Source organism: Neopsephotus bourkii, unplaced genomic scaffold (genome assembly GCF_033783945.1).
Source record: "Neopsephotus bourkii isolate Nb327-2 ecotype Australia unplaced genomic scaffold, CSIRO-AGI_Nbou_v1 NB_1572, whole genome shotgun sequence".
Taxonomy (NCBI): domain Eukaryota; kingdom Metazoa; phylum Chordata; class Aves; order Psittaciformes; family Psittacidae; genus Neopsephotus; species Neopsephotus bourkii.
In genome coordinates this window covers 7,335,365-7,475,680 of record NW_026902048.1, presented here as the reverse complement: position 1 = coordinate 7,475,680, position 140,316 = coordinate 7,335,365, and the positions used below count along the sequence as shown (strand labels likewise).

The 140,316-nt window shown below is 49.1% G+C and overlaps 7 protein-coding genes and 1 long non-coding RNA gene across 10 annotated transcripts; 4 read left to right on the top strand and 4 right to left on the bottom strand.

Annotated features, from left to right (window-relative positions):
* Positions 1-33,339: 33,339 nt before the first annotated feature.
* Positions 33,340-36,091, bottom strand: LOC133221897 (uncharacterized). The gene is made up of 3 exons (XR_009728102.1): positions 36,000-36,091; positions 34,722-34,830; positions 33,340-33,506 (listed from the first exon to the last, which is right to left on the bottom strand). It is a non-coding gene; the product is annotated as an uncharacterized LOC133221897 (long non-coding RNA).
* Positions 36,092-49,805: 13,714 nt separating this feature from the next.
* WDR93 (WD repeat domain 93) lies at positions 49,806-63,682 on the bottom strand. Of its 2 annotated transcripts, none has more exons than XM_061371358.1 (17): positions 63,578-63,682; positions 62,029-62,373; positions 61,082-61,277; positions 60,399-60,463; positions 60,089-60,171; positions 59,097-59,220; positions 58,505-58,543; positions 57,529-57,616; positions 55,177-55,360; positions 54,847-54,917; positions 54,463-54,549; positions 54,011-54,142; positions 53,258-53,471; positions 52,507-52,567; positions 51,635-51,791; positions 51,340-51,508; positions 49,806-50,321 (listed from the first exon to the last, which is right to left on the bottom strand). In XM_061371358.1, exons 2-17 carry the CDS (start codon positions 62,290-62,292, stop codon positions 50,204-50,206), a joined length of 2,052 nt encoding a protein of 683 aa, XP_061227342.1. In that variant the 5' UTR covers positions 62,293-62,373; positions 63,578-63,682; the 3' UTR covers positions 49,806-50,203. The 2 variants fall into 2 exon arrangements, with proteins under 2 accessions (XP_061227342.1, XP_061227341.1); XM_061371357.1 differs by lacking the exon at positions 63,578-63,682 and adding an exon at positions 62,814-62,828.
* PEX11A (peroxisomal biogenesis factor 11 alpha) lies at positions 62,957-67,877 on the top strand. Its single transcript, XM_061371360.1, has 3 exons — positions 62,957-63,126; positions 63,454-63,569; positions 65,087-67,877. The coding sequence occupies exons 1-3, from the start codon at positions 63,071-63,073 to the stop codon at positions 65,650-65,652; spliced, it is 738 nt and encodes a 245-aa protein (XP_061227344.1). The 5' UTR covers positions 62,957-63,070; the 3' UTR covers positions 65,653-67,877.
* A 2,431-nt stretch (positions 67,878-70,308) lies between these two features.
* Positions 70,309-76,858, top strand: PLIN1 (perilipin 1). Of its 2 annotated transcripts, none has more exons than XM_061371356.1 (9): positions 70,309-71,298; positions 71,993-72,051; positions 73,070-73,268; positions 73,394-73,476; positions 73,832-74,084; positions 74,233-74,432; positions 74,931-75,083; positions 75,624-75,857; positions 76,446-76,858. In XM_061371356.1, exons 2-9 carry the CDS (start codon positions 72,007-72,009, stop codon positions 76,827-76,829), a joined length of 1,551 nt encoding a protein of 516 aa, XP_061227340.1. In that variant the 5' UTR covers positions 70,309-71,298; positions 71,993-72,006; the 3' UTR covers positions 76,830-76,858. The 2 variants fall into 2 exon arrangements, with proteins under 2 accessions (XP_061227340.1, XP_061227339.1); XM_061371355.1 differs by having other exon boundaries at positions 70,310-71,298; positions 73,832-74,087.
* A 1,299-nt stretch (positions 76,859-78,157) lies between these two features.
* Positions 78,158-80,816, bottom strand: LOC133221892 (ras-related and estrogen-regulated growth inhibitor-like protein). The gene is given in 6 exon segments (XM_061371099.1): positions 78,158-78,948; positions 79,295-79,371; positions 79,797-79,850; positions 80,241-80,380; positions 80,382-80,419; positions 80,421-80,816. Coding segments are annotated over 6 exon segments (795 nt in total). The 5' UTR covers positions 80,481-80,816; the 3' UTR covers positions 78,158-78,522.
* A 652-nt stretch (positions 80,817-81,468) lies between these two features.
* On the top strand, positions 81,469-91,356 carry KIF7 (kinesin family member 7). Its single transcript, XM_061371354.1, has 18 exons — positions 81,469-81,769; positions 82,799-82,999; positions 83,230-83,641; positions 84,035-84,566; positions 84,962-85,099; positions 85,250-85,477; positions 85,841-86,046; positions 86,330-86,436; positions 86,721-86,849; positions 87,117-87,319; positions 87,441-87,638; positions 87,873-87,998; positions 88,463-88,639; positions 88,921-89,136; positions 89,406-89,612; positions 89,899-90,097; positions 90,179-90,328; positions 90,546-91,356. Exons 1-18 carry the CDS (start codon positions 81,469-81,471, stop codon positions 90,923-90,925), a joined length of 4,110 nt encoding a protein of 1,369 aa, XP_061227338.1. The 3' UTR covers positions 90,926-91,356.
* A 1,648-nt stretch (positions 91,357-93,004) lies between these two features.
* Positions 93,005-110,012, bottom strand: TICRR (TOPBP1 interacting checkpoint and replication regulator). The gene is given in 22 exon segments (XM_061371353.1): positions 93,005-93,473; positions 93,725-93,838; positions 94,867-97,147; positions 97,342-97,499; positions 98,224-98,379; positions 99,071-99,132; positions 99,649-99,739; positions 100,262-100,402; positions 101,072-101,144; positions 101,393-101,489; positions 102,011-102,253; positions 102,556-102,635; positions 102,805-102,898; positions 103,268-103,362; positions 103,919-104,067; positions 104,676-104,888; positions 105,595-105,737; positions 106,453-106,582; positions 107,099-107,348; positions 107,574-107,815; positions 108,411-108,672; positions 109,342-110,012. Coding segments are annotated over 22 exon segments (5,847 nt in total). The 5' UTR covers positions 109,999-110,012; the 3' UTR covers positions 93,005-93,357.
* Positions 110,013-115,218: 5,206 nt separating this feature from the next.
* Positions 115,219-123,518, top strand: RHCG (Rh family C glycoprotein). Its single transcript, XM_061371352.1, has 10 exons — positions 115,219-115,488; positions 118,763-118,949; positions 119,392-119,542; positions 120,291-120,438; positions 120,823-120,989; positions 121,639-121,776; positions 122,115-122,251; positions 122,755-122,879; positions 123,067-123,140; positions 123,236-123,518. Exons 1-10 carry the CDS (start codon positions 115,278-115,280, stop codon positions 123,299-123,301), a joined length of 1,404 nt encoding a protein of 467 aa, XP_061227336.1. The 5' UTR covers positions 115,219-115,277; the 3' UTR covers positions 123,302-123,518.
* The last annotated feature ends 16,798 nt before the right edge of the window (positions 123,519-140,316 follow it).

Here is a 140,316-nt window from a genome sequence, read left to right as displayed (position 1 = left end):
AAGTCAATTGATGGCTAAACTCACCCAGCAAACTCATAAAAGCATCAGTTTGTATTTGTTGCTCACATTCAGAGACATTATACATCAAAAAGGTCAGTGCTTCCCAACTAATTCAATTATAACACAGCCATCTATCATACTTGTTCAGTTAATACAATGTTAGCTTGGAGTTTTTGGAGAATGATAAAAGTTGGAGTGTCCATACACGATATTCCACTTTAATGACAAACCTCTTAGCGATTACAGAGCTCACTGCAAACTTTTCTGTGGCTGTTCCTTGCCAAATGCTTTGTATAATATCTGAACTACCAGTTTTTACAGTGGTAGTGTGGTTAAATGCCTTGAGAGACAGTGCTGCAGCCTGAAGCCATGATACCTATATAAAGCTTGAAAAATGAGAGCCCCCAAGAATGTTTTATGTGTCTGCATTAAAGACAGTGACTGGGATTCATTTGTTGGCCTTTTTTCCATAGATTTCATTAAAGAAAGAACCAGTGCCCTCCCCTCACAGGTTTGGAAACCTGGATGTAAGATAGCTACAAGGCAAGGATTTATTTAATAAAACTGTACAATCAGATAGAATAAGAAAATATGATATTCCAGTTTTTATTTGAAGTATAAACAAGCAACCTGGACAAGTACAGGCTCTTCAGTCTGATTTCACAAGCAAACCAGGCTTTTTAATACACATTGAAGGAAAGGGCTCTGGAAGCAAATAGCTTCAGGAGAACATGCACTGAGATAAGTCATACCCAGCTATGCCATTATCTTTCTCTGATAAGAATCCTCATTTTTCAAAGCAGCGCATATAACCTATCTGGACTTCAGCAAACAACTGACATGGAAAATTAAGTTCATTGGAAATTATTTGGATCCATTCACAACTATTAGCTAGTTCCCCAAACACCCTGTAGGAGAGATGCTGACATACCGCTTCTAAAGGGGGGTGAGCAGGCTGAGACTGGAGATTACTGGTGGAATTCTTCCAGGACTGGGACCCATTCTGGTTACTATTTTCATTAATTGGCCCTGGAAGAGCACTAAAGCCTTCAGCAGCATTAGAGAGAAAGCTGAGAAGCATTCTTAGAGGAAACCTGAATATCACACAGAAAGAGGCAGAGGGATGGGTCTAACACAAAGACATTTATGATTCTGGATGTAAGGACTACAAAGAATATCTGTGAGCACCTGGAAACTTACCAGTTCAGAGCAAGGGAGAAAGAGAAGGCTTAGTCTAGCACAGAACACTTAGGAGTGTTTGACATTCCATGGCTGTAGAAAAGCAAAGGTAACGTGATGAGTAGCTCTGCACACAGGTATTGTGGAGGGGTCTTGTCACATTTTACAGGACACAGACCAGGATGAGAATCACTGGGAAGGATGAGCACCACATTGTTGGGAGTGCCCTGCACCATGGGGTCCCCTGTGCTCAGTAATGTCTGATTCAGAGCAAGAAGTGACTGAGATGAGCCAGAGTTGTAAGAGGAAACTGTACAAGCTGCTTCATTTAGCCTTGCAAAATGAAGCCTGAGAGGGGCTGTGATTATTTGCTATAAATACATCAAGGGGGTAAACACAAGGGAGAGAGAAGAGCTATTTAAGCTGAGGAAGAATATTGGCACAAGAACAAATAAATGTAAATTGATGAAGAATATATTTAGACTAAGAAAAAAAAAGAATCTTTGGAAAAGTGAATTTTTAGAATAGCCGCACGGGGGGAATAAACTTTCTACCCCGGCCTTCCTCAGCTGCTGAGCAGGTTTGCATTACAAGTTTGGGTGGGATGACAGCACTCTGCTCTCAAGCCATCTTCCCGTTTCTAAGCTCTCAGGCCAAGCAGACACAAGATCACTAACTGGTATCTGTGCAGTTACGCAGATCCTTCAAGCCTCCATTCAATCCACACCATCTGCAAAGTTTCTAAGGGTTTCATAGCTTATGTGGTAAGATTTTCACCAAGGCTGTGGTTTCCTTGTCATGGGCCAGTGACCAGGAGACCATGGAGCATCCTGCCCTGTAAGCTGGCATCTACATGGCCATGCAGAGAAGTGGCATGGATACAATCAAACCTACATGGGCTGCAGGCAGGCAGATACAGCTGATTTCTAGCCAGGTCAATCACCAGGTGTCTGTTTGTTGTTCAGGCTGATGGAACAGCAAGGCCAATGGCAAAGAAAACACAGCATCTCCCAGGCAGAGCCAGCAGCTGGGCTGCTTAAAAACAAACCTGCAGCCTTTTTTCCATTGTGGGCAATGCACTTCTCCCTTGTTTCAGCTCTGAGAGAGACTGGAAGTCCAGATGCCGCATGGAAGGGGTGCCAGGAGGTGGCCAAGAGGACAAGAACAAGAGTAACAAAGCTGGCACTACCAGGCATATCCTGCAGAGCTCAGTGGGGCTTAGCAGATCCCACACTAGGTCAGTGGATGGTCAAGGCCAACTCAGTAACACTGCCCACAGCCTTGCTATGGGACCACAGACGGGACACATGGCCCAGTGCTGGCTCTTTCTGGGATCCCCAGAGAAACCCATTGGACCAGTAGGGCCACCTCGCCCTGTGGAGGTTACCAAGAGACCTAGTGACATCCACACAGACACAGGGTCCCCTTCATCAATGCAGCACCAACCAGATGCTTGCTGCCCTGTGCCGCTGCTGACAGAGGTGGGTACCCACCAGCAGCAAGGTTTAGCAAGAAGAGTTCATAGAAAGGAGAGCTCAGAATTACGGGATGTTTAACATTAATGGGGATCAGTGACCACAACGATTGACTCAGTCCTCATGCTAGTGGGAGAGCAGGCTTTTAAATCACAGAAAAACATCGTTATTCATACTTATAGCATTATGAAACTCAAAATACCATGCCTGTTCATAGTCAATGTACCATGATACTAACAATATGTGGGAAACCGAGGCATAGAAAGTCAATGCCACAACACTTCAGTACTTTGATGATCCCTTCTCAGCTGAATTATCCTGCTCTAGCCTCCCTAGCAGGACGCCTAAAAGTCATTACTGTCAAGGTCAAAGAGGAGGTCCCCAGTTCTGCAGTGCCTTTCTCAATCCACAGCCATGACTTCCCTCCCTGCAGGGAGGCACAGCAGCCCAGGAAGTCATTTTGTCACACTGAAGCTTTCAGTGCAGCACATTCACTCTCACTGGTTGGTCTTTCTCCACCAAGCAATGCACTTTGGCATCTTCACCAACCAGTTTGGTTTTTTTCTCAGGGCAAATACATCGTTTTCTCAAGTGTTTTCACATTATCACAGCAGAGCCGATCTGATGACACACAAGTAATGTGGGACTTTGCTTCTACATTATGTTGTAGTCTGCAGTGAAATTAGATGGAGGGCTCCTGAGACGTATGCGTTTTACACTTGCGTATCACACTGGTAAGAGCTAAGCCATCTCGTAATGAATGAGTCAAATTCAGAAGCAGGCAAACACATATTGATATTTCAACAAGTAGGGCAATAACACCATAATTCTCATTACTCTTGCTTAGAGTCACATATGAGACCTCTCCTGCAGACCCAAATGAGCTCATATATCCCTCAAATGCGAATAGGAAATGCAGTCGTCTCCTCTGGACATCAACTGCCTCTTTGCTGCTTACTGTTCAGATCATATTGCTGGCTGATATCACTTTTGCCCTTAAGTTTACTGTTTTTATTTATACCAGATGGAGTCATTCCTTTTAGCAGAGACTATCACTGTTCTTTATACATCTTATCACAAGGATAAATCAAGAGTAACATTTTTTGCTAGTCTATGAATCCATAATTGGCATTTACTCTGATCGTTTATGCAGATGAGGATCTTTCTTAATACATTTCTACACATACAAAGAACACCCCAACATATGCCTCTTCAGAAAACCCAATGAATTTTAAATTGAAACCTTCCAGATTCTCTGTGCATGAGGGCTGATTTTATTTGCACATTGAACAAGCTCCTGGAAGAGAAACACATTCATTTTAATACCTATTGCTGGATCTTAACACACTTCCATAGTCAGAAAACATTCAGAAAAAGATAGTATTTGCTTAAAGGCTCTTCTGCTCTGGGAAGTTTCTCTCTGAAGTATGACATAGCTCATGCAGCTCAGCATCACTTACAGTCACTGGGGGGCTGTAAATGCAGCCACTGAGGGATGCTGCATGACATGGGGTACAGGGGGTCCCAGGACTTCAGTGCGCTCTACCCACCCCATACTCATACCCCACCCTTTTCCAAGCATCAACCCAGAAACCCCAACTGGTGCAATGGTCACCAAGACTAAGGCAAAATGAGAGCAAAGGCAGCCTCAAACACCCACAACTTGCTTTTATTGGTGCAGACTGTAAATTTCCCTAATGTGCCAGTGCTTTAGGAGAAGAAAAACGTAAAGGGCCTTATTTTAATCTGAATCCATAGCAGAGGAAACAAGGTTTCGTGAGTGCAATACTGTTTGGGGTGATAGTGTAGCTTCTTCCTCTTCCAAGCATGATATAAAGGTTCTATTAAAAGCAAAAATATCTGTTTCTTAAAGAAAGAAAAGTAATGATGCCCTTTCAAAAAGGGTTCATGTCAGTCCAAAGTAATGGCTTAAATATTAAATATTAAAAAAATAATAAAGTCCCTGAAGCAGAGCTTGATTTATATAGTACTGTTCCTTCAGAGGGGAACTGGGGAAGCAAAAAGTCACTCTGTGTTGCTCTTTGTAAAAGAGAAAGAATCAATTTTTATAAAGCAAGATTATTTTAGCAGTCAAGTTATCAGAAATGCGGGCTGTATCTGGGACATCTGTTTTTCTCTCCCCCATCTTCTCTCTCATAAGGCAATGACTCCAGAAAAGACTCAAAATGAGCCCAGAGCCTGCCCAAAAGTAGGTTATTACCGCTTTTCTTGATGTGATTAAACTTGTCTTTATTGCAACCTCACTGATTTTTAGCTAACATGAGCAGCAGCAGCACAGCTCTTTCCCAGACCCACATTTACTGCAGTCAAGAGCATCCCTGGTCCTGTGGGATGGTTTTCCATGCTCTTCTCAATTCACTGCTCTCCTTGTGCCAGTAGGACACAACATTAGGCACAGGGGCACCCAGCATCCAAAAAGAAATAAAAATCACCATTTTCCCCAGGGGGAGCCTGCAGCGTGTGGGAATGGTGCTGGCAGACTCATTAACAAAGCCAAAATGCTTAATTATCTCTCCAACAAACCCAGGGCTCCTGAACAGGTAAGAACAGGGTGATGTTTAGGAGCAGTTACAAGCCTTCCACCTCATTTCAACACAGCCATGGATAGTTCTTACTGGACTTCAGGCTCCTTAATCTCCCACGCCCTTCTGGCAGGGATGTTCACAGCAGCTAGCCCTGTTACACAGACTGGGGCAAGACACCCCCATCATTCAGGAGCACATACCAGGGGGTCGCAGATCAAGAGACAGCAAGTTTTCAAAGCCCTTTATGCACAGCCAGTGTTCTACATCTTGCAGGTGGCCTGGTTCCAAATCTTCAGCTGCCCAAAGCAGCCCAGGTCCATTGGATCCAATGGACAGCTCCAGACATAAACCAGGTGAAGAGGTGACACAGGCTGTGAGCAGGTAGGAAAAGATGAGTGATGGAAGCTGGTGCTGCAGAAGGCAGAGCTTAAAGGACATGCATCACTCCCTCATGGTGTACACAAGGTGCCCATGGTAGTGGAAGGGTTAATCAGATGACAGCTCCCATGTGGGACTGTCTCACACAGACAGTCTTTCATAGATAGGAAAACAGAGAAAACAGCTGCTAAAGAGAGAGAAAAGATGCCGTATGGAATCAGCATTGGAGAACTCCTCTGGGCTTGCAATAAGTCACTAGAGCAAGTTTGTTCTTAAATGTGCCTGAAATGCCTCTGAAGAGAGGCATGTTATTTTGGAGAAGGATGTGTTTATACGGAGCATGAAAGAGATTTAGTTGCCAATAGAAGAGCACAGCAAAAGAAAATACTGAAACACAACTGGAAACAGTGTAAGTGGTTACCACGCAGGTCAGCAATCAAAGTTAGTCTTAATGATGCCATACATTAATTTAAACATATTAAAAACTCAAATGGACTAAGGGAAGCCACATAAGCAAAATGAAATCAGTCCCTTCGCTTGCCCCCAGCCAGTTCTCTAAGGAATGAGTTTTCTTCCATCCTGCATCTGCAGCCCCTTGTACAAGCAACACATGAGCTTGCACCAGGACTTCAAACATCTGGAAATCCCTGAAAAATGTTCAGATCAAGTTGGATTTGGCTCCATGACAGCAAACAGCAAATGCAAACCCTGTTTGGTATTGGACACTCACAGGAGGATAGAGACAGCAAGGGAACTGCTGGGATTTCTGGTAAAGCAACTTGGCCTGGCTTTCCACCAAATGCCTGTGCTTTCTCTGAGCTCAGAAAGGCCAAAGGGACTGCAGCAATTTTACTGCTCTTCTGGAAGAAAAAAAGGATAAAGAAAGCTAAGGGTCTGGATAACTTGGTAAACTTCGATTTAAGTTATCTGAAGTGCTGTTAGGCAAAACAAAGGGATTTTATTAAAGCAGAGATGCGCCTCTTGCCATATGTAACCACATGCCTCACTAAATGCTTACAGACACAGATAAGGCTATGGGGATTTAGCAGGCATGCAGCCTGATCCATGCTACTCAGTGCTGGGCAAAATAGCCCAACAACTAAATCCCATCAAGAAACCCACTCTGAAACCTTGAGCCTTCCCAGACAAAACAACCCAAAGCTTCACCCAGCTCCATCTACCCAATGTACCCAAACCCTCCAAATCTTACAGAAAACCCATCAGCCTCAAGTCACAGGCTTTGAGAGCCAAAATCTACTGGTTTTTAAAGGTTAATTTCTAGGCACATTAGAAGATACTTTATATGTGTGGCTTAGTTGGCTCCATTATTAATTTAGCAGGTTACAATACTGTTGGTACACCATGCTCTGCACTGGGACATGAAGATCTGGGAATTTTCCTCTCTACGCTGGCATTTCATTATCTGCTCCTGTTGATTATTCAAATTGCATTAGATGTCAAGACTTGCTAGATTCAGAGACCTCACTGAGATGAAGGCAGTTATATCCATCACAGACAATGCCAAGGAAATGAGTACAAAAGCTACACCATCCCTCAGGATAGCAAGTGAATGGTATGATATAAAATATATCCATGCCATGCTTTATTTAAAAGTCTCTTGAAGTGTCATAATAGCTTAGATTTAATGGTGGGAGGTGGGGAGGAAGAGGAAATCCATCCAGTCTCAAGATCACGGCCTGCAGCCAGAGCTCAGCAAATTGCACTGGTTTTTAGGCCTCATATGTATAATTCATACCCAGCTCATCTCTGCAATAAAACCTGTCCCAACCACATAGAGTGAGAGGCATTTACACAGCGGAGAAACAAACTAAGGAATTACACTTCCAGCCCCCCCTCCAAAGTCTTTGCTACAAGAGGAGGTCCAGCCCCCAGTGGCCCTAGCAGCTTGACATATCCTCTATGGACAAACAGCAGATGAACCTAGAAACAAAGCAAGCCCAAGTGAGCATCATCCTTCCTGCCCATGAGGTCTCCTGCACCAAGAGCAGCCCTGCCCAGGGACCCACAAGTAGGACCTCAATGCCCCATCCCCTGCTGAGGCTTCCTTAATGGTTGCCACATGCGTGGAGACTCTGAAGCAGAGAGATTTGATCCCACACGCTCACTCAGACACAAACAATGGAAGAGAGACTGCACAGCCAGAAAATTGAATTTGCTTTTGTTTAATAAAAGGAAAAAAAAGAAGTGGAGATTGCCTAATTATTCTCTCAGCTAACAGTTTTAACCTTGTTTTCTCCTAAGTGAATAGCTTATGTGTTTTCTGCACTAAAAGCAGCTGAATGTCAGAGACACTGCTCTTGGTTGAACCTTTGTTTTTATAGGGTTTGGATCTACTCTGTTTTGACACCACATTATTGTTTTCTATTAGAGTCAAAGTGCCACTTCCTGATTTGTTTTTGCTTGCTTACAGAACTCAGCCCTTTGGAGGGCAAGTGCCAACCGAAGTACTTGGGGCAGCTACATTAAATCAAAAGGAGACACTCCTCTAGTCCCCAAGTCTTGGTGCTTCCAGGGGACACAGAGGTACCAAAAGGATGGGAAAATCTCCCCATGAATTCACTGCCTTGCTTCTGTACTGAAATGACTATGGACATCACTGTCATTGGGTCCCCATCCATCAGCACAATGGGACCAGTCAATGTCAGTGGTGAGGCAACAGGACTTGCAACCCAACCATCCTGGCTTGTAATCACAATTCTAGTCTGAAAGATGACAGTGCTGCCAAGTGAGAGGGAACAGCCTCTGCCCTGCACAAGCCCCAGGCTCATTAAATGATTTTTCTGTAATAACCTTTTGCATTAAGAGCATCCTCATCCTTTTCCCAAAAACACTGGGCACAGTCTCCAGCTCCCTGCATGCTTTCTAGAAAACAAGTATAAAGCATTTTTCTCCCCTTCTATAACAACGATATACTGTATAAAGGTACATTAATCACAGAGCTCACGTTTGTTTATTCTCACCATTATAGACAAGAAATACCCTTTGGTTTTGAAGGTTTCTTTAACAAATGAAGGTGGAGGTACTAAAAAAGAAAAAGAAACCATTCTATGAGCACAGAAATAAAAAAACTACATCAAAATATTAAACATGGGAGAATATCAAGCTAATGCACTCGTGGATTCCTTGCCAAAAATCACTTGAAAGACTTCCACAGCTGAAACCAGGACAGAATAAAAAGACTGAAAATATGAAATGAACATGCTGAACAATAAAACCAAAACAAAAGGTGAACAGAAACACTGACTGAGAAACTCAGCTGTGATCCCAAGGCATTCCCACTATCCATGAGAGCCAAAGAACTTCCCAAGTACTTAGGCTCCCCTTCCCTTGTTGGGCAGCATGAAGACAGGCATCCTGTTTGGGTCACAGGAACTGATTGGTGTGGCCAAGCCTTCTTCTCTGTCCCCAGCACTGTGACAGGGTGAGCAAACAGGCAAGGAGGCAGGAGTGAAAGCAAAGCAGCTTTCTCCCTACTTCCAAGACCAGAGGGTAGTAGTGGAACTTAAAAGAAGCCCCCAAATCCCACAGCTTCTGACAGAGAAGGATCTCTGTTGGGTCTACATCTGGGCAGTGGATCCCCAACAGCAAAACCATTGACCAATCATCCATCCTTTGCTGCTGTGACACCAGATGGGAACACAAGCTTCTCCTGAGAGGGGAAAGCCAATGAATGTCATCCCAAAACATGCAGTAACTAGGAGGAAAGAGTGTCCCAAGTGCACAAACATCACCTGAAGCTCAGCAGAAGAGAATTTGCTGGTGCTTGACCAAGGGCATGCAGGGAGGTTAGCAGGGTAGCAGGCAAAAACTGAAGCTGAATCAGAAGGAATAGATTTTAATCAAAACCTGGGTCTCGGGGAGTGAAACTCGTATCACCCACAAGCCACCAAGCAAGAGTTAATTCACAGCCTTTCCAACCCCAGGGCCAGCTGCAAAGCACTGTCCTTCAGGGAAATGCTTCAGGGAATTCCTGCTCCCCAGCCATCAGCTCTTGTCACAGCCAAGGAGGATGTTTTTACAGTTATTTATCCTTCTCACGGTGGAAGACAACAGACTGACCCTCTTTTGTAAAACAAGGCTGCCTGCACAACTGTGTCAGCTCAGGAGCAGAGGTTCCTGTCAGCTGGGTGTCCTGGCACTGCTGAATGAGGAGCCCGATTTTCCATTGCGTGTTGGTATGAAGTTTCACCATTAACACTACCAGTATTTCAGATCCAGCCATAAATCATAAGCCCCAGGTACCAGGCACTACGGGAACAGCGTCTTCTGCAGATGTCTAAAGGCAGGTGAAGGGACAAGCGTGGTGCTAGTCAGGAGTTAAACAAGCACATGCAGAACAGTCCAGAGACAGGGCTCAGGGATCAGTCAGCAACTCATTCCCAGGAGCAAATGGGGGTGAGAAGCATGAAAGCACAGAGGTGCAAACAGCACCAGCATTAAGCCCATACATCTGCCAGAAAAGCATACCCATTTGCAGCTGAGCTTGCTCTGAAGATGACTCAACACCAAGTTCCAACTCAAGAACACCAGAGACAAGTAACAGATGCAGAAACAAACAGCAGGAACAGCCAAGAAAGAGCAGTGAAACAAGAGCTTTTTGCTGTCCATAGTAAGTGCCTAACGAGGCAGAACTATCTGTGACGATCTCTTGCAGGAAGGCATTATCCACAGGTCAGCAATCGCTCTCAAAACCTAATTAGGCCTTGTCCACATCAAACAGAGTGAAATAAAGGTGTTTGATCCAGATTTGTGAAGCATCTTCTGACATCTCCATAACAGTGTGATTTTTGACAGAATCACAATGCGTGAAGTCAAGACTCATCTGCAAACCTACAGATGATGAAGACATGATTAAGGGAATAAGAATCACTCTTGGAGATGGTGATCTTAATTAGTTTCCATTTCTTGAATGCTTGCCAACATAAAGTGCGATCTGCAGGCCATTTGCAAGTGACCAAAGAAACCCAAGTTGCCAGTAATTTCCTCTAACAGCCAGAAAATGCAGTAACTGATAAAGCAGAGGGTGAATGCTACTTATTAAGTCTTCCAAAACCCCTTGTTCAAATTCCAAGTTGGCCATTATTTTGTAGTTAATCTTCTGTCCATTTGTGGTGATGAGGGAGGCAGATGTTTAATTAGTTTTAACTAAAACTTCCATTAAAAACAGCCTTGTTTCTACTGAACTAGATTTATAACCTGTTTAGACAGACAATGGAAAAGCCAGAGAAAAATATTCCATGGGGAATCCAAGAAAATCTGTATCTTGAAACTTTTTATCCTGCACTCAGGGACCTTCAAGGTCCATGGACTCAGATAGAAAAAAAGTGCATTTTTCAGCTGTCACCATCACTTACTCACTTAAAGGCAAAAGGAAAGTCTAATTACTCATGGATCCTTTTTAATTTGCAGGGTTAGTGATGGTTTAGAAAATAGAAAGAAAGAAAAGCACACTGATGAGTTACACCTCTACTTACAGCAGTAAAAAGATAGTGGTGTTTCCAAGCAGGTCAACCCAGAGGGGAGTGCTCAGGAAGCATCGCAGCCCATAGTTACTCCAGCCTGGTGCTAACATCAGAGTAACATCCAGTTTGTGACCCTCTGCAGGTTTTGTTCATGTGTTTTTGAGTGATATTTTGCTTAGGGACTTGTTTCAGTGTTATTCTGCCCAAACCGATCTCATCAAGGCAATTTGTCCAGCCACCCTCCTCGTGTACAACTCCCCCTGCACCCTCAAATCAGCAGATCCAGAAAGCAGTGCTTTTTCTCTGTACAAAAAAAAAAAAAAAAGAAAGAAAAGAATTCTGAGCTAGACTAGGGCTATTTTTTTAATAAAAAAGTCTCCTTTTACCATAACACAACCCCTTCCAGCTATAATAGGAAAACCCTCCATGCACAGACAAACTGTTATTAACTATAAGCACTTTCAAGCTAGTGTTCTGCACTCATAATTTACTATTACTCTGTTGAGCACAGAAAGACCTATAAGTGCTAGTTATTTTGGCTCTTCAACCCTCCCACTGCCCAACACATGCTGCAGTGACTGAGCACAGATCCATCTCCTGAAGACCACTAGCACGATTTTCTACTTACTGCAGTTTCTTTCCTCTTCTATTCAATATTGGTATGAAACTCAGTGCTGTCCCTTAACCTACATAATTCTAACATATGCAGTAACATCAAGGAACACCACAATTATTATTTGCAAGGAGACATCATGAAGCTATTTGTTCCCATTAGGGCCAGGATTACCCTGGTCCTCAGAAATGGGCAAGCACAAGAGATGATCTCTAGCTCCAAGGCACAGCTCCTGCCTCTGGATTCATCCTGCTCCTTATGGCTGGCCCAAGCCAGCAAACCTCTGCTGTCACCTCAACGCCATTCACTCCTCAGAAGCACCCAGACAGTTTAGATTACCCTTCATCCTAAGACATCTTGTACTTGTGCCCAAGGCAGGAGCAGTTTAGATGGCATAAATACATAACTATAAAGCAAATAACAGCAACGCGGAGGGAACGGTGTCTCCCGGAGCTTGTTAAGGCAGTGTTAAACACAGAGCAAGCTGCACTGAATATCAGATCAGGAAAGATGGCTTTTTTCTTCCTTTTCTTCTCCCTGGTGAAACCCCAAGGCATTTCTTACTCAGCTCGGAGGCACAGTGCCAGTACATCTTTTAACATAAACTTGTTCTCTGGCCAAGCGTGGGGACTGGCAAACCGTGGTTAATCACAGAATGTCCTGCTCTCAATACTCCAGTGGGTTCTGGGTTTTTCTAAACTTCTTTACTTGCCCTGACAGCAACTTACATAAAGTCCTGGCAGGAACACCATTTTCCCTTTCTTTTCCCCAATTACAGCCATCTTTCCCTCCTCCCCAGGCTCAGACACAGGTCCCCTTCCCTGAACAGATCCCATTTACCAGCCTTCCTCAGGGACATTTCCATCCTGTTACTGTCCTGAACTTAATCACTCCCATCCAGCATCTCCTGCTTCCTCATTTAAGTAATGGTTTGTACAAAGAAGTGTGAAAGCACACTGTGTGTGTGGTAAAGGAAAACTAAGGAAGCTCTTGAAAACTATTCATCAGAAGAAATGCATTATACTATACAGTGTCACTTTTCCATTTGATCTAATCAGTAGAAGTGGGTGGAGAGTGCTGCTTGCACAGGTTTGATGTGCCCTGCATGGGCTAATAAGGCAGAACATCAAAACACAAGGGAGAAAGCAAGTGTAAGATGTAAAGTGACACTAATGTCACAGCAGACCTGGGAAACTGATGCATCAAAACCAACATTGTCCAAGGGGGAGGTGGATTCCCAGAGCACTGCTTTTCCCCAGTCAAAGCAGGGATAAGGCCCCCGAGCACAGGGAGGGGAAGTGAAGAAAAACCCCAGAGATGTTATAAGCAGCATGCTCAGGGTGGTGATGAGCTAACCAAAGTCCAGCTTATCAAGGGAAAAACAACCAGGGAATGTGTGATAATACAAAGATGCTGATCAGGAGCCTTCGGGATCCACAGGACTGGCAGAATCTAAAGCCATCCCTAGGGTAACAGAAACACCGCTGCCCAAACAAACTAGAGCAGGCAGCGAGATGCTGTTGTGTGCACAAAGCAGACAGCAGAAAAGGCACAGAGCTCATTGCAGCAGCAGGCAGGCTCAAAGCAAGTCAGTAAAGACTGGAGTACTACACCAGGGAAGAGTCACTGCATGCCTTGCTTCTCTTGTACCCTTTTCCACACAGCCTCTTGTGGGCTTCCATCTCAGACCAAGCTGCCCTCAACACAGCATCAACCATGCTCTTACATAGTGGGAATGGAATAAAAAAAGAGAAGTATAACTTGGTACAGTCCCAAAACCAAGTAAACAACTTCAATTTGCACTCAGCAAGGTGGATTTTGAGCTCTGGAACACAAATAGGATGACTAATATGAACGGGTTAATAGAAACAGAAATTACCCCATCTGAAGTGGAAGTAAAACCCAGAGCTTAACATACTCAAGTTAGAGGGACTGGGTAATTCCTGAGGATAATGATAATTAAAAAAAATAAATCTATCAAGGAGTAAACGGCAGCATGTGCTAGGGAACAGCAAACATAAAACTGTTTAAGAGAAGCCCGTTAATCTGACTGCAATAGTGTGCAAGATTTCCTGAATAAGTTATGAAGGGAACAATAATTAAAAGATACAGTGGTTAATGGAAAGTAGTATAAAACATAGCACGGGCTTACAAAAGGAAGCTCATGCCAGACTGAATCCAATGTCTTTCTTTAAAGAGATAACTGGGTTTTCAATGGGGAAAATGTGGTAGGTCTAATCTATTTGGACGTCTGTAAGGAACTTGCTAATAAAAGAGCACAGGAAATCGCTAGCTGGAACTAGAAAAGAGGAGAATGGTACAAGAATTGGTAGCAGGTAACTCACCCAGGAGGTGACCAGAATACACACAGCACGGTTATTAGTCCCAGAGGAGTCTTGGCTTTCCTAGGGTGAGCTTGAGAACAGCCTTCTCTGGCACTTGCAGTGCTGCCTCAGGCAGAACAACTGCAAACTGATGGCAAACTGGGTTGGACAGAGCAGCTCTAACAGTGACCTCCAGGCCTGCTTTGATAAAGCAGAATTAAGAAGCAAAATCTCTAAATTCAGTCATTAATGAACATTTGTGGTCTGACACAAAAGCCCATTGGTCAGAAAGGAAGAACATGAGCCCATGTCAGAGTAAACACAAGACACCAAACAAGAGGCAGACATAAAAGAGAAATTCAGTCCTAAAATATACCAAGTCAGGGACTTCTGCTAGAAGTTACCCAAACCTTTTGCATAGTGTTATAGAAGAAAGCAGCAAGGTGCCCATTAAGGATGTATGCACAGCTTATCGCTCACATTTTGGAAAGTTTGGATGCCAGCCATCCCTCAGACATGCACATTGCCATAAAACCACCACCCAAGGGTCAGTGATCCTGTTAAATACATAAATAAATGAAAAAATCACCAACCCAAAGTCCCCTCAGCTTTTGTTTGGCTGAAAAGAGCCAACAGATCCTTCCTGGTGACATATAACCCCCAGCACAGCATTCACTAGCTGAGAAATGCATCCCACCTGGCACAGACTGATGGCCAAAGCATTTCCTCCATGTTATCTTCTTGCCCTCCCATCTTTTATCTTAGACTAACCTTAAAAAATTAAAACCACTGCCAGATTTCTGTGGTTGATGAAATTCAATTCTCACATCTCAGGCACTTGATAAACCTACCTGCAGAATGAGGTTTTTTCAGGGAACATTACAATTTATTGTCCTTTGAAGTAGACAAGGACAGTTTTAGGAAAGTTCTGTATAAGTTTTATGTCCTGAAATATCTGGTTTCTGATGCACCCCAACATCCAGTTCTGTCCACAGCTGCAGAGCAGCTTTGGGTTTTCACACGGTTTCAGTCCATCCTCTGCCTCTTGCCTGCAAGCTCAGTCACACCACTGCAAATGCCAAGATGTGAAGTTTGCTTCACATTCACAAAGAGGAGATCTGGTTACACTGTCCCCACCTCTGAGCTATGGATACTGCTGGGGCTCCAATGGGGGATACCAAGCATGGGACACAACATCTGCCCCCACCACAGCTGGACTCCCTTTAGTGATGTTTTGCAGCATTTAAGGCTGTTCTCTGTAACAGGAGGAACCCCTTGAAATCCGCTATGAGTGGAGTTTAGAAAAAGACACCCACAAGCAAAGGAAAGGACTTGAACCATTCTGCTGACATCACACACGGAAAGTTACTGTTTATTTGTGGCTATTAATTAATGCCATGCTGGCACCAGTCAAACCCAACACCAATCTACTGTGGAAAAGCCCAACACAGCTTCCCTGGGCTATGCCAGTCAAGTCCAATACCGAACAGGAATGACATTGGTCTGGACCATAGACTGTTGCATTTCCACCTGGGAGACCTTTCCACAAAGGCACCTTCTCCTTGCCTGGCAAGCTCCTGTCCTGAGTTTTCCCCAGGCACAGCAGCTCTTCAGCTCTACAATCACAAGCCAGTGTGCATAAGGCACAATTTTCCCTATATTAGCAAAGTGGACGATACTTTAATAGCCATACAGACACTTTCATCCTGTTGAAGAAATAAAAATCAGGAAGGGCTGCACACACCAAGTGGTACTAAACTGCTATAAAATTCAAATAGGGCTGCATTACATTGCACAAACTTCCCCCCAAACACACCCCAAGTAAGGTTATTAAATGGAAGTGACTTAAGTGCTGCAGAGGAAAAATAACATCAAAACTCCTAAGAAAGCCAATGTATAATTTTCCCATCTCAAGGCCATAATGTGGCAGCTCTAGGAAGGTTTCCTATTTTGGAAACATCAGGCAGGCACATCCTGTCTCCATCCCAGCATGCTCTAATCAAAAGCATCCAAATCTCAGGTTCAGCAGCTATTTGCAGGAACAGCCAGCAGCATGCAAGCAACAAGAGAGATTACAGAAGAGAGAAGTCCTGCATCAAGCAGCCTTAGCTGGGTCTCCTACCCTCCCGAAACATGTGCCTTTGTGCTCTAATATCCCCATACACTGCTGCATAGACCAGGCAGGAACAATACAGACAAGATGCAAGCGCTATGGTCAAACCAGGCTTTCCAGAGCATCACTCACTCAAGGATGCTAAAGATAACTCAGTTTAATTGCGCTTTCTGCAGTGTGTCTTGCAGCTTCTAGGTATGCTGAAGAAAGCAAGCAAAGGGTTGGGAGCAGGGTGGGAAGGTGCTCAATAGCCTGGAAAGCACCTGCAAAGAGCAACGGCACTTAAAATTAGAAGCTGGCTTTCCAACAGGAGACAGAAGGTCCAGTCCTGATGTAATTTATGGTTTAACTGCTTCAAAGAGGCTCAGCTATGCACTGACTCATGGCTCTGCCCTCCCTGAAACCAGAGGTTTAGACATTGTGGAATGGAAATCAATGTCGATGAGCCAGAGCTCACTTTTCATTACAGAAATAATGAATAAACATCTACGCCTCACAAAGGGCAGTAGAAAACTTTACAAGACCATCCACAATTTGATTCTTAATAAGCATATAATATATGAATACCACGAGCATTTGATCTTTTATGAGAGGTGGAAGAATATTAATTTACTGCTGAAGCATATTTTGGTTCTTCACCTCCTGTGATGAGTATCTCAGCCGGAGAAAAATCAAATCAGCTCACATTACTACCTGTAAATCACCAGGCCATGCTGAGGCACCATTCAGAAGGTAATTGAATAAAGTTTTTAATCTCAGAGGACATTCAAACATAAGTCAACAGTTTTATCACTATTAAAAATATATCATCTTACTTAGCAGGCAGCAGACACAATGATAGCTTGTAAGGAGATTGCAGTATTAAGCTGAATGAAATGGCAGAGCTGACAGTACCTCTTCAGTGGTTGTTAGAAAACAAAGATTACTTGCAAATGTTTAACTCATTGTCTCAGCAGGTCTCTGGGAAAGATTGGCTGTACAAGGAGATGGACTGAAATTTATAGAAGATAATTAAGTTCTATTTGCAGAAAGTTAAATAAAAGATTCCAAAAAGACACAAAAAAACCTAATGCAATTTATAAACCTATATCTTATTATTTCTTATACTACTAGTCTCTCCAAAAGCTAATGTGAGCATCTTATCCTACGAGTTAACTTAAATAATTGTGGGAAAAGGCGATCCATCAGCTTGGCAAGCAGTTTCTTTATTTCCAATCATCCCTATAAAGAGATACCTTGAAATATTTCCACTGAAAAAACGCAACAGCTTCCATCAAAAGCCTTAAGGAGATTATGAGAGCACTTTGTTTTGACACAAGGGCAGCTTGCTCAGCTGCTCCCCAAGCCTCCAGAGTCCGGTCCAGCTGGAACCTCACAGTCCTGAGCACACAGCCATAGGCCTCAGCAAAAGTCATGGGATCTTTAACAAAACACCCGCAATTAAAACTACTTTTCTTCATACCCTGCCTGTCACCAAGTGATTTCCTGCCTGCAGGCTCCTGTGCCCACCAGGCAGGGGGAGGACAGGCTGCAGCACTGGCACAGGGAGAGGATATCTGTGCTGCTGAGCTGCAGGGTAACACAGCCCTGGCACCTTCTAGGGCTCAGCCACCCCAGACCCACTGCAACCATCACAAGAGCAGCACTGAAAATGCTGCACAAGGCTGTTACCCTCTCTAGTTTTTGGTTTATCCCCACTGACACAGCCATTGCTTCCCTTGTACCTGTCCTCCTAAGCTGATCAGCGCTGAGGAGACCAGGGCAGCTCAGCTGCTGATGACCAATGACGCCTCTACTTACCACCCTTTTGGGCACATCTGCCCTTCCGAGGCTTTAAAGAAAACTATATCCTCTGGTCTATGAGCAAGACACAAGGCTTCTAGGAAGCAGCATTATATTTTATTAGAATCGTGATATCGTCAGGAGAAAAAGCAAGATAAGAAAGAACATATTTGCCTTGAAGCCTTCCTCACTACTGCTTTCACCTTAATACAGATATTGAAAACCTCCTTCTCTAGACATATGAACATTTAAAGTTTACAGCATTTGCTGAACATGACAAAAATAGCTCCACCTCAACACAACAGTTCTCACAGTATAACCATCCTGCAATGACATCCACCTGAAAGAGACATGGCTGTCAAAGAGCAGCATGCCTGCTAAACTGAATGGTATTGCAGAGACTGCAAAACTCCTTCAAGATGAAGACAAAATGCAATAGTCCACAGTGCTGGGCCCACACAAGCCAAGATCCCCCCAGGGGTTTCTTTGGCCATCTCAGCTCCCTACTTCAGAGACCCAGCCTTCCCCTTGCTGCCTGATCTATACATCAAAACATACCCTGTCCTGCGGCCCTGCACCAGGCTCAGCCCTGCTTAACCTGCATGGTGCCCACCATGTCCCCATGTGTTTGAGAAACTCCTGCAGTCAGAACTGCTCTCTGTTGAGAATGGTTAACAATCCTATTAGCTAGTTTTAAGGTGCAAGGCAAGAAGGTACTTAAGTCAGGAGGAAACCTCTTTAATTAACTCTAGTGGAAAATAAGTTTGTCAGATCAGGTATGGATATGTTTGTTTTGGTTCACTAGATTTCTTACTAAACACATTGGCTCTAATGTACTATACAGAGCTTAACTGCACAGCTATAACAAAATTCCATAAAGAACATAGTTAACGATTGCTAAGCTGCAGTTGCTCCTGTTACTGCTCCTGGAGTTATTACAGACAGTAGTGGCCATCTGGTTTCCCTGGAGTCCGAGCAGAGCAGGATCTGCATCAACCCACAAGAGGCAGAGAAGGGGAGAGAAAACCATGCACTTAAATAGTTGTGTAGCTGGGTTTTGTCAACTTCAATTTCTGTTAACACTGCTTCCCACAGAGAGCAGACAGCTTCGGCTGGCATGGTCCATGCTTCTCCCACCCAGGAGCTGTTCTGTTCCCTCGCCAAGAGCTACACTCACTGTGACTGCCTTGCCCCAAGCATCAGAGCCATGCTGAGTCCTGAAGAAAGCCCATGATACCACTCCTGAGGGCTAGGTCTCTGTGGCACTATGAAAGAGCTCAGCTGATAGCCCTACGGAGGTACCAGCAAATCATCCCTGGTGCTAAATCCACAATCAAAGAGGCACAGACATGTTCTGAGTGTACAGCAGGACCAGAGTTCAAAGCTGCGAAAGGGTTTAAATACTGAGAGTATTCACTAGTCAGGTGAATGCAAGATCTACTTAAGACTATGAGCATTTAATAATGCTGATAAAATTAGCAAAGGCTGGTAATTGCTTTGCAGAAAATACAAGGAATGAGCGGGGGAGGATTTAAACCGCTGTAATATTTAGAAGATGTTTGTCCTTAAAATGCTTCACAGTTCTTTAAATTGGGAAGAGGGTTTTCAGGAAGGGTTTTATGGATTTGAGACGCTCATTTGGAAGTCATTCCTGAAGTCTTGGAGATTAAGTTGGAAGAAGTTATTATTGGGTGCCCTCAAGTCCAACAGATCCCGCAGGCTCAGCCCAAGAGCAGTTAAAATGCCTCCTCAGTTTAGCATTACTCGGAGGGTGGCACAAGGTCTTGTCAGTGTTGGCAGAGAGGTCCTGCACAAGACAGGGCAACAGAATTCTTCCTTGATCAGATGTGGATTTTGGTGCTCAAGCAAATGCTTCAGACAAATGGGGCAGATCATGGTAGTACTTTATGGATGTTCTCACAACCCACCCCAGCCCTCCTGACATCTAAGGCTTTGGATGAGGCTATCGCACTCCAGGAGTATCTCCAAGATCTGCCTTATCAGATAAGAAGCTTCTTTGAAGTCTTAGGCAAGGATATTCCAAAGACTTTCCATCTTCTACACGTTGATCCTATTTCAGTGGAAAGATATTTAACCTAATCTCTTTTAACTCTGGCTACAGAACATAACTGGCCAAGACTGGCAGATAAGCAGTTAAAAGTCTCCAGTTCCTTTTTCAATTAAGGCTTTCTTGAAGATAACCTGCATTACATTTAGTGAACTTAAAATAGTTAATGCTTATTCAGTAAGTTTCACCAAAATTAATTTGTTTTTCTAAACACTGCTGATAGGTTGAAATACAGCATCTCTTCAAATTAAAATCCACTGTTGGGAGATGCAATCTAGTATTTCCTTCAGATTAATGCCAACATTAGCAAAGATTTCTTGAGCAGCTTTATTATTCCGAAGAGTTCTTAAATGATGGGAAATAAGTTATACATGCAAGGGTCCAGGGTTCATCTTCCCTTTTGGGGCACCTAAAGGGGTCCCCTTGCTGCTTTCCCATCCCCACACAAAATAGGCATAGCTGTGGAGCACACACATGTCCACATTCACCTCCCTGTTTCACAGTGGGTCAGGGCTCACTGCACAGCCACAAACTGGCCAAGTTAAGGTCCTTTTGCTAAATCTGCCTTCAATGTGTGCATCCCACATGGTCACTGGTTGGGTTGCTCTTCACAACTGGATGGTGCTTGGCCAATGCCTGTGCCCTGACTTATGCAGGCACTTGAAAGCATCCTGATGCTCAACTGTTAAGAAACATCTTTGCACAGACCTCTTTGGGAGTCAGTAGCAGCACACAGCAAATGGCAATGGCAGTCTGTCAGCTACTGTGAAGCTTTGCCCTGCCATTACTTCCCTAAGTCAAAGCTGGACAAAGAGGCCTCAGTGTTGAATGCCATCAGCTGTATTAGATCTTAAAATGGAGCAATATTATCCTACCCAGTGCCACTAATTCTCAGCAAAAGGCAGAGAAGCACTAACAAGATGCAGATTAATGGCCACTTTGGCTCATCTGTTCTTACCTAAGGGAGGAAAGAGTCTCTAACAGCAGGAAAAGTGGTCCCAAGCAGGAGTAGCAGCTTTAGGAAGCCCTATAAACCCCCACATTCCCAGGCCTCCTCAGCAATACTTCAGCTGTGTCTTTGCCTGGGTGGAGAGGTGGAATATACCCACTTCATCACCCCAAGGACAGAACCTTATTGAGTGCCAGTGATTGGCATGCAGCGTTAAAGGCTTTGCAACATGCCATGGAAATAAAACACATGTAAAACATCACTGTTACAGGTTTCTGCTGTAGGACAGGGTGACAACAGAGCAGTGAGGCTGGATTAGGTCTTTGAGGCATTTTAGGGCTCCAGCAGTGATGCCCAATTAACACAAACAGCCAGTGCCAAGAGCACTCCCAAAGCAGTAGGTGTAGATTACTCTGCAGAATACAGGCATCAGCTTACCAGCTCCATGTGGTGTGTTTTGCAGAGGCTTTGAGCATCTTACCAAGTAGAGTTGTTTTCTTAACCTACTGCTGTAGGCTATGGGCTTAGAACCAATACAACAGGAGGAAATATGAGCGTAACCCAAAGAAAATAAACCTGCATTTGCTCTCAAGGAAACTGCCAGCCAAGAAATCAGCCAAGAATTAAATGGCAATAGCTGTTCAGCTTGGGTTTTGCTGTATTGCCCTATGAAATGAGGCACTTTGAGCCTGAATTCACTCGTTCTGCATGCTGGAAGAGCGGGCATGTTATTGGATTATTGATATATAGTTGACAAAGGGCAAGTGTTTTGAGATCCACTGAGCACTCCTACCACAGATCAGGTCCCTGCACACATACAATGACTTCTATCTGCACCAAGTCCATAGTGCACTGTGTGCTTCCCCAGATGCCAGCCTCGAGGTGGGACCTCTGTGCCCATCATTGCTGTCATATGAGGGAGCTCAGAGCCCAATGTCTGGAGTGGCAGCAATACCGGTGTGGTATTCTCAGCTTGAACTTGCTTATCCTTGAAGGCACAAGTGAGAGCTGCAAGTTGAGGCACCTTCATGCTGTACAGAGCACACCAGCCCATTGAGGTGTGTGCAGTCAGCTGCTATATGAAAACAGACTTCTCCATCAGGTATTTGACCCTAGCAGCCTACATTCAGCCAATCCTGCTATCTGCCAGTGAAAGTAAGGGGGACAGGAGACATCAGGGAAAGTAGGAAAGCAAAGATGCTTCCTTCTGCACTTCAGAGTACAAGAGTTGAGGTAAGTCAGCCACCTTGAGAGCTCTCTAAGTGATAAGCAGAAAAATGAGTTACAAAGCATACTTAAGCAAAGAAATTACTCACTGCTGTTGAACAAGCTCTTGTAGCTCAGAAGATGAGACACTTAAAGCCCAGTGGCACTGCTGAGCAGCTTTCCATCTCCTGCACTGCAATGTCTCTTCATGCTGAGGTTAATGGATCACAAGGATGGAGTCTCACATCTCTGGGTTAGCCAAGGTGCTTGACATCAACTTGAGATGGGAGCAGATGGGGCAGGTCTTTGGGGACAGCTATGCTGGCTGGCCTCTCAATTCTTCCCCATTTTGTCCTCTACCAGCGCAGTGATCCGAGTGACAGTAGCTGGCAGCTGAGGAATAAGGGTACAGGAATGCCTTGTCCACATGGCCAGGATGAATACTTGGTACAAGAGCATCAGGTGAGCTATTAGGTGATAGGGAACAGGAAAGGCTAAAGGCAGACAGATTTGTCATTACAATAGGGTAACACAAATTAGGACCACAGGCTAGGGACAAGAGAGGGACAAGCAGTCTAAAACTGAGCAGAGCAGACAGCTCAAGCCAAACTGCTCTGGTTTACAGTGACTGCTGGTCTTACCCAGAGTCCCCAGAAACACAGAGCAAAAGGCTGGAAGTGAACTGAGAAAATGAGTAAGGAAAGTAAATGTGCTAGAGATGCAGACCATGTAATTGCCAGCAGACACCTAGCTGGCTTAGAGGTAATTTAAGTTCATTAAGGGTCTAACACAGGATGGCCAATGACCTCAAGTGGCAGCACTAGAGAGGAAATTAGCTCTTCAGGTTGATACCAGTTTTGCATATCAGGATCTCAACAGAGCAGCTTGGGAGCAGCTGGGAAGGGGAAGTGAACAAGAAGTTTCTCCTATAGACTCATCTGGAGAGACCAGGGAAAACCAGGAGTGCAGCCAAAGCACGCACAGCAGGAACCCACAGACACAAACCTGTCTTAGCTTTGCGGCAGCTGCGAGATGCCTGTCCATGCAGCAGCTCCAGCTTATTACACCAGCTTTGTACAGTGCTGCACTCTTCCTGAAGCAGAGTCTTCCTTGTACCTCCTGCAAGCATGGTCCGCAAGCACTAAGACAATGATATTCACATTGTACCTACTTATGGGCCACCAAAACCATTTAGGAGCAAAGGGAACCACATTAAGGGCACCCCTTGTCTTGAAAAGCTAGGAAATGCCCTGCCTCCTGCCACATCAGGCTGCCTTGTGCCATCAGCTCCACACTGGGAAAGAAAACTGCTTTTTCAATCCACAGCTCAAAGCATCCACTGACTTTGTGCTGGCCACCCCCTACCTGATGTGTTAGTGGGGACAGTCCAAGGCAGAAACAGAGTTCAGAAAGGCACTGAGATCCAGAAACACACCGGGCTTCTACTATCATCTTCCCACTAAATAACATTGCAAAAAGGGGGGAAAAAAAAGCACTTTCCTGTATCAAAGCCATTGGCAAAGACAAAGGGAGAACTGGAGCCGCCTCCTTGCAGGAGATGCTGAACAAACAGCAAACTGTGCCAGGCAGCTAGGGCACTGAGGGCACCAGCTGCTTTGCAGAGCTGGACAAAGCCATGTATTGCCATCCCAGTCTTGGTGGCACCTCATGTCCCAGACCCCAGTGGCAACACAGGTGCTGCCTCACAGTAGCATAGGGACACACATAGCGCTTGAGAACAAGCTGCCTCAGACAAACAAGAGAACTTGAATTCCTGCCCAGCAAATCAGTCCTTTGAAAGGGAACTTTGGGATCAGCATTTATGAATTCCTGGGTGTGGGATTTGGTTTTTTTCCCAAGAAACTTTGCCTGCTACGACAATAACAAAAACACTGGTTTGTCAAAGTTTCTGTTTGAGGATTCCGGTGACAGCGCAAGTGTTGTGCTGATAACAGTGATGCACACTTGTTTCATAGCCACTGCTATTTGCTTCAGACTATTTATGGGATGTACAAACCCCCTGTATCCTCAGCACAGCTCAAGCTTTTCCCCCTGGATAGGTCTTTTCCCAGTCAGATGTTTTGTCTGGACAAAGTATAGATGTTACCTCCCAGAGGTCCAGACTGGTACTTCTGCTGCATGCATGGACCAGCTCCCCTGTTCTCCAGGGGACCAGAACTGCCCAGGGGCATTAGTGCAGGCAGGAGCTGCACAAGACATGCACTCATCCACATCCATCCAATCCTGTTAGCTGGGGGATCAACAGTCCCTGCAGTCTAAAGTCAAGGAGGCAGAGGACCTTCCAAAGGGACAGCAGCTAACTGCTGCTTCAAAGGCCCTAGGTTCTCCCTAGTTCCTCACAGAGCCTCAGTAGAGGCACAGCACCACCAACCAGAGCCCTTCAGCCACATCATTACTTTACCCAACATACAGCAAAGCCTTCAAATGGGTCTCACCTGGGAAGCTGAGCTGAAGTTTAGTTTAGCCAGAGCAACCACAGTTGTCCTGCCCTTGTGCACAAGGCACATAAAAACCCACTTAACAGCTCTGTTTCCCTCCTATATTTTAAATCCAATCAACATTAGTGCAAATAGATGCTCTCATATAAGCTGTTTCCAGGCAGCCCAGCTTATGACTGTTCTATCTGACTTGAAAGTCTTTGTTTAAGCACTCCTTGCAGTTGAGGCTGGGAGCATAAGGCCATCTCCCACTCTGGCTCTTGCCTCACTCAGTTTGCCCAATAGATCTTGAGGCAATGCTGCCAATTACTTTATTGCTGCTAGATCTCACATTGCCCCCTCTGAAAAAGTGTGTTGACAGATACCGATGACTGTAGGTCAGAGCAAACAGCTGGCAAATGGCTACTAGCACTCCTGTGGAGGAAGCAAGACTATCAAGCCTGGAGTATTTATCAGGCTGCAGGAGAGCTGACTTGCCTGCTAAACAGGGTGGGCTGTGTTTTTAACTCCATTCAGATGAGGAGGGAGTAGAAATCTCATGCAGCTGCTCGCTGGAAAGGAACAGCTTTCCCGTCTAGCAATAGCGGCAGTGCCTGAATTACCACTGTCCTGACAGCCAGGATATATTGCCTTACTACTCTAACAAGAGAAGTCACAGCTTCGCAGCTCCAACCCCTACCATTAATCATCTAGGTCCAGAGATTTGACTTCTGTGCATCTCCAGCAGAGCTCTTTGATATGCAAAAGACTGCTTAACCCTACGTGATGGCTCCAACACAGAGGTGTCAAGAGCACCAACCAGGACCACGTTTCCATTTAGACACAGGACCACAATACAAGTGGGGGGCACTGTAACAGGCCTGGACAACATCTTTGATACTTGCCTTCCTTAAGGACATGCACATGCTGGAGATGTAGAAATCTCCAACTTGATTGGGAATTGAAGCCTACATACACAGCATCAGGATTCCCTGCTGAGCTGCTCAGGTCCAGGTTTGCCAGGCAAAAGCATCCCAGGTACATGCAAACAGGGCATTGCTCAGGAGTCGCAATGTATCTGCCATCATTACTGAGCACAGCTGGTTTCCTTCATTTCTCAGTTAAGCTCATCAATCTATAGAGAGGCTATTACTGTTATTGATGTGCCTTAGACCCCAGGAGTCCTCAGACTTCCCACCCCAAGAGCTTTAAAGTCATGAATTAAGCCCTAAGAGTCATTATTAAAAGAGCTCCAACCACTGCATTATTTTCATCTACCGTCTGTTTAAATGCTTTAGGCTAAACTTAGCTCAAGGTTTCCATCTACAACAGATAGAAATACACTTGCTTTTCATTTTAAAAATCCAATTGTCCTGGAGTTAAGCAAAGATTTGAAGTTTTCATTATTGTGATATTTGCATCAGAGGCAAAACTCCCCAATGCTACCAACCCACCCTTGAGAACACATTGCTCAAGGTGGGAAAGAATGAAAATCCAGGATCTGGCCACAGCTCATATGGCATCATTTGTTCACACACCCTTATGGAAGACAAAGTTAAGACTATGCTACAGATTACATCAAGACATTGATTTTAGTGATTTTCATAGGTGTTTGCCTGCATTTCTAGTGATATAAACCAAAACATGAGATCAAGAGGAACTTTGTTTCCCTTAACTTTTCCACTTGGACTCATTTTCAAGCCATGAGAAATGAACTGGAAAGGAAACCACACCTTCAGTTTCCTGGCATGTTCTGATGGACTCACCCCACTCTTCACAGAGAAAAGCCTTCATTCTCCTGCTTTCACCAAGAGCAACAGGAAGGGTAACAAATGGGGGGAAGAGAAGAATATTTGCCCTCAACAATCGTCTTTACTGAGCTTCCATTTCCCCCAAGTTCCAAAGAGGAACAAAGCTCAACTACACCCAATTAAAAGATGCTCCTTTCAGCAGTTACAGTGTCTGAAGTCCACCGACTTCAGCCAGAAATTGCCCATTTAGACTTTAATTACTACTTCTAATTCACATAGTAGAAAGGTTGTGATTACAAACTAGGTAGGGTTCAGTGCTCCTTGAAGTCAGCGAAACAAAAAAAGGCACTGAGATCAAACAATCAGACTTGGCCTTGTAAGGGCAAAAATCCTTTAAGAATAGCCTAAATTTCTATATTCAGTAGGAATTCAAGCAAAATCCAGTATGTTTTTCAAGCTGAACAGCACTGCTGTTTATTTTCTGCTTTATAAAATAATCCTATTGGAAACATCTCTGTGCATACATTCAGTAGCTCTTTCAACAGAAAAGGAAACCCTACCCAATACTGCAGATAGGTTTAACAAATATTGAAAGGACTGTTCTACAAATACCATAGCCCTGCACAGCACTGGAATCACGAACAGCAGCTGGAAGGTGAATGCATCATCCCCATACATAAAGCATCCCATTTTCCTTCCACAATACCCTTGCTCCGCAATAGTCCCCTCTATATGGGTATCAGTTTAGTCAATAGCAATATAAAGCAGATTTATGGCAAGACAGCCACAAAAGAAAACCATGAGGAACTCATACATTCACACTGCTGATAAGGTAATTGCTCCAGGAAGGAAGGAGACCATTCACTGTAGTCAGTGGAAAAGGTCTTTATTTACAAATGAGAGCCCATAAAAATAGCTGTGCCTGTACTGTGCTCCGAGCAGCTTCATTTTGCATGGATTGACTCTTTGGAGGACATGAGCAGACTTGGACATCCGTGGGTCCTCACATTATTGACAAGCACCATGCACTTTGCACAGGCCCCACTGCCTTTTTGAATGGCTAGGTACCAATACAGAAAAATGAAAGCAAGAAATTGCTCTTAAGACCCTGAATAAGCCCTAAGTAATTTGTGATTCGAAACATACCCATCCTGGCTGAATCAATTAGTATTTCCTGCTGCCGATACCAAGGTCTCCTTTCTGGAGAGCACCAAACGCTCTAAAGCAGCTGTATCACTCACAAGGGCACTAAATTCTTCTAATAAGTAATTTTTAAACCATGTACCACACTCAGCCATTCATGTCTTCAGTGCTTATCTGCTGCTTTACTGAGGCCCTTTGTTAAGGAATGTGATTGACTGCAAGCTCTCCAGGGTGAGCCAATTTTCATAGAATATAGCTTTAACAAATTCTATGTAGCCAACTGGAAAATTAAGAACTGTTGCTTTTTCTCTGGGATTTATTAAGGTTGAAGTGGTCTTTGTAAGTGTCTTCTCAACATGCCTGTGCTATCTAATCAATTGAAGAGAAATTAAGGGTTTGATCAGATTATCTTTCACAGGAATCGACCTGATGATTAGAGACTATGCCCTGTGTGTTACTTCATCTACTGCAAGAAAACTGTAGCTTGCTACAAGAGGCCAGTTTGGGGTGCTTGAGGCAACCTCACCTAGTATGCATCACTTGGTACTACTAAGAATGGCTGTACAATGTATTTGCTTTGCATTTGATTTTGCAGTTATTATTGTCACTGTTTTTAAACAGCTTCAAACCGTGACAGGTGAAATGCAGCAGGCCAGACTGGACCATGCAAACCCAAGCAGCTCCACACAGCTCACTATGGTCATGACAATGCCTCCCCTCTAAGGCTTCCTGACAAGAGACAGAAGAACCTTCTGATTTTACATCTCAAAAAGAGACAACAGCAAAATCTCCAAGCAGTGAAGGGCAGTTAACAGCGGTTAAACCCAGATCCACCTTCATGTATTCAAATTCCCATGTCAGGTAAATACCCATTTCCTAAATCAGGCAAAGAAAAAGACCAACCTTCCCACCAAACACCTGCAAGGTCTGGAGAAATACCCATACAGAGAGAGAACGAGCATCATCATGGAAGCATCTCCCCAGCACCTATACAGTAATCATTCAACATCTTGCCATTCAGAGCAGCCAGACACTAAGCTTAACACAGCTGCTTTGACTTGCTATCAAAGCATCAGATTTGCTGGACAAATATCCACATGTTCAGACTGATATCCTTCTCCCTCTCCGTTGCAACAGATGCTTCTCAGACACACTGTACTGATAGCTGCAAGCCTGCCATGAGCCTGCGGAGATCCTGAAACCACCATGTATTCACTTCAAGGAAATTACTGGAACAGGGACAGGAATAAAACAACCCACAGGAAAAAACAGTTTCTATTTGAATGTAACAGATAGCCCCGGGAAGATGACAACCTCTGTGTATTTGTTGATAGAATAAGCCGATGATACGGCTGGGCCACAAGAGAGGCTAATGAGTTTCTGTGATTATTACAGAAAGTGTGCTCAGGAGAAGCTGGAGATTAGTGTCACTGCTCAGGTAGCAGTAGGGGATCTGAAAAACTCTAATTCAGACTGGAACAGGTACAAAAAGCTGTGTTGTTTAGTTAATCTCACAAAAAAGAGACTAAAAATAGCTCATTTTGGTTTGAAAAATGAAAGACCAGGCATACAATTACAGCCTTAACAGATCAAGGAGATTACTAGCATCAGACCCTGCGTATTTTTACACTGAGTGTTGGTGGAGGCAGGGATCACTCCAGCTATGTGCAAGACAAAAACCAGTATTAGCACAAGAGAAATTCTGTATTTAGTTTCCAGCACAAACTCAGTTGTTAGTTAAGTGTCCAAGTGCTAGATGAGGGTAAGTCTGGAAAAGTTTTCCTACAGGAGAACAGGGAGAAGTAGGCATCCCTCATTGAGGGCTATCTTGCCTTGTAGAGAGGATGACACAGTGGCACTGCCAGTAGCAGCCTGGCCTGGACTTTCTTTGCTCTTGCTTCAACAAGATATTTTCACTGCTGACCATCTTTCCCCTGGGATGCTGCCCAAGCACACCCCAGCAGCAGCGCCTGCCTGAAAGTTCCCTGAGCAGGACTGGGATTCTTCTTTGAACCAAGACAGTCAAACTTTCAGCTACCTCCCTTTTTCCCCTGACCCTAACACAGCAATTTGTGTGGATACCAAAAGCCCCAGTAACATCTGCAAAGCCACTGATATTTTTCAGTCACCTTCTCACTATTTCCATGAAGCAATCGCAAGTTTTTAAGAAAAAGGGGAGAAGCAGTTTTAACATATTGAAAAATTAAAAATTTAGAGAGGCAGGATAAAGCTGATAGAATCTTGCATTAAATTATATAACTGCAGGAATGCTAATGCAATTTTATCATTTCTATTTAGTCTAATAAAATCCTCAGGCCTTTATCTCCACTCCAGCACCACCCTGTATCACAAAAGGGTTTGGCCAAGGAGCAGAGATCGTATGCGTTGCAAGGTGTTTAAGCCAGGGAAGCTGCCATCTACCCAACCTGTTCAGTCCAGTCCCAGACTGCCTATGAAAGGGCAGGGCTGGTGTCCTGGGTTCAGCAGTAGCAGACATTTTTCTCCTTCTTAGTAGCTGGTGCAGTGCTGTGGTTTTGACTTTTGGCCTGGGAACAGAGCTGATAACACCGATGTTTTTAGTTGCTGCTCAAATGTTCAGACTGGCCATAGGACTTTATGAGGCTCATGCTCTGCCAGGGAGGAGGGGAAACAGGGAGGAAGCAGAGACAGGACACCTGACCAAAGGGGTATTCCATACCACAGCATGTCATGCCTGGGGAGGTAACTGGGAGTTACCCAGAAGGGCACTCTCTTCTTGGTTAGGCTCATTTTGGCAGGTGGTATCATGTTCTCTTCCCTTATAATTACTGTTATTGGTGGTAGCAGTAGTGATCTGTGTTATACCTTAGTTACTGGTCTGCTCTTATCTCAACCCATGGGAATTACATTCTTTCAATTCTCCTCCCCATCCCTCCAGGAGCAGGAGCTGGGGAATAGAAACTGTGTGGCTGACTGGGTTTAAACTGTGACAGCTGGGTACCAAATAACTGGTAGGACATCTGATCAAAAGGCAGGACATCTGACCCCAGGAGATAGAACAGCTCATGCTGGAGCTCTCATAACCTGCAAGACCTGCTGTACTTTAATCCCCAGATCTGTAGGGATATGACAGATACTTTGTGCATCTTCCAGACCACAGGTTTATTGTACAGTTACCTGAGCTCAGTGTGCTGTTAGCCTCATGTCCCTGTACTCCTTTGAAACCCTGTTCTTTGTTGTCGCAAGATAGGAATTCAATATGTTCTCAAGAATCTGTGTGCCTGAGACATGGGTAGATTTTAATTTCACACATTAAGTTGCTCACTAAAACCTTTCTACTCAATATCTATTTCGCAGCAGGATTCACAGGACCTTGCACTTGAAGGACTACTGATCCCTTCCAGTCACTCACCCCACTCAAACCCCAAGCTCAACCTGTGCACAGTTCACCCCAAACTGAGCAGAGCATAATTTCCACAGTGCACTTTAAGGAAATTTCAACTATAAAAAGCCAGCAAGAAAATTAAGAGCTGACTGAACTGCAGCAGAACTGACACGTTGCATGGTTTTGAGGAATTACTTAATTCCCCTTATTGGTACAAGCTACACATTCATAATCAGCTCAGTGCCTCACCAGCCTTGTGCCAGACTGAATCATTTCAACTGGAAGAGGACAAACCACAAAAGTTCAAGGTTGCCACAACAGCGATCAGGCTTCAGGTATGGAAATACTATAGGCAAGCAAAACTTACCAGCCTCAGGACTCTGCATCACAGGCAAAGCAAGGTACATGCTGATGCTTGCTAGAGCAGTGGAGCTCCGCAGCAGCCTTAGCCCAGAATGACACAGGAACACAGGGATTTAGCACCCATGGGATGGAGGGGACCCACCAGGTTCCAAAGGGCACCTTAGAGAGTGCTGTAAAGATGCCCTACAGGCAGTTCTTGCCTTTAAAGTTTTAATCTATCCTAGGATGAAAAGGACCATCAGAGCATCTCCCCCAGACTGAGAGAGGCAATGTGACTGCACTGTCTTACTGCTCCGCAGGGACATCTTGGACAGCAACTGTAGAGCTGCACTAAGTATGCACATATGGTCAGGGACCACTTTCAAAACACAGCTTTATTTTTGTTCCCATGCCAGACATGTGCCATTTTACCTTTGTTTTAGATGCCATTAACTTCTATGTCCAGATTGTTCCTATCTAATAACTGTTCTTTTTTTCTTCTCTTTAATATTTTCAACTGCAATGGAACTAGATTTTTCCAAAGGAAAAGTTTGTAGCCAACCAAATACTTCTATGTCATAAGATGAATGATTACAGCTAAAGCAGCTACGCTTTCAGGATTAGTCTTACCTAAATATTTCATTCCTTCTTGAATCATCAACTCCTTTTTACATAAATACTAATAGAGTTTATAGATCATTCCTGAAAGCAAAGTTTGATTAGAAAAACACTGGGGAAGAAGAACTTCAGTGTTATCTAAAGGACAGAATTTGCTATCATCAAAGAACCTATGGCAAGATGATAGATAGGTTGCTTATTTTTGATAGTGTTTTTATTTTGAACAAGAGGACTATCATAAGTCTTTTGCTACTTTTACCATTGCTGGATTATTATAATGAAGCATTTACATGAGTATAAAACCGTTAGGCATTGTCTGACTCTCTGGGACTCACTGTTCTGCAAGGATTGGGCACCACATGCACGTCCTGTACTGTGGAATTCATTGAGAACTGTCAATACACACTTCCTTCAGTAAATTAGAAAGTATAAGAAACCCTGTGGCAGGCAAGATGCAAGACTGATGAGCTGCAATCAGCATAAATTACCACCTGAAAAGGAGATATATCCAATACACAAGGAAAGAGAAAATATCTATTATGACTATCGGAAAAAATCCAGGTGCAACACGAACTTGAAGTCACAAGATTGGTATTTACATCAGCAGGAGCTTTGCAATAACACAAGACTCTGCTCATGTCTAGACACCATCAAGATGGGCACACATCATCACTGATAGGCAATCCCAGCTCCCTTGTGCACCAAGCTAGCTTTAATCTGCATTTACAGACTCTTTCTAGCAGAACCACACACCCACAATAGAAGGATATATCCAAGTCCTGAGCAGCACCTATGCCAACTGCTAAAGGCCTGGGTCTAGCACCATGAGACAGCAGAGGACCTGTGTTCTCTGTGTGCTGGCCCCCTGCTCTGAAGACCACCTTGTCAGACTCTCCAGTGACCTGGGATAGCATTAGAACTTGGTCTTTCCTTAATAATCCAGCTAATATGGAAAAGCTTCTCCCACATGCTGCTGGGTTTGCCTGGTCCCCAGGTCCTGTCCATGCTTCTTGCACCAAAGCCAGATGCTCAGCACCCAACTCAGAGGTTGTTGGAGGGCAAACAGAAATAAAAAGGGTTAAATCTTCCAGAGGAGCAGTTCTTGCAGGAAGTTTTCTGCATCTTGTGCAGGTCCAGCAAGGCCTGTTTTTCTCCTATGGACTGTTGTGCAGCAAGGACTGAGGCTGAAAATGCTCTAATAACTCGTGAAGATGAGAAAAGGAGATTGGTGACAGGGATAAGAGCAGCCCAGTGTCACCAGGCACCCTAGTGGGTGACACAAATCATCCAAGTTATGGATTTCATTTAGATCTCCCTGTTCTTACTACATGTGCACAATTCAGGTAGCAATCTCCTCCAACAGCTCTTGTTAACTGGGCGATAAGTACCACTGATTACCAGCAGGCCTAACAACATCTCCTTTACCTGCTTCCCCAATGGAAGATGCATTGATAAAGCTTCCTTTTGCAGGAGGAGAGATCATATCTGAAAAGTGTTAATAGTCTAATGCCACTTTCAAAATAGCTTGTGCCAGCTAAGTTTATCCTACCTCTCAGCACTTTAAAAACAGCAGCTCCAAACACTTTTCCCCTACCACTTTATCAAGATTTATATGAGATTTGGGTTCTCTATTCCAGCTTGATTTGCCCAATTTTTCAGCATTCTGTAATCAAACCCCAGGAGGCCCATGACTCCTGCACATGACATCACCTGCTTTCGAGATGCTCCTGTGCTCTGAAATGAAGAAGTAACTGTGTCAGGCAATAAGCAGGACGAGAATATTTCATGAATACAAAAGAAACAGTTAAAAGTCATCAATTTATTTGGCAACATGGATGTGCTTTTGTTTGGTGGGAAAATGCCATCCCTGGCTTTTTTAATCTCGGGATGCGCTGATGTATCGTGGCACTTTGTGCTTTTTCAGTGCTGTGCATTTCCATCCATTTTGTTCCCTCAAGTGGGGCAGGCTTTCCAATGGATTACCACCATTTAGTAATTACAAATATAAATGTCACTGCTGTCAAATAACATAACGCACCTCACGCATCAGGACGCAAGCTGTTTAAAATCAAGCTATTATAGTAAAGCCATCGCTGTGTGAATACTCCTTGATTAAATGCATAGACATTAATCATTTTTAATAAAACCTGAGTTTTGTCAAGGCAGCAATGAACTTTCCAGAAGACAGAGGAGTGGAATGATGTTTCCAGAAGCCACTGTTCCTCCGGGCATCGCTTCAGCACTGCAATACAGCTCAAGTACATAATGCATAGCAGCAAGAAGCATTACTTCAAAGTGACTCCACACAGCAATATTGCAGCAGTCCTGAAAGCCGCAGCCTCAACATAAGGGAACCGCTCACCTGAGCACAAGCAGAGCCACTGCAATCGGAAGTGTTGTCTGCATAAGCACAGCCCTGGCAAACCAAGGCCAGGGTCCATGGTAATTGGTTTTACTGCCCTGTCAATCCCACCCCCAGGAAGAGGTTTCCCTGCCAGCCCACTCAATGCCAAGACAGTTCCTATTTTCCACGCTGTCAGTCTCAAATCCTAGCAGGTTTCAGGCTGTAGAAGATAGATTATCTCAGCAGCATCATGGCAGAGGCACTGCTGAGGATGGCCAGTTACTCAAAGAGAAAAGGGTAAATTCTTTCCCCTATGCTTTTCTATCTGTGTCAGACCCATCTGCCACCCACTGCTGTGCTCATCTTTGTCATGCCTGGGAACTGCAACTCCAGCAAAGGGTCTGCAGCACACATTAATTAAGCGGAAACATGGCTTAATGGAAGGATTCAGTTTCTTTACCTTTCCAGAGAAGGAATATTCTGGGAAAACAAGCTATGATTATTTCCCCCATATATTAAAAGAGTTATTTCACATCAGCATCAAATTGCAGTCACAGAGTGGAGCAGCTGCTTGGCATGATGACAGATTGCTGTATCAGTCATACCTGTGAACCTTATTTACAGAAGCATCACAAAAACATTGGAGCTGACGGCCATTCCATTTTGAGAGCAAATGCAGGAAAAATGTTTTCTATTCCACAGAATTTACAACTTCTTAAGAAAGACCCATGTGCAAACCAGTCCTTCAGCTGCTGACTTATTCAATAAAGAGTCTTAAAGGCATCCCCCACTTCAAGCCCATGGAGAGCTCAGAACCCCCACATGAACTGGGCACAGCCATAGTGACACCCAGCCCCATGCTGCTCCCTCTATGACCCCAGTACAGCTGCACATGCAGCTGCACAACAAGAGCAGACGAGGAACTGTTCTGGGCTAAAAATAGAGGCAACTCTTTGCAAATAGTCTCTTAAATTTAGCTTCAGAAGATGCAGCAAAACTCTGAATGAAGCTGATCTGTTAGGAGCAAGATGCATCCTGGCAGCCAGTGGCCACCATGGCAGGCTCATCTCCTCCCAGGAGACATAGTGTTTCTCTATGGTGCCCTTGTGCACATCAGCATCATGCACTGCAGAGCCAAGTGTCCCTTGGGACACCATGGTCCTCCCCTGGGACACCCCATCACAGGCACAGCCAGCCTCACCAGACAGACACAAAGCATCGCAAGGCACCTCATCTGACCTGCTGCGAGATGACCTGGTGGCTTTATCAGTCTTATCCAACAGCAGAAGCTCCTAGATGGTGGGGTTTGCTATTTTGTATAAGCTTTCCTGATCAGCTGAAACACACAATTATACATTCCTCAAAAGTTATCTCTCTGCAGCCAAAAAGCATCAGACAGGCAAAACACAAAGAAGAAATAAGTTGTCACAAATACTACAGCCAGAGTACACCGCCCTTCCCCTTCCAGCCCCCCTGCCCCAAGCCAAGCACGTGAACCAAAACTGCAGATCAGCCTCCTCTTCCCAGTATAAACATAACAGAAAGAAAGCACACCAGGACACATACCATACTGCCTCTTGCCAACAGAGCCAGTGCTGCACTTTACACTTGTAAATCCCTTCTGGGTGGTCATTACAAACTCAGGTCAATATTTGACCTCCCTGGCATCACATGGAGCAGCTCTACTGAACATTGCTCCAAATGCAGGAGCTCAAGCACAGCCCCAGGTATATTCCCTGAGAGACCAGAAGATCTCTTCATACTTAAGCAGGCTTTGCCCAGGTACAAGCCCTCTCCTGCTCCTCAGCACTCCACAACTAGAGACTGAGCCCCAAAGGGAAGCAAGCTATTCCAAGCGGAAGCAAAACCAAAGCAGCCACCACCCTGACCTGGTCCCAAGCCGCTCCTCTTCCCACAGCTACCTCCTCCTCTGGAAAGGCTCCTCATTCTCTTAGTCTCCAAAGTGAGCTCCTCACGCACCACAATCCACCTGATCTGGGGAGAAGCCTTTTATAAGCTCATGGTGCTTAATGATTATCAGGTGGTCTGGATTCGAGGCACGAAAACAAAGCTTATCTGCTCCACCTGAGAGCTCTTCCCCCAGTCCCCTGGCTTACCCAGGGAGGAAATGTGTGACTTCACGACAAACCATTTGTGGTCCCTCATGGAGAACACGTACGGAGGGGCCAGCCCAGAGAAAAGCGCTGATAGAGCATCCAAGTTGAAATACTTTTGGTGTTTTATGGAGTTTTTACTTTCTTTCTGAGCAAACAATCAAACTTTTCTATATGGTAGAAATATAAAAATGTGAGGGGGAGATTCAGCAGCAAAGCATTAAAACTAATGCATGTGATGAATACATGTATCTGCATCTCGCTCTGCACTGCAGTACCAGTGAGGACGTGTCTGCCCGTACCACCGATGACACCCCGCACTGTGGCTCTATCTGTAGAGCCAGGTCAGTGATGGAAGAACAACCTGGAGTCTAGTCTGCCTCATAAATCACTGAAGAAATTACCCAGTGAGGAAAGACCTCACTGGAAGAGGCAGAGAGAGCAGAGCCTGGCATTGCCACCCGGCTGTGGTGGCCAGCAGGGCTGGTTGGCAGCCTTGACCTGTCAGAATGAGGTCTCAGACCATGGTGTGCTGCCTCGCCCCTCACTGTTCAGCCCATTTTTAATGTGCAGATGTGACATTCATTTGTTTCAGAAGAGAGAACAGGTCCTCAGCAGTCTCCTGCACCACAGACCTGTCAGTGCTTGATGCTGGGGTGCTATGAGGCATCCCCCATTCTTGCCCATGCATGATAAATGAAAGCCAGAGTGACAGCCATGCTTTACAAGCAAAGGGAACCTTCCTGTGTGCCATTGCAGAAATCATGCTCAGCAAACACGTGGGTTTACTCTGCATGTGCAAATGTGAGCCCACAAAGATCACACAGGCATTACTTGCAAGAGCCCTGAAGCCCCTGTGTGTGGCCAGCTCAGGGCAGGCACAGGGGCTGAGATATGCTACAGCATCCCGAGGCGGCTCTAACTTACACCGGGGTGGATGTGCACCCAGGTTTTCCTCCCCATAGCAATCCAGAGAGCACAACATCCTCCTCATCTTCATCACCTTTGTACAAAGCAGAAGGAGTGAGTACTGATGGGGGGCTGGGAGATGTACAAGGAAGTGAAAAGGTCCTTTTGCCAAAGTGATGGCCATACAGTGGTAATGCAGCCCCAGAACCGAGCTCCAATCTCCCCACACATCATCCTCCTGATCTGAATCTGAAAATCTTTTGAAAAGCCTTTCATACACCTCAATTATCTTAACCACTAAGACATCACATTCCAGCATTGATTTGAACACACACCAATTATTTAAGTCAATTGCCTATTAAAATTCATTTTTGGTGAAAGGTCAGACCTGCAGATTGAAACCAGAGGCAGTGCTTTATGGCTATCAGGATTGGGATCTGCACACAAGTTCATTATCATGTTCCTACAGAAGTAATTTCTCTTGTCAAACTGCTCTGTCTGCAAGTGTCGCTGTTACAAGCTCTATTAATTAAGAGGGCTTTTTACTGTTATTAACAGAAAGTTTTAAATACCTCAGTCTCAAATAAAGATAGGTAAAAGGCATTGGGGCTTATAGCCAATGGCATGCTGCTCCTGATATTCAGAGAGAAAAGGAATTAAGTTTGCAGCTGGATATTAATTTTATTCAGTTACAGAAGATCTGAGGAGCTTTAAGACTCCCTATGGAGAATAGCAGTGCTAAATGGTACCCTCTTCCAAAGCTGCTGTCAACATCCTGGTTGCACAGGCAGGACTGTATCACTTGTAAAGTGTGGTGGCTTCTGTTAATCCACCTGAAGCCCACCAAGAGGAAAAGGCCACAGCAATGGCCTCTCCATGTCACCTTGAAGCTTCTGTTAACTCCTGATGAAGGGCAGCAGAAGAACAGCAAAGTAGCCTCAAAGCATTTACATTGCTCTCTCCCTTAGCAGCCAGAGCTGGGAAATCCCACCCTGGCTTCCTTTGTTTCCCTAAGTTGCCATCTGATTGTAAGGTCCTGGGAAAATAAAGGCCAGTTTACTCATGGGTTGCTCCATCACTGCTTGTATGTGTCTTCCCCCAGCACACCTGCTTCCCTTTGCATCCTTCTTCTATGTAAAGGGAGACGAGGCTTATGCACTGAGGGGGCATTGGCACTGAGGGCCAAACACAGCATTTCCTTCCAGAGTCTCAGAAGTGTTTTATTGCTTTTGATATTGACCCTGTAACTCTCCCCAGAGAAAAATTAATTTTCTTCTGAACTAAACATCATTTGAAAGGAAGCCAGCCATTCCAGTGGGAAAATGCTGGCATTCCCTTGGGAAAACTGGAAACAAGCCAAAAGGGAAGTTTTCATCTTAAAACGCCAGCTTGAAATACAACATTTGCATTTGTGCCCCCCAACAGCAGGCATAGCTTTCCTCTTAAGATGTTCTTTAAAAGGTTGTGTTTTGGTGGAAGGAGGAGGTGTTTGATACTTCTGATAGGAAAATCTGATCTCTGACCGTCTCTGAACATCTGAAAGTGTTTTGAGCTCCTTGCAACACAGCCTACATTATCATTTCTGGGTGCTGCAAGTTGCACAGATCAAGTCAACAAACTGTAAGCATCTTATGGGTAATTCTGTTCATTATGTCTCTTCCCAGCCCAGGGAATCGCTTCACTTGCACATGGCACCAACACAGACCAAGGCTGTGCTTTAATTACAGCTAATTCCATAGTTCTTCCAAGATTTCCTAACAGCTCTTTAAGCCAGTCACCAGGGAATAGTGAAACAGAAGCAAGTGGGAGCACATAGGTGTTGGAGGGTGAGTGGGTCCATTCCCATATGAGTCCTTCATCCCCTTATCTTTCACAATGAATTGACTTCTTGTTTGCTGTTGAGCACAGTTTGGTTTCTTGTGGCATGGTTAAATTTACTGGTTCTCAGCAAAGGTAAAAAGGAGGGATATTGCTGGCATCTCCAAAATGACCCCCAGGAAACACCCGCTGCTGGATACAGACGAGAAGCCCCATCCAGCTCTATGACTGGCTTTACACACATAACCATGAAAGAAAATTCACAGTAAAAATGGGGGGTTTTGTTGCCCTGCACCCACCCCTCTGCTTAAAATTTGGATGTCACTGAAATGAGAGGAAAAGTTTTCACTTACGACTAATGTTCGGAGCAAGCAGAGTAGCCCACTTCCAGTTGACTTCTCTCCCCAGCTCCTCATGTTCAGGAAGGTCTGGGATAGTGGGATTTGCTTAACTCAAAGTCTATGTTATTATTTATCCTCACAACACCTCCATTGAAATTAAGGCCAGGGAAGAACATACTTTACAGAGGAGTTGGTATCCTAAGTGGGAAGTGCTGGAAAGGCGCAGGTGAAGGGGCTGCACCAAGAGTACACATCTCTCTCTTGCACATCTCATGGGAAATGAGAAGGTGTCTCCTGAAACCAGGAGCAAACAGCCACGCAAAAGGAGATTGAGGATGGGGAAAGACATCAAAAAGCAAAAGTCCTGTTTGAAGGGATGCAGTGCTGGTCCTGCTTCTGGTTGGGTTGGGCTTGACTCCTCTCTTAAAAACTGTTTGAAAATAACTCCATGGACACCGCCTCTAGAAAGGACCAGTGGAGGGGATCAAGCTGCTCTTCCAATGCCCATAATGTTTCCAGTTCAGCTGCAGTGGCTGGTCTAAAGGCAGGTCGGGGCCTCTCTTGCAGCGCATTTTGTGATACAGGCACATACGTGCTGGGAGGAGAGCGGCATGGCCAGGCCAGCAACATTAGCAGATGGTGAGCATCTTCCATCTCAGCACAAGCCGCAGGGCCATCTCAGGAGGAGGGGAGGCTCAACACCTGCTCTTTGAGTTTCACACAGATCCCAGCAAGAGAAGGGATGATCCAGGAGCAGGAGGTGCATTACCTAGAGCATCATCTCCCCAGCTGTGGTCTCTGGAGGCCATGGCAAGACGCCTGCAAGACCACGGCTTCTGGGGACTGAAACTGCTCTGTTTGGCTGAAAGGATACATAGGGACAGTGCCTTGGAGCTGTGTAACCCAGGGGTTAAATCCCAAACTCAAATATCCTCTCTCCACCTCCCTTCCTTCCTTAAAACAGGATAAGTCCCTGAGCAGGACCTCGCAGTAATGCCTCTCCGAATGTGAGTGGCAAAGGGAAGGCATCTCAGAGCAACTTCCAAATGACCAGCATCATGGAGCTACGGCAAATTGGCTGAGCTCATCCCAGTGCCAGTGTGAGATGGTCCCTGGGTAGGGTACACAGCTGATGTGAAACTGATGCTACACTTGATCTTAGCTGAAAGGCCATTAAAAGGAAATCAGAAGAGACAGGCTAAAAGCAATTTATAGGGTTACAAAATGATGTATTACATGCACCATGGCTCCAGGTTTGCAGTAATTTAGACTGGTATTGATTGAGGAGCAACTGGGGCATATTCCACCACCTTTTTAATTTCAGCCTGATTTGGCCACTGCTTGCAGGTCAGCAGGCAATTTGCTGAGACAAAAACAAACCAAGCATTAGAGCAGCCTGAATCACCCTCTTCTACAAGTACCTTGTAAATAACTTTTAAGGCTGAACAAGGAGAAGAAAATGAAAGAACTGGTTAATCAAGACTGAAGTTTCAGGCTGAGAAAAAAATGGTTTCACTTCATAGTTAAGAAGGACTATCACTCACACATAGCATCATTGCCTGCCTTTGTTTTCTCAGACAAATATGCTATTTCCTCATATTACAGTGCTAATTCTGATTCAATGTGAACTGATTAGATACCAAAATAAAGCCAAAGTACACACAGTTTCTCACAAAGGCCCCTAATCGTATCATTGCAGCAATGGGAAGGATGACTTGGTGGGATTCCAGATTATTCAAACCATGTAATGGTGTAGGATTGTCTTTACACTCTGAGGAACAAGCTGTGAATCTGTGTGTAAATCCCTTATAAAGATAAACCTGGGATGACTTTTCTCCTGGAGGTAACGATTACAGTACTAAGGGTGCTGGCACATGGAAGGTGACAGTGAATAGTGGAAACCCATCAGTACCTGAGGTGGGGAAATTGCCCATCCACTGACATCAGGGAAGAAAACTTGCTACCCATCAGGTGATATTCAGGAGACAAAGCACAGGCAGAGGAAATGGGAAGGAAAGGTCATTTAATTCTTCATTCTGTCCCTTTGATGCTGGGGTTGAAGTGGTCCCCTCCTCACAAAGCTGCATTAGCTTGCATGAAATCTCAGTCCTTTTCCCTGCTCCTTGCTAGAAATCTGCCCCATGTAGGGGCAGAAGGTGGAGGAGGGACGTGGTAAAAAGGGGAATCACTTCAAACCAGTGAGTGTATCTGACTGCAAACTGCCTTCAGTGTCAGCAACAGCCCCAAGCTCACCTCTGCTGCGTGTGCTTATTGATCGCTTGTAGGTCATAGGCAAAGGTCTAAGTAAAGAAGATCAATTGCGTAGCTTATACCAGCCATAAGGTGCTTGATATAAATGGATTTTCCAAGTTTATTGTGACTATCAAAAGCTTGAACTCTGATATGCACAGGTAAAGAGACAGAGAAATCTCTGATTGGACTAATTAGCACTTTCCTGTGAGAAAAGCTCTTCTGATCTCTAATTGCATGTTCATTTCAGTCTTTTAATATCGTGCTTGCGAGGCTCTTTTCTGCTTCCTGCAGGTAAAGGGAGCTGTGTCCTCATATTCCGTCACATGTGTTGGTGGAGCGGCAGATGTGGTGTCCAGGTTTGTGGAAGCTTGGGAGGAAGCAGGAAAACTCTCTGCATTTACTTCAGACCAAGGAATTGATAAGGACCCATTTCTGGCTGGTGGGCTGTTTGATCTCATCGCGTCCCAGGCAAGATGAAGCACCACAGTTTTGGCTCATAATAAAATCAATTTGGGTGAAGTGAGGCAAAATAACTCCCATGGCCTTATGGAAATGATTACCTACTCCCAAATACACACGTGTGTTGGGAAGGCTCTGATGGACCCTCACAACTAGCACGGAAACATGCTCACTTCCACAGAACCTGATCCCACCCTTCTAATAATGAGTTGTACAATCAAATGAAAACACCTGAGCATCTCGTTCCTTTGCCTCAACTGCAGAAATCAAAGAACTCAAAGGTTATTGGCAGCTTTAATTAAAATTAGCTTTGAGATATAGAGCAACCTATAATGGTTATGGCTCATTCTAGATAGTACTGTAATAACCCTCTCTCATATTAAATATAGCAGCAATATTGTTCACCAGAGATGAGGACGTTAGCACAAAAAATCAGCCTTGCTGTCATGGGGAGGGCACTGAAGACAAGAAGGGGTCTAAGATGATTGTGTTGAAGGCATTTGCTCCTGAAAAAGAGGTATCTCAAAGCCACCTGTTCTCTTCAGCATCCTTTCCAGAGTCTCCAGCAGATTGAATTCCATCTCCCCTTACTCTCAGCGAGGTGCTGCCAGTGGGAAGGCAGTTTCCAGGTTCCTGGGCTCCATTGTATTTTCTAGGAGGATCTCATTCACATGGGCCATTTGTCACTGGCATAGAGCCGGAGGCACAGCCATTGCAGATGTGTCCACAGTTTCAACCCTGCTCAGCTTTTCCCATTCCAGGCCCTTGGCTCTGTCCAAGGGGTTGCAGCAAACACAAGGCTCAGCCCTGTTTACCCAGAGCTTAATGTTCGAGTAGGCTGACAAATATAACTGCTGCTTTGCTGCATTTCAGATGAGATGGCCACACTGTTGTTGTAGAAGGGCTTTAGTTGGAAGCCCATGAGGGTCTGTCTTGGCCTGGAGATGCAGAGAGTCACTGCAGATTAGCAAATCCTTGCTCTGAAGCAGTGAAGTCCAATGGCTCTGCAGATGTACCCCTGATGCAATACCTTAGGGACATACAGAGAGTACATCAGTAATACCCTCTGCTCACTTATAAATCCATGGTGCGGATGCAGTGTAACACCTTCTGTTCCCTCCTGTTGATTTAAACAGAAATGTTTTTTACCTGGTGCAAATCCACTCAGCACATTTCAGGAAGCCACATGAGGAGTGGATTTGACCCAGGTAAGTTTGTTTCATAGGTGGACATGGAAACCGCCCAAGTCAAATGGCCCTTGTAGCATTAGCCCGCTGCAATTTAATGGGTAATGGAAAATGTAGTTGCTTCTTCACATGAATGACAGCCAAATCTCCAGCGCATTTTCAAGGCATCTGAAAAACCTTGAGAGACTCTGATTTGATTTAAAGGAAGCCTTTTGGGGATGATGAAAACAGACCATCTGAAGGGACTCCAGTTGAGTATCATGAGGCAAAGTCACCCAAGATGACTCCTTTCTTTTGCAAACCACACTTCTATGCTTCCTGAAATACTGAGCATGTGCATGGAACTCATTGAAACAAGTCGTTGCTCAGAACACTGTATCAGTGAAAAGGGATGTCGTTTTTTAAACGAATGAAACAAAATCTGACAATATTTCCCCTTTGAGAAAAAATAAAGAATAAAACCTTCTTCCTTAGAGTCCTTACTCCTTCTTCACCCTGTGCCTCCCATTAGATAATAAAGACAAATGGAAAACCACTGGGTTTGTTCTCAAAAGCTGAAAACGACTTCACAGGCTTTTTCTAAACTTGGGGAAACGCTTTGCTTTCCAACGGATGATACATTCCTTACTTATAGAACTATAAGCTCCTGCTAACTTGAAATCCCTCGCATATGAAATGCACTTCAGTGGCCATTCTGTTCAGGAACAGTTCATCCTTGGGAAAATATTATTGCTGGAATGCTAAGAGAGTCCACAGCTTAGAGCTGGAAGATGCATTTAAATTCTCTAAAGAGGCTGTAGGAATTCATAACCATTCTTGATCTACCTTTAGGGGAGGGAATACATCTTTTTTGCACTGCAACAGCTAAAAGCATTAACTGGTTGATCTTTTCACTGATAACCCATTGTATTTCATTATGTGCCTTTTATGGGTCTGTTCTGTTGCCCCAGTGCCTTGCTAAATATTTCCTAGCTGCAGGATGGCATCTTTGGAAGAGGAGCTCTGGCCATTGCTCTGTTCCCGAAGAATGAAAGCAAAATCAAAGTTAAATGGGAAAACAACTGTCACCACAATGATAATCACACTGCAGACTCTTTTAGCATTTTTCCTCCGGAAGCTCTGGAATGAGGCAACAAGATGCATGTCTTCCAACAGAATCATTATGTTATAATGAGACTGCCCTAACGCTTTCAGAAAGAGAAACAGTTGTTAAGACTGACTCAAATGGAAGTGCACAAGCAGAATACATAGCCTAAATGACAGTTGGGCTCTGTATTTTTCCCCAATCTGGAAGATTAGGATCAGTGTGGTCATACAGAGAAGCAAGTGTAAATTCCAGATCTGGATTTCAGGTTTTCCCTCAAGAGGTGAAGAATATACAGAGGAAGGCTTTCGATCCAGATTCATTTTGTAAAGGAAATGTGTCTCTACTGTTCACTCTAGTTCCAACAAGTAAATAACCTCAGCCTCTCAGATCCCTGAGGAATGATGATTTACAACATTAGTGATGTGCACTGAAGAAAAATACAACTTGCTACTGAAAACAGCGATTAAAGTGATCATAGTAAACCCAAACAACTCAGGGCTTCCTCCTTTTATCATTCATACCTGCTTTACCCCTTGTTACTCCACTCAGCAAGCACTGGCTCCAATTCAATCTGCAGGAAGGGTGCTTGTCTGCAATGCTGATCAACCCCATCAGCCTTTGCAAACATTTACCAGTGCCAAGGGACCTTCTGGGAATGCTTTTAGCAGGAATAATTTTAAGGAAATTAATTGCTAAAATATGAACTTCCACAGAGACAGCACCAGGATTAACAACAGAGATGGCAAAACTGCGGTATCCACTGCCTACTCACTGCAAAGTGGCACTGCAAAGGGTAGGAGCTGTTGAAGCAGTAGGGAAGCACAACCTGGCAGATCTGTTTAGTCTTGTTTCATCCACCATCACTGCTGCAGTCTCTGCCAGGATTCTGTCATGGGCAAGATCCATAAAGGGCAAAAGCTACTAGTAATGGAATCGAGCATTCAGTTCCCATTTGGGCAATGGCAAATCCTCTTCCTGGTTTGTCTCCCCTCTCCTGTTGCACTGCCCCAGGAAGTGGGTGAAATGCTTTTCGCATTTTCTTCCACCGCAATAGGAATATGTTATAACACCCATGGAGAGCAAGGATCCGAGTTCAGTCTCCCTACATCTGCTCTGACACACACACATGGCTTGTAGCTGCCTCCACACAAACCTCACCTTTTGCTGGTAGGCTTTCCCATATCTAGCAACTAGAAGCTGGAACGTGACTATCTGGATCAGAAACAGGGTGCAAATTCCAAGTAGTTTAACAACTGGGACAATTTACCACAGGTTGTGCTGGCATCTATGATGGACAGCTTAAAATTAGGATACCGGATGTTTTTAAATGATCACTGTGTTTTGAAAAGGAATTAATTCAGATATCCTCTACCTAGTGTTTACCCTGCATTACCATGCTGTATTATCCTATAACCCGTTGTTAGGTCAGGATTGTAACCCGGCAGGTTCCTCTTCCTTGTCTAATTAGTGTTTCTTCCTCATCACTCAGTGCAGGAATTGTTTTTTACCCCCTACAGATCTCCATGTCCTGTGCACACCCCTCACAACACGAACTTATTCCCTCTTCCCCCTGCAGCAAACCCTGGCACAGAAGAGCAGTGTTTGGGCTGAGGAGAAGTCTCTGACAAAACGAGCTTGACACAGTTCAAGTGTTGCAAACTTGGCAGCAGAGGGCAATTTGCCATCCAGATACTGTACATCTCCCTCCTTCCTAATCAGCAGCCCTGCAGTGACATGAGTCAATCACCTTCCTTTCCTCCTAAGGCATGGGCTTTTCTGGGGCCGAGCCAACACGTGGCACTGCACAGAGGTGTGCCATGTGAAGACATGGCTCTTGCGATGACACATCCTCCCCTACTGCATGACCAGTCCACTGTGCCCCAGCACTTGGCTTGTGTAGGGTGTGAGTTATGGGTAGCACAAGCCCTTGTCTGTCTTCAGCTGTGTGAAGTGCCTGTAAATCCACAGGGCAATAGCCAAAACACAGCATCACCCTAGTCATCATGCAAATCTCTTATGTCTCTAGAACCCTCAGCTAGGCTTAGCCAGCTTCCTCCTGTATTTTGGCCTCAAAAACACAGCTCGTGTCTTATCCCAGCCAATGGTTCTGCTCTTGCAAAATCAGGTATAAAAGCCAGCAAAATGTCTCCCCATGCCTTGAACTGTACTAGGCCCTAGACAGAGCAGTGCCAGAAACACTGGTCAACAACAAACTGGAACAGAAATGGGGACAAACTGGAAGGCATTTGCAGAAACTCCAAATTAAACCAGACTGAGATGCTCGGCACAATGCATTAGGGAAGATTAAAACACTTAATCTGCATAGCTTGGCTGAGCAGCACAACTCGACAGCTATTGCCTGGCCTCAAAGGAAGATGACAAACTGCATCCTGGTCCAGGGAACTGGCATTAGAGGTAATGAAGCGACACTAGTTTGGACAACGAGAGCTATTTGAGCAATTAGGAATGGGATGCGGTACCTGGTTCACCTATATCTAGACACAAATCTGTAGATCAGGAGAGGAAGCTTGACTTTGTGCAGCCCCTACTTCAAGAGCAAACACTTGCTGGGACTGCCCTACCCCAGGCACCACTGCATGTCCCACAGGGACATTATTTGCCCCAGATAGACACAGAGATCCTTGCAGATTCCTCCTTAGGCTGGCTTCAGGTTGTATGTGACAAACTACTGAGGGATATGTGGGTTGTTGCATTAAAGCTGGCAACACGGGTGTAAGGAGTAAGGTCCTGGATCACACAACACTTCAGCTCTTCCGAAGGACCGCACTCCTTCCAGCAGCACAGAAGTAGCTTACCCTTTTGTTGGCCCTCAGGAGTGGGGGAATCTTATCAGATCAGCCTCTGATTTCCTCTGTTTCCACAGCACAAGCAAATATGCAAAGAAGTAAGATGACATTTGGCTTCTTGCAGAGAACAGCAGATAATTTAGTGAGATTAAAGTACAGCCTCCTCTCCCACAGAAACCATCTCTGCTTGGCCTGACCTTGCTCTGCTGGAAGGATGCGGCTCGAGCGCCTCTCTGTGGATCTGAGCTTTTCTCCTCAAGCTCTCACAAGTCCCAATTCACAAACTGAGCTTTAAGATTTATTTTACTCTTAAAATACAGAGCCAAACTGCTCCTATTATATATACCCAGGTAGCACCTCGGAGTTCACTGAGCTTGGCTCTGAGCTAGGAGTTGGCGCAGCCAGAACTCTTATTACAGTTTCATCTTTTGATGGTGATATATGTGATACCTCTCAAGGCCTTTCTGTCGTTTCCAGCAGCAGATATAGCTCAGTCTGGTTCAGACTTAACAGCTGCCAAGGGCTCATGGAGTGACTGGGAATAGAAGAAGAGCTGGCAAGGGCATCTTCTTAGGAATAAGCAGTCAGGTGCCTCTGGTCCTCTTCAGAACGCGTTGTGGAGCTCAGCACACAGCTCCATCACAAACACACGTGTCAACACACTGATCATAGCAATTTTTCTGCATCCCTTCAAAGAAGCAGGAAACAAATGGTCCCCTGCTGAAGTCATGAGCAAAAACAAAGGCTCTTCATCAGCCTCCTGCAGCTGCTTGTTGTTTTCCTTTCTCTGTGGAGCCTGCCAGCTCCTGGTTATCTTGGCCAAGCACACGATTAGAGTTCTAGAGCAAACTCAAACTGCAAACAAACAAGCACATCTTGGGATGAATACACACAAACTGGTGGATACACAGTATGTCGAACTGATTAGCAGATTTTGTCCTGCCTCTTCTGATGCTAGGCAAGCCCTGCTCCTCTTCTGGATGGAAAGCAGATGGGATAGGATTATGGGCACAGATCCCCAAGTCCTTTACATTTGCACAAATAGCAAGAACTAGACCCAGTGCTGTTTGAGGGGCCACAGATTAATTGTGCTGTCTCTCTGCAGCATGGGAAGGATTTTAGGAATAGGAATTCCTGCCCTGAATAATCCCCTGTGCCCAGTTATGGCAGAAGGCCCATTGTTTCTTAAAGAACCACAGAAACACAATCATAGTTACTGCCACTGCAGTGAGAACAGAGGAAAGGATCTAGGATTGCTCCTTGTTCACTTCAGTGCTGAACCAGGTGGCTCAGTTTAAACAGGCGTTGGGGGTGGTTTGAGCTAACCCTCTTGACTTTGCACTGAAGCAGATGGCAAGTGCTCACACAACCCAGTATCAATATCCGTAACAATCAGGTGAGCTGTGAAGCTGTAATCTGTGGCAGATGGAAAATGACAGCACGAAAGGCTTTACTATGGCCCTCAAAGCCTTTCACAAAGGTAGCAAATAGGAAGGTTTAATTCAGATAGCTTTTCATTCTCCAGAGCAAAAACCAGGCACCTGAGACTGAAACAAGTGGGATGCTTCTCCCCTTTCCTACCTCCAGCACACACTGGGTGACTTTATGTTCAGAGAATGAGCTGAGGCCTCCCATCAAAACCCAGTCCAAAACAAGACAACTTGCTATGATAAAATTAAACAGGACCTTGACACTCGCGTGTCTACAGAGCTGAGCCTGCTGAATCCTTGACTCTCTGCATTGATGCTTTACCAAACCTTTGGGGGCATCACTAGAATGAGACTTGGAGAACACGCAGCCCATCCATGCACATGGATTGGAGGGGTTGCTGGCAGATTAGTCAGATTCCTTGTGGATTAAGCAGACATCCTGGAAGCAAGATCAGCTGTAAAAGGATGGAGGCTTCCTCCTGATTTTTATGTTCGAGAAATCGTATGTCTGGTCTGCTTGAGAATGGGTATTTTGGAAGATAACCAGTACAAGATGCAGGCAGGCTGAGAGCCCCCCAGCTGAGCAGTCAGGCTCTGCAGTTAATGTTTAGATGCTGTCAGTTTCCCACAGCACTACAGACCTGAAAATACTGAAAGACTGCCCAGGGAGCCCTCATAATTTTTTTGCTCAATCTATCAGGTATACAGGACAAGCTGCTAACTTTAATATTCTGGAGTAAGAAAAAACCACATGGATGCTTGGCTTTGCATTGTCCCTGCTAGTTCTTTGCCTTTTGTTGCCTATAGAAGGGGTGCTTCAGCTTTTTATGGCCTTTGACCTTGACCTGGCCATGCTCCTCACCTGTCTTTGGCTTAGCACAGCCCTAACTTCTGCGGACACCTCAGCTTTTATCCTTGGCTCAGTCACCAGTGCTAGCTTGACCTCAACCCAGAGAGCTCATCTGCACTTTTCCAGGCTGCAATTCCTTAGCAGTCTTATCCCAAAACTGCCTGCTTTGAAGTCAAAAGAAGCACCTAAATTGCAGACCATCCTAGCTCACACTGCAGTGTGTGTCCCTGCTGCTCAGTGCTGCTGTGTTCTGGGGGGGGTGACACTTTCAAGGCTGATTTGTTGCCTGGTTTGCAAAGAGCAGGTCTCTTGCTAAGCACAAGGATGTTGCTGCCATCTGGATCAGAGCAGAAGATGACACACATTGGTGAGCCCTGGCAACAGCATGACAGAGCATCAGTGACAAAATACCAGCCCTATGAAGAGCCAGAGACTTTTACTGGAGAAAAAGCTTTATTAAAGAGGAACACTGTAACACACCATATATCTGTGATGCTCCATGCCTCTGGGAGGATATCCAGCCCAGCTAAGCCACACAGGGGTTGGGCCTGCCAGTTCAATGAGAGGCCTTTCCTACTTCTAGACTCTTCCATCAGTAGTGTTTGTGCCTGATAGAGGGGCTTAGGCTGAGGGTTAGGTAAGGAAAGAGGCAGGGTGCAGACTTTTGTGGCTAAGCAGTGGCCTGCAAGCGGCTATTTGGGATGACAAATTGCCCTAGGCTGAAAAACAGCAGGATAGATTTGAATAGAGTTGCTGTCAAACTATCAGTGCTGGACTGTGGGGTTGCAGGACTGTGATAGTGCAGAGCCTTGCCTTCAGGATGAAAGGCTCACTACAGCTTTTTCTGTCCCTTCTTTTTCTGTCTCTCCTCATCCATGGCAGCTGCTTGTGCCTGCAGCCGGCTCCAGAATTCAGGCAACTGCTCCCTGAGTCCCAGCAGGCTCTGCTGCCTAGTGAGGGGAAGAAAAGGGTGGTTAAAACAGTGCCTGGTACTCAGACAATCTTAGCTGGTTTCCCCAAGGGTACCTGGGGCTCACTACAAATTAAGCAGCTCAGACTTTTGGTATCCAAAAACCCTCCGTGATTCCCTCATGCCACGCAGCACTCAAGTTTGCTCCTCTTAGCAGCAACAACCTCCACATTCTTCTTTGCCTCTTGGGTTCTGTAAATACAGGTCTCACTGCAGATGTACTTGCTCTGCTCTGGCACCAGTTCTCAGCATTCAGGTAGCAACATATCCCTGGTTGTGATGTCTCCCCAGTTTTTCTGGTATAAGGCAGGGAAGATTCTCCTCTCCAGCTTTATGAGAAGAAGGGACAGAACTGGTGGCTGGTAGCATAGTGTAAAACTTTTCTGCTCTTAACTAGCCAGACAGCATCACAGGATTCACCCCGGAGACAAGGAATTAGGGAAGACTACCCCGTAATATCTGCTGTAAGGTCATACCTGCACCCGCCTGTTCCATTTCAAGTTGGAGAATTGAGGCATAGTGAAAACAACAAACAGAAGAGTATCATTGACACGGATCTGGCTCCACGTTCGCAAAGGAATTCAAGGAAAAGTCACTCAATAACAAATGTCGCATTGCCATCTAGTGACGGCATGGACCCAATGCAGCAGATAAACTACAACCTCGGCCTGAGGGTGATGCGGACCTTCACAAATCGCGAAACCTCCAACACAAATCTACTTAAACATCAAATGAAGCTGTGAATGGAGGGGAGAAGCAAGGTACAAAGAGTTCCCAGCTCTGCCTGGCTATGGAGTCAAAAGGAAGATGGAGACACTTAAATGAGGATCATATTCCCTGACAATGCTCCCTGAACATCAGCCTTACCCAGACATAAATCTGTCACAGCACACAGAAGAACCCAGAGATCCAGGGTGAGATCTTGCATGGACCTGAACAACACCACGGCTTACAATAATGCAAGTGCACTCACCTATCAGGCAGAAGGAGAACCTTACCTATCACGTAAGAAAATGTTGCATCTCTCAAACCATGTCAGGTTCTGCAAGGGTTTGAGAGGCAAATCTGGTTCCTGTGGGAAAGCCTCCTTCAGTGGGTAGGAGTTGAAGTCAAAAAGGAAGATGGTGCTGCGACTGGCCAATGCATCTGCCTGCTGCTGCTTATCTCCTAGACAGAAATGAGAACAGTGAGCTATTGCATCAGGAGTCATCCAGTAAGAATTATCAAGGATCAGTACACAGTTGAATGCATCCAGTGACCATGTATCAAAGACCACCCCAGAGGGCTACCCACCTCGAAGCAGCAAGCACCAATTCACACTATCCACTGTAAACACCGGCTGCCAGGGGGATGCTACAGAATGAGAAGGTGGAATAATGAAGCAGTAAACAACCTGTGATGTGTCAGTACTCATCAGGGACACTTTGCCATCCCAGGAGAAGACCAGCACCTGAAACAGCAAGTTGACACTTGGATGTAAAACAAGTGAAGTGCATTTCCTGGAAGGAATATGGAATGACATTCAGGACTTCATATCCCCAGTTATGATGCTGGGGTTTTTTGCTTGGCCTGTCAGTTGTCACCAGGCCACAGCAGATCAAAAAAGAGGCTGTGCAGGGAACTTGAACTGGAATTGCTGTAGGCTAGGATTGGAAAAGGGCAGCAGAGCAGGTAGAAATTAATTAGATCCAGCCTCTTGCATGGCTGGCTCTGGTGAGCAGCTTTAAGTCCTTTTCTCCCCATGCCTGAAAGCTTTTTGAGGCCACCTGAAAGGTCTGGCTGGACTTCTGCTTGTAACTTCCTCACCATGATGCCTTCCCGTATCTGACCCTGACCCCTGAAGCTTCAAAGCTGACCCCTCTCATCTTTGCAGTTGGACCTGTCCCATGTGCTTCTCACCTCAGTGGTCAATTAGAAGACACTGATGCAAGTGGATGCTAAGTAAGATCACGGAAGAGAAATCCTTTGAGAGTGACCAGTTACATACAGACCTGTAACTGGTGCAGGAAGTCCCTATGCTAAAAATAGTTGGGAAATTATGTATCTGATTGCTCTGTTCTTTATCTTCTTGGCACCCAGTTACAGACATTACTGAAAACAGGATCCAGGGCAGAAGGACTTGTGTTCCCACCCAGCTCTTAAAGAAAGCTGGCAGTAATACTCACTGCACTGGGGAATGCCAGGACAGGCACCACTGCACTGACAGCAAGATTTGGATCTTGAGGCCTGTAAAACAGATTCAGACTTTTGCCACTATCCACGTACTTGACATGTACTGAGAGGCTGTGAAAATGACAAGGGCAGTTTGTGGCGCACTGGCTGGCCTAAAGTTCCAGCCAAGCCCCTTCCCTATGGAGACAAAGCCTGTCTCCTTCCAGGCAGGAACCCCTGAGGCCCATTCCTGTGCAAGCCTGCCTAGGAACTATGCTGGAGATACAAATCCCCTGCTTGCCATGGAGGCATGAAACCATAGCCTTTAGAGCAGCAGCTCCCTCCAAGTTGACCTTTCTTCACAAACCAAGGGGACAAGTGAACATAAAATTGACAGAAAGATGGCAAGAAATGCTTATTCTGACTTCTGGCAAGCACACAAAAGAGAAGTAAAAATTCCCCTGAGTACCAGGCAGAGGCCCAGCTAGCTGAACATCAGCCTCAGAGCACTGCTAAAAGCACTTGTGTTCTGGTGCATAGAAGAATCCAGAAAACCCCTAATTCTGCCATAAACATCAGGTTTTAGCACTGGAATTGATTCCTAGCAAAACCACACTTGCTGCTGACAGCAGTATGGCAGAGCTATCTGGGTAAAAGCAGTAGAAAGTTCTCTATTCCATAGAAATGTGGGGCTCCCTGCTGGACCTGACCACTGTTCCACATGGTTTCTTTGGCTGGAGTAAGCTCTGTCAGAATCAACCTCACCTGTTTGCCAGGAGCGTGATGCTGGACTTCTCAGCCCTGGGTGCTTTCACCAAGTAGAGAGCACTGTCTGTACATAGCACTAGAAGCTGCACGATGGGACAGGCAGGATCTGTACCAGGATGTGTCTCATCACTGGCAACTGCAGAACTCCGTAGGAAGTGGATACTACGGATGAGGCGTCCCTCTGGAATAGTAGTCACAGACAGGGGGTATCCTGGAGAAGCAAGGGAAAAAAAGGGATAGCAGTTTAGGAAGAAAAAGGAGCTGACAATTTATTCAAGGAAAGCTTAAGCACAGGTATGGCCTGCTCAGGGGCAGCAGACACCAGAAAATCCTGATGGAAGAAAATTCTTCTGACAGAAGAATCCCTGCATCATGGCAGAATAACACTGGCAGTGATAGCAGCCTGGACTGAAGCCAGCATAACCTCAAAGATGACCTGTGGGTGCAGTGGCAAAGCAGTGACTGTCACTGTCTCACAGCCTCAGGGGCAAGACAGCTCAGTCCTTGCTGCAGCAGTTCACAGCCCCTTACTGTGGATAGGAATGTCTCTGCAAAGGCCAGGGCAGTGATGCTGAATTGACAGCTTCTGGACAAGCATCCACTGAACAAATAAGTCCAAACTACTTTCAGATTTGCTTGTAAAGTCACTGCCAGTCCCTTGTTCCCACCAAGCCAGAGCCTTAAACTCCTAGGGAAAAGAGCAGCTGATCCACAGTGAACCCAATACACAGTTCCAAAGGGTAAGCTCACCTAGCTGCTTATCCCAGATAGTTATTGCTGCATCTTCACATGCCAGTGCCAGGTACCTGGAGCAGGAACTGACAGCTGAGCACACAATTGGAGCTGCACATGGCCACACAACATCAGGATTTGGATCGGAGTCTAAACAGAAGGACATGAAGAGAGCCAACTGTAAAAAGATGCAGAGCAACCTCTCTAATGATATTAGCATCTAATTTCCCAATAAAACATGCACCATTCTGTGGTCTCCTGCCAGTGTGGCTTCACTAAAAATACTGCCAGCCTGCACAACATGGAGCCCCATATCCAAACAGCAGCCTAACCCACACTATATGAGGCAGCTCTCCTGCCCATTCCTCATTGCCCTGAACCATGGCAATCTGGCTGAATGACAGGCACTGTCCACTGACTACTCCCACTCCCCACAGAGTGCTCTGTTAAAGAAAGCAAGATGTCCTTACCAACTTTCTCCTTAAGTGAATGGTTAAGTAAGTAGAAGCAGAGATTGTGGCTTCCCTCCCAGTGCACACTGATGCCAGCTGGAACATCTGGTACAGAGAAGGGGATGACAAAAGAGAGAAAGAGCCTGGAGGCAAAGAAAGGAACAATCCAGGACACCAGAACAGCATAAGAAAGCTCTCATTGAGCTCTCACAGTTTCTCTGGTGGGACAGAAACTCTACTCACACAGAAACTAAGCCAGAACAAAATTTTATCCAGGCTTACACCCTTGGATGTGGAATTGTTATAGTGCACCCCAGCCAGAGCCACTGAGCTCTAACTGGAGCTCAAAGTCATGCAATGACATGCTCCCAATGGACAAAAAGCTGTTAACCTATGGATTACCTGGCTGCACTTTTATTCCAGGCCGACCCTGTAGGATCTGGCTAGGCAGGAGAAAGTGAAAAGTAGCATGTCTGAAAAAAAGAAAGGAAGAAATATATCTATAATAAAGGTTTTGCTAAGTAGGCAGCACTGCAACAAGACCTGGAATGGCTCTAGCCCCTGCCCTGAAACCTTGGGATGAAGAATCATAGAATGGTTAGGGCTGGAAAGGATCTTAAGATCATTTAGTTCCAAGGAGGCAAAGCTAATACAGAGGCTTCCATCTACACTTGAAAAGTGCCCTGTGTTGGTGTCTCAGGGACTCAAATCCTGGTTGGTGCTCCCACTGACCTGGGCATCTCCTCTCTGCTCTTGCTCACATCCCCAACCTCCAGGTACTTTCGATACGTGCTGCGGAAGATTGCTTCTTGCTGCTTCCACTGGGAATCTTTGATTAGGTGATTGTACCCCAAGCCAAGCACACTGTCATCATCCACTTTCTTCAAGGCATCCAAAGGGGTTTTAAAACTACTGCCTGCATTGGGAACACAAAGGGGAAATGCACAGCTCTGGAGACACAGACACCATAGAGTGCTCAGAGACACTTTGACCATTCCTCCTTCAGGCTGGCATTATCTTGAAGAAGGACACACTGCATCTCTGGTGGGACTTTTCCCATCTTAGAACCATAGAATCACAGAATAGTTAGGGTTGGAAAGGACCTTAAGATCATCAAGTTCCAGCCCCCCTGCCATGGGCAGGGACACCTCACATTACTAAACCATGTCACCCAAGGCTCTGTCCAACCTGGCCTTGAACACCACCAGGAATGGAGCATTCACAGCTTCCCTGGGCAACCCATTCCAGTGCCTCACCACCCTAACAGTAAAGAACTTCTTCCTTATCTCCAATCTAAACTTCCCCTGTTTAAGTTTTAACCCATTACCCCTTGTCCTATCACTACAGTCCCTAATGAATAGTCCATCCCCAGCATCCTTATAGGCCCCCTTCAGATACTGGAAGGCTGCTATGAGGTCTCCACACAGCCTTCTCTTCTCCAGGCTGAACAGCCCCAACTTTCTCAGCCTATCTTCATATGGGAGGTGCTCCAGTCCCCTGATCATCCTTGTGGTCCTCCTCTGGACTTGTTCCAACAGATCCATGTCCTTTTATGTTGAGGGCACCAGAACTGCACACAATACTCCAGGTGAGGTCTCACAAGAGCAGAATAAAGGGGCAGGATCACCTCCTTTGACCTGCTGGTCACGCTCCTTTTGATACAGCCCAGGATACGGTTGGCTTTCTGGGCTGCAAGCGCACACTGAAGCCGGCTCATGTTCATTTTCTCATTGACCAGCACCCCCAGGTCCTTCTCCACAGGGCTGCTCTGAATCTCTTCTCTGCCCAGCCTGTAGCTGTGCCTGGGATTGCTCCGACCCAGGTGTAGGACCTTGCACTTGGCATGGTTAAACTTCATAAGGTTTGCATCAGCCCACCTCACAAGCATGTCAGGGTCCCTCTGGATGGCATTCCTTCCCTCCAGCGTATCAACCGAACCACACAGCTTGGTGTCATCAGCAAACTTGCTGAGCGTGCACTCAATCCCACTGTCCATGTCAGCGACAAAGATGTTAAACAAGACCAGTCCCAACACTCATCCCTGGGGGACACCACTCGCTACTGGTCTCCAGCTGGACATTGAGCCATTGACCACAACTCTTTGTGTGCGGCCATCCAGCCAGTTCTTTATCCACCAAGTGGTCCATTCATCAAATTGATGTCTCTCCAATTTAGAGACAAGGATGTCATGTGGGACAGTGTTGAACGCTTTGCACAAGTCCAGGTAGATGACATCAACTGCTCTACCCCTGTCCATCAGTTCTGTAGCCCCATCATAAAAGGCCACCAAATTGGTGAGGCAGGATTTCCCCTTAGTGAAGCCATGCTGGCTGTCACCAAGCACCTTGTTGTTTTTCATGTGCCTTAGCATGCCTTCCAGGAGAATCTGCTCCCAAGATTTTGCCAGGCACAGAGGTGAGACTGACTGATCTTTAGTTCCCTGGGTCATCCATTTCCCCCTTCTTGAAAATGGGGGTTATATTTCCCTTTTTCCAGTCATCAGGAACTTCACCTGACTGCCATGATTTTTTAAATATGATGGACAGTGGCTTAGCAACTTCATTTACCAGCACCGTCAGGACCCCAGGATGGATTTCATCAGGTCCCACGGACTTGTTCACGTTCAGGTTCTTCCAGTATTTGAAGGCAGGAACTAGGGCAAGTCATATGAGGACACAGCTTGCCTTGCATTTCTGTGACACTCTCCCTGACAGTCTCCCAGCATAAGGTCTGCTCTCTCCTCATCCTCAGCATTTACCTATAAATTCAGGACTCTGAGAGATGAATTGGGGGTGCTAGGAACTAGGAAACAACTTCCTCACCCTCCAGTGACAATGAAGCCAAGGGTATACGACACTCACTTCAAAACACACTGAATTATTTTGTGCTACAAAGGTGACACAAGAAATGGTCAGGTACGAAACAACTCCTGCTAAAAGATTACATGTAAGTACAGAAACAGGTCAGGAAAGGACCAGGGAGCTCATTACTGGAACTTTCTGACCTGTTCTGCAGCCATAAGGGCCATGATACCTTTGCCAGCTGAGGGAGGCTGCAAGTTGCAAGTACAGAATCAGTCCTGACCTGTAATGGGCTTTGGAGGCTTCACTGTCAGCAGCAGCACTGGGAGACTCAACTTCAGATCGACTTTATTTGCAGCCACAGGAGAGTCCTGCAACAGAAAATGTCAGCCTGAGAACTGTGTTGTGCCCTACACTGCTAAGTTTTCACCTTTCATGGAATCAAATGCTTTCTAAAGAAAGCGTATGCAAAGGTTGGCTGGCACTCCCTAGGAGATGCTGGGTTTAGGCTCATTCTTCAGGCCAGAAGCTTGAGGGAGGTCACTACTTTCCCAACAACATTACAGAAGATATCCTGCCCGAACACCTCCTTTTTGTGTCCTAAATAACCTCCCCTTCTGATCTTCCTAATCTCTCTAAATTACTCTTGTTGCAGCACAGGCCTCCTGTGGGTACAGCAAGGCTTAGAAAAATACAGAAGGGGGAAAAAAAGAAGCAGGACTAAAGGTTGCAGAGTGCTGCTGAATACAAGAACCATATTTTACTCCAGAGAGACTGGAGGAAGTCACATATCTGCTTGGCTGGGAACAGAAAGTCCTAACAGGGGACCAGCACCAGTGCGTCCCTACCATCACCCCATCCCACACATACTGACACTTAGCTAAACAGAAAAGGTCTGGCTAAATAATCAACCATGTCTGGGAAGGAAGAGGCAGAAACTTGGGTAGTTTACATGGAATCAGCAGAGGGAAAGCCTGGGTGTTTGCTTTTGGCTTGGCTAAGTTAAAGGGCCATTTGTCCTGAAGACAGGGCTGAGAAGCAGCTCCCTCTTAAATGGCCAGGAAAGTCTTTGCTGAAGGAAGAGGAAAGAGCTACGAGGCAGGTATCACAGAGGGTTATAGCTAGAGGTGCTGGGCAGAAAGCAACTGTGTCGAGAGGTGAAATCCAGCAGGGTGAAAGTGAGGCAGGAGAGGGTTGAGCACTGACTCAGCATTTTAAATTCCCTGTAACAGCTCAGGACATTCACTGAGGTCAGTTACCATCCGCGCAGAACCATCTGTATGCAGCTCCAGACTTTTCTGTCAAAGAACCAGAGATGACAGTAGTTAATGCAACCAGGCAGAGCCCCTGCCCTGCTCAGGCAGGTTCATCCATAATCCCACCAGGGTCCTCTTGTTTTTAGTCTAAAATAAAAACCCTGGCTCAGAACCAGACTCCCAAGTGGAGGTATCAGGCCCAATTTCCACTCTTCGTCACCTTTCCCCAGTAACATAAGGGAAGACCCCTCTGGGAATACCCTTACATATGGCCTCCTCAGATGGGGTAATGCTGTTGGGAAAGGAGCTGCCAGTTTCAGGGAGGGGCAGCAGGAGCACTAGCCCTTGGGATTAAGGGAACCTTGTTGGGAAGCCTGTTTTAGGAGAGTAAACATGTCCCAGTAACACAAAGGCCTTATGAAATGTGGGATGGGCAGCTGTAGAGAAACTGTAGACACATACTCCATCCCCCTGGGCCAATAGACTTGTTCATCCTGTATCTTGCTGTCACTGCAGGAGAAAAGCCTGGGGAGAGATCTACAGGCAAAAGGATATAAGAAAAAACAGCACAGTAGGAGATGGAACTTGATTGTACCGCAGATGCCTGGCTGGAACTCCTCTCCCCGCTAGTCAGCCCTAATGCAGCTCCTGGGCTCTCCTCCATCTCCTTCAGCCAGGAATCCTTAGGCAATCGGTAGATCTCCAGCCAAGCTTTTGTGCTGTCTGCATTGGGAAACCATGTTGAGCAATTGGAAATGAGAGAAAAAGGTCTTTCAAACAAGTAGCCCCTGATTTCTTATATCCTTAAAAGAAGATGTGGATATTTTTGGAAGCACAAAATTCCTGTGAGCTCCATGCAGCCCAGCTCTCCCCTCACTTCTGGCTTGACATGCTTGACTAAGACTGACATCTCAGCCTCTAGCTCAAGTCCTCAAGATCCCTCATCCACCAAAAACATGCCATGGAATGACTCAGTCAAATAATTTGAACTGTACCCTCTGAGGTAAAGTAGAAAGTGGGATGTGGTCACACACTGGTTCTCTGTGGATGCTACTTATCTCATTCTCAGCATATATTCAGGCAGATTTCACCAAACCTGGGTCCAGAAAACCTGCTGGCAGCAAATGAGTTGACAAAGGCAGCTGCCAACAAACAGAAGAACATTGCAGCAATGAGTCTGTTGTAGTGTTTTCAGACACTGCTTCTGTCCTGACTGGCTTATGTCTGCAGAGAAAATTTTTCAGGTCTACACATTTCCAGTGTAAAAGTGAGCCACAGTAAACCAGAGGAGGAACTAGTCTGGTACTTCTGGAGAAGAGGGGGAAACCTGTTTTCACTGAGCCTTCTGGGAACTGGGAACTACACTGACCAGTTCCAGAGACCTCACATTTGGGATCAGTCTTGATTCACACCAGGCCATTTGGAGAGGACATGGAGTGGCAGGAGCAGCTCTCAAAGCTGAAAGAGGGACTTAGAACATTAGGAACAGAATCCCTGTGAATTTAGAACACTTGGAGCATTTTAAAAGCACTGCTGCTGGCCCCTCTGCTACAACACAACAGCCTTCATTCATCACACCATGTGCACTTGCCTTGCAGTAGGACTCCTGCATAATCACCCTGTGGGGACAGCACCATCTCCACACAAGTACTTCTCTTGCTGATATCCTCCTGCCAAGGAAAAACAGGCATTAAAGGAAGGTCACTGATTCAGACAGCTCCAAGGCCTTACACAGCCCTCAATGGGGTGAAGGCCAGGCAGATTGTTGAAGAACAGGAATAAATATTGGGCTGCTGCTGCTGCTCATGACAGAAATTACTGAGGGCAATTAGTCCTCTTCATGATTGATTACTTACCAGCCCCTGCCCAGTGTCTATGGAATTAACTCAGTACTTACTACTTCATTTAGGATTTTAATGAGTAGGAAGCTTTCCTTGTGAAAGCAGAAGAAACAGACAAGCCCTGGAATAGAAATAGAGAAGTAGCATTAGGAGGAGGAGAAAAGTGAACAGATGGTAGCCATGCTCTTTGAGATGGCTGTGATAACACGTGCAGGACAGTGAACAGGACTACATTTTTTTCATGGGCTGAAGGAAGAATATCTCACTGCTTCCAGCACTAAATTTTTGCTGGCTTCATTAAGCCAGCACCAGCAAACATTTGATTGCACACAGAGATGGCTAAGCCAATTTGAAAAGTATCTCCACCAGAATTTATAGGCTTCACATGAATCAACAAACTAACCAGAGGGCTGTGCAATTACAGCTGCAGGAGACCATACCAAGCAGTGGTACTTTCTGTCCAAAGTGTTCCTAAAATTTACTGTACACCACCTTCAGCTCTGCAAATGCCTCTGCTACTCCACATAGGACACCAAACCCACACCCCCTACTAGCCACAAGGCCCTAGGGCCACTCTGCCACCCCACAACTGTTATCTAACACTCTCTTTGCAGGGCTTCCCAGGAAACCTGTCAGCCCTTCAATGTTCCTCCTGATTTAGCACTCTTCCATAATGTAGCTGCCAGCTCCAGAGCACAGCTATCCCAAGCTAGGTCAAGGACATCCACACCACACTCACCCATTTCATCCACAGCAAACAAGATGTGGACCTCATTTCCCAAATCCAAGGCATGGATAGCACAAATCTCTGTCTTGACTGCATCCCAAGCACAGACCTCCGTATAGTCAGATACCCTGAAGGCAGCCATGCCCACAGACAAGCCAACAAAGATGTATTTCCCAGACACTGCAAGGCAAGTGGCTGTTCCAGTTACCTACCAAGAAAGGGAAAAGAGGAGAGTACCTGACTGTTTCCCCAGTGGAGGATACATCAATACTCCTAATCTTTCACCAAGAGAAAATACTGATTTATTCTACAAGGGGGAAATTTTTGCCTGAACTTTCATCAGAAGAGCAGGGAAGAGGCTCTCATCTCTGTCCCAGAGACTGCCCTGTGTTGGCAATGAAAAAGTGTGCTCCCACATTTCCCCTTCCAATAAACAGAAGGGGCTTTAAATGCCAAGAACTCAGTCCTGCCATTGCTAATGCAGAGCTGGGATGGGATGCTGAAATCCTCTGGACAACCACAGAACTCCAGCAGATAGCAACATATCCTCATGGAATACCTGAATACCTCCATATAACGATGGGGAAGGCAGCGCTGCCCTTCTGCTCACAGTGCTTCCATTAGGGTGTTCACCATAACACAGACCTGAGTTTGCCCATTTATATGAGACTGACTAAACACCTTCTCCCTAGGCAGCAAGGGTGGAGCCAGCCTAAGAAGCAGAAGGTGAATTTACTTTAATGTCTGCTGCTCTGTTTTCAGAGAGGTGTGATAGATGGGAGGGAAGCAGAACCTGTCAGGCAAGCTCAGAAGCTGCAAGCTTTTGGAGTGAATCAGTGAGCTGGTGCTGGATTCTGAGGAAGGCAATGAACAGAAGAATGTGAAATCAACTGAACGGGTATTCTCTAGAAAAACTGCTACAGTGATTAACGCTGTCTCTGCTGTGAGGGGCTCTGTACCTGGAATTCAGCTGTAGCAAAGCATTCTGTGGGCTTCACTTTTAGTTTTTCTGCTTCTCGGAGCCTTTCCCTTCTTTCAATGATTTCCATCGCACCATCCAAAACCAGCATCACCAGTTTGGTGACCATCCTGACGGGCTGAGGCAGCGCATCGCGCTCTCGCTCGGGATCCTGCAGGAAGAAGTCTTCCCCGTCATCCTTTAGCCAGTCCTTCTCACATGGCGGAGGAATCTCCAGGGGATGCTTCCGGATATACACAGCCATGGTGGTGCCCTTCCAGATGCAAACCACACCAGAGATGCAGGAAGCACAGCGGATGCAGAAGAACGAAGAATCGGGCAGTATCTGCTTTCATGAGGTAATGGGGGGAAAAGATGATTAATGATTTCTAAGAGGGAAAGGAGATCATTTCAGTATAGATAACCCTCTTCTAGATACAGATATATAGATATAGATGATATAGATAACCCTTCTTTCAACTGGCTGTATCACCCCTGTGACCCAGGGGCTTTGTCATGCTCTGGGAATACCAGCCACACTGACTGCAGGGAATGGGAGTATAAAAGATTCGGCACTGACTTGTATTAGAATTACGCTAAAGCATTAAAAGCTATAAGTTTGTTCGTCATTAAATGACTTATTCGGTCCGGATCAAACCCCAGCACTCCATTCGGAGCGCAGGTGGTTACACTCGAAGTTACAAACTTCATTTCGGGTGCTTTCTGAGCCTCCCACTGTGCGGCGGGGCCGGGCTCCAGCGCCGTGCCTTCACACAGCGGCCTAACCTCACAGCGAGAGCCGGGACCCGACGGTCCGGTCCCGGCCGAAGCGGAACCGCCACAGCCGCGGCCTGGGAGGAACCCTTTAGCGGGGACACCTGCCCCGCCGTTGGCGGTTGCCGTGGCAACGGGGCGGCGACCAGCGCGGCCCGGCCGGGAACGCGCTCCGCAGCGGAAGGTTCCCCCGGCGGGGCGGGACCTGGGCGGAGCGGCCGCGGTGCTCGCACGCCTCCCGCCGCTGCCGCCCCTCCGCCGCTGCAGCCATGGAGGGCTTCGTGGAGTTCACCAACCGTAGCCAGGGCCGCGACCAGCTCTTCCGGTGAGTGCGGCCTCGGGGCCGGCTTCTCGGGCACCCCCGTGGGCCCAGCGGCGCCGTGGGGGGCAGCATCTCCAGTGGCGCTGCGAGTGACGGAGCCCTCAGTAGGGCCCTCACCCGCTTTAGGGCACCCTGCCTCGGGCAGGAGAGCTGCCTGGGCCCGCTGGTCCTTCTTGTGCCCCTGCCCCAGGGCTGGATCTCGCCCTGGCACTGCCGAGGTGCGAGAGGGGTGGCCTGAAGCTTGGGCATAAGCGCTGCCCTGCTGCTGCCGTGCCTGTGAATTGTCCGTGTTTCACATCTGTACCGTTCTCCTCGTTTTTTCCATTCCAGAGCCACTCAGTACACATGCATGTTGCTTAGCTATTTAATAGAGCGTAAGGCTGATAAAGAGAAGCTGGTAATGAAACTCAAGCATTTGGAGTCTAGCATGAGCTCTGGCCGCAAAAGTAAGTACCTGGTGTCTAGGGGGATAAGTCCTTCTTCGCTTGCTCCTTCCAGCAAAACAGCTCCTGGCCTTGCTTTTCCTGTAGTTAACCTACCTTAGGCCATAAAACCTCTTTAGGATGTTCACAGAGTGGTCAATGGGCCTTATTCTGCCTCAGCTTGCCGGGCTAGATAGGGCCAGATGGGTACTTATTACTCCCTCAGCCTCTTCTCCCATCAGGCAATCTGAATTACTGCTGGGAGAACTAGAGACGTAAGTTAAGTCAGCTGCAGAGATCAAGTTGTCAACTCTGTCCAAGGCCAGACCACAGTTACCATGCAGGGCTGGCTTGCTGCAGTGTCATTAGTCCTTCCAGCTAATGGGTTGAGACAGCCTGAGGTTAAGGATCATCATCCCAATAAAATCGTCTCTGAAGCTCTGTCCTTCAGTATGCCTTTTATATCCTACTTCACATAGTAGTTGTCTTTAGCCATTTTTCTCTACCAAGTCATACACTCTTCCATGCTTTTCTCATAGTCTTGCTGTTTACATCACTTTATTCTGTGTCACAGTTGCATCCATTACGGTTAGCCTGTTCCTGTGGTTGCATTGCTTGCTTTCCAGTTGACCTTACACCTACTTACCAATTGCTCGAGCTTGGAACAACTTCAGTATCTGAGACAAATATTCCAGTTTAATGTGTTACCATGGATGTGTTTTGTTGTTCTACTTAGCTCCAGTGTATGGCAATTTCTAGCAGAGAGGCCAGCTGGTTTATCAGCATAGCTGTAATTCTCTTGTTTCTGCTAAAGAAACAGCTAATAAATGGCAGTCCTGAATTCAGGACTCTTGTAGTTCCACTAAGCTTGGGTGCTGCCAACATCTGTCACTGTGACACTGCAGCAGGTTGCATAATATTGCACTAACATTCACAAGGCAAACCCCAAACTGTACAGTGGATGAAATCAGGCTTGTCATATGTTACAGCTTAAAATGGGATACACTGTTCCTGTTTGTGTAGGACTCTGACAAGTTGATGGCTGAGGAAGGATTTGGGTCTTAGCGTGCTAAGCATGTGAATCAACAGCTTTCACAGGAGCTCAGGAATGTTGTAGCTCATGGTTGCAGCAGGGTTAGTGCAGTAACATCTGTGCACAAAGTTAGGTGAGATCCAGTGAAACAGCTGAAACTGGAGGCTCTGTTTGTGTCCTATTTGTTGACACTGGCTTTTGCAGAGCTGTGGGTCATACTGGTCCAGAGGGCACCCAGGAGCAGTAGGAGAAGGCTGCAAGTCCTGGCTAGTAACAGAACTTGTGTGTAAGTCCCGGACTGGTGCAGGACAGAACTGGGATGCATACACCCCTTTTTTTGCTGATAGTAGCTATTTGCGCTGTGACAAGAAAATGCTTAAGGATACAAATGCCCAAAGGCCACTGAGTTATTTACAAGTACACATGGACAGCGACAGGTTGACCTGTGCAGGGCTGTGTCTCTGCAGTAAACACCATGCCATGCTAACCTTTGTGGGGTTTCTTGCAGTGTTCAGACTGGGCAACATGGTGCATGCCTTGGTAGCAGCCAGAAGAACTACACAGCTGCCAGATGTGGTTCCTCGCTTCTGCCTTACAGCCTCCAACCTGACCCGAGCCCTCTACTTCATCTGCGATGCGGTGCTGTGGTTGAACAGCGTCGGGCTCCAACCTGATATTGATAAGCCAAAGTGGCGGAATTGGGCTACCAAGTGCTACTACATTTCACTCTTGATGAATCTAGGCAGGGACTGGTATGAGATCTCCTGGAGGCTGGAACAAGCTATACAGGAAGAAAAGATAAAGGAGAACTCGTGCTGGGGCAAACACAGTCAGGAACTTAACAGTGTGAAAAGTGATGGTGTGCATGGTTTTTTCCTCCTGCTCTTTCAGATCTTGAAGAAACATCCTCCTTTACTGCTGGACTTGGTGAAGAATCTCTGTGATCTCTCAGGTCCTTTGGATACGCTAGGGATCTACAAGACCAACCCAGGAGTGATTGGTTTTTGTGGTGTCCTCTCCTCCGTGGTGGGAATCCTCACATTAGCCAGCCCACATCTGAAGCTGAAACAGTGACATAAAAGGAGCTGTATAGTATGCAGCAAGCCAACGCCTTTGGTCCTCTGATAGGTTTTTATCCTCCATATGGCACTTTCAAAATGGACTTGTCTCACAGTAACCTCAAGAGTCATTTTGTCCTCTGAATAAGTGATTTCTACCCTTTATTCTTCCCTGTGTCTTTTCAGATGAGTTCGGTGCCTGATGGAGTAAGTGGAGATGGGAGAAGGCATAAACAGGACTTGGAACATGGCTGCTAGATAAGGAAATATTGATGTTCCTATATTTTAATACAGGGTTGTGAAATAGCTGCTTAGACAGCTGCAATAGGTATATGACTCATAACTAATCATGTTTACACTGGAAAGCTGGAATTCCCTGATCAAAGGTCCCTACAGTCAGATTTTCTATAGTGGGCACAGGCAAGTTAGGAGCTGTTGTTAAAATGGCCTGAACTCAAGTACAGGTGTTCTGATGGGTTTGGGTTGATGGATCCTGCTGTGGTTTGTATGTAGTGGTTTGAATGCAGTGTGATGGTAACTCAAGAGTGATATGATCTCTCTCACATGCACTGATGACACTGGTTCTGTAGTCTAGTGAGTGCCAGTGTCCCAAGAAATTAGCACTGTGCTCTTCTCCTTCAGTGATGTGAGCCAAGGACCACTGGCCACCGGCTCTGACTTCTCCAGCAGCCCATGGCTGTGGGTTTTGGTGAAGGACTCATAAGAGAAGCTTGTCTGAGTGCTGACGATGCTGTGATTTGTCAGGAACTGGGTTTCCAAAGCTGTGAATCTGAAACCACTCACAAGCACTAAATATCCTAATACACGCACCTTAACTCCCAAACCCCTGTGATTGCAAGTGCAACGTTTTTCCATTAATCATATTGTGATAAGGAGCTTGTTTTGCTGTTTTAATTTTATGTGAAAAGTCCCAGTATAATGAGGAGCTTTGGAACATGCAGTTGAGGAGTTGAGCCTGGCTTAGAGCTTGTTGAGTCAGGAAAACTGCAAGGGAGTGTTTCTAGTTGTGTAAGCTCCCAGAGGGAAGGGAGTGGAGTTGGTCGTGATAATACCAAAATCCCCTGTGAGAGCTGAAGCTTAAAACTGGATTTGGGCATTCATGGGTTAGATTTTCCTATCTGGTCCTCCCTCCCCTCCTCTGCCATGACCACAAGGTTTCTTGTGTGTTGCCCCCCTGGTTGAATGGGTTCTACCATTTGAAATGCCTTATGTTTGCCCTGCAACTGCATTATTATTCATTAATTCCCTCGCTGGGAATGGTTGCCTGGCAGTGTCATCTGAGTTAAAAGAGAAATGCTGTGTCCAGCTGTCTAATGTGGCATAAAGTGTTTGTTGCTCCTGACTTTGCAGATACCAGTTCTGACACCATGAGGAAAATCTGCACATTATCTAGGAGACAAAATGATCATTATTCTTCATTAGAGTTAGGTCTGTGTGTTCTGCTGCTTTCCGGTATGAGAGCTCCTTGTTTAACCTGTCAGGAGATGTGCACAGAGGCTACTCTAACCTGGACCAAGGTACTTTCTTATTATTTCTGATGCTGTCTGAAAACAGAAATTAAAAGGTGCTGGTCCCCTTTATCAGAAAGCAAAAGCTCTGGAGCTGAATAGGCACAGTAGGGCAGAGCCCAGTTAAATCACTGTGGTCAGACTCGGAATTACTTCCAGTTTGAATCTGAAGTGTTAGCCTGCCAGTGAAGCGTTTTAAAAATGCAGGTTGCTGAGCAGGGTAAGTGTGCCTGAAGACCAGATGTGGCCTGCAGCAGCTCTTCTTTTTAGTATGGAAATGAATACCATTAAAAGTAGAGCTCGCTGGCAGTTCAGACCGTAGTGGAGCATTGTGTATGGGATATGTTGTCTTCAAGGGCTTCCTCTCCTTTATAACAATGGAGTAGTTTTTGCTGCTTTGCTCCTTTTGCCTTACAGCTCCAGCAGTGTGGAGCCCATCCCTCCCTTGGTCAGATTTGATCGTTATCCCAGTGAGTAGCAACCCCTGTGAAGAAGGAAGAGTTTTGATGATTTGGAAGCGGAGGTTTGGCCACCTTTTGTCTACAGAATTTCATCTTCTTGCAAAATAATAACGTATTATGAATTCTTCTCAGGGAGCTCTCAGATACAAACCACTTCTTTCACTGGTTTGTGAACTCATTTCTCTTTTTTCTCTTGTACTTTACCTGTGGGTAAAGGGAAATTGGTACTGAATAGTGCTGTGGCCCCAAGGCAGCTAGCTATACTGCCCTCTGCCCTGTGGAGGTAGAAGGGTGGTTTTCCCCTGTGCCAGGCAACACTGTGCAAAGCCCTGAGCCAGGCTTTGATGTTTCTCCTGTAGGGGCTGGCTTGCACTGGCAAGTACAGACTTAATGTGGGAGATGGGGCAGGGAGTTTTCAGCCTCTCTAAGGCTTACCTGTCCCATTCTTCATGATGTGGGTTGGAACATGCAGGAGTAACTCTCTTTACTGGATGTTAAGCACTAATAGTTGCCTTCTGCTCCCTAGCTGGAGGGTAGCAATTTGATGTACTTTAACATAATGTGACTGAAGCCATAAAATTACAATCACGTGGAGAAAATCCTTTTAGTGCCTTATTTTTGTATCTAATACAACAGTTGGAATAAGGACAGCTGCTTGAACACAAGCAATAAACTGAGATGAGCCTGGCACTGTGTCTGTGTGTGTAACTTATATGGTGGCATAAAGTGATGGAAGAAGGAATTGTCCCCCAGTCTCTGAGCTTTATGGGGGATGATACTGCCTGTAGTTTCACCTGGGTTATAGAGATTTCTTTTTGCCGTAGCAAGGTGGCAGCCAGATTCTTCAGGCTAATTTACAACCCCATTTCAGTTGCAGAAACATGAGGCAGTAACTACATGGGTACCAGGTAAAACTGCATATATGAAATGCCCTGAAACCAAGTGCCATCAGTTGCCCTTGAGTACCAGCAGTGAGAGCTGGAGCCTCGTGCCCAGCTACAGTGAAAGGAACGGCTGCACCTGCATTTTGGTATCTTAGAAACAGCTTTCCATTGGGGTGGATCTGCAGTTGTTTAACACCAAATGCCTGTTCAGATCAGGGAGTGAAGGGTGACATGTCCAGATGAGGTGGTGAGGGATGGAGCCAGGATAATATTAAAACGAGGCATACTGTTAGCTCCTATTCCCTGCAGTAAGAGTCTTGCAAACTTGGAAGCACCAAAATGTCAGTTCCTGAACAATGCACAAAGCATGGCATTCAGCAGTGTTTGAGCAAGCGTGTCCTTCTGAATTACTGATCTCTTACACATTGTGTAATGGAAACAGTTGACAGGAGAGTGGCCTTTGTGAGATATGCGAAGTAATCTACTTACAGACAAGGCCTTCCTAATGTTAATACCATGCTTGGTGTGGTATCTCAAGACATGAGTGAGCCATTTGGGATTCCCAGATGAGTGGCAAGAAGGATCAAAGGTCTAAAAACCAACATCTCCAGGGAGGGACCAAATGAACCGGTTCTGTAGAGGAAAGGTGACTGTGGGAGGGTGTGAGAAGGCTTCAGGTGTCTAAAAGGGTGTCATGAAGAAGGCAGTAAATTGGTCTTTAGGTCCATCCAGGAGGCAATACGTTCATATTGCAGCAAGGGAGAATTAAGTCACACTTCTTTTTGAACTGAAAATACAATCAAAGTCTAAATGGATTGCCCAGGAAGGCAGCCCTGAAGAAGAAAGTGGACTGACATCTGCCAGCAGTGGTTTAGCGGGTGCCAATACTGCCATAGGGCATGGAAATGAATTAGTTACCCCTCCAGATCCAAGTGTAAAGATACTTTGCAGGTCTGTGGGGATCTGGCCATAGCATATAACTGGGTATGGAGCAGACTGCAGAGACCAGGCTATAAAACAGCTTCCCTGCACCCAGCTGATGTGGTGAGCTCTCACTATTGCCTGCAGAAACACCGTGTGTTTCGAGGTGGAGGTGGTGGTACCTTTGCACTGCAGAGCCGGGGCTGGCACAGCCTTTGCCCTGGAGGAAGGGGAGGGGATGAGCAAAGGCGTTAGTAGGGCAAAGGCTGCATCGATCCTGGCTGCAGCCAAGGCAGAGGGAAGGTTGGCATGCCCCCTGCACTGTGAGCACGGCCAGCAGGGATGGAAAAAGTCCCAGTGCCAAGAGAGCAAATGTTTGCTGCCCTTTGTCCCGCTGTCTGGAGAGCAGTGAGTGCTGAGCTGGAGACAGCCCAGGACACCCACTCACCTCTGTGCCCAGCTTTGCAGAGCCCTGGGCTGGAGGCAGACTTGAGGCTCTCTGGGAGGAAAAGGGGTATTTTCCTCCCATGCATTGGAAATGTCCCACTTTCATGTACAAGGGAGCCGTGGAGCTGTGTTGGACGCATGCCTCTGTGTCCTGCACAGGGGGGGTTCAAGGAGTCGGCTCTGCTGCCTGGGCCTCCCCAATGCTGAGCAGCATGCCAAGGGTCTCCCTGCATCATGGTGGCTGGTCCAGGACACAGAGCAGCCTAGTGTCAGCCTTGGATCATCTGCACTGATCCCCTTGGCAGGGAGCAGCAGCAGTGGGATCATTGCAGCAGGTCAGGGGGAGCAGTTGTTCCTCTCTTTGAAGCACATCTGGGGACACATCTACTGTTTTGGCCCCATCAGCACAGGGGAGACCTTGACTCCAGCAGAGGATCACTGTGAAGGTAAGGCGTTAGGCACACAGAGCACATGCTGAACCAGCAGAGACTGGAGCCCAAGCTCTGCTCAGGGGTGCACAGGGACATGGTAAGAGATGGCAGGCACAAACTGCAACAGAGGAAATTCCATCTGAATATAAGGAAAAATGAGTATGGTTAGCACAGCAACTGGGCACCAGAGAGATGGGGATCCTATCCTTGGAGACTTAAAGACTGGACAAGACCTTGAGCAGCCTGGTCTGGCTTTGAACAAGAGCTGGATGAGGTGGCCTCCACTTCCAACCTGATTTTTAACTCCATGTCTGTCTACTCCAAACACCTGGAGTTTTCCTAATGCAGTGTGTGACCTAGCACCCACCTAAAAGCCTCCTCACCAAAACTCCCAATGAGTTCCTTTCCTTGGACTTGCCCAAACCAGACTGGTCTATGCAGGATGTGTCCCCCATGTCCACCTTCTGCTCCCTGTGCTTAGTAAACTCTCCTGGGGTGTAACTATGTTCTTGGTCTGTGTTGCATTTCCCAACAGGGTAGGATCCTGGTCCACCACAGCCCATGACAGGGGGGCTACAGAAACACAGGAAGGGTTTAACCTCTGTGGAAACCCTGCCTGACTCTTCACCTTCTCCCTGAGTGCTCACCTGTTGCTTTTGAGGTGGTGAGGTCCAAGGGCATCTTCTTCTCGTCTTCTCTTGATGGAGCCGCATTAAACCCTGGTGCATCCCAGCTGGGCCCCAGCGTTGCAGGGAAGCCAACAAAGGGGATTTTCTGCCATCATTTGTTCCAAATTACAGTGATTCCATGGAGCTCTTTGGCCACTTTCCACTGCAGTGCTCCAGCTCCCAAGCCCCACGCAACCAGGAGGTGGGGCCTGGTGGTGGTAGTGGCTAGGGCACGGTGCATCACTCTCAGAGGACCAGGGTGAAGGGACGGTGCAGACAGCACCCTCTGCTCCTGCTCTGCTGGGGACGGGCTGCCCCTCGGTGAGTAGCATGTCCCACTGGGACAGCTTCAGTGGGAGGGGGGGATCAGCTGCTATCCCTAAGCCTCCTGAATGTCATCTGCTGCTAAGGAAAGGGAACCCATGGCTGGGAGCTGGAGCTGTGCTTTGTGCTGGCACCCACCGGGAGCATTGGAGATGGGTGTTTTGCAGTGATTTTGCCCACTGGATGGAGCTGGGGCTGCACAAGGATAAGCAGTGCCATTGCGAGTGGCAGAGCTGCAGATGTACAGGAGAGGGATGTACAGTCACATCACCACATCCCCACCTGCAGCTCCTCCCTCTGCTCCTATCCTGCTGCCTTGCCCCTTCCCAGCCTGCGTCTCCCAGCCTCCATGCACATCTGTTAGCATTCCGGTTGCTCCGAGCTTGCTTTACAGCGATGACATTTATCCTGCCTGTACCTCCTCCACACTAGATGCCTCTCAACTAATACTTTGCGTCTTTGGGGTGTTAAGACACACAAGCAGGGCAGGGCTGTGTGGAGACATTGGTTTTGCAGCTGAACTGGTAACAAGTCAAGCATTAGGCAATACAGCATCTATTGCACCCATGGGAGATGGCTCAGCCCAGCTCCCGGCCCTGCCATGCTTGGGGGGGTGCAGGAGCAACTGGGGGAAACCCAAATCCAGCCCTGCCCTCACAGCAGGGTCTGAGGCTCTGGCTTTACTTTGCAGGTGGGTGAGTCACGATGACAGCCAAGAAGAACCAGACTCTGCAGAATGGAAGTGCCAAGGTGGGTGCAGGAAGAGAGGGGAGGGCACGGGGTGCTGGGCAGCATGTACCAGCTTGGCCAGATGAATACAAGTCACGTCTCATGCTGTCCCATATGCCCACCTCTTTATACAGACCTTTAGCTGCAGTAACATAGAGCATCAGCAAAGGGAAAGGGTAAAACATTTCATTTGCTTGAGATTAAATAGTTCAGAATCAAGGAAGTTAACCCTTGGTGGTGCCTGACAGCACTGCCTGTCCCTCATCTGTGTCCCCACTGCAGACCCCAAGCCTCCAGCAAAGCCAACTGAGCTTCCTGCTCTGTCCTGTGCAACCAAGAGAGCTCTTGCCTCCTGATTGCTGCATGAGCCAGTGTTCACCCTGCTCCTCCCCTGGGGCTGCAGCATCACTCTCTCTGTCTCATCTCACCAAGCGGGCACGGGGTGAGAGCAGGAGCAGAGGGTTGGAGCTGCAGGTTTATCCTGCTCACCAGCCAAGAGGGACCTACCTCCAGCCATGCCCTGGCACTGGCAGCACACATGGCATCCCCCATTGCCCTTGCTAGCAGGATGCAGTGCCTGGCTTCCTCGGAAAGCTCTGGTGCCCTCTTCTCACATCAAGGGCTCCTATGAACACCCTATGAACACACATCCCCTCAGGGACAGACCTGTTCCTCTCCCCTTCTCCTTTTTGAGGTCCATTTACCTTACTTGTCACAGTGGTGATGTGGCAGACACAGGACAGAGGTACCCCATAGGCACTGGTCTTTGCTGGTCCAAGGACAGGAGCAAGGGGTGGGTTAGATGGAAGAAGCAGCGGAAAGCCAGAGGGAGCACGAGATACGGGGACACCGCCTGTGGCATCCCAGCCAGCCTGCTGGTCCATGGCTGTGCTGAGACGCTCAGTGTGCTTCAAGGAATACCATCCTCCTCCAGCATCCTCTGTGGTCACTGCACCACACCAGTGTCCCTGGTGCATGGATGATGGGGTGCTCCTCGGGGAAGGGCTGCTGGTGACCAGTGCCCCTCTGCCACCCACAGGAGAACGTGCTGCAGAGGGTGCTGCAGCTGCCGGTGGTGAGCTCAACCTGCGAGAGCCTGCAGCGCACCTACAGCACCACCAAGGAGGCGCATCCGCTCATGGCCTCCGTGTGCGAGGTCTATGAGCGGGGCGTGCAGGGTGCCAGCGCCTTGGCCATGTGGAGCGTGGAGCCGGTGGTGCGCAGGCTGGAGCCCCAGTGTGAGTGCAGGGGGGACACAGCAGGGATGAACCCACCGTGATGGGGCTGCGCTGGCTCTGGCATGTGCCTGGCATGGCCCCGGTGCTTTCCTCACCAACACACCCCATGCTTTCGCCCAAGGCAGTTGCTGTGGCGAACAACCTGGCGTGCCGGGGCTTGGACCACCTGGAGGAGAAGATCCCTGCCCTCCACTACCCCGTTGACAAGGTAGGGCATAGGACAGGCTGGGACCCACCAGCCCTCTACTGAGCCCACAGCATGTCTGCTCTAGGCTTGCTTCTGGATGGTGACGGAGGGGGAAATAAGGCAGCACCTCCAAACAAGGGCTCCTGCAGCACAAGGGATGCTCCAACCACTTGGGGTACTCCCAAATATACATCAACAGCATCTTATGTCCCATTCCTGCCAGCGACCTCCAGCCCTGGCTGGAGAGAGCTGTTAATGCCCCTCTCAGAGCTATCCACTGGCATGGCCATGGCTGAGGTCCCTGTGCTCCCTCCGGCTGTCCCATGCCACCCCAAGCACACCCCAGCAGGGCTGTTGCCCATCTCTCCACCCGCAGCTCGCATCGGAACTGAAGGGCACCATCTCCACTCCCCTCCAAAGCGCCAAAAGCACCATCGGCAACTCCATGGACAAGATCATGGAGCTGGCAGCAGAGGGCTACGAGGCCACCAAGAGCACGGTGGAGACGACAGCCAAGTACACGAGGAGGAACTCGGTGAGCCAGATGGCAGCCGCCGGGGTCGACACGGCCCTGGGAGGGCTGGAGAAGCTGATGGAGTACCTGCTGCCGGAGGAGGAGGAAGAAGCAGGTAGTCCTGGTGCCCTAATGTGCCCTGAGGGTGTCTGGCAAGGGCTGGGTCTGTGTGGCAGGAGGAAGTCCCTGGGGTTTGTCATAGGATCGCTTAGGAGCGTTGTTCCACCGGGATGTAACCCCATCCAGTTCTCTTCTGCCTTTAGATCAGAAGCCCAAAGAGCCACGTGGGTCAGCAGCAAAGGTGTCCCAGCAGCAGCCCAGTGCTCCCAGTGCTCCCAGCACCCTGGGCCGGATCGGCACCTTAGTTAGCACTGCCTCCCACCGTGCGTACCAGCAAACCACCCATGGCCTCCAGCGTGCCAAAGCCAAAGGGCAGGAGCTGGCCACGTGGATCCCCATCGTGGTGAGTGCCGGGTTCCTGCTGCCCCTTACCCTCTTTGGGCTGGTTCTGGTTTCAGATGGGACATTTCAGCACATCCTAGAGCAGGGGGACGGATGCTGCTGTTTCAGCAGGAGGAGCCAGGGCCGGTGGCTCCCGCAGTGCATTCACACACACTGTGCTGTGTTCGCAGGACAAGTTATTTTTAGCCAGCTCCCAGTGTACATTGTTGATTTATGGCCTTGCCATAACATCCTTCCTAAAGCAGAAAGCCCCCGCAGGGACCCAGAGAGGATGGGGAGAAGGAGGTGCCTCTCCTCTCACACCAAGTGCTGCCATGGGATCCCCTTCCCTGGCCTGTGCCCATACCCCAGCACTCCCTGTTGCCCTCAGCATCTCTTCCCATGTGCACCAATGACCCTCCCGCTCCCTGAACACCCCAGGCCCCCCTGTAACTCCCAGGATAAGCAGAATGGGACCTACCAGCTCCCTCCGAGCAGTGGAGTGTTGCTCCTCTTCCAGGGCAGCCTGGCCAAGCCAAGCGCACCTGAGGCACCGCAGCCCCATAGTGATGGGTGCAGCACCACAACCGGCCAGCTGAGCCAGCGGCAAAGCAAGGTGCCAGAGAAGAAGCAGGAGAAGGCAGGGAAGAAAGACAACCACCACAGCAAGGAGGTATGGAGAAAGGGGGAGCAGTGAGGTAGGGGTGCCCCAAAGCATCCTCCTGCCCGTGGACCATGCCAGCAAGGGGGATGTTCCACCATACCCTTGGGACAAGGCTCTCATCCCTGCTGAACTGCAGCTTGGAGGAGGTGACGGGAAGCTGGGACAGCCGCAGCAGCTTCCCCTTCCTGAGTCCTCAAGGCTAAGGGCATCCTGGCTTGTATATTCAAGACTCCTTTGCTGCTGTAGGGTGTCAGCACCGAGCTCCCTCCTGCACCCGAGACTCCCCCTCCATCATCCCCACAGCAAGGGATGGTGTGAGCCAGCGGGGCTGGGAACGGTCCCCAGCAGCAGCTCCACTGGGACATGGGGACAGGAAGCAGCAGGTTGGGGTCACTGCCCTTCACCTCTGCCTGCAGCGGAAGCACAGCCCCAGGCAGAGGGTCCCTGGGGGCCAGGGAGTGGGGGGTACATGGAGTGACCCTGCTGCAGAGGGGATGGGAGCACAGGGACACCCGGAGGGGCCCGTGTCTGAGCTGGTTCCTCCCGCAGGCAGGGGATGAGCCCGGGCTGGTGGGCAGCGTGGCTCACAACCTGCAAACCGCCTGCGCCTCCGGCATCTCCAGCGTGAAGAAGGTCCCGGCGGTGGCCTGGGATGCAGCAGAGGGGTTGATCCTCTTCACCCCCCGCAGGCTGTCCAAGGCCATGGAGACGGTGGATGCTCTTGGGGGGACCCTCGTCAGTGCCCCCAAGCATCTGCTGGGCACCCTGTACAGCTACGTGCCGGTGAGTCTGAACCACCCATCTCCAGCAAACCCCTTCTTGTCCAACCTCCTCCCAGAGCTCCAGGAGGTACCAGAGCAGGGAGATGGGGTTGCTGCCAGGACACCTCAGTCCCACCCTCCTCCTGAGCATCTCCCAAGCTGTGCCCGTGAGTCTCCCATAGAGCCAGCAGGTTGGCCAATGATGGCCCCTTCACACGGTTCATGCCCAAGCCAGGGTGAGACCACAGATTCCTGGGAAGTTCAGGCTGAGACTGTGTCCCCTTTCCTTTCCTGCTCCATCCCTGGCAGTGCTCAAGATCAGGTTGCACAGAGCCTTGGGGAACACGGTGTAGTGTGAGGTGTCCCTGCCCATGGCGGGGGTTGGAACTGGATGGTCCTTTCCAACCCAAACCATTCTGATTCCTCCACCCCACTGCTCCCCTTGGGACCATCTCTCCACCGCAGCCGCCTGCTCCCCTCCACTGCAGACCCCTCTGGGGGCCAACTGGCTTGTCCTGAGGCTCCCCGGTTCGGGGGGGCTGTGTAGCCCAGGCAGAGCAGGGCTGGCAGTGCAGGCACCGCCTGGCCGTGTGCTCACCCCATCTCTCAGCTCCGCAGGCAGTCAGCAAAGGAAGAGGATGCAGCCGGGAGCAGCAAGCCCAGCGCTGAGAAGGAGCAGAAGGAGGAAGAGGAGGAGGAGGAGGCCAAGCCTGCCACCCCCCCTGCTGAGGAGAAAGCCCAGCTGAGGGGTGACTGGCGGCTGTACCGCGGCCATCACCCCCTCTCCTTCCTGGGGCTGGAGGACCCCCTGTTCCTGCGGCACAACTTCTACCGCAGCCCTGCCTTCGAGCCCGAGTGCCCCCTCCCGCGGAAATCCGCCTTCTCCCCCTACAGCAGGCGCGTGAGCGAGGGCTCCTATCGCTTCAGCCCCGAGCCCCTGTACAGCCGGCCCTACTACACCGGCCCCTACAGTCCTGGCTTCAAGAAGGACTGAGCCATGGGGAGGATGAGCGCATTCCAGCCCTGTGCACGCTTTGCCAGCCCTGCCAGCCTCCTGCGCACTCCCCTGTACTGGGATGGGAGCTTGAAGTGGTAGATGTGCCATGGAGTATATTGGGGCCAGGGTGGGGGAATAAAGGCAGCCAAAAGCCCTGTTGGTGGAATGAGAAGGAAGGGGGAGGTGGGATCAGAAAGGTGACAGAGATGCAAAAAGAGCGGTGAGACCATAAAAAAGGGACCAGTTGGGTCTGGCACTGCTGTACCCTGGTCCTGGTTAAGCAGATGGTGTGGACTTAAGATGGTCTACATGTTGAAACTGAAACAGAGCAAGAACAGCAAAGCCACCAAACATCACCATACAAACCTGGTTCCCATCCCTCCTTCCTCCGTCCCACTCTGCAGGGCTCATCCCTTGGCCACAGATTGCTCCTCCATGAAGGTCCCCACCGACCAGCAAGACTCATGAGTCGGAAAGCCCTGTGCACCCACCCCCAGAGATGATGGGGTCAGAAAGAAGATCAGTGAGAACAAATGGAACCCCTCTCTCCCACAGGACCGCCTGGCTTCCCACAGCATGTCACTGTATCCGCTGCAATAATAAACCTTCCCAACCTGCCGCTTGCCTGCTTTAATAGCATGGGCCACCACAATGAGGGAGCAGAGTGGGGTGAGACACCCAACCCAGGGCTAACAGCAGCAGCGATGGCGGGTGCTCGTGCCCAGCACACTACGTGTCTCTCCCCATGCTCCAAGTACAAACTCACAGCCCCAAGGAGATGGGGGCTTCCTGCCAAAACCAATTTATTGCATCTCAGCGCAGACACCAGTGTCCGCACTGCACACACAGACCCTGTCCCGACATGCTGCCTTCCCAGGGGAAGGGGCTTGGGGAGAGGCAGGGAAAAGCCTCCCAGCAGCAAAAGGGTTCGGCGATGAGCCCAGAGACCCCTTTCCCCACCTCCCTTCCTCCCCAGGGACAGGCAGACTTACAGATGGAGCAGCTTGGGAAGGCGCACGGTGCGATCCCAGTCCTGGGAACAAGCCACACGCCTGGCTTTTCCCAGGCACAGGGGAAATGGCTGTGGGAGAGAGGACCATGAGCAGGATGGTTCTAAAGCAAGGCAGGTGGGATGGGGTCCCACTGAGGTCCTCTGGGTCAGCCAGTGATGGGGACATCCCAACGTGGTGATGCACATGTGGGAACTGCCCGTGGCTCCCTGATAGAGAAACACCCCCCTCAGCCAGCTCATGGGTGCTCCAGGGGTATCAGAGATCCCTGACAAACACTAAACAGGAATAGGGATCCCAGAGTAGGAGTAGGGGGACCAGGAGCCGGGCAGAAGCAGCATGAACTCCCTGCTCACTGACAGCTCCTGCTGAAGGAGCTGGGAATGATGCTGCCTGGAGTTGTGTCAAAATCACCTCGTGGTTTCCAGTGTTGGAGCATGGAAGGAGAAAGCAGGAGGTGCCTAAAAAGCTGGTACAGCAAAGGGTAGAGACTGCCCCATCACAGAGCCAACACTAAGGCACTACAGTGCTGCACTGCTGTGTATGGCAGGTCACCCAGACCCTGGCATTAGGAGGACAGCAAGGAACCCATCATACTTATGCAGACACAGACCATCTCCATGGGCACCAAGGGAGGAGGCTTGGTCCAGCACAGAGAGAAGCAACATCCATACCGTAGCTCAGAGGGAGTCTGTTCGCTTACGGGCAAACACAGCCGACATGGTCTTGACGATGCCACGGATCCCTGTCCCCTTCTTCAGTGCCAGTTTGGTGTCAGGGATGCGCTCGGCCAGTCCATGGAAGACCATGAGGGCCCCGTGGTAAGCCTCGGCTGCAGAGACCTCATAGAACCCACAGTCTAAAGAGAGGGCCAGGAGCCGGCCCTCCTCGCTGGACACCACCCGCTGGTGGTGCAGGTCCCGCTTGTTGCCCACAATGACGATGGGCACCTTCTCCTGGCTCTGCCCCTCCTTGGCCGCTTTGATGAACTGGATTTTGAGGGGCAGGATGTTGAAGCTGGCACGGTCGCAGATGCTGTAGACCAGGACAAAGCTGTCTGCCCACTGGATTCGCTTCTCCTCTGAGGAGCCCTCCTCTGCCTGCTCCTGGGGAAAGAGGAAAGGAAGGGGGGGTTTTCCAGCTGTGAAGCACTGCGGGTTGTGGGTGATGAATCTCAGAGCAGCACTTCCACTTTGTTCCTGTGCTCAGTCTGGGTTGGTAACATTAATGCATCAGCTCTAAAGCCCTCAGCCCAAGGACCACGGGTTATAGTGGTGATTGTTACCCTGCCAGCAACACTGCAGACCTGTGCTCTGCAGCTGCCTACAAACCATCTGACACAGCAGCTTCGCTCAGTGGTAGCTCCCAGCCTGTGGTTCCTCACAGGTAACTTTCAGTAGAGGGGTTTTGCCCTTGGGATTAAAACAGGCGATGGGAGCAGGGTCCTCTCACCTGGGAATTGGGGACGTCCCAGATGTGGAAGAGAATCTCTCGGCCATCCATGGTCAGATTGTGGCTGTAGAGGAATTCTGCCAAAGGAAAAACCAGTCATTTTCATGGGCCCAGGAGATGCTTCCTCAGCCCAGGTCTCCTCCTGGGGACAAGCCTGTCACGTCCACCCTGGGAGACCGTGCTCCATAAGGACACGTCCCGGGGCTCTTTTTGTGCAGCAACAGCCCCAGGGAGCACGGTGGCCTTCACATCAGCCTGCCTCCAGCTCTCAGCCCAGGCACACTGGTGCCACCAGCTGCCAGCCAGGACCTTCTGCACCACAGGGAAGCAGTTGTGGAGCAAGGAGATGGGTCACTGAACAAAGACAGCCATTGAGAACTCCTAGGGAGCAGGCAAAGGCAATGGAGAAAGGCAGGAGGGGATGGGAAGCAATGAAATCCTGCGGGCAGATCCTCATCCCCATCCCTAACGGGAAACAGCCTGGCCAAGCCCTGGCACTCACCCATGTCTCCGTACTCCCCGATAAAGCGCCGGGTCAGGAAGCGCACAGTCAGAGCTGCAGAGGGAAGGATAACAACCATCAGAATGACCCTAAGCACGAAGGACTTTCCTTTGCAAATCCAGAGCAGCCATGCACCGTTCCCCTGCAAACTCCCACCAGCAGGAACGACCTCTGGCTGTCCCCCAGCCACCAGCAGGTCTGTGAGCCGCGGCACAACACAAACCAGAGCATCAGCAAACTGCAACTCAGTGGAAAACGCCTTCCCCATCTCTCACCCTACAAAGCTGTGCTCAGTTTCCCCCTCGAATCACAGCTGTACCCAAAACACAGCTGGACTCAGCCCCATCTCCCCAGCTTGCTCTCCAAACGCTGCTGCAGTTTTCAGCCTCTTTTGGGGGTCTCCCTGCCTGGACCCCCTGCTCCCAGCTCACGGACGCTTCTTACCTGATTTCCCCACGTTATCTGCTCCCATGATGAGGACGTTTGCTTCCATCTTCAGGGCAGTGGGGCCAGGCATCTCCATGAGGGCAGGGTGGTCGGGGGTGAAGCTGGTGCTCCGGCGCAGCGGGAGCCGCAGCCCCATGGCCGTGCCTCGCCAGCAATCCCAGCACCGTGTGCGACTCCTCTGTGTGCAGCCGAGGAGCCAGCGCTTCCCACAGCACCCAGGGGACCCGCGAGGGCCATCCCCTCCCCGCCGCCGCAGGGGCGGTGCAGCGGGAGCTGCGGGCGGCCGGATGGAAAAGTTCGCTATTGCTCAGATGATCCCAAACGAGCGTCAGTGTCCTGTCAGCCCCCGGCACAGCAGGCGCATGGGAAGCACCGTCTGTCTGCACCAGCTGCTCCGCAAGCTGCATCCCAGGAGGCTGCCCACGCCTGAGCATCCAGCACACTGTCCCTCGGCAGGGACACGCAGCCCATTGTCCCTTCCCCACGGTGATCCCACACGGGAATGGCTGTGAGGAGTGGTGGAGCATCCTGTGAGTTGAATGTTGTCTCACGAGTGGTGGAGCATCTCATGAGTGGGGGGGAGGAAGTGTTTTCTGATGAGTGATGGGGAGCATCTCATGAGGGGTGGATGTAGTCTGACAAGTGATGGAGCATCTCAGGAGTGACAGAACCTCTACGAGCGACAGAATCTCTACGAGCGATGGAGCATCTCTCAAGTGATGGAGCATCTCACGAGTGACAGAATCTCTACGAGCAATGGAGCATGTCACGGGTGATGGAGCATGTCACGAGTGATGGAGCACCTCACGAGTGACAGAATCTCTACGAGCGATGGAGCATGTCACGAGTGATGGAGCATCTCAGGAGTGACAGAATCTCTACGAGCAATAAGAGCATCTCACGAGTGACAGAATCCCTACGACCAATGGCGCATGTCACGAGTGATGGAGCATCTCTCAAGTGATGGAGCCTCTCACGAGTGACAGAATCCCTACGAGCAATGGCGCATGTCACGAGTGATGGAGCATCTCTCAAGTGATGCAGTCTCCGTGAGCAGCGGAGCACCTCGGCCTCTCCGCGCTCCTTACCCCGACCTCCGCACCCCTCCGGTGCCCGCCCCGCACCGCGCTCCCGCGCTGGCCGCTCCCCCTTGCGCCGCCGCCTGACGCCATCGCTGCGCGCCGGGTCCCCGCACCCCCCCTCCCCGCGCTGCGCTGCGCGGGCCATGGCGGCGGAGCGGGCTGCGGTGCGGGTGGCGGTGCGCGTGCGGCCGCTGCTGCCCCGCGAGGCGCTGCGGGGGCACCGGCCCTGCCTGCGGGGGGATGCGGGCACCGGGGAGGTGGCGCTGGGCCGCCGCCGCTTCCGCTTCGCCGCGGTGCTGCCCGAGGCCGCGGGGCAGGCGGCCGTGTACCGCGCCTGCGTCCAGCCGCTGCTGCGCGCCTTCTTCCGCGGCTTCAACGCCACCGTCTTCGCCTACGGGCAGACGGGCTCCGGCAAGACCTACACCATCGGGGAGGCCAGCGTCGGTGAGTAACGGCACGGCCGGCGGTACCCTGCCCGCCCCGCCGCACCGCCTCCATCCCGAGCCGAGCCATCCCTCCCCAGCCACCAGCCTCGCATCCCCGTCCAGCTCATCAACTTTGCGCTCTCCACCATCACCATCCCAGTCCTTCCACCCTGCCCACCCCAACAGCCTTCCCACTTCCCACACTGTTGTAATTACCTGTCCCATGGTCAGCACCACCTTTGGGAGCGCAGCGTGTAGGTTTTCTGCTTCACCGCTGTAGGAGATGTGAGAGGACCATGTCATGGAGGTGGTGGTGATCTTCTCTGGGCACCGCTACCTCCAGATGGGTTGAATCCGTCAGCTTTGTCCCAAAATTAGCTGTAAGGAGAGGGAGGTTTGCAGGGGTTAATGCTGTAGGTTGTTGATGGGAAGGGGCTGGAGGAAGAGGAAACCCTGCCCTCCTAGGAGTTGAAGGGCATTATGATACCTTACAGAGAATGTGCTGTAAATCTTTCAGCCAGCTTTAGTTAACTGCATAGTTTGTAAACGCTAAATTGTTTCCATACTTCCAGTCTACCTCCAGTTTCCCAGCTGGGGCTGTCACTGCACCAGATTTGGGGATTGCTGTTGTACTTCATGGCTGTTAGAGACAAAAGCAAAACCATTTAACATTCAGAGAAGGCTGCAAGCACGAAATACCCCAGCTTCTCTGAGCTGGGAAAGGTTGTGGAGTCAGGCTAGCTTCAAAGGACTGCATGCTGTAGCTGCAGGCATGGTGTTTGCTACCTGATGAAACACTAATGGGACTTCTCCTTCTTGAGGAAGGCCTGGAAACAAGCAGCATTGCTGGAATCCAGCACCTCAGTGGGACAGGATTTGCCCCAAGGTCCTGTGTCTTGGAAACACTCAGAGGGATGTTTAACCCAGGCTGTGGGACAGTTGTGAGGCTGCTCCTCTCCAAGTAACAGATGCTGCGGGCAGGCTCCTGCCCGTGGCTCTGTCCCTGGCCACCATGGGCTCCCCATGACCATGTGCATCTCTGTGCCAGCTTCCATCAATGAAGATGAGCAGGGCATCATCCCACGAGCCATGGCTGAGACCTTCAGGCTCATCGATGAGAATGACCTCATCGATTACACAGTCCGCGTGTCCTACCTGGAAGTGTACAAGGAGGAGTTTCGGGACTTGCTGCAGGTGGATACAGCCAGCAAAGACATCCAGATCCGGGAGGATGACAAGGGGAACGTCGGTATGTGGAGCTGTGCATGGGCTCACTTTTCATGGCCAAGGCCAGGGTTGGGCTGTCTGCCTGCGAAGGCAGAGCCAAGTCTTCTCCCTCCATCCCTCTCCTGCAGCAGACTGCTGTGCTTAGTCCTGTTTGGTGTGGAAAGCTGGTCTGGGGTGACGTGAGGCTGTGGAGAGGAGCTGTATCCTCACGCAGCCCATCCCTCCCAGCCACAACTCTGTTTGCTGTTGCAGTGCTCTGCGGAGTGAAGGAGTCAGAAGTGGAAGGGCTGGATGAGGTGCTGAGCCTGCTGGAGATGGGGAACACAGCCAAGCACACGGGAGCTACCCACATCAACAAGCAGTCGAGCCGCTCGCACACCATCTTCACGGTGACCATGGAGCAGCGGCGCGGGGCCGGCCGCATCCCCCTGCACCGCCACCCGCCCTCCGTCCCCGCCTCGGGACAGGTCCTGGTTTCCAAGTTTCACTTTGTGGACCTGGCGGGCTCAGAGCGCATTGTGAAGACAGGAAACACAGGGGAGAGGCTGAAGGAGAGCATCCAGATCAACAGCAGCCTCCTGGCCCTGGGCAACGTCATCAGTGCCTTGGGAGACCCGCGGAGGAAGAGCAGCCACATCCCGTACAGGGACTCCAAAATCACCAGGTACAGCTGGGGCAGGATCCCCATGTGTCACTGGTTGTGGGGCCAGTAGGAAGGGGGTGACATTTCTCCCTACCTTTCTTATGCCCAGCTCGCCAGGTTTGGTGCAGAGTCCCCAGGCTAGGTGGTAGGAGCTTGCCGTTTTCCCTTCTGCTCTCACACCATTTCTCTCAGACTGACTGCTGAGGGAGCTTCCAACCTCAGGAGTTATTCAGATGAAAACTCGCCACATTGCGAGATATTACTTTTATTAGGAACTGTGATTCTGCTCACTTCACTGGTGCCAAGCCAGACACAGAGCAAGAACATCGTTTTCCTTGGGGTTGGAAGGGGTGGAAACCTGGTTTCCGCATTATTGTGTATTTCAGCTATATTAATCACTGTGCTCCTCTCTAGGATCCTGAAGGACTCCCTGGGGGGGAATGCCCAGACTGTGATGATAGCCTGTGTCAGCCCATCCTCCTCCGACTTCGACGAGAGCCTCAACACCCTGAACTACGCCAACCGGGCCCAAAACATCCAGAACAAGGCCGTGGTGAACTGCCGCAAGGAGACGGAGCACGTGGAGGAGCTGCACCGGCAGATAAAGAGCTTGCAGAAGGCGCTGGAGCAGCGGCACCGCTCCGAGACGCGGATCATCAACCGCTCATCCACCGCCAAGCGATGCGCGCCAGACCCCACGGCTCGGCTGCTGGCCGAGTGCGCCCATTACCGCACCTGCACCGATGCCGCGTACCGGCTGCTGATGGAGCTGCAGGAGGACAGTAACCTCACCGTGGAGCAGATCCTGCGGGTCAAGGAGTGGCTGTGCACGGTGGAGGGTGAGAGGAGCGAGCTGACCTCGGCCGGGCTGGATAGCGGCATCGAGAGCACCTCTGCAGAAGACCAGAGCTCTGAGGCACAAGGATCAAAGGTGGCAAAAGCCCAGGTAATGGTTGGGATGCTGTAGCTCTGAGGTTGGGGTGTACCTGGTCTAGTGGAAGGTGTCCCTGCCTGTGGAACTAGATCAGCTTTGAGGCCCCTTCCAACACAGACTGTTCTGTGGGTTTATGATCTGATGGCCACTGAAGGCAACAGCCTCAGCAGGGCATGGTAGAAAGGTCAGGAGAAGGAGAGAAGCAACCTGGCCAAGAGGCCATAGAGAGGCAGAAAGATGTCCTCACGGCAAGCAGGGAGAATGTGGATTCAGCTGTGGCTCACAGATCTATTTCACAGGAAGAATCTGGGTCTGCAGAGCTGCTGTGCCCTTGCAGAGTCCAGCATGGGAAGGGAAGGACAAAGGTGGATGCTGATGCGGCCTCTCCTATATTTCATGGGGAGCAGGTGAACACGGAGAAGAAGTGCGAGTCCATCAAAGATGAGCAAGTGGCCAAACTGCAGAGGCAAGTGGAGCGCCTGGAGGAGGAGAACCGTGATTTCCTGGCTGCCCTGGAGGATGCCATGGAGCAGTACAAGCTGCAGGTATTCCTGGGCTCTGCTCTGTGCAGGGACCTGCCCCACTCTTCCGCTTCTTCCTCAAGAGAGCACAGCCCAGCTTTTGGGTTTCTTTGCAGTGGGATCCATGTGTATGTAACTGGTGTATGTAACTGAGTTTTTCTCATTGCTTCCTAGAGTGACAAGCTGCAGGAGCAGCAGGATAAGATCTCAGAGCTGCACGTACGCTTGGAGATGGCAATGCCAAACCTGTGTGTGCCAGGGCTGCTGGAAAACCTTCATCTGGTGACTGCTGGCCAGAGACCTCACACAGCCCCATTGGATGCTGCCCCATCCCACGGCCACAATGGGCTTCCCTTGGTGCTCCTTCCTGCTAAGCAGAGTGGAAAAGCTCATGGCAGGAAGGTGAGGGCACAAGTCTGTGCTGTTAAGGAACTGCTGCCTTTTCACTTGCATGTCCTCCACTGCAGGAACTGCTTTTCCCCCCCACTGTTGGACATGAATCTTATCAGAGACATAGCCCAGAGCTTGACAACTTTCCAACACAGCCCAGCTTCAAAACTGAGGCTTTTACTTTGATTTTATACATGGGCCCCAGATTTGCTCAGTGTGAGCAACAGAAGGCAGGGTCTAGCAGCACACCAGCTATCCCAACAATATACTTACTCAATTGTATTGCTTCTCTTTGTGTGTAGCAGCAATGCCCAGCAGAGAGCTGCATTTTCTAACACTGGCTCTCACACAGCATCTTTCCTCTCTCTGCCCCAGCAGTTTGACAGCAAACCCTCCTTGCAGGAGGAGGACCTGGTGGCCTTGCACCCCAACCACACACAGTGCCTGGCTGGCAATCCAGAGCTCAAAGATGTGGTGCCGAGGAGAGAGCCCATCCAGGACCCAGAGAAACCATCAGAGCCGTCCTCAGGAGAGGAGGAGGAGGAGGAGTGGGAACAGAAACTGTCCCTGTTGCAGCGCCGGTGAGTTGGGGTTGCCCCAGCACTGTGCAGTGCCCTGGGACCCGCCTGTCCCACCTCTGCAGCACAGTTATTGTGCAGGATGTGGGAGCAAATGCTAAATGCTGTGTCTGGGGTCAGTGATTTTGCTGCTGACAGCTGCCTGTTTGCTGGGGAGCCAATTCCCATCTTTCCCAACACCCACTACTGTTCCTGTCTCCTGAAGCCTGTGGCTCATGAAAAGTCCTTACTGGGAACAGCTCCAGCAGTGCCCAGACCCAGCTGATAAATCCTCTGCTCCTTTTAGAAATGGGATCCAAAGCTGGAGCAAGAAAGAGATTTGCAAGCTGGGCGAGGAGCCGAGTGGAGGCAATGCCCATTCCATTCAGGAGGAGCAGCTGGAGCTGTCTAAAGGCAAGTGAAAGGTTGGACAGTCTTCCTCGGGCTGGGGGTGCATTGTTGGGTGCTGTTGATGTGAGCCCAGAGGATATGAACGGAGCAGATGACAGTCTAGCTGCTTCTGTCAAGGAGAAGCTTGAGCTGCTGGGGTCTGGCAAGAGTTGCATGCTTTGGTGGAAGCTGCAGGTGGCTTTGGCAATGCTGCGCCAGGTCTTGGCTACAGATCAGAGATGGGATTTGTCCTTCTGTCACCTGGCTGCTAAGACAGCACATTCCTTACCTGGGACTCCGTGTTGCAGAGGTCTGTAGGAGGCGGCTGCCAGGGAAGGACTCTGAATGGAGGCTGGTGCAAGCGCAGCAGAAGATCCGAGAGCTGGCCATCAACATCCGCATGAAGGAGGAGCTGATCACAGAGCTCATTAAGACAGGTGAGAGTTGCTGGTGGGAGTGCACACCCATGAAGTCTGCTAGTCGTGGTGCTTGGTTCCTATTCCCATCCTATATTGCTTGTGCTCAGTTCCTTCACCTGTAGGCAGCAGAGCCCTTTTTCTCCATCCCTCTGTGGAGTAGTTACGGGAAAGGGAACATTCATCTCAGTAGGCCAGTGGGGAAAGAGAGGAAAGGCCTGTCCCTCATCAGGATGCTGGCTGCAAGGGAGGGAGCCCGGAGGTCACAGCAGAGGGGATGTGTTGCAGGCAAGGACGCCCAGGCTCTGAACAGGCAGTACTGCCAGAAGATTGGGGAGCTGGAGCAGGAAGCAGAGCAAGTGAGGGCAGAGCTGAGTGACAGCCAGAAGCAGCTCCAGGAGCTGGAGGACAAAGAGCCCTGGGACCCCGGGGAGAAGCACAAGCTGCAGGAGTACCGCACACGAGTGGCAGCTGCGCAGAGCAAGGCACGGGTGAGTGGGATCTGAAGGGATCTCTCCACCCAGGGAGGTGGGCAGGGGCAGTGCTGGGGGCATCCCTGCAAAGGGCATGGGGGAGACAGTGCACCCCAAGGGCAGCTTCTGCCTCCACCAGGTTCTCGGCAAGAAGAAGCAGGCGACAGAGAGGCTGGTGTCGCTGTCGGCCCAGAGCGAGAAGCGAGTGCAGGAGCTGGAGAGGAACATTGAGCTGATGCGGCGGCAGCAGGGGCAGCTGCAGCGCCGGCTGCGGGAGGAGAGCGAGCAGAAGAGGCGCCTGGAGACGGAGGTGAACAAGCGGCAGCACCAAGTCAAGGTAGGAACGGGCAGGAGCAGCTCTGCCGCTGTGGTGTTTGTGAGGACAGTGATGGGTGGGCTCTGCAGGCTGCTGGGGAGGCCGGGGTAGCTCTGATGGGGTCTGGGGCTGTCTTGGAGAGCATAGAACCGTAGGAGTTTCAAAGGAGCTAGCAGAGAATATAACCTGTCCCTCAGCCTGTAGGGCAAACAGGTTCTGCCCCTTCAATGCTCGTGGCTGCTCTTCCCCACATAGGAGCTGGAACTGAAGCACGAGCAGCACCAGAAGATCCTGCGCATCAAGACAGAGGAAATCGCGGCTTTCCAGAGGAAGCGGCGGAGCGGCAGCAATGGCTCCGTGATCAGCCTGGAGCAGCAGCAGGTACAGACACTGTGACCTGGCCTCCTCCTTCCTGTGCAACAGGGCCTGTGGCACACTGCAGCTGACAGGGGAGATCTGGAAGCAGAAAGCTCAGCTTGAGATGAGACATAGCCCATCCTGCCCTTGAGGAGGACAGTGTAATGACACTTGTATCTAGCAGCAGAGGACTTGTCTTACCACCAGGACCTCTTCTAAATCTCAGCATTGGTAAAGAAAGTGTGAAGTCTCGTCTGTTTCAGAAGGGTGGTAGGAGATGCAGCCCTAATGACTCCTGGGGGATTTAGCTTAGCTCTGCCTCTTGGAGGAGCTGGAAAGATAGAACCAATGAAGTCTAGACTACAGGGATAGCAGAGATGGAATCGAGACTCTTGCTCTGATCTAGACCCCACTGCCCTATAGCCTAGCAATCCTGGGCGTTGATCTGTCTGCATTCACACACATGCCCTTTGCTCTCCTTCCATCAGAAAATTGAGGAGCAGAAGAAGTGGCTGGACATGGAGATGGATAAAGTTCTTGAGCAGCGGCGGGCCCTGGATGAGCTGGAAGATGAACTGAGGAAGCGGGAAGCTATTGTGGCCAAAAAGGAAGCCCTGCTGCAGGAGAAGAATGGCCTGGAGAGCAAACGACTGCGCTCCAGCCAGGTAGGACAAGAGTGTGGCACCTCAACCCCCTGATTTCCAGCAGAGCTGGGAGGCTGGAAGGCCTGGGTGTCACTCTGGGTCTGGCAAGGGGCTGCAGGTCAGGATGAGGTGGTGGTGGGAAGTGGGGAGGAAATGTGCCTCTACAGAAGAGGCCTCTGAGCTGGTTGGTTTGATAGCCTTTAGCTTATGTGTGTGTGTGGAGTCACCTATGGAGGGAGTAGAAAGGGGCTGGGGGCCGGACTTGCCTCCAGAACAGATTCCTTGAGCATCTTCTGCTGCAGGCCCTGACAGATGACATAGTGCGTGTGTCCAGCCGCCTGGAACACCTGGAGAAGGAGCTGACAGAGAAGAACGGGCAGCTGCGCCATGGCAGCGCCCACAACCAGCAGCAGATCCGACAGGAGATCAACAGCCTGCGCCAGGAGAAGGACCAGCTGCTCAAACAGAGGTTGGAGCTCGACAACAAGCTGCGCCACGGCACCCTGCTGTCCCCAGAGGTAACTGCTTGGGCTGTCATGCAGGAGCATGAGGTAGTGAGAGAAGGAAAGGCCTGAGCATGGGGTCATTAGCAGCTGCTTCCCTACATACCCAAACTGTGCATATCCCAGCTTCTTGCCAGCACTGTGGAGATGACAAGTGAGGTTAGGGCATGGTGAGGTTAGGACTTGGAAGCAGATGATCTTGAGGTCCTTTCCAACCTTAATTATTCTATTATGAGACAGAGCAAACCCTTTGCTCCCTAGTAACTGCAGCTCTGCCTTGGCAGGAAGAACGGATCTTGTTCCAGTTGGACGAGGCAATTGAGGCTCTGGATGCAGCCATTGAATACAAAAATGAGTCCATTACATGCAGGCAGCGAGTCCTGCGAGCCTCAGCCAGCCTGCTGTCCCAGTGTGAGATGAACCTCATGGCCAAGCTCAGCTATCTCTCCTCCTCTGAGACCCGAGCTCTGCTCTGCAAGTACTTTGACAAGGTAGGACGCAACTGCCCTCTTCTGCTTGTAAAGTCAGGCCACAAAGCCATAGCACTGTGATCCCCACATGGCCCACGCCCTGGGTGAGGGGCTTAACTAGTCTTAGGAGTCATGGATCCCTGCAGTGGCCATGTGTTTTTGTTCCGTCCTGGGGCAGCTGTGACATCCCAGAACTACTAACCTTCATTCCTGTACCAGGCAACTAACTAGATGAGGCTCAATGGGGCAGGAAGCCTTCCCAGGCTCTGAAGGAGCTGAGGTATCCCTTGCTGTTGGCCCTGGCCAGGTGGTGACCCTGCGAGAGGACCAGCACAGGCAGCACATCGCCTTCTCAGAGCTGGAGATGCAGCTGGAGGAGCAGCAGCAGCTCGTGTACTGGCTGGAGGCGGCAGTGGAGCGGCAGCGCCTGGAGATGGACCGGCAGCTCACCCTGCAGCAGAAGGAGCATGAGCAGAACATGCAGTTACTGCTCCAGCAGAGCCGTGGTAACCATCCAGCTCCTCACACAGCAGTGGTGCTGCTTCTGTCTTTCACAGGGCTTGAAATGACCTTGTTTTCCCTTGTAGAGCACATGGATGAGGGGCTGGCCAGCAGCAAACTGCAGTATGAGGCAAGGATCCAGGTGCTGGAGAAAGAGCTGAGCCGTTACATGTGGGCAAACCAAGAGCTGAACCAGAGGCTGAACAGCATGAGTGTCCATCCTGGACAGACCAAAGGTGAGGGGGAAGCCAGGCTGGGGCTTTGCTGTTCCTACCAAGTTAAAAGGGAGGGAGTTTAATGGAGTTTAAATTCCTTCCCCTGGCAGCAAGAGCTTGTAGCAGAGTCAGGAGCAGTGCAGATCATTGCTGGCCTTGAGCAAGCACTCTGGAGGTACTTTGATGAGAAGAGTAGGGATGTGGATACTCATCTCAGTGTACCCTTACTATCTCCCAGCAGGGATGGAGAGAAGCATTCATGGGGCTGGGGACAGAGCTCCCCCTGCACTCGGGACCTGTGAGGAATCCAGCCTCGGGGAACAGCCCATGCCTCTGGCTATCACTGAAGAAAGCCATCGGGTCAGGGATGAGAGCAGGGACCTGGTGCATGCGCCTTTGCCATCCACATGGAGACGTTCCTCCCTGCCCAGCGACGGCCCCGGGGACCTTCGGCAAAGGGATACGGAGCACTTGCCGAGAGCAGGGCAGCCCCACGAGGTGCACCCGCCCCGCAGCCTCCCTCCTGCCTCCAAGCCCCGGCGGGAGCTGCGCAGAGCCAGCCTGACGGCAGCGCCTCACCACCCAGCCATGATCGACGTGAGGAAGAACCCCCTCTAGGTACAGCCTTAGCGCTTACCTGGCATGGGGCAGGGAGGGGATGTGGCTGCCCTGAGCTTCCTGCCCCTGGAGCCACCCTGGCTACAGACCTGTTACATTTCAGAGGCCTGAGGAAGAGAAGAGGTGATTTGTTATCAGGAGGGAAGCATAGAAGGTGTGGGCCCATCAGCCTACGTTGCTGCCCATCCAAGACAGCACTGCCTGGACACCTCTCCTGCACCCCCAGCAGCTTAAACACTGGGAAGTGGGAGACTGACACCTTCCACTCTGGCCTCTAACACTAAAACATGTTTACAGCTTGGAAACCTCTGCAGCCTCAGAGGTACTCTGCACTCCTGCAGAACTTGTACATAGATTTTTTTTGTAGGGAATTTGGGTTTTTTTTACATTTCTACTGTAACTTTTCTAATAAAGCAGAGTGTTATGAAGCAGCCACTTGTCAGAGGGTCCTTAATGGTCCTAACTGGTCATTTACTCCAGGTATGTAGGAAAGGATTTTAATTTAAGGGAACTAGCTTGCTGTCAGAGTGTGTTCTTAAATACCAGCTTTGTAAATGCTCACAGCCAGAGCTGGTCAGCTCTCTACATCATGTTGCTGCAGCAAAAGCATCTCCAGGCAGCAGCAGCGTTGTCTGAAGCATCCAGGATAAAAGTGTCTTTGATTGTGTCTTAATGCTGCAGCCTATAAGCTACTTCAAGCCAGGTTGACTATTTTGAGGAAGAACTCCTGGCTGAATGTAAGGGAGAATAAATACAATCTTGCAGCTTAATACTGATACCATCTACCTCAGGAAGGGGGACTTCAGTTTAACCCTTGCAGAGCAAGAAATGAAAGACAAGGTCCCCACTTTTAGGGGGGAAACAGCAGCTTGGCTACCTGATCCCAAAACAGCCAGCTTCTTCCTTCAGCCCAAACCACAGCCACTATTTGAGGAGTAGCACACACCAAGTTCAAAGCCGACATCACAAGTAGGACCCACCGTCTGATCTTCCTCTTACACACTTGATCTTGCTTTGAGGGTGGACATTGAGGGCTCTGTGTGGTTGAGAGACTTATTTCCTGATGTTGAAAACAAAGATCTCCAGTAGGTAAAAGAAGAATCCATCCTACTTTAAGTAGTAATCTTGGAGCTCTATGCTTGTGTATCCATCCTCATCCTTGAAGCAAGTGCATCTCTCCCACAAGCAAAACAATCACTGGTAATCACACCATTCCTCCCCATCAGCAAAGTTAGTTTTCCTGCAGAAACAGTATTTCCAGGAAGAAAATTCCAACCAATACCATCTAAGCCCCTCAAGGTCAGGTAACAAACTTCTGCATTGCCATGGTGACCTTAGGTTTTAGGGTGACCTCACACTACCTTCATAGCTCTCTGCTTCCTGTGCATCCACTAGACGGAGTGGGGTGACTTCCCCTGTATCCTGCTGGGCACAAAGAGGTCACTATCCCAAGGGAAAAAAAAAAGTAAAAATCAACCCTTGAAAGGTAATGCAAAATTTCAGCCCCTTTTAGGCTGCATCTTGAGCACAGTCACAGCTCCTGCTGTCTTCATGGGGTTAGAACACAAGCACATGTCACAGTTTAGAACAATTGAGTCACTATTTAATCAGTGACAGAGTTTGGTAAAGAACAGTCTTTGACGTGTCATCTCCTGTTATTCCATCCAACTCTGGCCCACTGCAATATGCAGAAAAGGACAATGCAGTTAACTCCATCAGCACCAGTTTACCCAGCTGTGACCAGGAGCTCATGCACCAAACCACACATGATGTACAGAGGGAAAATTCAAACTCCTCCTCCTCTTCCCTATTCCCAGCTGTTATCTTTCCCCTCCTCTGTACTCTTTTGGCATTTGTCAAGTATTTCTGAGTAATTTACTCATTAATGCAGTTCATCTGCTTGTTATTTTTCCCACTAAGCTCTCAGCAACAGAGAGATCCAGTAAGTGTCAGGACAAGATACAGAGCAGAAGCATACAGCTTGTTTTGTACCCACTCACCACCAGCATACTTCCTGCGGCCCCAATCCTTCACCCATCACTTGGGCTAAAGACAGCTTTCTGATTAAGTGACACAATACAAATTCACATCAGTTTATTTCACAAGGAAGTTGTAGAAAAGCGACAATTCTCCCTCTTTGGCAGAACTGACCCTTCCCTGCAAAACTCAGCTACCACATGCAGAAATGCCAAAAAGACCTAGCTAGGCTCTGACTGGATGCAGAGATGCTGTAATTGAGGTAAAAACTAATTCAAGCATACTACACTTCCGGAGTGGTCCTTATTTCCACTGTCATATGCCATATGCTTGCATCTAGTCTCCTATCAACACAAGACAGCTCCAAGCTCAGCACCAAATACAAGGTCCTTGTTACAAAGCATGTTGTACAGCAGGGATAATGCAAAGTTTCCCATACTGTTCTGACTGAAACTTCAGCTGAGCAGCTTTTTCCGTGAGTAAGTTCTGCTAAGGGGACGCTTCCTGAAAGCCGGGATGTGGAATGGAGACAGCTCCTGGTTGGCAGCAATTTGGAAGGCATCAGATTCTTCTACAAAAGAGAAAGAAATTAAAGTTACACTTTGCCCAAGTTTACTGGTGGCTCCAAGAAATACGAATGTGATACAAAGAACAGTCAGCTGCACTTCTTACTAAGCTACTCTTTCTTCACTGCTACCTCCTTCCCACACTTCCCAGTTCATGCTAAGCTTCTTGGAAGCATGCAAGATGGAGACACTGAAATGACACTGTCATTTAGCTGCAGGCAGAGAGCACTGCCTTTCCTCATGGCACAGGGGTTACCTTGAACATCCTTCCTCCGAGGCGGTGGTGTCTGTCCCTGGCAAAGCAGTGGAGACTGGGTCAGTGCTACAAGGCTGCTAGCAGAGAGCGCGCTCTTCACTGGTGGGGTTGAGCCTGGAGAAGCACAGTGAGATGCTGCAGCAAACTGACAACTTCTGGGTGCTGTCAGATCAGCCTCATGCACAGACATTGTTCTACCTCAAAACTTCCATCACTACAAGTGATACTCAGTTTATCTGAAAGAAAATCTAGGCTGGCAGAGTGGGTTTCTACATGAAGAAAGGTAAAGAGCAGCCTGGAATTATCTCCTACAGGACTAGCCTGAGGTTAAATACCACTCATTTCCTGTCCTGAATATGTCTCAGCGGTATCTGCTGAATGACTAAGACTGCCTCTATACAAACCTTTCTTTGAAAAAGGAAACAAAGACTGAAGCTTCAGGGCATGCAGTGACTATAGAACAATATCTGCTATAGTCCCTTGTAACATTTAGTTGTAGAACAATACTAGGTTAACGTACTTGAAATTCACAGGGCATTGCTTAGAGAGCAGAGACAGCCTGTGGCACCGTGGTCAGCTGCATCATCTGTACCCACAGCAAAAGCAGAAGTACCTTAAGCTTCAATACCAACCGATGCAACACAGCTGCTAGCAAGGCAATCCTTTCTGATACCCATTTCCAATAGGCCTGCCACTATGCGCAGACATAAAGCACCAATAAATACCAGTATCCACAGGACTCACCCACCAAGGCTCCAGTCTATACTGAAGCAGCCAAACTTTAGGCTTCGGACAGTTTCAGTGCTGAATGCTGGGCAGAAACAGCTAGCAGCATCAACACAAACCCACATGAATTGCCAGTTGAATGCAACTGGGAACCTCCCTCCCCAGGTTCTCAAAGTTTCCTTTTCATCCCTCCAGCCTCCTGCTCCTTATTTCTCTGATCTGTCTCCCATCATTAATACTCCATCACATCCAGTCTGCCTCTCCACATGATTAACTTCAATGTCATTTACAAGCCACTCTGCATCTCCACCACCTTCTCCCTCAGGTAGTCAGACAGAAAGTAACTGTGCTCTTGTTTTTGTCTACCCTCCATTTTTAACCATTTCAATAGAGGGTCACTCATGCCACTGAATTACCTGACAAAAGGAAGACATCATCATCCCCTATGCAACTGTGCTGATCAAGAGTCATGGGCACACATGCTCCTGGTTTCTCAGGAAGCACAGAGTCCATCCTCAATTTGCTTCTGTTGCCATCATCTGAGGGAAAGCCAGTGAGATCCACACTGCAGCTATCAGTGCAAGGTCTCTTGGCATCATGATTCTCCTCCTTCTCTGGCGACAGATACATTAAGACCCGCTTCCGCATTTTCAGGCCAAAAGTTCCCTTGGCAGAGTCCTCATCATCCTTGGGTTCTGTGTCACCAGGAGATGCCAGGTCCTGGAGCCTGCAAACCCCTTCCACCTCAAATTCCTCAAGAATATTTGCTCCTTTGCTGCTGCAGTGCTCAGAGATCTTCATCTCTCTGTCTGCTGACATCATTTTCCACTCATCAGCATTCTTCTCGCTTTGAGCACAGTTAACATTAGCAGTGCTGCCTGCTGCTCTCTTTTTCCGAGGCCAGTCATTGATAGCATCAGGGGTAGTCTTCCCCTTCTGCTTTGGAGAAGGTGTCCAGGGAACCCCTGCTTCCAAGGGGGATGGGGAGGTGTTAGAGGCACAGCTTGTTGGGGTGTATGACTGGCATATGTAGGTCTGTCCTGTGCCTTTCCCAGGTGTACTGTGAAAAGAACGGAAGCAGGATGGTGAAACACAAGCAGCTGCTAGTTTTCCTGGATGTTTGCTACACCAGGTCCCAGCCAGTTCACCAAAGGGGCTTTCTCCCCCCTTGGGTTTGCTGGCACTTGCTTCAGGTTGAACTTCCAATGGTGAGCAAGAGCCGATTTTCTTGATGCGAAGTTTGGGCAGGCCTGAGGCTTGCATTTCAAGTTCAACTTCATAGGTTGGTGGGCTAGCAGAAGGCAGCTTGCAATGACTTTTAGGAGTGGAGAACTTGGCTAGAAGCTGAGGATTTCCCATCCGTGCTGCTGCTTCCCGCTGCCTCCGGTCTGCAGTGCAGCGCAAAGAATAGGCAGGAGGAGACTTTGGCATAGGAGGTGAGGTATTCAGGGCAAACCTAGAGTGTCTCTTAAGTCTTGGAGCCTTCAGCTCCATGTATTCTTCTGTCAAGGCTTTTAGTTCCAAGTCTTCACTAACTGTTTGAGAACTGCTTAGGAAGGACTCATGGGTGTTTGGACTTGAGCTCCCCTCCTTAAACCATTGCTCACCCTCTCTCTCAGCATTCTGTGCATGGACCTGCTCTCCAGCAGACGGCTTTGGAGACAGATTCTTCTCCAAGTTTTCAGAGTCCTCTCTTGGAGAAAACTTTTGAGACACTATCTCCATCTGTTTATTGGTCTCTAATACAGGGCTGTTTTGAGTAGCTTGGAACTGACAGAGCTGAAGGCTTTCTACAGAACAGTTACCACCACTGTCATTACAATTGTCCTTATTTTCAGGTGTTGCACACGCAACTGTGAGATTCTCTCCTCCAGGGTTCAGTTCACATCTGGCCTGCTTGGATGTGTGAAGCAGAGACCTCAGTGGAGTGCCAGCAATACCTGGAGATCTTTGAGAATATGGTTTGGATGCAGAGAGTTCCCAGTCAGACTCTTTAGCCTCCACATGGGAAGGAGAGCATGTTATTATACTGTCCATGAAGCGTTCACTGAGAGAACTGAAGGGAGGCTCTAACCTCACAGCAAGCTGTGCTATTTCTGTACTTGGTGTGCTGGTACATAATTCTGAACCTGGATCTTCAGGTTTTCTGGGAGTACTTTTAGTTGCTCGAGATAATGGATCTGACTGCACCTGAATTTCCTTTGGGAGGATTTGTCTCCGAGTACCAACTGGAGATGCTAATTTTGAGAGGTACCTCAAGGAACGTCTTGGAGTTTGTAGTTCTGTAGAACATCTTTCCTGCATGGCAGAGGAGGGAGAAGCAGCTGGATTTGAACCTGTCAGAGGTAACAGTGAGGCACCGAGCCCTGTGAATCCTTCCTGTTCCAGCATGTGTAAGCCAGCCTCTTTGCAAGGAGGGGAAAGTCTTTCTGCTGAAGAAAAGTCCTCAGAAGTTCCTTGCAGTAAGTGAACGCTCTTGCTTTCAGCTAACACAGATGGTGACTTGACCTTTTGTGCAGGATGAGAAAAGTACTTTCCCAGACACTTAACTGCAGTCTTCTTTGCAGCTGGGCTTTTGCCAGGAGTCTTCTCCATCCTCTGTGGTGTCCTGAGAAGGATGCGAGGTGATCTCCTTGGCAGCTTACTGGCAGAATTCACTGGCTTCTGGGCAGGTTTATGAGGTGTTTTTCTAGGAGTCTGCCAGGAACAATAAATAAATAAATGAAGAATCAGGCTTGTTCTATTCCAGGAGTATTATCTACCCTTCCTGATATTTACTTCAAGATTTAAAACAAAAAACATTTAGACTTAACAAACATTAAATTGAAGCTATGTAGGTCTCACCAACATGAACAGAGAAAAGGGATAGAAAGAGAGGTAAGCGTTTCTACCTGACAAGCAGTCAGCTCCTCTGAGTGTAAGGAATCTTTTCTTGTTTTTCTCCTTCCAGGTGAAGGATTTGCTGCAGGACTACACGTGTCAATCACAGCACCAAAGAAAAGCCTCTTGGGGGTCTGGACAGGGGCACTCTGTGAATGCTGCTTCATGCCTAGGAAGTAGAATGGTACAATTCAACTAACACCAAGTAACCTGCCACAAGCAATTGTCACAGTCACCTCAGATGCACAAAGCCTATAGCCCTGGCATGTTCTTTTCTAGCCAGATATTAAAGCTCCTCCAGAATTATTGTTATTTCCCAATATGAAACGAATGTCAACCTGTAGAAAAAGTGTTCTAACAGGAAAAAAATAAGTCCAAAGTAGCTCAGCTCCTTAACAGTATTTACAGCTTGTACCTTAAAGTTCTGGTTCATGACTAAGGATTCTAGTAAGTAAAATACAAAGAACTAAACGTCACCATTTACAGCTGATGATCGTACTGAGAAAGCCAGCAAAGAAGATCCCATCAGCCATTGCTTTATGCTACCAGAGCAGACTGAAAGAAAGCTTTAGAATTTCTGTCCCACATCTTACAGGGATTTCACTGCATTTGAGGAATGTAGACTGACAATCAGCAGTGTTTGGTAGGTGGGCCTGACTGGTTTCTTAAGTTGGCAGTGTATTCCCCATAGGAATAGCTGCCTCACCATCCTTCAAAATCAGATTTCCAATTTAAAAAAAAATACTAGGGATTAATCTCTCTCTACAGAAGATATTACATGATAAATCTTGGCGTCTTGCAATCTCTTGTAGAGCCAAATCAAATCAAAATCAGAGCTATCCATGCCAGCTTTTCAATCAGCAACAGCAGCCTGCTAAAATCCCATTCAGTACCTTCTACAATCTGCAGTGTAGAGCTCTCCTCTTCTTCTCCTTGATGGACAAGCTGCGAATTTTGTGAGCTGGGCTGTGTAGTAGAATAGAAAACTCCAGAGCAGGTCCTATTCAAAGAGAGCTGTTTGATACGTGGGCTCCTTCTCAACCCTGCTTCTGCAAAGGTAAGGAGATTGGAGATTGAGGCTTCTGTTTCCCTCAACAATGAGGACATCTTCAGGAACAGTTTGTAACTGAATACTGCACAAAGAAACTTCCATACAGCTGGAGTATCACATGCAGGGCAAGCATTTCAAAGAAATGCATTTCAAATACCACACATTTGCACGCAAGCATTGCAAAGAAAGATTTAGCTTTCCTGGAGATTTGGAATATTAATGCATATAAAACTTTCACATCATAATGCTTCCTCCTTTAAGTCACAGTAACTCTCATTCCTCTCTGCAATTATATGGAAACCAATGCTAGAAAAGCAATGTTCAACGCAAGTTACATCCAGGTTAAATGACTAGTTAATTCTATGTTTCTTTTTACTAGTTATTTCATTTTCCTGCCTACTCAGCCATGCTGTTTTCTTCCTTTCTGGGGACAAGAAACAGCAGTAGCCAACACAACAGTCACTCCAGAGAGCCAGGTGGCTATTACAGTAAAAACCGGAGCAATGTTAGGGTCACAGTGCACCACATTGAAAACACATCAAGAAAAACCCTGCATGTGCTGGTTTGACAGCTCAGAATCTTGTTCACCCTCAAAGTCCGTCATGTGTTTTCCTTTGAAACAGTTACTATCCCTTTAACTTACACACTACAACACAGGAAAGCCACCTATATTAAAAAATAGTGTTTACCATTTATGGCCTTCTCTGGGGATTCTTCTACGACACCAGTGTCACAACCTGGATCAGAAGACCTTGAGAAACAGCAAACATTTTGGACTTGGCATATTATTCACGCTTACAAAACCAGAACTTCACACAGGCCCAAAAGCAGTACATTCTATTCTATGTTGATGTATTGCTTTGTGGGCTACTCTAGGTAAGCAATTAGGAAGCACTTTGCCTCCTGTTTACACAGGATTGAGTATGGGTAACCCAATAGCTGTATAGGGAACAGCACCACATGGAAGCAAAGGCTGAATTTCAGCCCAGAGTCCACAAAACACAGCACAGGCCTTTTCTTCAGAAGCCCTTGAAACAGCAACTGAGCCTAAAGAGAAGTTAGCTGCAGGAATTAAAGCAGCCTGACTTACATGAGGAGTCAAGCAGTATTTCTCCCCACTCAGACAACAGAACTTGGCCTCCACTTGTCCTCTTACTACCTTAGGTAAAGGTGACACTTTGATCACAAAGAAGATACCTGGTCCCTGTGCTCACAGCCATTACTTATACATCCAATACTTGAAGAAACGCAGGAGGAGCTTACTCACCGGCCTTTGATCTGCTTCTGTAGCAGTCTCCTGGAGACCTGCTTATGTAGTGGTGTTTCTGCAACTCTTTTGGTCAAGAGTTTGTGATGATCTAACAAATAAATAAATAAATCAAGAAAGAGCTGTAACATCACCCAGCTACAAAGCAGTTAGGATAAATAAGTAAATAGCTTTATCTAGGTTTCAGTTTAAGAATGACAGCCAATATAGGATCCTTGTGCATCACTCTCAGCACTCATAAGCTATTATTTCAGAGTCCAATGGCTACACTTCCTTCCCACTCCCTCAGTATATCATCAGTACTTTGTGTCAGACATAATTAACCTACTGAGATGATTTTCATTCTTCACCTTTCATTCACAGATCCTTTTATAACCAAGCATTTTGACATCAGTTCTGAGACACAGGAAATTCAGTAAAAAAAAAAAAAGGTTTCGGTTTCAAAACCATCCCATTCACCTTCCAACCATCACAGAATATTTTCTGTGATACACAGTATTTTCTCCTTCATTAAAAACACATCATAACTGTTTCATAGAACTGCGGATGCAAGAATAGGGATTTCAGGAAAAGCTCTTCCACAACAATCCTACACGTGCCAGTCATGTCCTACCTTTAGTGCCTTCATCACTACATCTGTATCTTAAGCCTTCCACAGCAGATACTGACTGGCTTCTAGGCATCTTTTTCATAGACCTTTTTGATGGTGAAAGTATCTCTTCATTGAAGAGGTTCCTTCTTACCTTCGTAACCTCTGTGACACAAGACAAAGCAAGAAATTATCAGATCAGATTAAAAGGGTAAAAACAGGGAAGAAGAGGAAAAAGAAAATCAGAGGATAATTTTGTCAGGCCACTAGAGATGGGAACAGAAAAACAAGTTCTCAGGGACCAAAACGTATTAAAAATTGTTTTTCTGCTGCTGGAACACATACTCCTCTGAATCCATCCTGGACTTGTCTTACAAAATTGCACTATTCCAGCAATAAGCAGATGTCATAGCAGGAAAAGCAGCCAGTCAGTGTCCCATATGGAGGAACATTAAGTGAGCTATAAAATCTCAACTGAAGCACATACTGGTTCAGAGAACATGTGGGATTTAATTTTTAGTACTTTCCAGACAGAGATATCCTGTTCCCCAGATACAGGAGCTCACTCTTGTCCTCGTTTTCTTTACAGGACAGAGAAGACTGAAATGATTGCAAGATCCAAGGAGGAATGGAAAGGATCTCCTTTCAGGATACACGACAGAGTGTATACAAAGACAGCCACTATTCTTCCTCAAAGATTTTGCACCATTGAGCAAAACTTTGTCCATATTTCTAGCATGCTTCAGCATAATTCCATCACGGCTCACTAAAATTTACAGGGAGAACATGTGCTGAAGACACACCTTTCCATGGAAAAGCTAGAAGTCAATATACCTTGCACAGCTTCTTTCTGCAATGAAGGCATCTGCTGGGGCTTCTCAGAGGCAAGGTAAGAACGCAAGCTCTCCTGAAACAACAAGTACACATTAGCTTCATCAGAAGTGTAACATTATGTTTCATTATTATGAATATTAGCTATAAGCTCTGAACCACACTAATTCCTCCTTCAAAACAATTTTGATCTCTGTACAGCTGATACAGGACAACTGGCTAAATGGATGCAGAGCAAGTGTTTTTGCACTCAAGTGTCACTTCACAATGTTGCTGCATCCCTGACAGAAGCAACCCACGCACAATCTTTTGGAAGGGTTTTACCTTTCGGATGGGAATCTTGGCTGTCTTGGGAATCTCGATTTGACGCAAGTTCTGTGGTGCTTCTGTCATGCTCCTGTGTCTGGCTAACACGTTTTTCCTTTAGAGAGTATATAAATCTTAAGTTAAAATAAGATCAGAAGCACAGTTATCAACCTAGTAACAACTTTGGTTTGACTCTAGAGATATGAAGTCTTTACCTAAATTCAGACTGCAGATTATTACCTTAACTTATGTTACAACACTGAAAGATGATTTGCAATTTGAAGAGCTATACCTAAAGTTAAGGTTGGTATTAAAACTCATTTCACCATTTGCAAAAAGGTACTTAGGGTCCCCAACATCAAGTTCTAACAATATAGTGGTCACCTACTGCACAGTAGAACATTCTCTCATAGAAGATGCTCACAAACTCTACTGCACATACAGAATCAATATTACACTTTCATACAGCCAACCATGGCAAGTTAAAATGAAAAACAGGAGCCCTTAATACAGAGCTATCAGCAGCTTGCCCCAGCTGTTTATCCAGCAACAGAAACAGAGATATCTGAGCTGCAGTTTAGATAACTCTTCAGCCACAGCCCAGGCTGCAATAAGCTGCTTCCTATTTGGAATTACCTTCTCTTTTTGGCAGATCTGGTGCGCAGCTCCTCCAGCTGATCACTCTCAGTGGGCAGACAAACAGCAGTGGGAGTTAAGGCAGATGATAAAGACAGTGGAAGGCCTGGAGATTTGCTATCCAGAGTCATGGAGTCATCACTGAAGAAGTCTGAGGGCAGAACAGATGCCAGCTTCGCAGGTATTTGTGTACCAAGACCATAGTAAATATCTCCAAGGGTCTTTGGCATTGAATTCATATACCTAGAGCATCAAAGAACACACATCAAATACAATCTCCCACAAAACTTTCAGTGTTTCAATCCCAAGGTTTGAACTAAATCTTTGTTCTCAAATGCCAATTAAAACAAACTGAAAAATCAGATAGTTTTTTTTTCATTAGCTTACTTACCAGCTACTTTTTCTTTAATCAAGTATAACAGAACGTTTGAACTTTTGACAATTACAAGACACAGTAAATCAAACCTGCAGATTGCTTTTACTCAAAGAACATATCCAACCAAAACCAGTCCCCAGTAACACTTAAGCCATGCTGAAGAACTTACAGTTCTAGTATTTCCTCTAGAAACTTTGTAAGATACCCTGAGTCTTCAGTGAGACACAAAATGCGCAGCATATCTGTCATCTGGAAGAGGAAGTTAAGTGGGAGAATGGATTAGGTTGTGATAGTTGCAATACCAAATTTCTGAGCAAGCAATATTAAGTGTTACAGTAAAATGAAGTTAAAACTGCAGGTTTCAGGTCTGCATATCTAGTGCCACCCAGAAACACAACATGGTCTATAATTTACTTGCCTCTTCTAACAGCTGCTCCATTTCATCTGTGCTGCTTTGCAGTGAAGAGCACTGAAGACATAATTCGAGGCGTAAAAATACCTGAAGTCGGCACCTAAGAGAGAAAAAAAGAGAGAGATATCATACACTGCCTTTTTTCTGGTGGAAACAGCATGTTTACTGCAAAAGTTGTGCTCAAGAAAGCAGTGGGAAGGGAAGTGGCTCCTTTTGACAGCATAATTTGGTTAGCACTTCAGTTTGGTGGCAGGGGAAATGCCTTATTTCAGATATAGGCTGCAATGCTTAGCACACAGCATACATGTATCTGAATTTAATGAGGTGGTTTTACTGTGACCAGGGATTCTCCTTGGAATATTTACCCCATCTAAATACTTCTCCACTTGCACAAAAGAAAGCCACCATTAAAAATTGCTAACCAACTCCACAGTATCCCAGCAGTTGAAGTAAATAGATCATCTCATACTCTCTGACTTTGGCCTCCTTCTGTGAGCCATGCTGTTGTCTGAGCACTTTGCTGGTCTTCAAGAGATGGTTTCTGACTCTTTCCACACAGGCCACCTGCAGATATACATAATTACAGCAACAGCTTTAAGTCAGTTCTCTGTCTTTTGGGAGTAGCTTCATTTTTTTCCTTCTCGTTCAAGGAAAGGAATTCTTTTTCCTTCAGCAGCAAAGTCACAATGACATGAGACATGGCACAACTTCTAACCTGAAATCAGAGGTCACCTGCTTGCAGCTTCAGGCCTATGGATTTGGTTTTCATAGTATTTTTTACAATTATTCACAAGTTTACTGATTTTTCAGTGAGTTACTTTAAGTCTATAACTAGTGTTAAAGACTGTTAAGAATCAGAATTCAGAATGAGGTCATGGAAAGACATCCGTTTAAATCTTTACCAAAGGGGTAAGCCAGTAACTGAACTGGGTTTTCCTGTGTTCTTTACAGCTACCCATAGTATTTTCACTATTGAGTTCGCATAGGTAGAAGTAGTTAGCAGTGGTTTTGACTACGTGCAACTGAGCATAAAGTCTTCAGGTAACATGAAGGAAAAGTAGCCTGAAATAGTAAAAACTTTTATTTCTAGATCAGCAACACCCCATACGCATTTACCTACCTCTTTCTCTTTGGCATCCTGTATTTTCAAGAACCTTTTAATGGCCATGATCATATTCTGGGCACACACAGATGAAAGAACTCCCTCAGCAACAGCCTTCTGGTAGCTTGCAATTAAATGGGACTGCAGTTCCTCCTCAGTTTTGAAGTCTGCAAGGGAAATGGTCAAAGTTAATTCAAATCTTGTTCACCACCATTTATCTTACTGATGAAATACTCATTCTGGCTGAAGAGGAGAACAGAGGAGGTCACCAAAGGTTTTCACCAGCAAAGATGCATCCAGATCACAGAACAACAACAGAAACAGTCCCAGGTTCAGGCCCATGACAAATGGCAAGCTTAGCTCCAAGTAGATCAGCAAGCTTTTGCGCTACTGCAGCAGTCAAGAAATGTCCTTTATTTCTGCATGATGATTAAACAGGACATTCAGAATTACCTCGTGATGGGTGCTTCCCTCTACTACTTTTGGTTAACAATAAAAAGCAAAAAGATTGTTCCTTATTGCTTTTTTCAGATGGAGAAAAGGCAGGAAACTAACTCCAGGATTAAGTTGGAACACTAGAATGTAAACATACATAGAAACTAACTTGGAGAAGGGTGGAAAAGAATAACCGCTCTGTGCCAAGCCAAAGATACAGAAATCCAAACACTGATCTGCCCCCTAGCACCTAATACTCCAGTTATTATCCTTTTGTCTCTCTTCCACAAAAATCACATATAAGCTCCTACAATTATGAGGACTGAAATTCAATACACACCTATAGATATTTTAAGTGCCTTTTCCTTTTCTTCCACCTTCTCATTCAATCTTTTTGCTGAAAGCTTCCATGGAACCTTCTCGTTCATTGCTGGTGGCTCACCATCAGGTTGAAGCTTCTGAGCTTTTACATTTAGTCTTGCTGCATTGAGCATCTGTAGGGATCTGGACATGGTCTTCATCTTCTGCCTGACTGGAGTTCGGGGAACCCCACCTGCACCACCACAGAAAGGGAGTGTTACTGCCACACACACTGGACCAGGAACTCCACCCAAGGCAGAGCACAATACAGAATTCAGTGTTACTGTCAAGTGATATTAGTAATCTTCTAGTGGAAAACAGAGGGTTTGTACTTCTCCATTACATAAATGTACACGCAGCTACTTATCCAAGTAAAATACAGGTGAAAACTTGTTCTGCATAAGAACTTATACCTATATAAGATACACCTGTAGGAAAGCAGTCTTACATCACAGAAATAGCCAACAGAGCAAGACTTGGGAATACATCAGCTGTGGTTAGCATACTGAAATGCAAGTTAAACTCTCTTCTAGAAGAAAGTGTTTTATTTCTCCAAATTAGAACAAAGTTGAGAGGTTGCAATTTTTACTAGTAGTTGGAGCAGTCCCTATTTCAACGACTAGTGAAAAAGCAGAGTTCTGCATGCTGCTCTGGAACAGCTTTGTCAGTCACTGAGCAGCCCTGAATCAGAACATTTGGGTTGTTCTTAAAGGACAATCCTAATATTAATACGTAAATTATGCTGTCTCCAAATTGAAAAAAGAAAATCTAAAGCATGCCACTGCTCAGGAAAATACAGCTCTACAGGGTTCATGTATTACAAAGGCCTGCTGAGAAGTCGAGAAGTCTTCATCATCCTTAACTGACAATTTGCACACGTAAGCCCAAAGCATACATACGCCTCTTTCTGCTATTTCCTGGTCCAGCTGCAGCAGATGTTTCACTGGATTTTCTCTGGTACAGCTCAGATAGACTTTCTAAGAGTTCCACTTCAGATTGGTCCACATCATCCTTCCTGCTAGCACAAGGAACCTGCAGGAGCCTATATAAAAGACCCATTCAACATAGTTATCAAAAAAGAAGGGGTGGGAAGCTTATTCCCTGTTCCCAGTGGATGGGAATCGTATTCTTCTAAGTATCAGTAACATAGTACACTACCAATGCCTACTCCCCCAAACTCTTCAGATACTAAAAACCCACGCAACCCCCCTTGAAAAGGATCACATGAAGTTGGAAACAAGCATAACAAGAGTTGCCTGAAGTACAGTGGATATGCCACTGACCCATGCCACAAAACTACATGAGCAGCTTTGTGCTAAGCTATCTTGCATTAGGGTTTTCTTAATGTTCCATTCAGGCAGCTCTCTGAAGAAAGCAAGATTATTCATTCCTACTAGATACCAACTGTGATAATACAACCACTATCTTCAGTACCTTGCAGTGAATCCTATAGCATAAGAGCTGAAGCCTGACATTTCCCCAAGTAGCTTAGATCATATTAAATTGCCTGTATCCCTTCTGAAACTGTCAAAATCTTAATCCATTCTAAGTACTACCTAAATATCCTGTTCCCAGATCCTTCTGTCCATACACCAAGATATAATGAAGCAAAAGCACACAGGAAACTGAGTACAGAAATAAAAGTACTAAGAGGAGCATTTAATTCCAGAATTCTGAGCAACACTACAACCATACTACTTATCAGGAAGCAGAAATCCTCAATGTCTCCTACTCAGAGACATGTTTCAGAAACATACCTGAATGACTCCATCAGATCTGAGCTCGCTCCGCAGGCATTCGATGTAGGATACCATGCTTCAAGTACTGAAGGATGCCAGCCCCCTGTATGGGACAGTTCCCTTTGGACCCACTCTGGTACAGGAGCTTCTTCTGTGAGCAGACACACACACACAGAGAAAATTGTTAGAAAGAGCTAAATGAAGTGGCAGAAGGTCCTTACCTTCACAGAGACTCTAAAGCAGAGGCTTCCAAACCTTTAGTCCTGGAAGCCTAATTTAATGGCCAATACATCAGGTGTGGAGACTCGTAAGAAGACTCACTCTAACACAAAACAGCTGAGCTAGAAGCAACCTCCCTGAAGCCACTCCCAAAGGCTCTAGTGGCCAAGGATGGCTTGTGACTTATTTTAGGAAGCCTCAAACAACACATCCCCAGGCACAGCATAGCTGCACTTTATCCACAAGCTAATGGAAATAAAACAGAAAGATACATCACTGCAGGTTTCTGCATCATATCAGAAGGTGTGAGCCACAGAGGACAAGGCAAAATAAGCAAGCCCCAAAAAAGTGAGACTCCTCACAAAGCAAATCATTAACTTTCAATCCTTCCACTCCAAAACAGATCTGGAGATGATGAAAAATGGCAAGTTTTGCATTTCCTGACACTTACCCATACTGGCCAGAGAATCTTCCACCACTGTGTCGATTTTACTCAACACACTATTTACAGCATCTGGGAGGTGAAGATCATGGTCTTGGGGACAGTCCTCCACTACAGCTCCTTCAAGGTTGCACCGCTGAGCTTCAGCAGTCTTCTCAGAACCAAGTACAGTCAGAATTGCAGTGCTCTCAGAGAGGGGTGACAAAACAGCAGTGCAGGAGCACCAACTTGTAGACAGCGATACCTCAGCAACCTACATTAAAAGAAAGAGGAAAAGTTTACATTACCTAGAAATACAGAGACTTGGGGCTACAGACACTTTACAAGCAGGTTATAGACCTACATGATTTCCTAAAGAACGTTCTGAATGTATCTCTGAATGAGCAGTGTGCAGTGTCACAACATGATAAACTGTCACCCCTTTTGTTACAGCTCACTTCAGAATAGGTGTTAGTTTAAAGCAAAGGGAAAGAGTTACCATGTGCAGCTCTTCAGTCACTAAAGTCCTTAACAGCTGCTGGAACAGTGACCTGTTGCGCTCTGCCTGCTCAACCTGTGAGCTCTGCAGTATCCAGCTCTCTGTGAGGAAGTGCCCAGCCTGTGCCAAGTTCCAACCTGACAAGCTGCCTTTCAGGAAGATATTGACTGGACAATGCAGTTGCCGTTGGCTCATGGCAAGGGGTTCCAGGATCACAGGACAGCTTTCTTGCTTCTTTCCTCCTGGATAAGATAAGCAAAGGATAAAATCAAGCAAAAACCTTAAAACAAGTGAATAAAAAAAAAAAAAAAAAGGTTTTCATTGAGGTGAAGGGAACTGCAATGCAAAAAAATCCCGTTTCATGGCTAAACAGGGAAGAGCTCTCCAGTAAGTGGTTTCAGAACTGACCTCCTCCCCAAGCTCTCAAGAAGCTGAGTGTACCAAGGGACCACTAAAAGAGCCAAAGCACACTGCATGCTGCTTTGAAGCGAATCTTTCTTTTGATGGGGCTTTTTATTTGTATTCTAAGTTTAGTTAAATTGAAGCTGAGGCAAAGCATGCATAAAAGCATATATACACACCTATATGAGGTGGGACCAGCAAGCAGTTCTTCATACATCCAGGCTTATGGAAGCATGGAAAACTGAAGAGATTAGATCAGAAATATGTGCTAATAGCTCTAATATCAAAGGAACTAGAACCCATGCAGGACTTTCGCTTTAAACTCAGGCCCTTAAATATCTGAAGTTACTTCTACATCTCCTGTTCCCAAGGAAAGCTGGTACAGGCTCTGGCACATCACAGTTACTACTTTGCCACTTATCTGGGTGTTATTACCAGGCATACTGAGAAACAATGTTCCTTCTTGATGGGGGAAAACTGCTTGGAATACAGAGGGCTTCAAGAACAAGCAGTTCAAAGTCGCATCCAAGGGCAGCAGCGTGGTCCAAGGGACAGTCTGTGGCACTGGGGAACTGGAGTCAAAGTTGTGGGGACTCAAAAAATGCACCAAGGTGTCAGCTGGCAAAATGGTTCCTCCGGTCTGACGGATCAGTTCCAACATTGTCCAGTACCCAACGTGATCTGGTGATTCCGTCACCTGAAATCAAGGAACAGAGGTGTTTCCAGTTAGCGCTGGCAGAGAGAGAACATTCACAGGAACAAATCAAGATGGATGCACTGAGAACTCAAGTATGAAATGACTACACAGCATCTAAACCCAGTGGTTCCCAACTGGGTTTATGGGCTTTATCAGCCTCCATAAGAATAGAATGGTTAGGGTTGGAAAGGACCTTAAGATCACCCAGTTCCAAGCCCCCTGCCATGGGCAGGGGGACCTCACACTAAACCATCTCACCCAAGGCTTCATCCAACCTGGTCTTGAACACTGCCAGGGATGGAGCACTCACAACCTCCCTTGGCAACCTATTCCAGTGCCTATACAATAGAGAAATTGAATACAATAGAGAAAATACCATTCCCACTAGATTAAGAGCTGCCAGCAGTTTAAACGGGTTCAGCTTCAAGTCCAGTCTCTCAGACTGCTTATCTGCAATTCCGAATAGCCGCAGCTCCCACCTAACTCAAAGCCCCAAACACCCCCCAATGAACACAGTCAGCTGCAGCTGTACCCCGTCTCCAAGAGGGTAAGCACCACCAATTTGCAGTCTCCTGTGCATCAAACTGCGCTCCCTTCTTATCCGGGAGGCAGCGCAGAAGAGACCCCACCGGTGCTCCTGGCCGGAGCGGTGCGGTGCCAGCGCCTTACCTGCGTGCACTCAGCGGTGTCCACCCAGAACAGCGCGATCCTCTGCTCCGCGAGCAGCTCCTGCACGCTCCTGGGCAGCAGCTTCTCCGCCAGCTCCTGTGCCGCCGGGGGGTCCAAAGGGGAGGCCGCGGCGTCGCTCCCGGACACGAACCGCCGCAGGTTCCTCCGCGAGCGCGGGCAGGGGGAGAACAGGAACACGGCGTTCACAAAGCCCTCAGGTGGAGCGCGGCTCTCGGGGGGCTCCGCGGCGGCCGGCCCCGACCTGCGGCTCCTGCGCAGCGGCTTGGTGGGGGACGCGATCTCGGGGCGGTCCCACTGGAAGTCGAGAAGCGTCTCCTTGAGGCCGTGGTGGGTGAGCGCGGCGCGGGACGCGGGGCCGGGCAGGACGGCGCCGAGTCCCCGTGCCCCGAACCGCTCCGCCAGCTCCTCCTCGAACCGGGCCCATGCGCGGGGATCGGGCGGGCGGAAGCCGCCACCCCGCGAGGCCCCGCTGCGCCCGCCGAGGGAGTCGAAGAACCTGAACGCCCAGCGGAGGCGCGGGAGGCCGAACCGGCAGCACAGCTGCGTGAGGAGGCGCAGAGCGCCACGCTGCAGCCGCGCCCGCCGGCCCGGGCTGGCCGTGTCCAGCAGGAACACCACGCTGTGCGAGCACGACATGGCCCAGAACAGAACGGCTCCTCGCCCCGTCACAGCGCGGCCACCATGGCTCGGTACAACCGCTACCACCCTACCCCGCCCCGCCCCGCCCGCGCTCCCTATTGGGCAGCGGCCGCAGCGGGGGTGTGACGCGCTTGCGCAATGCAGCGCGCGCGCTGGCGGCCACCGCGGCTGTTGAAGCAGTGCTTTCCGCTGATTGGCTGTCGTGGCGTGCGTAGACGGATAGAGGGAGAGCGCGGCATCTCGATTGGCGGAGGCGTCCGTGACGACACGAGAGGGCGGGGCCAGAGAGCGGAGAGAGCAGGTTTAAATTTTAAAGGCGGCGGGGCGCGCCTGGCGGTTACGTCACTTTCTTACTCTCTCCTCATTGGCTGTAAGGACGATGACGTTGTGATGATGTTAGCGCCGTGAAAGCTCTGGGCTGGGTTCTATTCCAGCCCAGTTTAGCCCAGTCCAGCCCAGCCCAGCCCAGTCCAGGGTAGCCCAGTGCAGGACAGCCCCGTCCAGTGTAGCACAGCACAGCCCAGTGCAGGACAGCCCAGCTCAGCACAGTCGAGCCCAGTTTAGCCCAGTCAAGTCCTGCCCAGCATAGCCCAGGCCAGGCCTGAGCTGGGCTGGACTGAGCTAAACTGGGATGAGCTGGGCTGGGATGAGCTGCTCTAGCCCAGCTCTGTCCAGCCCATATCCTCCCAGCCCAGTCCAGCCTAATACAGCTCAGCTCAACCCAGTCCAGTTTAGCCCAGTCCAGCCCAATCTACCCCCTATGGGTGCAAAGGCAGGGGGTTGTGGATGGCCAGGAGCTCATGGCTGGGGGGAGAGGATGAAGTCCCTAGGTTGTCATTGACCCCCTTGCCCCTGAGCCCTGTTTCCTGTCACACCGCTTACCCCATGGGTGGCAGCAGTAACAGGGTGATCCATGTGTATATGCATCACACCGCGAACCAGGAGGAGGAGGAGGACACCCTGCAGACCAAAGCCACCCAGATGTCCACAGCACCCTTCTCTGCAGAGCCTGAATGCCCCAGCACAAACCAGTGTAACCAGCAACGCTTGTATTTATAAAGCAACAAAGACCAGTGGGCAGCAAAGCACCATTCACTGTGCTGCTGAACTGGGCGGGTGTAATGAGCTGGAGCCAGGAGCTGACCTGCTTGGCTGCACACTGAGAGCAAGGAAGGGCACCAGGCCTGCCTGGCTGGAAGGGTGGTGGGCAGCCTGTGGGATGGGGGCTCCTGCTCCTCTTGGCCCTGTAAGACATTGTCAGTGCATCACTCCCCTGTCGGAGCTCTGAAGAGCAGCACCCCACCATGCTCCTGCTTGCATTGCCCAGCAACTGGTGCCTGTCCCAGCAACCAGCTGAGGACACTTAGCAGAGTGTGACCAAAACCTGCCTTATCACTGTCCAACAGGGACCACAAACAAACTGGGGGCAAGGAGGAGTTCCCCAGCAAAGCCTGGCAGCTCTTGATGTGGGAATTGCCGACGGCTGCCCAACCCCCTGCTCCTTTCTTGCTCTCCAAGGCCATCCATCTCAGGAAAGCCATCAGAGATGGTGGCTGAGCCCCAGCGACCTGCATGTTCCCTTGTGTGACAGCTGGAGCTGCTCACGCCTCTGCTCGCTCTCATGCCTGCTCCCAGGGACACCGGCTTCACTCATACACACAGCCTTTGGCTTCTTTCTGGACAATCATTTACTTGCTGATAAATGCAGCTTCTTGGAAGGAAGGAGAGAGCACAAGAAACATTGTTTGTAAATGAGGCTCATGTTTGGTTGGTGCTTTGATCCAGTTGGGATTCATTTTTGTTAAACTTAGAAAAAGTCTTGCTTTATTTTGACTGGTATTTAATGGTGAAGGCTAAAAAAAGACCTGAGAGAACTCAGACATAAATGAGTTTGCGATCTCCCCCCATCCCACCACTCTGTCCCTCCCCGGGGGGAAGTTTGTTTGCCATTCTGCTGAGGAAACCACAAAAGGTTTGGGTTTGGATTAACTCAGACGCTTCACCCTTGGGATACTCCTCAAGGACCTGCACAAGCAGTGAGTCACCTCTGATGCTGGTGGCTTCTGCTCCCCAGAGAGATAGGCAAGACAGTGTGCACTCTGGGGTAGACCCAGCCAGGAGCGAGGATCGCTGCCCCCTGCATGTGGGCATGTCTGTTCCCTGGGATTACCTGGTTTTACCTGGTTCTCCTCATTCCAGTGAATCCTCGGAGCTGTCAGGAGATAAAGGGAAAGGTGAGGGTAAGCATGCAGGCACACAGTGACCCAGGGAGCCCTCATGCTCTCCTCTCTAGGAGAGAATATCTCTATATCTTTCAAATAGTTTTAGTGCTCATAAAAGTGAGAAACTGGGAGAGACCCATCTGGGACCAGTCCCGTACAACCCTGTCAAGATCTAGTTCCACGTCTCCAGAGCAGAAGGACAAATGTACCTGCCCCTATTCCCCCAAGTTTTTGGGGAAACACTGCCCCTGTTATGGGTGGTGGACATGATGGTCTGGATATGTGACTAGGCCACCCGGAAATCTAACCTGTGCATCCTACCAGGCAGTTAGGAGCCTTGTAGGACAGATGCGAAGGACTTGATCTACCCCAGTGTAGGAAGCTCTGCACCAGCATCGCTGCAGGCACCCGAGCTGGCATGGCCCTGTCAGCCTTTCCAGTGTTAGCACGGCCCTGCAAAGAGCCTGGAGAGAAGCTGGTCCTTTAATGGGCTGTCACAGCATGGGCAGGCAATGGAGCATGCCAGCTCTGGCGGGACTGCAGTGGTGAAGGGCTGATCTGCAGGTCGATAAGAAGGGGCAGCGCAAGGCAGTGCAGCAAGGTGAGACTATTGGGCCAGAGGAAAAGCCATTATCCTTTGTCCTCGGCCTCCAGACACAGGGGAGAGGGGCTGGGGACAGAGCTGCTGCCTCCTAGGCCACATCAAGGGTTTCACAAGCTGCTTTTCTGGGGATGCTGCCATTTCAATGAGACCACGGATTAGAGAAGCTCTGCAGTTTGGTTCCTTCTGCTAAAGAAGAATCACAAACTATAACTGCTGATGGCCACGCTACCTTACCAACATGTCTTCTGTTATAAAATGTTCCTTTGTGCCTCTGTCTTGTCTTTCTCAAGGTGTCTAAGGACTGCTCTAGGGCAGGGCTGAAGACTGGTCCTACCATGTAGCTGGCAGGAGAACATGCAACTATCAACAGTGCTTCTAGTGATTAGGGCTCAGATATTGTTTAGGGATTTCAGCTTCTTTCCAGCTGAAGACCTCTTCTTTCCTGGGGCATACACCTGAAACTGTCCTGCAGAAACCACGTGTAATGGGAGACTCAGAAATACATTGGGTGGGCCCTGAGCAGCATTGCTGACGGGAGGGCCGATCTTCAGGACAACAGCAACATCCACTTGCTTTATGAGTCCTCGCCACGTGACCCCAGCCACGGGAAGCTCTGCTCATGCAGGGCAAGGGCAAGGCAGATGGAGTCCTCTTTTCCTCAGCCACACTGTGGGCAGGAAGAGATGGGTGCTGGTCTGGACCCTTGATGAGAAGCCCAGCACTGATCTGTAGCCCCGACCAGTGATCCCCTGATGCTCTGGCATGGTCTGGTGCTCATTTTCTGTCCAGGTTCACTTGCTGTCCTAGTGCTGACCCTCCACAGTGTGTATCTGGTCACTAGCTAGTTCCTCTGCCATACAGAAGTGCTCCTGAGCTGCATCTCCCCAGCTACTCCCAGTGTTGCTTCTGTCCTACAGCCAGAATGGGGCACAGATGAGGGTGGAGAATGATTTTGTATGGTCTCTTCAAGACCATCTACAGCATTTTTCTGCCATCTGTCACTTGGAGAAGAAAGCAAACAAGGAAAAAAAAATAACAATAAACTCAAATTATTGCCTAATCACCACAGCAATCAGTGCTGCTTAGGCAGCCTGCAGGACACAATTAGATGCCATCAGCAGATTTGGGCAGCTTGCCTGGGCTGCTGTCTTTCATCTCTCGAAGACTGACTGACAGGCATCTCCGAGATCTGCAGGCAGAGGAAGGAGCTGGGATCCCTTTGAAGGATTTGCCTGGCTCTTTGGGAAAAGAGCATATGGTTCAAAACCATGGGGAAAAAAGGAGTATTGTGTTTATGTTTATGAATTAAAGGAGGCCCCATACCCGAGGAGGGAACTTTTAGGCTGCAGCACTGTTTCCAGCTCCATCTCCAGCACTACCTCAGAGCACTGCCCTGCTTTTATGCAGTCCCAGCTTGTCTTGCTGGGAGGATGTGCTGGGTAAATCACTTCAGGAAATCCTTCTAGATCCATGGCAGAGCCTTTGGCAGAGCCACTGCACGTCTGTGCACAAATGCAGGATGTTGGTGTTTGGTTTCAAGCATGTATCTTCCTCTTCGGATTCCCCCATAGACTGTTTTCCCAAAAGCAAACAGTGGGACTTGCACCCAGCCCAGTGACTCAGGCTGCTTTGGCCGGGATGTGGGGTGGCCCCACACCTCATCTTCTGGTCACCACAAGGGAGTGTGATCCTTGGGCTCAGCCCCATTTGGTAACAAAGAGAGCTAACTGCTCCGGTCATGGGGTGCAACAGGGCTGTGTCCCCCCATCTCCACACCCAGGGCAGAGGTTCATGAGAGGAAACAGACCCTGGTAACAATGGTGTTGCCTAAGAGGCTCTGGGAGTTGCCCTGCATGTGATGGCAAGCCTGTTCCCGCTCATCTCCATCATGGTTTTGCAGGGTTCAGTCAGCCTTCTTAAAGCATGTTGCAAAGCAAGGAGCCAACAATTTCATCCTGGGACAAAGGGTTTCTTGGGGCTGTTGCAGTGCCCTGCAAGACATGGGGGAGAGCAGAGAGCTGCAGCAAGGGGCACCCTGCCTTCACTCTCGGTGCTCACTGGGGAAGGGTGCCTGCAGAGCGCTGCGGGGTGGTGAGGGGAGCACTCACTGCAGGGAGGCAGATTGCTCAGGATCAGGGTGCTCCTGCAAGGGGCAGGGAAGAGGTGTGTGGCCGGGCAGAGCAGGGGGCAGGACGCCCGGGCTCCACTCCCCACTCTGCTGCCCTCCACATCTGCTGGTCCCCGAGGAGGCAGGGCTCAGAGGTGCTCTGAGCAGCGCGGAGGAAAGGTGTTGGGAACCTGTCCCTCCTCCTGCAGAGGAGCTGAAGCTCCCGGGCTCTGAAACGTGATCCTGCCGCAGGCACCTCCCTGGGCCCCACCTCGCCCTCTCCTATATACGCCGCTGGCCTTGGCCAGGCACAGGGGACGAGAGCCCCCGAGGATCCCTGCGGATGGAGAGGCCGAGGCACCAGGGCATGGCGAAGAACACGTACATGCGCTGGCGGCTCCCGCTTGTGTGCCTCCTCTGGGAGGTGGCCATGATCGTCCTCTTCGGGGTCTTTGTGCGCTTCGGCCCTGAAGCTGATGCACACTGGGAGGAAGAGAAGCAGAAGAAGAACATAACCAGTGACACAGAGAATGATTTCTACTTCCGATACCCATGTGAGTATTTGGGAAGCCTAGTCCTGGTGCTGGCTGGTCTCCATCCCATCCCATCCCATCCCATCCCATCCCATCCCATCCCATGGTAAGAGCCTGCCAGAAGCGATGTCTCCACCGACTGCCAGAAAGCCAGGCTCTTGCCTTGAGGCTGGTCTGGGATACACCAAAGAGTAAGAGAAGAGCCTTGCGGCCCCTCTTGGGGCTGTGTCAGCAGGGTTCCATGACGTCTTTTTCCCAGGAATAGGGCTGACGTGTTCCCAGCACCCGGCAAGTTTCGGCTTGCTGCCCCCTCCGTCAGCTCTGGATCAGAGTGAGCTTTTCTGTGCATACGGAGGAACGGCTGTTGAGATCCTGTGACATCTTCCTCCCCTTCCTACATCCTCCCCCTCACTCGTAAATTACCCTTTAGCGACTGGCATTTCCATGCCGGAATCTTCCTAACCTGCCAGGCTCCCAGGGCTCTTGGGTCGCTGCATTATATTGCCCCATGGATTATTCAGGTGGTTAAAGCCCTCCTGGTCATGCAGTGCCTTTGGCCACCTTTGATCTCCAGGGCTGGTCATCGCTGTGAGCCATTCAGAACAGGCTGCTTCTGTAGGCAATTGTTTCCAAGGAAGCAACAGGCCTGAGTCATGCGTCTATTTAGAACATTTCCATTAAAAACACCTGCTAAATCAAAGGAGCTATAGCAACCTGTAGCTGCTGAGGATTAGCAACTTCAGAACGGGATTTGCTTAGAGAACCTCTGCTTAGCTGGCCCCCGGGTTAGTGTATGGCCATGGCTGCCCTTAGGACTAACCTCAGGCAGGTTGGCAAGAGGCAGCATCAGTGCATGAGGGATGCTCTTGTCACTGATGTGCTGGGATGTCCTCATCAGGGGTCCAAGAAAGAGCTTGTAGGAGCTAAGGACAACACATCTCTTCTGTCCTCATATTCCACCCCTGCTTGGCAGCGCCAAATATTCCCCTTCGGATGGCTGCATGGATTCACACAATTAAATGAACCCAAGAACAACTGCTTAGCTCAGTTTAGCTTTGCATTATGTTTCTGTTGCAGACCTGAAGAAGGGTTCACATGCCCAAAAGCACAACTGGTCTTTGTCCATTATCTAATTACAAATGTTCTCTCTCTCCAAAGATGGATAAACATGGCAAGGTGGCCAAGCCCTGGCATTTTGATCTCCGTGTCCATCCAGCGCTCTTCAGGAGAGAGTATGATGGTGGAACACCCAAGGACCAGTTATAGTAATGTGCCTGCAATCTCTGCTGTCCATAAGACCTATCCCAAGTGGCAGTGGGATAGGAGTGATGAACTGGCAGGTCCTCCAAGCCCAGAGATGATGGGGAAGGCAGGCAGAGGGGAGCCTATGCACGACTGTGGCACCCGTTGCCAGGTCCTGTCAGTGTGACAATTCCTTCTCATTTTGAATCTCACATTGATATTCCCTAACGGGTGAGTCATTTGCTCTCTAGGGAAAAGAAACCAGATCCTTTGGTACAGGTGGCGTTCCCAAAGCCCAAACACTTCCTCTTGGTAGTGATGTCCTCCCACGCAAGCAGGGTCACAAAACCTTTAGGGCATGGCAGCACCTGAAGACTCATTGTCTCTAAGTGATGCCGATGTTCTTCTTCAGGGAAAACAATTGCAAGGGTCAGAGAAAGGTTTTAGACTGGGTGCAGCCTGAAAAAATGACCTGCTCTTCCTCCTGGGTTTGTACAGGGTCTAACACATAGTGGGCATCCTCTGTGTTTTCAGAGGGCACGCATTCCATAACTTTGACTCTGACCTGTGTATTTCTGCTTCTAAGGATGAAAGTGGGAATATATAATGCAAATGGCAGCAGATAATTCTGGCTGTGTATTGTACTGATTGCACTGGAGAGGTGGGAAGAGTAAATACAGCTGCAGAGGGAGAGTCTGTAGGATTGTATGATGAAACCAGAGTTAGGAAGACTAGTTCTTTGGCTATTCAGAGAAGTGTGCTTCAAGTGACCTGTGCTGAACAGTGCCAGCTCCAGGTCTTGTCTCCTTCCTTTTTTTATGAGTGATTTCATGGGCATGGGGAGCATTTCTAAAGAGCAGATTAACCTGTCCCTGCAATGTGACACTGCATTGCTGGAGTCTGCCCAAATGCTTGTCCTTAAACAAGCTGCAAGACATTGTAAAGCACCAAAGGACAAAAGCCACGGCTTCTGTAGAGCAACACCTCACCCACATCCTCATCCAGCCTTTAGTGGAAGCAGCAGGTGCAACACCATTGTCCCTGCAGGAGTGGATCTGGGGCTGCTGGATTTCAGCACAGATTTGGGCTATAGCAGGTTCTCAATCTTTGTCCTGAGCTTATGCCTTCTTTGAGGTGCACAAACATTGCTGGTTTTAATGGCTATAATGGTTTGTGTGCTGCATAACACAGAGCTGGAGTAGCTCTTAATGCTATGTTTACCTGTTGTAAAGTGAGGGTGTGCAGGTGGGAGTCTCCCAGCAGGAGATCCCAGGTTTGAGTCTCCTGCTCTTTTCATAGGCCTCCACTGTGAGGGCTTGCATGGTTCAGTTGTACCTCTGCAGAGTTTCAGCTCACTTAATTGCAAAGTGATGCTTATCTGGTGGAAACGTGCAGCATTAAAAGTACAGCAGGTTTATACAGCAGGTTTATTGCACTGAGAAGGTCTTTGAGGAGGCTTACACAGGTTTGATTTCCCCCAGGGAAGGGCATCTGAGGGGCTCGAGTTAGTAGGTCAGAGCATTTATGGGAAGAACTGGGTCTCTCTGGTTTAAGCACTCCAAATCTCACAGACAGGATCCCGGTCTCAAGGGTATTTTGACACTGATTTCAGTGACATTGAAAAATGTATTTGTGAACTTCCCTTGTTCTTGGGCTCTTCTTGCTCTGAGCCATTTCCCCAGACCCTGCATGAGATGGGCCTACCCAAAATGACCATCCGTGTGTTTTTAATAAAACTTCATTGCTCATTTTCCATGCATTTTCTGAGGTTTTTGTAAAGGGGAAAACTAAGCTGAATTTAAAATGCTTTCTTCTGTACACTCCATTAGTCTCCGATATTCTCTTGCATGCAGACTTTCAAGATAAAACCTTTCAACCAGAATCCAGTTTATGAAACCTGACTTAGAAATGTGGGGACTTGGGACAAACACACATTTTCCTCTTGAATTTCCCCCCTATTGCCACTGATGCAGGTAGCTTCCTTTCATCACTTCAAATGGCACTCATAGCCCTGCTGTCCCCCCAGAGCTGACGGTCCCTTCACTCTGTACAGCTTTCCAGGACGTCCATGTGATGATCTTTGTGGGCTTTGGCTTCCTCATGATGTTCCTCAAGCGTTATGGATTCGGAGCCGTGGGTTTCAATTTCCTCCTTGCTGCCTTTGGGATCCAGTGGGCTCTCCTGATGCAAGGCTGGTTCCACTCTTTTGAGAATGGGAAGATACTCATTGGAGTGGAGAAGTAAGGAGGAGATGGGCTCGGGGGTGCCAGCCAGTGGAAAAGCTGGGATGGGAGGCAAGCAGCTGCCAGCATCTGTCCCTCTATGATGTTCAATCAAGTCTCTATAAATGTTGTCTTCCCTCCACATACCTCCACTTGCTTTCCACCTTTCAGCCCAAATGTACCTGCCATTAAGGTGCTCAAAGGGAAATGTGAGACAAGCATCACCCCTTAATCCCAAACTGGGCACCATGGACGCCAGTGCTGGGAATGCGTATGATCCATGTTATTGAAATAATATGGGAAAGCACCTTTTCTGGACAGCATGTAAGGATGGGAGGAAGGTCAATGGGAAGTCCAGGGCTGTTTCCTAAATGATGGATCTCTAGAGCTGGGGTGGGTGAGGGTGATTTACACAAGAGTATTTCCTTATTAAACCACCATTTGCCTTCCCCTTTTCCAGCCTGATCAATGCTGATTTCTGTGTGGGCTCTGTGTGCATTGCCTTTGGGGCCATCCTGGGCAAAACCAGCCCCATACAGCTCCTTATCATGACTCTGTTTCAAGTCACGCTCTTCGCAGTGAATGAGTACATCCTCCTCAACCTGCTTCATGTAAGCCTTTAGGCAGAACCAGGTTGGTTCTGCTCCTTCCTCTCTTTATCTTACCCAATGGTTTCCTTTTGCTATGGCTCCACCAAGCCACTGCCTCATAAGCATTTGAAATGCAAGCATTCAGGCAGAAAAAGTAGACAGATTATGAAGGAGGGGGTCATCCCTCCCTGAGAAGGGAGATCTTCTAGGGCTTTACACACAAGCCTGGCAATTCAAGGGCACTGGGTCCCTCTGTTGCAGCAGCAGACGATGAGTCTTAGTACAAAGGACCAGTAACTCTCTTTGTGCCTGAGATTTCCCTCCCATCTGTTTCCCCTGCTGGAATATGGGTGTTGTAGAAGGAAATTAAGTGACAAAGAGGATGAGATGTCTGCTGACAGAGGCAGGGTTCCTGCTTTCTTAGAGAGGGCCTAGAGGGCTGAGAAGTGAACAAGCTGCCAGAAGAACTGAGTGCACCTAGAAGCCAACCTGGCTATTGCTGCAATCCATTTGCCATTAGGACACATCAGAAACTCCTTCTGCCTTGATGCCTTGCAAGAGGAAGGTAAAAGGAATGTCATGGTCATGCACAGGACCAAGTAAGCAGGACAGATAGCAAGACCAGAGCATTTCTGTGCACCTCTCCCCATGACTAAGTGCAGGCTGGAAGGAAGAGGGGGAAGACAATCTGGGCATGATGCAAAACAGACCTCAGCTCCAGAATGAGCAGTGACTGCAGAAGCAATCCTCTATTCTCCCATGGCTGCAGGTTAAGGATGCAGGTGGCTCCATGACCATTCACACCTTTGGAGCTTACTTCGGCCTCACAGTGACATGCATCCTGTACAGACCCAACCTGGAGCAGAGTAAGGACAAGCAGGGCTCTGTGTACCACTCTGACCTCTTCGCTATGATTGGTGAGTCAGCCCCTGCCTCAGGGGTCCTGGTACATGTGGAACATTTGGCTGCAGAGGGGTGGTCCCTCAGGTGTCTCTGAGAAAACCAAACTGAAACCGGGATCTGGGGCTGAGAAGCTCTGTATCCCAGTCTTCTGCCTCTCAAAGCTACTCGGCTCCCTTCATCAATGGCTGGGCTGAGATGGTACCTGGGAAGACAAGGATGTATTTTGGGTCCCCCTCTCTACCAGATGGTCCCGTCATGAGGGATAAAACTCTGGGGCAGCAGAACCTACAAGATTTAACTTCCCACTGGGCAGAAAGATCTTCTTAAGAGGTTTTTTTTTTTTCAATTCCCATATTCTCTCTTTACCCTTCTTTGTCCCCTCCTCCCCATCCCATCAGGAACCCTGTATCTATGGATGTACTGGCCCAGTTTTAACTCAGCAGTATCCGAGCATGGGGACACCCAGCACCGGGCTGCCATTAACACATACTGCTCACTGGCTGCTTGTGTCCTCACCACAGTGGCTTTCTCCAGCATGCTGCAGAAGAAAGGCAAGCTTGACATGGTAAGCTGGCAACTCAGGGGACTTAAAATGAAGTTGATCAAGGGTCCAGGAAATGATTGGCACTTGTCCTTTGCTGAACAGATGCTGGGGTTTAGGGTGTGATGGTGAAACCAGCATTCAGGCTATCCTGAATAAGCAAGTGGGAAGTGAGTCCTGCAGTGCTTGAGGTGAAGGGTGAGGCCTGCATGTGGTGGACCTAAGTCACAACAGGGATTGGACTTGCTACTGATGGGCACATTGCAGAGCCATGTTTAGCAGCCCTCTCCAGCAAGCTGAGCAGGGCCTGCACAGCAGCTTGTGAGCAATCGGGGGGCTGACTTGTACGTGTTATGTGTGTGGGTGACATGTCTCTGTGACAGCAGAGCTTGCGTGACACATGGGTGAGACAATTTCCATCTGATCACAACTCCCCACCCAGATTTGTGGATGCAAAGAACGTGTGTGGTACAGGGAGTGGGAGTCTGTGCGCCTGTGCTGCAGACAGAGGCTGCCTCTTCTCCTCTTGTTTTTCACCAGTGAGCAGGAAAACAGGCCCTGAAGTTTCCTCTGGGAACGTTTTCAGTGCTGATTCTTCCCCTTTGCCATTTGCACCATCCCTGAGCAACTGCAGTCTCCCCGAGATGCCAAAACAGGGTGGTTACTTCTGCAGGTCCACATCCAGAACGCAACACTGGCGGGCGGCGTGGCCGTGGGCACCAGTGCGGAGATGATGCTGACTCCATATGGTGCCCTCATTGTTGGGTTCATCTCTGGGATTGTGTCCACGGTGGGGTATGTCTACCTCACGGTAAGCATTGCTTTAGGGGTCTGCCTGCTCTGCAAGCCAGAAATGGACTCACTTCCCTCTGAGGGTTACTGCTTTCCACCATCTCGTATGTAGATGCACTTCTGGCTTCATTTACTGCCCCAAAGTGCTCGGGAAGGTTCAGTCTCCTCAAAGGAGAGTGTCTGGAGGATATGTTGTTGTTTTGTCTTGAGCTTGGCTTACATCTATGTCTACAAGCCCCTATCTCTTTAATAGGATACAGTATCACTCTTCCTTATCCCAGTCCTCCATGGAATGAGCTAATCCTTCCCAGGGCTGTGCTCATGTCCCTCATTTCTCTGTGCCTCCCTTCCTCTCAGCCCTTTTTGGAGTCCAGGTTGCGCATCCAGGACACGTGCGGCATCCACAACCTCCACGCCATGCCGGGCCTTATTGGAGGCATTGTGGGGGCCATCACCGCAGCCGCAGCCACAGAGGATGTGTATGGAAAGGAAGGGTAAGGCAGCTTGAAAACCTTCCCTGAGAACGGATGTTACCAGGGGCTCCTAGGTCTGGGATCAAGGAGCAATTAACAGCCCTTGTCAATTGTCCATATTTGCCCCTTTCGCCCTCAGAAACATGGGGTGCGCTGACTGAAGTGTAGAATCACCTCTGGCAGCTGGCTTGTGGTGGCCTCAAGAAGGAGCCACAACCCTATTGCTTTGCATTATTCTGGTGCATGGTGGGTGGGGAAGCCTCCGCCCTCCATCCCTGCATTGTTTTGTGGGGTCAGGTGAAGTTGAAGGTCTGAAATACAAAGGAAATGTTTCTATTTGGGCTCCACCTGGGTCAAACTTTGCCAGGGGGCAGAGAAGACTGAAGCGAGCAGTGCTTCGTGTCATTGTGTCACTCTCCTGGCCCATTGCTGAAGAGGGATGGGGTTAGGGAGGACTCCCTGATGGCGCAGGGCAAGAGCCCGGAAAGCTCTCCTGCCAGGAGGAATTCTCGCCCTTTCTGCAGGTTCATCAAGGCCTTTGACTTCACTGGCCCCTACCAGACGCGCACACCCAGCGTCCAAGGCGGGTTCCAGGCGGCCGGCATCGTGGTGTCTCTGCTGATGGCCTTCGCCGGGGGTGCCCTTGTGGGTAAGCAGGAGGGGAGCCCGGGGAGGGGACACCCTGCAGTGGGACCCCCGCAGAGGAGCCATGGAAACCATGGCAAAAGGATCGAACGGGGCTCGGTGCTCCTGCGTTTGTCCCCCTGTGCTGCCGGGACGGGTGGGCTGCAGGCACCGCACCCTGCCTGCACCCCACAACCCCACCGTGCTTCCAGGGGCCATCCTGAAGCTGCCCATCTGGGGCGATGCCTCGGACGAGAACTGCTTCGAGGACGACATTTATTGGGAGGTGAGGCGGGGGCTCGGCTGCCCCGGCGGCGGGGGGCGGGCGGCACAAGATGGCGCTGTCGCCCCGCGGCGCTGAGGGGGCTGTGGCCGCCGCAGGTGCCGGAGGACGAGGAGAGCGATGTGTACCACATGCACAACCCCGACAAGCCCGCCTCGCCATGAGCCCCGATGAGACACGGCCGCGGCCCCCCCAGGGCGGAGAGAGGCTGCCCGCCATCTTCCCGCCCGCGGGGCTGCTCCCCACGACAGGGACCCGGGGCCTCCTCTGGCGGGCGATGGTTCGTGTTCTTCCCATGAGGACAACATGCCCGGCTCTGCCCTTCTCTCTGCTTTTGTAATGAGCTTTGTGGATAAAATGGAAGTGTGTTCTTCTTTCCAAGCCTCATGTTGGTAGTGGTGCAGGGTGGGATGTAACCCAAATGCCGGCGGCATCTGGGTTGCTCATGGTCAAGGGGAGGTGCTGGGACGCTTGGGTGTGGATGCACAGGCAGAGGGGACACTTGGCTTGTGTTAACATAAACGGCAGCAGCCAGACCTGCCACGGCCATAGCTGAGCCCGTGTGGGAAGCACAGGCCTGGGTGAGGGCCAGCTTTGTGCCTGGCTACACTTTACGTTCCTCCGCCATCACCTTCTCTTGGCCTGCTCTACTGAGGCCTCCATCAGCTCCTTGGGAGCCCTGTGTGCACACAGTACAGGCTGGCATGGCCCTGTCCTCTGCTTCGGTTTCATCCATTGCTTCATCAGAGCATTCCTTCTGTTCGCTGGTGCTGTCCTTGTGGGAAGAGCCCAAAGGCAGAGCACAGCCCTGGGTTCTTAACTGGACCATCAGTATTCAACCAGAGTTGGAGGAAACAGGAATGAAATCATGCCTAAAAGCTGTGTGTTTTCCAAGGTGCTACGATGTGAGGAGCAGGAAAGGAAAAGGGGAGGAATAAAAAGGAGGTAGGAGGGCTGATAGGTCTCTTCACTGCGTCTAGCTGTAATTCTCACACCTGAGGGGGGGAGTCAAAAGTAGCTATTCACATCCCCTTGGGATATGACACCCTCATTTTCCATGCTGGGTAAAGACAAAAACCCTTTACAACATGTTTCTGGAATTTGTCAGCGGCTGCCAGCAGCAGCATGTTAATTAAATGTCGGCAAAGATGGAAGCAAGAGGCTCTGCTCTAATTGGACACTTTGCTTGGTGGAGCTGAAAAACATTGTGACAGAGGAGGAGGCACTGAAACACCCTGTTCCTCCGCCATGGCGCGGGGATGGGGACGGGCAGGCGCAGGAGATGCGCTCTTCGGAACCAGCGTTGCCTCTGTTTGGCCTGAAATAACCTCTCTGTTGAACAAAGAAGGGTAACAAAATAACCTAATTACATACTAAGGCCTAAAATCCACTATAGGAACAGTCCCAAGCACGGCAGCACTATGGGATGCAGGGAAAGGGCTTATTGGCTAAAGGGGAATTTGGAAATACTGTAGCTGGGGCCATCAGGAGCTGCTGGCGCAGTGTATATGCTTTTATGGTGGCAAAGGAAGGTCTGAAAGGTGTTAAAAATGGTCCCCTGAGCACAATCCCTGCAGAGGCTGACTGTGTGTTGAGCTGCATCCTTTTGCCAGGGCAGTGGTGGGAAAACAAAGGACAATTCCTGATTCCATGTGCTGGGGTCTGCTGAAGGAAGATCTCCTCCTGACCTCTTTGCAATGAGCAAGATTTTAACAACCCTTTTCTGCTCAAAGCTTTATCCAGAGACCCCATCACAAACCGCCACAGGGATGTTTACTGACAAGCACTGTAGCTGATCTCACTTCAAAAACGGGGTCCTGAACTCTTTGCCCCAAGCCTGCAAAACCTTGAAAGCAAAGCAGGCCTTTCAGGCAAGCATCTCCTACTGTGTCATTGGACCAGCATCTCTCTATCCCATACCATTTGAGCTCTGGCCATGCTCCAGAAGAGCCAGCATCCAGCTGTGCATCTGGCCCCCATGGTCTCTAGTCTTTCCACTCAGCAGCTTACACAGGGCTGTGAGGATAAGTAATGGCAATGACTGAGTGACCTTCATTGCTTTAGCGAGGTGGCCAGCCCATATCTCTGGTGGGGCAGGTCTATGAGCACCAGGAGATGCTCCTGCCCCACGTTCACGTGCCGGAGCCCCGATCTCACTCCCCGTCCCTCTGGGCTCTGCCTCCTCCTCGTGGGAAGACCCTTAAATTGCCCAGGCTGCTGGGCAGCGAAGCGTTTTATTGCCCGTGCTCTCGCAGAGCTCAGTCTGGTCTCAGTACCTAAATCACTCGCTGGGGCTGGCCTTGCACTTTTAATTCCCTGGCAAACAATGCCGGGGTCGGGCTGGCGCGTTTGAAGTGCGGTCGCGGCCCCAGCGGTGGACGGAGGGTTTCTCAACGGGGGAGTGTGGGGAGCAGAGGATTGGGCTGCTCCAGCAGGCAGGAGGATGTGTGAGAAAGGGGCTGTCGATACCCGCGGGGATTAGGTGGTACAAATTGGCTGGGAAGCACCGGAGGCATTGACCAAAGTTGTCCTGGGGCAGGTTCCCATGGGGGGGGTGGCTGAAACAACCTGCCTTCAAGGAGGCTGGAAGGCCCAGCCTGGCTGCTAATCCCCTGGGATCTATGGGCAAGGAGCAGAAAAGAAGTTAGAAAATAAAGAGGAAAATCTCATGTAAAGGTGGTGGTTTCCCCAAGGGGATGATGGTAGAGAGAGCGGGAAGAGGGGGGAACAGCATTGTTTAATCCCACTTTTAATAGGCAGGTGGTGGCTTTGCTTGTACTCCTGCTCCTGGGAGCTGCTGCAAAGGATATGGGGAAAGCTTACCTCTGTTGTCCCCCACTCCTGGTGGGCACCTTGTGCCTCTGCCCAGGAGAAGGGAGTGCACATGTTTCCATGTGTGTGTTGGTGCCTGTGGTTGCAAGTACGCGGTCCAAGCCTCATATTTGGGCTGAAATGAGCTTGTTGCATGCCCCATGTACTGGCCATGGTGGATCACCTGCTGGCAGTGTGTCCATGTGTGCAAAACCCTGTGTTCCTACAGATGTGCCTTCAGCCTTCTTGACCATGCGACACTGACACTGAAAACCACATTGTCTATGTTGCTCATGGTGTCAGTGTGCCCTCGCGCGTGTGTGCCATGGTGCCACTGTGTCCATCCACCTCTGCTGTGCACGTCCATCTACCTTTGCGCTGGCCCGAGCGTGTGCATGTCAGACCCGGCGTGTCCACGCCTGTGTGAGCACTGCTCCAGCCCCTTCTTGAAGGAGTGCTGTAAATTGTAATCAGATTAGGGCAGCCGGTCGCTTAGAGCCCTTGAAAAGGGCATACGTCCCCTCATCAGTACCTAGCATTGAGTCGCACAAAGGGTCTAAGTAACTCGGCAGGGGTCGGGCCCTCTGGAGCGCAGGGGAGGGGGCTCGCCTTTCTTTTCTCTCTGTCCCTTGTAATTATGTCAATTTGCTAGCCAAATTGTTTGCTTGAGTGGACAGTGGGGGCTTGCCCCCCTTCCCACCTCCCCCCCACCCCTAACCCCATTCATGTGCTAATGTGGGAAGGAGCATGGCCTCCTAACTTCGGGAGGTGGCCGTCAAGGAGCAAAGCACAAGGGGGGCACGGGCTGGGAGCCCCCCATTTACATGCCCATGGATGCCTTGGCCTCGCAGCCCAGATGAACATGACACTCCTGTTTGCTTTAGCCCATGGCAGGGTGTACAGCGCCCACCCAGCCCTGTCCAGCCTTGGTTTTAACTGGCCACTCCTCACCTGCACCACATTCCTACTTGGGTCATGGCATCCACAGGGCCAGGAGCCATGCCCCACTGCACGGCGGCTTTTTGGGCACACCTCCCTACCCGCGCACCTCCCAGCATTTGCATATATTCTGCCTGCAAATCCTTGTCAAGGGGAGCCTCTTTATTGCCTGTATAGATCACAGGGTGTTAGTTAAGGGGCTTCTTTGTATTGCCTCAGACAGCTGGGGTCATCAAAAGTCCTGTGGTGGGAAGGAGAGACAGGAGGAGGGGGGAAGCTCTGACAATACGGACTGAAGGATTAAAGGAGCATATAAAGTTCCTATTGAGTGAGACAAGAGGCTGTTCACTCCCAAGATTGACAGCGACCAGGAGGCGATTCCCAACACAATGTCCAATTAATTCTCTACCCTCTTCGCTGCCGTCTCCTCCCTCCCTCCTCTCCTGGACTGGGGCATGAGCAGGGAAGGGCTGGAGCCAAGATCCTCAAGAAGGTAATTAATTATTCCTGACTAAGAGGAGCCTGCCAGGGTGCGGGCCAGTCCCCAGTCTCCTGGACATCCATCCTCCTCCCACAGGCTCCCATCAGCTTGGGCCACTTCAGGGTAGTTTTCCTTTCTATCTCAGGCAGAACTGTCCCACCAAAGGTCCATCACCACAGCACATCCTACATAATAACCATAGTTAGTGCTGAGCCCAGAAGAGGTAGAGCTAGGGCCAAAGGCAGGCTGGCAGCAGTCTGCTGCAGGGCAAGGCAGTGGCAGCAAAAGAGCTAGAGATGAACGGGCAAGATGCATAGGCATGCAGAGCATCTGGGGAGAGGCAGAGCAGAGTGTGCCAGGCCTGACCTCTGTGTGCAGTGGCAATGGTTAAAGTAGCTCCATCTACCCTGGTTTTGTAGGGAGAAAGATGCTCCTGGCAGTTAGGGTGCATTACCTCTGTTCCCTGGGCTGGCTGCCACACTGACCCCAGTGCTGGGCATAGAAGAATATGTAGGACATATTTCTGAGTGGGCTCTTCCTTCTGCTAACTGCATCTGTTTGATGTATCTCCATGTACAGGAGCGGGATCTGGGTTACCACATGACATTCCTGCAGACCACTGAGTATGAGGTGTTTGATTTGTCTGGTCTATTTTTCTCCCTTGCAAACGTCTCATTCCAGACAGAGGGAATAACCAGGAAAACACCTTTCCCCGAGATGGACACCTTTTTCTTGGTAGTCTCTGCAAATGCCAAACATCCTTTCACAGTGGCAAACACCTCCAAACCACCTTGTTTGGGAGGAAAAGACACACAACCAGGAGAGCCTGCTTCTCACCACAGGGGACACTTTTGTGAGCTTATCTCCTCCATTCCACTGACCCCTTCCCCTCCACCACCCCTGCCCACGGCTCAGAGGACGCCACCAGCCCTGCCAGCGCAGAGTGGGGACCCGCTTCATGCACCTCATGAGCAGGAGATGCCCTCGGGATGCCGGAGTGGGGCTGCCAGCGGCTCGGCATCTCCTTCCAGCTCGCTCCCGCCGCACACGCTCCCAGTGAAGTTGTTTGAAAGTCTTCTGGCAGTTTTCGCGGCCAGGAATAACAGATTAGCCATGATCTGATCAGCCCAGTATCTAAGCTGTATTCTCCCCGCTGACAAGTATTTGAAAGAGGGGAGGGACCACTTTCAGCCCAACGATGAATCTTTCACCGACAAGAAAAGACCCTTTTTTCTCCCCGCCAGCCGCAGGCTGCTCCTTGCCCTGTTGCTAAGCGAGACCTGGGGCCGCGGCTTGCACGCGGCCAGCTCCAGCGGAGCCCTCGGGTTAGCAGGATCAGGAGATTCACACCAGACATCTTGGGTTTTAAGGGGGGGGGGGTTCTTTTCTCACCCCCCCTTTGGCTGGCAGATAACAGCTCGCTGGCGAGGCCTGGGGGTGCCCCTGCTGAGGCAGCTCACCCTGGGAGGAAAGGAAAGATGCCTTGGGAGGGCGGATTGGGGTGTTGGGGTCAGGGGCTCAGCCCTAAATGCATGGGGTTTGCTGCATGAGGTGTCCCCAGCCAGGCTGCAGTTGTCACCCCACACAACAACAGCCCCCATGTCCTGGTGGGCTGGGGCACAGCGGGACCTTGGGGACATGGCCTTGGAGGATGCTCAGTGCTGATGGCCAGCAGAAAGCCTGACTTGGCCTCGTGCAGGGGTGGCTCTGCACATGGGCTTGCAGGGGGATATGTGGCAGAGGGAACAGGAGGGTATCTCCAGTCTTGATCCAGCTTTTTGGCTCCTGCATCCTCTCGCTGCTTCAGAGCACCCTCTGCCCCTGCCAGCACAAGCCGGGGCAAACCGCCCTGCGAGAGAGAAGGGAAAGCACTAAAACAAAGGCTTTCCAGGCTATTTCTGGAGCTGCCAGCATGAGGTGCCCTCGCCTAAGACATGGTGCTCACATCCTCCTCTCCTGCAAGGCAGCAGTGCAGCAAGGCTGCAGGCTGCCAGGCCCTGGGCTGGCACCTTCCCACAGCCCTGCCTGCCCTCCCTCGCAGGCAGGGTGCTGGGGGGGGACGAAGGGGCTCTTCGTGCATGAGCCCCTCCAGCGATTCTCAGTGCCGCTGCCAAACCTCATTCATGGCGCCTGAGCAAAAGCACCCCTGAGTATTACCGGTGCTCAGCAGCTCAGGCTCTTTGTGCTCAGCTCTATGCAGGGAATCCTCCCTCATCATTCCCTCATCTCTATCTCAGCCTGGGAAGACTTGCTTGACCTCAAGCCCCTGCAAGCCCTTGATCTCGTGACAGAAGGAGGTGACCAGGGCTCATTGCACTGACGTGCAGGAGGGCTGTGGAAGAGACCCGTGGGGAGGCTGTTTCCCTTTCCACAAGGAAGGGAAGCACTCTGGCACAGCACCACAGGCTGATCTCTCCCCACAGCATGTCCTGCACGCAGCTGATGAGAAAAGCCCCAGGGAAAGGTGCCAGAGGGGCTGCAAAAGTTACTGCTGCTTTGAGCACAAAAAGGAAAGAAACCCTGAGCCTTCAGGTTTGAAGCACAAAATGCCAGATCCGTGGCTGTGATACAGCCAGCTCCTTTCTGTAGCTTTAGCAGTACAAAGCAGCTGAAAAACTGGCTGAGCTCTCCTCCAGTTTTGGGGGGTCCCTTGGTACCAGTGTTGATGCCACAGCCACCTCCAGCACCATAGGCGGTGAGACAGGATTCCCAGTGCCCTCAGGTTGTCCTAAGTCACATTGGAGGCGTGATGATGTTTTCCAGTCTCCTTGGGAATAAGAGTACCCACGTTTGGTGTTCTGGAGAAAGGTGGTGTTACAGTGCAGGTGCGCACTCAGATAGCAGTGTCCAAGTATCTCCAGGCTGGAGCCAGCAAAGCACACGCAAGGTCTGGTGACCTCTGAGATATCTCCCAAACTCCCACCTGTACAACTCGGTCTCCCTTTTCCCCTGGCTCCCAGTTTGGTGACCTCACCACTGCTCTGCACCTCACTCTTTTTGGGTGACCAGATTTCTCACTCTTTTCGGGTGGCTCTGCCAGCCATGAGGCACAACCTCCACTGCACAGACAGGACTCCTGCCTTGCTCTGCACTGTGCAGAGGAGCAGTGGGGGAGCTGGAGGGCTTCAGCACACCCTTCATCTCCTGGTGAGGCTGAAGGACTTTGACATTCGTCTTAATGCTTCCTACTCATTCACTTCATTGTCTGCAATACAATGACCCAATGCTCAGTCCATGGACCTATGTCTGACTGTCACCAGCCTTCACATCATCATGGCACTGACCAAGTTTCTAGGATCTCCATGGGCTACAAACAGTAAATCCCCAGTGACAAAACTAATTGTTCCTGATCTTCATTCGTTTTGCCTCTGTTGTTTCTCCTGGCTTTGCCTCCAAGTTTTGGCTTTGCCTGGACTTGGAAGGTGCTAGAAGGTGCTTTGTGGCTGGAAGCAGCAGCATCCCATTTGGCTTCATTTTCCTCTGGGAAATCCTGAACCATTAAAACCCACCGAGTCTTTAACTCTGCGTAGTCTCAACACTAAAAATTCTCTTATCAAACCCTCTTCTGGGAAGGATGTGGTCTGCAGAGGGAGGCCTGACTGTCCTCCTGATGGCCTGCTTATCTGTGGGAGAGCACAGGGCCTGGGCAGCACCCCATCTTACGGAGCAAGAAAGGAAAATACACCTTCAAGGACTAGTCAGTAAAACCTGACCTGAGAATTCATGTCCCAGTGCTGAAATAAACCATTGTGCAGCAAAGAATGGTACACAATGTAAGCACTCAGGAAAGAAGAAAATAATTTTACCCTGATTTCTAGTGTCTTCCTGACTTGTGAGCACCCTTCCATACTCACACATGTCAGCAGAACACCGCGGGGATATATTTATATGAAAATCTGGCTGTCTCCACAGCTATCTATAGCATTTCTTCCTGTGCCCTTCACTCTATCCTATGACTATGGGTTTAGTTTGCTTTGGTTTGGTTCCAGTGCCTGGAACATCTCCTGTGCAGAGGGGATGGTATCAGCACCCTGCATCCAAAGAGGAATGAAATACAGAGCCATCATGCCATCAACCCAGCAGTCTGGATGGGTTGGGGGGCACACTGCAGCATCATTTTCTGGGGTGCTGCCGGTGGGGAAGGGGGTGCCCCCACGGGCCTCCCTGCAGACGAGGGCCCCCGCTCAGGAAGAAGTGGCAGCACATCAGTATGCAGAAGTGGTCGCCTCTCGCCAATAAATTAGCATAAACCACTCTAGGAGGTAAATAGACATACAAGGCGCCAGTGTGTGCAGCGTGGGCTGCGGCTTTGTCTCAGCACCACTATTGTCACGGCCCCTGCTGCACACTGACCGAGTGGGGCCGGTGTGGTGGGCTCGTACACTTTTGACTGCTGGATAAAAGGGGGGAACATAAAGAGAGGGGAGAACTTTCTTTCGGGTTTTTTTTATAAGTCCAGACGAAGTTACAGACGTCTGTTAAACGTCAATTACAGCTGAATAAAGACGTCTGCTCGAGGCTTAGTTATGGCTCCTTTCAGCCACTGAGATTTTTCCAGGGCTGGCCCGGGATGCCTTCGGCAACCTAATTTGGAGATTGTAACTCTATAAACAGGCTCTGGCATTAATCAAGGCTGGTGAAAATGCAAATGATGGCATGGAGGAGGCTTGGGGACGGGACAGGGTCCTGTGCCCTGCAACTCGGGGCATGGAGTAAAAAGAGGAAAGCAAAGAGGAGGAAGAAAGGGGCCCTGCAGAGGACTGGGGATCCATAAATAGAGAGCTTGGTGGGATTTGCTGACTTCCCTCCTGGTGCTCTGGGAATCTGGTCCCATCAGGACTCTGTACCTGACTTCGCTTTCCGCTTGTTAACCCTCGTGGTGCCTGGCTGCATAGCTTTTTCCCAGCAATACCAAACCACCACCAAACCAGGCATTTAATGCTTTAAAATCCTGGAGGATCACTGGGTGCTTTGTAGAATTCAGACTATATAAGAGAGGGTGTCAGAGCAGCATGGAGACTGCAAGGAGTCACTCCTCTGGGAGAACAGCTCCTGCTCTGTGTGGCTCCCCATTGCGTATTATATGGAGTGTGGATATTGTCTCCATTTTGTCATGGGAAAAAGGCCTCTGAGCACCAGTGGAAAGGGGGGAGGGACAAATCCCAGGTCAGTGTTGTCCACACTATTAAATGCATCATAAAGACCAAAGCACTCCCCAGCAGGGACAAGGTACCTTCTTCCCCCTTGAATACATCTACATCGACAGGACGAGGGTAGAAGGTTGGAAGTCCCCTTGGCCTCCTTGGCAGTATTGCCTTGTATCCTGGGACAGGTACTGGTGAGGAGAACCACATCCTGTTATAGCCATGTCATAGCCAGACATTGCAACCCAGAATATAAGGAATAAGCCTGAAAATCAGAGCAATGGTGAGGTCTAACAGTGTGGGATGGATGGTCCAGAGGACTTCCCATCTCTCTCCCTTCCTCAGATCTTCTGGGAATCGTCTTTATTTTGGAAACAGTTGAGAGAGCAAGTGCAGCATTTTAGGAATAACGGTAACACAGAGCCCTCTTTCTATTCCTTCTCCTTGGGAAAGCATTTTGTCCTCTCATTTTCACTCTGTGAAGTGCATCCTCTCTCCATCCCAGCCTCTCATTTTTTGATTCTTTGTCATTCCCTTTCCCCAGTCTCACATGGTTACACACTTTCCTGCCTCCTCTCTATTTTGGTATCAGAGAAATCAAACTGGCAGAGAAACACAGAAGCTCTGGAAACTCCTTTCTCTGATGCCTTGGAGGAACTCTGTCTATTGTACTGAATTTAATACACCCAGAGTACCAGGTTCCTCTTCGCCCCATGGTGGTAGAGGTTGGAGTCCTGGCCACCTCAAATACCTTCTGTGGGACACTGACACTGCTGGGGACTGACACCATACATGTATTCTCCTGGTTGGTTTATATCCACTTATTGTTTCACCATGAAAACCGACTGTGTGCTTCTAGAAAGCATCTGTATGGCTGCCACTGACCTGGAGAGGGTCTGCAGGAGGGATTCAGGCCAGAGGACCTTCTCTGGTTATGGTTCCTACACAGCTGAGCAGTTTTCCTGCTGAAGCATCCCGAGATCCTCCCAGGGAGGTGTGAATGAAGGAGGCAATGTGCTGAGGCTGCGGGGAACCCTTTGCAGGGAGATGGCACACGTTCATGGGTGTCTTTTGTGGGATTCCATTTTCTACAACAGGATATAGTTCAGGGAAGAGCCAAGGGAAGGACAGGAGTGAGACTTCAGAGGACTGCTACACTGGCATAGGCAGAGATGCAGAGTGGCAATCCCCAAACAGGCAGCTGGTTGTTATGGGCTGGACTGGGATTGCTGGTTGACATTACCATAACCCGGTGTTCACATCCTTTTCCCCCTTTCATTTGGGAAGAGGGGAGCAGACGGCTTTTTGGGAAGCTGACAGCACCTCCGAGGAAAGGAAGGTCAGACCTTGCCGTGACGAGGTATTGCTAGGTTCAGAAACCAAGAGACAGTAGAACAAGAAGGGAGGATGGAGATGGGGGGATGGAGATCAGAAAGGGGAACAGGATGAGGGCACAGAGCCAGACTGGCGGACAACGCCCAGGGCTTCCTCGGGAAAAAAAACCCAGGAGGACGGGGTGGACCAGCGACAGCTGGAAGATTTAATTGCTCCTCTCTGCAGACCTGCTCGGCTCCCTCCCTCTCAGATCTGCATTTCAATATGAGAGCAGCAGTAAGTGGGATGCCGCTGGAAGGGGTTAGAATGATTAATCATTTTAAAAGCAAGATCTTAATTACAGGGTGCAATTTTTGCTATTTAAGGAGTCCATTAGTTTCCAGAAAGAGGAAAAAAAAAATACATATATATATATATATTGCAGGTTATTCTCCTTTGGAAGAAAATGGGCGTGAGGGGCCGGGGGGGCTGTGGCACCCAGGCTGGCGTGGCCGCCCCTGCTGCGGTGAGGGCGTTGGGGTGTGAGGATGGCGAGGGGGAGGTGGTGTCATTTGTTCCCCGAGTGATATTTTTGAAGGGTGCTGGCTGCAAGCGCTCGCCGCGCTCAACCACGCGTTGGCACAATCTGTGCCGGAGCAGGCAGACAGCTCCCGCTCAGCATCCCCTCCCCGACACGGCTCCTCCTCCCCCGGGGGCAAGGGGAGGATTCGGCCGCTGTCGGCACTAACTGACCCCTCGGCCGAAATAGCTCCCAAAGGGCGTATATGGGGGTAATTGCCGTGATAACAGCTTGTCTGCCGGGAGCCAGGCTGAGACCTCGCACCGCTCGTCTCGCCTGTGGCTGGGGCAGCGCTGGCCACGCTGGGAGGCTGCACAACACCGTGGCCCTGAGGAGTGACACGGCGCATGGAGGCATGAGGGGACACCAGCGCAACTGATGCCCGCGATGCCCCGTCGGCTGCAGGCTCAGCCCTGTCTCACCCCGCGCCGCAGCCTGGAGGGAGGTGACGGGGGTTAATCGCCCACCGCCTCCCCTCTGACCCCTCTGTGGGTTTTTCTCTTGTATGGTCATTTAGCCGTCCCCTGACACAAAAGGGAGCGATTAAACACAGCTCAGGCCCTTCATGCTTTAGTGGATTAATTTGCTGATCCCCCACGGATTAAAGGTCTCGACAGGATCAGCGGGAGCAGCGGGGCAGACCCCGGCGGGAGGAGGCCAGTGATAGTCCCGGGAAAGCCCCAACCCACAGCAATCCCCCTCTCCTGGGACCTCACGGTGTCACCGAGCTGTGTCAGGGTTCAAGGCATCGGAAGCTCCTCTAAATACTGCATCCCATCACCCTCCTGCTCGCTTTGCCAAGCAGCCAAGGGACGAGGGAGAGCAGGTACCCAATACCCTGCTCGATCCCGCGAGCAGAGCCTGTGCCCGATGCGCCCAGCAAAGGTGGATGGAGTGAGCACAACCGGCTGCTCCAGAGGAAAGGGGTGACAGTGGTGACTTTGGGGGCTGGACCCCAGTGGGGATGGGGCACAGTTGCCCTCCCCAGGCCTGCGGGAAGCAGAGATTGCATCTGCCTTTAATTACTCCCTCTCTGCATATCAGATGCTCGTGCACCTTCTGCACATGAATGCTGATTAATTGCAGGGTTAGGCTCCGAGGCAGGCCGGACCACATTATTTCTGATGTTTGCTCTTTTCACGAGGAGAATAAATGCCATGAATCCACAGTAATCAGTGGCTTTTAGCTTGTCACTCTTATGACACTCTTTACTTAGACCAGGAAATGGCAAATGTGGTGGAAATAAGAACTTTATTATCTCTTTTTTTTTCCCCTCCCCTCCCAAAAGGGAGGTGTGTGGTGAGGAGGGGGAAGAAGATGGTGGGGGCATCTCATGGGAGAGGGAGAAAGAGGCTCCATTTTCCCTGCGCCCAAGGAGCCGTGCTTCGCTCTCTTCAGCGAGGGAGAGAAGGAAAGCAGCAGCATCTTCTTTGTGGAAGGAGGCTGGGGTGGTACTTCAGGCTGGGGCTGTCCTGGAGCAGTGGCAGCACTCTGGGGATGGAGGGCAGAGGGATCTCTGCTGCCTTCCATGGTGCCCATGGCCTTGTGTGAAATACCAAGTGCATTCATGCACTGTATGGCCACCAAACGGGGACATACATCCCTGTGTGCTGCATCCATCCTGGGAGACACCGAGAGAGAAACAAGGCTGGGGGGACACCCAGAAGGATGCTGTGCCTCCTGGCAGGGTGGGTGCTGTGGGATGAAGCAGCATCTCCCATCCCTCATCCTTTGCCTTCCCTCCCAGCAAGCCCCGCTCTCCGCCCGGCCGAGTCCCATCGGCTCAGGTGGGAAAGTCTTTCACCGCCTCCCTCAATGCCCTGCTACCGATCTCATTGCCACCGCTTAGCTCAGTGCGAGGGCAGCCCTCTGCTTTTCAGCAGCGAACATCTGGCGTGCTGCGGGCGCCCGGCCACCGGCCCCCTCCCCGCGCCGCCCCGCACCGCGCCGCACCGCCCGCCGGGGATGCCTACAATTAGGCAGCCCCCGAGCCCCCCGCTCAGGTGAGCGCCCAGTTCCCGGCGATGGAGGTGTAATTAAGGTTAATCAGAGGGCCGGGGGGTCAGGGTGGTGGTAGGGAGACCCGTCGAGCCTAATGGCGGCCGTAATTAGGCAGCTGTGGAGAAGCGGTTAATGAAGACGGCAACCGTTAATAAAGCTCTTCCTGAGCAGCCTTCTGGCCCGGGTAATTGAGGGATTTGCAAGTGCCATCTCCCCCTTAACCCTGTAATGAGCAGACCCGTGGCGGCCCGCGTTAACCCTTCCAGGGACGGAGGCGGCGGCGGCGGCGGGGGCCGTTGGCTGCCCCGTGGCAGCAGGGATGGGGTCGTGGGATGTGGGTTTGGGCCTCTCCCCTCGCCACCGGGTCCCCGGGGCTCCCTCTGCCCCGTGGCTTCCCCGGGAGCCCTTTGAGCCGTGCTCAAAGCGGCTGGCAGAGCCTTTGCTCGCAGATGCTGTGGTTTCCCACGCCTGCTTCGGCATTATGCAATTCCCCCCCCAGCCCTCGCCACCCCCCCGGCCCCACCACCCACCAGCGCCGGGATGTCATCATCAGCCCAGGCCCTGGGAACCCACATTGTTAGCTTAGTAAATAGAGAAATCCCCACTCAAGCATTGCAAATGAGGGCAGAGGGGGAGCCGGGGAACCGCGCCGGCCACGGCGGGCCGCAGGGTCTCTCCCCTCTCTCTCTCTCTTTGAGTTGTCAGATGAATTCAGTGGTTAACAAAGAGCAAGGGAGGGAGCTGAGCTGCCGTCGCAGCTGGGCAGGGCGGTAAGAGCAGGCAGGACTGCAATGCCAGCGCTCCAGAGAGCAGCTTCGGCCCTGTGATGCTTGCTGCAGGTGGGCATACACCCATGGCTGTGCCTGCCGGGTACCCCAGCATCAGCAGCTCCACACCCTGAGGCTCGTACTACAACAGGAGGTGATGTTTCAGAGGGCGAGACAACCAGGGGAGAGACTGAGAGGGAACACATCCCGTCCTCACTTTGCTTCTCTGCTCCTGGTTGTACCAGTGCGGCTGCAATTCCCCAGGGAGACGTGGGGACCCTGCTGAGCTACAGAGACCCGCTGTACCCAGAGCATCCTGGAAGTGTCAGTAAGGAAGTGAAGCAGATCAAAAGACACAGAAATGCTTTTATTTTCGTCTAAAATAGAAAACAAGCACAAAAAGACTGCTTTTACAGAAGGGTGGTTCTGCTTCTTTGAATGGAGCATGAAAACAACCCAGTTAGTGGAGTACCCAGTGCCAGTTCTGGCAGCAGTGATGCTACTTTGGCTATAACACAGCCAAGCTTCTCTTGGCCTGAGCAGGAGGTTTTCATTCACCTCTCACTAGGGATCCTCCCGTTTCCCTCTAGCTCTGGGTTTCTGCGCACACAAAGAGGTGTTGAGAATGGCACATGCCTCCCTTTGCAAGGTGCATGAGGGCCTAGAGGTGCTGTAATGAGTAGTGTCTGAAGTCAGCCGCTGTGCTGAGACCCCTGTGTGTTTGCCTCTGCAACAGCCTGCACTGCAGCTGGGGGGGTTTCAAATCCTTATTAAGATGTGGAGGTGTGGATGCCCTCCTCTGCTGGCTGCCTTCGCCTGGAGCCTGAGAAGGTCATGGTAACGTGTCAGCAGCTTGGCAGGCATTCTATCCCTTCCTGGCGCTGTGTGCAGTGATGCTGATGCTGTCGCTGGCGCCGAGCAGTGCTCAAGGACCCGCTGCTGCAGCGCCCAGAGCTGCTGTCCACAGGAATCCCATGGGTGGGCAGAGCCCAGGGCCAGGAGAGCCCCTGGCTGGGAGCAGGCACCCATGGGGTCAGATGGGAGCACAGCTTCAGGGCAGTTCTCTCTCCTGATTAAAAGCTTTTACCATCGTCACTGGACACTCAGGGAAATGCCCAGACATGTTTACTGGGAAAACCAAGAGCACATTTCCCAGGCCATGGTGATTTGTAAGGGGTTGAAATATCTCAGGTTTTGGTTTCTTATGGTAACCCGGCTTCATTGAACTGCTTTGTTAAACTCTCTAAACTGTGTGTTTCTATTACAGTAACATGCCACGTTTAAAACAAAATGAAGACCTTTCAGTGGTGACAGCAAAAACATTTCTCTCTGGGTCCCTGCCCTGGTTTTTGTCACTGCAGCAGGACCAGCAGTAAGTAGAGGAGGCTCAGGGAGCCCCTGATGTCCTGATGGGGGCTTCAGCAGAACAGTGGCAGCTTGGCCACCCTGGTAACTTGTGCCATTGGGTGCTTGTTGGGTACCAAGCCCTTATCCAACACAAGCAGGGGCAGACCTGCTCGGATCCTCTTACTGGGACTGAGCCCCCCACTCTACCTCATTTGGGGGGTACAACGGGTGCATGGCACTCTGTGCCATGGGTGGTGATCCATGTGCCTGTCCTCATGCAGAGACCGCTCCAAGCCTCATCTCCAGGGCTTTCCAGTGCAGTGTGTGGATTTACTGCTGGTTATACTGGGGGAATTAGAATGAGCCAAAACCCGCCCCTCTGAGACAAACCCAGAGAGGGAATGGATGTTTGCCCTGCCCTATACGTCAGGGTGAGTGTGTGTAGGGGTGGAGAAGGTGCTGAGAGGAGAGAGCAGCTTGGAGCAGCTCTTGCATGCAGGAAGGATGATGAAGCAGAAACCTCTCCCTGCAGCCCCAGATGCCCAGGGCCCAGAGGCTCCAGGTGCTTTGCACCCCATGCTGTGGGTGCAGGCGAGCTCCCAGGATTTCCAGCCACATTCCAGCACTCGCACTCAGACCACATCCCTCCATCCCTCTCTGGTCCCATGGGCTGCCCCTGCAGCAACACCCCCAACCAAGCGCTGTGATACATCAGCTCCTATGGTGCCAGCTTTTGGTCACCTCCATGGGAGCCACAAGTGAACCAGCACTTCCAGGTATTTTAGGGTGGATTTTTCTTGGGGAAAGCAAATTCTTATTAAATCATAGATTTAAAAAACAGGGGGAAAAAAGGGTTCAACGGGGACCAAGCAGTCTCCAGTAGCTGGTATCTCCTGGTGATGAGCATCGCCAAAACAACCTGGTAACAAATACATCCTCTCACTAATTATTTACCAGCAAACCTGCTTGGGCAAATCCCACAAAGAATAAAATATGTAGATCTCTCGTGAGGAGGTTGATTTATTTCACTTTTGGCTCCGTGCTCCATAAAACACATTTATCCAGGCACATACAAAATACATCCATCCCGTTCCCTTAAAACAAACAAAATAACCTCTCCTCTCCATCTGGCCCCTCTCCCTGCTCCTTTCTAGCCTGGTCTGCTTCCCTATTCCTCGCAATATGGAACATGACAGGGTATTTTCAATGCTATTTTTGTCCGTTGTGTCATAGCTTATATTTAAAATAGCATTTAAATCTGCCAAGTAGTGCAGTGTTTTAAACTGCTGTCAGACTGAATTTCTCCTCCTACATACCGCAGATTTCAGCTACGGCTTAAAGACAGCTGAGGGAAGCTTTTGAGGAGGGGGGTGGTGGAGGTGGTTGGGGACCAGATTGTCTGCAGGTGTGAGGACAGTCAGAAGATATTAATAGGGTAAAGGGATGCTAAAGGGGCTGGAGGGAAGGAACAACCCCAAAGAAAATGAGGGAGGGTGCATATGGGGGTGAAATCGCCTTCCCAAAGGGAGCTCTTTCTCAGGACAAAAGGCTGTGGTGACTGGATGAGCAGCTGTGGAAATGGGGGTCCCTGGTCTGAAGGTGAAATGAAAGACCCCCATCAATTGGTACTTGCTCTGTGTTTGGGGTTTGCCTCGTGGGTTCATAAAATAGGGTCAAGCCTTTAGAGAGAGCAGCCCTAAGGCAGAGGGGGTTGTGCTTCCTTGCTTGCACTGGGGTTTATTCTCCCTTTCTTCATCATCTGTTCTTCGGGACATGGCTGACTCCTGGGAAGCCC

Coding starts and splice junctions, on each gene's coding strand:
- WDR93 (XM_061371358.1), bottom strand. CDS start 62,292: ATGGCTGTGTATATCCGGAAGCATCCCCTGGAGATTCCTCCGCCATGT. Junction 54,143..54,462: donor TTCACTTAAGGAGAAAGTTG/GTAAGGACATCT, acceptor CCTTCTGTTTAG/ACTCCGATCCAAATCCTGAT. Junction 50,322..51,339: donor AACATTTTCTTACGTGATAG/GTAAGGTTCTCC, acceptor TCCCCTCACTAG/GCAGCAGAGCCTGCTGGGAC.
- PEX11A (XM_061371360.1), top strand. CDS start 63,071: ATGGAGGGCTTCGTGGAGTTCACCAACCGTAGCCAGGGCCGCGACCAG. Junction 63,127..63,453: donor GGCCGCGACCAGCTCTTCCG/GTGAGTGCGGCC, acceptor TTTCCATTCCAG/AGCCACTCAGTACACATGCA. Junction 63,570..65,086: donor CATGAGCTCTGGCCGCAAAA/GTAAGTACCTGG, acceptor GGTTTCTTGCAG/TGTTCAGACTGGGCAACATG.
- PLIN1 (XM_061371355.1), top strand. CDS start 72,007: ATGACAGCCAAGAAGAACCAGACTCTGCAGAATGGAAGTGCCAAG. Junction 73,269..73,393: donor GCGCAGGCTGGAGCCCCAGT/GTGAGTGCAGGG, acceptor CGCCCAAGGCAG/TTGCTGTGGCGAACAACCTG. Junction 74,433..74,930: donor CCACGTGGATCCCCATCGTG/GTGAGTGCCGGG, acceptor CTCCTCTTCCAG/GGCAGCCTGGCCAAGCCAAG.
- KIF7 (XM_061371354.1), top strand. CDS start 81,469: ATGGCGGCGGAGCGGGCTGCGGTGCGGGTGGCGGTGCGCGTGCGGCCG. Junction 86,047..86,329: donor CTGTCCCTGTTGCAGCGCCG/GTGAGTTGGGGT, acceptor TGCTCCTTTTAG/AAATGGGATCCAAAGCTGGA. Junction 90,098..90,178: donor ACTGCTCCAGCAGAGCCGTG/GTAACCATCCAG, acceptor TTTCCCTTGTAG/AGCACATGGATGAGGGGCTG.
- RHCG (XM_061371352.1), top strand. CDS start 115,278: ATGGAGAGGCCGAGGCACCAGGGCATGGCGAAGAACACGTACATGCGC. Junction 118,950..119,391: donor ATACTCATTGGAGTGGAGAA/GTAAGGAGGAGA, acceptor CCCCTTTTCCAG/CCTGATCAATGCTGATTTCT. Junction 122,252..122,754: donor GATGTGTATGGAAAGGAAGG/GTAAGGCAGCTT, acceptor CCCTTTCTGCAG/GTTCATCAAGGCCTTTGACT.